The 144179-nt window shown below is 43.6% G+C and overlaps 1 protein-coding gene across 5 annotated transcripts; it reads right to left on the bottom strand.

Moving 5' to 3' along the window:
• Positions 1-24505: 24505 nt before the first annotated feature.
• Positions 24506-133123, bottom strand: LOC119176466 (coiled-coil domain-containing protein 102A). 5 transcript variants are annotated; one of them, XM_037427755.2, is made up of 11 exons: positions 132816-133122; positions 131530-131698; positions 118049-118243; positions 107378-107578; positions 100758-100866; positions 94958-95074; positions 64711-64914; positions 50842-51012; positions 43090-43193; positions 35673-35718; positions 24506-31190 (listed from the first exon to the last, which is right to left on the bottom strand). In XM_037427755.2, exons 2-11 carry the CDS (start codon positions 131661-131663, stop codon positions 31119-31121), a joined length of 1353 nt encoding a protein of 450 aa, XP_037283652.1. In that variant the 5' UTR covers positions 131664-131698; positions 132816-133122; the 3' UTR covers positions 24506-31118. The 5 variants fall into 5 exon arrangements, with proteins under 5 accessions (XP_037283652.1, XP_037283654.1, XP_037283653.1 ...); XM_037427757.2 differs by having other exon boundaries at positions 132977-133121; XM_037427756.2 differs by lacking the exon at positions 132816-133122 and adding an exon at positions 132645-132802.
• Positions 133124-144179: the final 11056 nt, after the last annotated feature.

Below are 144179 nucleotides of genomic sequence, written 5' to 3'. Positions count from 1 at the left end.
CTGCAGGTCACGGGTTCGAATCCCGGCTGCGGCGGCGGATTTCTGATGGAGGCGAAAATGTTGTAGGCCCATGTGCTCAGATTTGGGTGCACGTTAAAGAACCCCAGGCGGTCGAAATTTCCGGAGCCCTCCACTACGGCGTCTCTCATAATCATATGGTGGTTTTGGGCCAATAAACCCCACATATCAATCAATCAATCAATCAATCCATCAAAAGGACACGAAAAACTCAAACGCAGCTGGCTGCATTGGTTTCTCCGGCACACATGTCAAGAATGTTGATTTCCACGGTTTATCAAAGTTTTGATGACAGAAAAGCGCACAGACACATAGTCTCAGGAAATTTATGTCGCTCAGTGTACCATCACCTGGCGAGGTAACCAGCAGGGCGCTTCGAAGTACTGACGTGCCACCGCAATGATTTAGGCAATCAGCACTTGATAAACGATGCCCAAGGAGAAGTGCCGACGGCGTTAACCCATGTAACTACAAAACAGCTTGTCTGCCTCGCTGAATAACACGCGCGGCCTGTGACAGCACGGGATCATTCACGTAGCAACGGATGAGAACGGCTTACGTGTTCGCACTTAACATAATGCCGGCAATGCAGTAGCTTTGGCCTTCGGAGATCACAGGCTTCGTAAGAACACTACAATTAAGTTGTTTCCATCCTTAGTAAGAACACTTCTCAGACGCACTGGGGTTTCATGCATGTGCGTCCAGTCAGTCACACGTGAGCTGTGCAAAAGCATTTGTTTCATCGTCATCCTTGCCCTTCGCGACCAGCAAAACTCGGCAGCAAGGGCAATTTCACATTTGACAACACCACATTTGGCATCGCAATCTAGAAAATGCAGTACGTCAACAAATATAATCCACACTTCATACTGAGAAATTTCATGGCGTACACACTCAGATGAAGTTACGGCGCGGTGGACGGCCACGCTAGCTCCAACCTCCAGGTTCAACTAGGCATCCAGCAATCACAAGAATTAGCGACGACACGGGGTCTCCGGTCCTCCTTTGGGTGGCCTATGCCATGGCCACGATTTCGTCGGAGTTTTCACCACCAACACACTTCGCAGGCAGCTCAGTAGGTGTACTGGTAGGTGTTCTGTGGGCAGCTACCATCCCACACTGTTTACCTTGCGCAGCCACAGCGCCCATGGCGCCTTCACTGTACCTAAAATACTTGTAATATGTGCATAAATATCAATTATAAAGTGATTGACTTACCAAACATTTCTGTACGAAAAATTTTGTAGGTTTAACGCATTATATTTTGATAATTTATACACCTAAATAGATTTAGATAATAATTTTTAAATTAACGTCACTGTCGTGCGGCGCAAAAGTCGCATCTTTTTTTTTTTTTACCGCACTACCCCCGAACCTACCCCAGATCCAAATTACCCCAAGGAGTTTTTATATCCTCCTTGAATTACCCGGATAGATTCTGTGAGAAAAGAAGGGGCTGTGCTCATCATGGGCTCAAAGCGCAGGCAAATACATAACTTGTTTGACGTTGATAATAAACATTAGGTATATTTGTAAATAAAGGTTTGCGTTTTGGCAGAGACTGCTGCGCCGCGTGGCGCAAGGGCCACCCCCACACAGAAACGGCTGCTGCGCCGCACGGAAGTGACGTCTTGCATTTTCCGGTTAGGCGCTTTGTTTAAATAGTCGGGAGTGTCTAGCGGTACGTCTAGACATGACAATAAAAGCCGTTAAAATTACGTCCAAACGAAAAAGTGAACAAAAATGTTATTTAGGTTTCGCGTGACAACAATACAAAACAGGCTTGTTTGTCTTCTCAAACCGATCGGCAGCTGTGGCGTAATTGGTTAAAGCAACACATGAACTGGTGAGGTCGGTAATTCAAGTCCCATTGCAGTTATCGATACTTTTCTCCTTTTTTTTTGTTCACGCATGTATTGTTTTAACATTTGCGCCTCCTCATCAGCCCAACTTGCTGCTGGTGGTGGTCCCGTCCACAGGCCCTTTAATATTGGATCTTCGATGACGCTTGCAGGATTGACTACATTTATTATGAAAAAGTGTTTTGCGAATTAGTGCTCTTAATCGGCGAGACGCAAAAAGCCACAAAAACTCGAATGCAGCTGGCTGCATTGGTTTTTTCAGCACAGGTGTCAGGAATGTTGATTTCCACGGTTTATCAAAGTCTTGATGACAGAAAGGTGCACTGCAACGTAGTTTTGGGCAACTTTTTTTATGTCGCTCAGTGTACCATCACCAAACGAGGTAACCAGCAGGCCACTTTCTTTAAAATACTGACGTGTCACCGCAATGCTCTCGGCGATAAGCACTTGATAAACAATGCCCAAGGGCAAGTGCCGACAGCGTTAGCCCATCTAACTACTTGTCTGCGTTGCTCAAAAACACGCGCGGCCTGTGACAGCACGGGAGCATTCACGTTGCAACGGATGAGAACGGCCGTACGTGTTCGCACTTGACAAAACAGACGGCAATGCAGTAGCTCTGGCCTTCGGAGATCACAGGCTTCGTAACAAAATTACAATAAAGTTGTTTCCATCCATCGTATGAACACTTCGCCGACGCACTGGGGTTTCATGCATGTGCGTCCGGTCAGTCACACGTGAACCGTGCGAAAACATTTATTTCATCGTCGACCTTGTCCTTCGCGACAAGCAAAACTCGGCAGCAAGAACACTTTCTCCTTTGACAACACCACGCTTGGCATTGCAATCTAGAAAATGCAGTACGTCCAACGACTGTAATCCGCACATCATACTGAGAAACTTTATGGCGCACACACTCAGATGAAGCTGCGGCGCGGTGGATGGCCGCGCTAGCTTTAACCACCAGGTTAGACTAAGCATCCAGCAATCACATGAAGCAGCGACGACACTCCAGTCCTCCTTGGGAGTGGCCTAGGCTATGGCCACGATTTCATCGGAGTTTTCACCATCAACATATTGCACGCGGCTACTATCTCGCAGTGTTTACCTTTCGCAGCCGCAGCGCCCATGGCGCCCCCTGTATTCAAAATACTTGTAATATGTATTTAAATAACAAACCTAAGCTAATTGACTCGTTCAAGCCCTGCTTAGTAAAAATTTTGTAGGTTTAACGCATTACGCATGAATAATTTACACATTTATGTAGCTTTAGGTAATAATTTTTCAAGTGACGTCACTTCCGTTCGACGCAGAATCCAATTCAGTGTGGGGATAGTTGCTGCGCAGCGCAGGAGATGCTGCCTTGCATTTTATAACTGAGGTATTATTGCACACTGAGAATGGATGTCAAAGTAGCAGACAAAATTTGCTGCATTTGTACGTTTTACAAGATTATAAGCAGCACCACATTTGTGGACTTGGATGGTGACCATTTCAGTTCGAACTGCATCGGTCGATGACTGCCCCGCCGCGGTGGTCTAGTCATTCTGCTTCTGGTCACCGACGCGTGCGGACGCAGGATGGCAGGCTCCTCAAGAGCTGTTACAGCGGCCGACGCTGGCCGCGGTTTCTCGTGCACATCGCTTCCCAAGGACTACCGTTTAATTCTGCCACCACTGCCCACAGGAGAAGGACTCAGACGCACGTTGGTTCTGCACTGCGACATCGCAGCGCGTCCGTACGGGATTAATGACTTCCGAAAGCCGCTCAAGGAACTAGGCATCATTCAAGAGGTAAGCGGCATAGGAGCGTATCAGATGTCGCACGTCTGGCTTCTTAACATGAAGACAGATGAAGCCAAGAAGATAGTTCTGGACGCTGGCCTACTCTCCGTGAAAGACCGGCCCTGCGTCGTCGTCGACCCAGAAAGGCAAGAGGTGCGTCTCAAGTTGCATTGGGTAGCCTTTGACGTCAACGCAGAGACTGTACGGCGTGCTTTCCGGGAGTACGGTGAAGTGAAAGAAGTTATCAGCGACAAGTGGAGAGACGAAGACTTCGAAGGAGTTGAGTCAACCACAAGATTCGTTCGGCTACTACTTAAAGAAGGCGTTACTACGGATCGCATACCCCACCAGATGCGTCTCGGAAGCGGCATGGCACTGGTGGTCGTGCCAGGAAGAGCACCGCTGTGCCTGCGTTGCCGGAACACGGGACACATTCGTCGCGACTGCAGGGTGCCCAGGTGCGCTGGTTGTCGCGCTTTTGGGCATGAGCAGGCGGACTGTACTCGTTCCTATGCCAGTGCAGCAAGTCGAGCAACAAATGCCGACCACAGTGAATTGCTCATGGATGAAGAGGAAGCAGAGAGGGCCGCGGCGTCGAAGGCAGGAGAGGAGGCGTCTCATGCAGTGGCGACCAGCGAGGAAAAGACGGAGACACCTAAGCAAGACACAGGCACAGATGAAAATACGGTTGTGGGCACTCCAACACAACGGCGTTCGACTCAAATGGAAACCCAGCACAAGGCTGAACCAGTCATCGGGTCCGACGCTACTTCGGACTTAAATACAGTTGAAGCTACGCCAGTAAAGCGACGCCTGAATGAGGGAGACGCGGCGTCCCAGCAGCGTCTGACCCAGGAAGATCAAGGGCAGTGGCGAGTGGCTGGCTCCAAAAAGTCTCGGGGTGCTGGCCGCCTGCGTTCGTCGTCGCTTTCACGCGGCGGCGACGGGACGACGCCTTGAGCGTCGGCCGGACAGTTGTTTAGGTGTTGGTAAGGTAAGCGTCTTTCGCTCGGCTTTCTCTCATCACGATGGCGACGATTAGATTGGCGACGCTAAATGTACGTGGGCTTTCTGCCAAACGGCGGCAAAACCAGCTTTACCGCCTGATTATAGAACAAGATCTGGACATCGTCGCTGTACAGGAAACTAAAGTAGAGAGTGAAGAGCACGCTGAGCGAATGGTGCAGCCTTTCACGAGAGTGTTTGATGTGTGCGTTTGTCACGCGGTGGGTGCGTCTGCAGGTTGCCTCTTGTTAATTCGGAAGAGCCTTAATGCGAAAGTGGAGTCTGTAACTACCTGCGAGGCGGGTCGTTTTATTATATGTGATTTATCCCTACTAAGAGAAAAATGGAGAGTAATCTGTGTGTACGCACCCACTGTGATTCAAGATCGAAAGGAGTTTTTTGAAAAGCTTGATGTGTATTTAAAATGTGAACGTAAACTAATTTTGGCTGGGGATTTCAACTGCGTTTGTTCGAGTATAGATAAATCAAGTTCCAGGCCATACAGAGATTTAAGCACTGCCGTTCTAATTGATATGGTGGCGAAAGCTCAGCTAGAGGACGTAGGTGAATGTCTTTGCAGTGGGAAAGGGGTTATGTTTACCCACTTTCAGCGTTCAAGCCATGCTAGACTTGACAGAGTATATGTGTCTTCCGAAATCATTCCTTCGTGCTATGATTACAGAGTTACACCTGTTACGTTTAGTGATCATTGTTTGGTTTCATTCTCAATGGGTAAACATAAAAGGAATAGCAAACATTTCTCTTGGGACCTCTGGAAATTTAATGTAAAGCTACTAAAGGATGAAGAGTTTAATCGGATTTTTCTAGAGGGCATAGAAGACTTAGCAAATAGAACACTTGAATCCTGGGGACATAAGTGGGAAATATTTAAACAGACCATTAAACTGAAAGCACTTGAGAGAGCCAGTATCCTGAGACATGCTGAAAAAGAACTTGAAGTGCGTTTGCGTGAAAACTTGCAACAGTTAGTAGCGGATGAATGTACTCAGGCCGGAACATTTTCAGAGGAGATAAACATAACTAAACAGAAGCTAGAGTTGATAGACCAAGAACGTTATCATGGAGCATTGATTCGAGCTCGAGCAGAAAACTTGGTAGCGGGAGAAATGCCAACAAAACGAGCTCTTGGAGCTGAGAAGAGACATGCCTGTAAGAATGAAATAAGAGAAATAGAATATAAAGGAACAAGGTGCCATACGAAAGAAGCAATAGCCGGTGCTTTTTTCGAATATTACAAAGAGTTATTCACACCAACCAGTGTACACGCAGAACGTTTTAATAGCGATTTCATTTCATTAATGCCAAGACTTGATGACGAAAGAAAGAAAATTTTAGAATTGCCTATAACAGAGCGAGAAGTTGAAAAAGCAATTGATAAGTTAAACAATGGTAAGTCTCCAGGACCAGATGGCCTTAGTGCTGCAGTGTACAAGGAATTCAAACACGTAGTTTCACCTATTTTGAGGGAGGTATTTAACGAGGCTTTTAAGTGTAAACAACTTCCATCGTTTTTGTCAGCCCACACGGTCTTAATACCTAAAACAGAAGATCCCGCGAAGTTAAGAAGTGTTACTGCATATAGACCAATTAGCCTAACTAATGTTGACTATAAAATATTGATGAAAATATTGGCCAGAAGACTTCAGACAGTTATGACAAAACTGATTGGGCCCCACCAAACTTGTGGCATAAAGGGAAGGAAAATAATGACCAACATAAACATAGCGCGATCAATCCTAGAAAGTTGTGACGTTATGCATCTCAATGTTGCCATGCTTCAAATTGACCTCGAAAAAACATTTGATCGCGTGCCGCACGACGTGCTCCTTTCATTACTTGAGCACATTAATGTAGGGAGTTTGATTAGCGAAGGAGTGCGCATGGCTTACACTGGATGCACGACGAGATTGGTATTAAATAAAACTGCGGGTGAGCGTATACCTGTGCTGCGGTCAGTGAGACAGGGGTGTCCACTATCGCCCCTGCTTTTTGCTATTTTCATTGAACCTTTCTGCTTAAGTGTAATTAATAACCCTGCAATAAGCGGCTTTAAACTGCATGAAGCTGAGGTCAGCCTCCTCGCGTACGCAGACGACATTGCAGTTTTCTGTACAAATTATGAGAGTATAATGCATGCTGTAAACGCCGTGAAAACTTTTTGCCAGGCGAGTGGTAGTGCCGTGAACTGGGATAAGTGCCTTGGCTTCTGGCATGGGGAATGGGACGTCACGCCAAGAGTATTTCTAAACATTAAATGGCAGGAAACACCAGTGAAGTATTTAGGAGTGCCGCTGGAGTTCTATCATCACAGTGAACCGTATTGGAAAAAAGAAACACAGGCATTGCGCAATGATGTAGAAAAATGGAAAGGTTGGGGTATTTCGATATTCGCACGGGCCACAACATGCAACTTGTTTCTGGTGAGCAAGCTGTGGTACGTAATGCAGGTTTTGCACTGCAGTAGAATAAGTGTACAGAAAATACACAGAGTATTTGCAATTTTCATATGGAGCTCTGTATGGGAAAGATCAAGCCGCACAAACCTTTTCAGAAAAGTTAGAGATGGTGGACTCGGATTAGTTCATTTGTACATAAGACAACTTGTCAATCGTTTCCTTTTTCTGCGTGATGTGGATGACCCCTTTTTGAGAACTGTTATACAACTAAGGTTATCTAGAGTGCTGCCGGGATTTCTCGTCTCATCATCAAATATGCAAGGACCAATACAAGGGTATTTAAAAGAAGTTGTTTCGTCTTTCCGCTTTTTGTCAGTAAGATTTTCGTTAGAGTATCTGGCTGAAGTACCACGTAAAAAATTGTATAGAGACCTTGTCGATGTTTTACTGCCTGTTCCATTGTACCGTCAGCTATATTGTGCAGGCCCAGGACAGGATGTTCTGAAACGTGTTAAAAGAATGCTTGTAGCGCCAGGGGTCAAAACTTTTTTCTTTAAATTACATACTGGTACCTTACCAGTTAAAACGTGGTTGCAGGATAAGGGAATATTCGTGCCATGGAGCACAAATTGCCACTTGTGTAATAAACCGGAAACAATTGAACACGTGGTTATAGATTGCTGGAGCGGGGTCTTTTTCTGGGATATACTGCAAAGAACCTTGAAAAAAGAATTACCGTTAAGTCCACATGGCATCCGTTTTCTTTCGGTTAAAAACGAGGCAGGTGTACCTTATGATCTTATCATGCTTCTGGGCCTGCACAGTATATGGAAAACCCGATGTGCCTTTGAAAACGCGGATGTAGAAGTGCTAGCTGTGCGCCAATATTTTTGCAAATCTGTGTGCCATTTTCTTGAAATGCTGAAAAGCCAAGAGGATGTGCCAGACTGGATTGGATGCATTGAGCGATTGTTACGAATGCCCAAGTATTGATTAATAGTCAGCCAAGAGCTGACGGTACTTCAATGAATTCTGTGGGTGTATTTTGTGACACACTTGAATATGGACCAATATGTAAATATGTAAAATGTGAACAGTCATGATTTGCAAGGCAATAAAGAAAAAAAAAGCCGCGGTGGTCTAGTGGCTAAGGCACTCGGCTGCTGACCCGCAGGTCGCGGGTTCGAATCCCGGCTGCGGCGGCTGCATTTCTGATGGAGGCGGAAATGTTGTAGGCCCGTGTGCTCAGATTTGGGTGCACGCTAAAGAACCCCAGGTGGTCAAAATTTCCGGAGCCCTCCACTACGGCGTCTCTCTAAACCATATAGTGGTGTTGGGACGTTAAACCCCGCATAGAAATCAACCATTGGTTGACGATTCAGCGGCTTTAGCTAACGGTGCATCTTCAAAGAATTCTGAGAACTCTCTGCAAAAAGTGTGCACATATGCACTTAGTTACGCTGTGTAGAGTACCTCGTACTCTAAATCGTTACACCCACTTTTTTTAAACACACTTCTCTACCTTTTGGGGTACGACGGGACGCCTTTCAGTACCTCGTACTCTAAATCGTTACACCCACTTTTTTTAAACACACTTCTCTACCTTTTGGGGTACGACGGGACGCCTTTCAGCTCTCCCATAGTGGAGTACTGAAAACTCTAAATCATTAACCACTTTTTTTAAACACAATGCGAACGGTCACTAAGAGGCTCACGGGATGGCCTAGTACTCCCCTATAGTAGAGTGCCAAGTACTCTAAATCGTTCACCAGTTTTTTTTCTAAAAACATGTCTGTGTTCTGTAGGCCCGCCTCATGCGCGTGCCGCATTCTGCATTAGAGTTTTAATCTCTTTGGCGTGATGTCCCTGGCGGAAGGGATGAAGCACCTTTCCTTCCTCCGCGGGATGACGCATTAACCTCCTCAGACCTTTTCTCCCCCCAAAGGGACATTGGTTCACAGGCGACGAAAACTACAACGGTTGTGCAGCGGAGAGAACCAATGTCCCTCTAGGAGGACAAGGTTTGTGGCGCCATCTACCTTGAGCTCGGCAAAATTTCTCTTTCCCGCTCGGAAAAAACATGGCGGCAATCAGCGCCAGCACGTTTTATGCGAGACGGCCAGGTAAGTCGCTTTATCGTTGGTCTTAACGCTTATCATTTTAAAAAATTGCAACGGCGTGCAAAGGTTTAATGCCTGGAGAACACGTTGACACCGTTTAGAGAAAACCTTTGACTTTATTGGGACCTTCGCAGCTTACTAAGTTTAGTGTCCTCGCAAAGGGACATTGGGTTCATGTGCGTGTTTATATTGAAGTCAGATGGCCGACTAGCACATTCTTTTTTATTAAAGTTTACCAGTGGGAATTCAAGTCTAGCTTCCCGTTGCTTTGTAATTTCAGGCTTATCCACCAAGAAGGTTCCTTTTGGCGTGTCATAACTTAAGTGGTCTCTAGACTGGAAGGGTGGTCGTTGCCAGAATGCCGCTAAATTTGGCTGAAAATGTTTTTTCTGTAGTTGTGGCTTCTTCGTTAGAGTTTGATGCTATCCGCGGTGCAATTCTTGGCTGAAAATTTTTCTCTTGTAGCTGTGGCTTCTCCGTAAGAGTTTGGTGCTATCCGCGGTGCATTTCGCAAGTGCATGAGCGACGCTGGCCGTTTTAATTAACAGAATGAACCGAGCCTAGCAGAAGTCGAGCGCGGCGCTGCTGCGCATTTAAGAGGCCGTTTTAATTCTGTTTTAATTCCGTTTTAATTAACGGAATGAACCGCGCATTAGAGAATTCGTTTTATTTACGGAATGAACCGCGCCTAGCAGAAGTCGACCGCGGCGCTGCTGCGCAATTAAGAGGTCGTTGTAATTAACGGAATGAACCGCGCCTAGCAGAAGTCGAGCGCGGCGCTGCTGTGCAATTAAGAGGCCGTTTTAATTAACGCAATGAACCGCCCATTACAGAAGTGGAGGCGCGTTCTCTTGCTGTGTGGGCAGCTGTGCAATAAGATATCGCGTCTCAGTATTAGGGATTACGGGCAAAACTGAATAGAGTCGCAGGAGGTGATTCGCTGCCCCCTTCCCCCTTTACTTTTTTTTTTCTCTCAGCTGATCGTGTCGCGTCGACCGTGTGCTACGACGGGGGACGCTACGCTTCCCCTAGCTAGCTGTGTCAGCACAAGACATATCGTTTGGACTCGTATATACATGTGATGAATAAGCGTTCCAAGGCTGGTTAATCGGGGTACGTCGGATATGCTACAGCTATGTACGCCTGGAAGGCTGCTTTATCAAAGCAGATGGAGCGAATTAAGCGCGACTTGCGCGTACCTGTAAATGGGACCCGGCCGACGAGCCGCCGTCGCTTACAGGGCCCCACCCACAATAAGCACAAATTGTCTCTCAGCTCAAGAGCGCAGTATAAAACAATAAGGTGGGTACATAAGAATAAAATGGCATAATATGTCTCAGTACACGCTCATCACTCACGATATGGCAGGGATCCCTAAACGGGATATCGGCGAGCGATCACCTTCATTAATCGAAGGAAAGGGTCTTTCACGTTGAGACGTGCAACGACCAAGTACGTCTCGAGAGGCAAAAAAATAGGAGTCTTGCCCCTGTCTACCTTGCATCGTGAGTGTCCCGCGGAGCTGGGACAGCTAGCTGTTTCCTGCAACCATTGTACCTGAAGTGTGGGTCTGCTCGTTTTTTTTGCCGGGGCGATTGTACGTGACGACTTACTGCATCCTGGGTCACCATAATTAAGCCGAGGTCCTTGCGAATTCCCCATCACTCGATGTCAGCGGCCGCTTCTGTGCTGTTCCCGACTGTCTGCAGGTGGAACTGCCGCTCGAAGTGATGGCGTCTTCGACAGTCCGATAACGCGACGGCTCCTGAAATGGTGACAATGTACTTTGCACAACTAACGTTACGGCAATTCATAAGTATCACGATCTTAAAGCTTAGGGATTGCGACCGAGATAGGGAGCACCAAATAAGGAAATTTAAGAGGTTTACGTGAGCAAGTTTGGCCATGTATCGACGCCCAATGCACCGAGTTGGAGTACCTGCCCTGGGTGGTGTACTGTTTATGTGATACGTCGGTCACATCACGTAGCATCACGTAACGTCGTTCGCACTCCCGCTCAAGTCACCATTGCTGTGGAGAAGGAGGGGCACCGAAGTAGAGTACGTGACCTAGGTGTTGTACGATTCGAGGCGTCTTCGCCTATCCCGTATTTTCACACATATGCTCGCGTCGCGTCGGCGCCGTGACCCGCCCCTCTTTCTCCGCAGACACTCGCGTCGCGTCGGGTCGGCGCCATGTCAACCAACGTTAGAGGTAAAAAAAGTTTTTTTTTATGTTTTTTTATTCCAGGCGTCTTTGCCCACCCCCTCTTTCTCCGCAGACACTCGCGTCGGGTCGGCGCCATGTCAACCAACGCTAGAGGTCCAAAAAGGTTTTTTTTTTTATTCCAGGTGTCTTTGCCCATCCCGTTTTTCTCCGCAGGTGCTCGCGTGGCATTAGCGCCGTGGCCCATCCACTCTTTCTCCGCAGATGCTCGCGCCACGTCGACCCACCCCCTCTTTCCCCGCTGATGCTGCGTCACGTAGGCGCCCTGTCAACGTTAGAGCGCTGTATCCCTTTTTCACCTCATGACCCTTATAAAATGCCGTAACGTTAGCCATGCAAGCTACACTGTTACCAGTTCAGGAAGCGTCTCGTCATGGCCACGCCACGGATACACCCCAGCATTGTCGAAATAGCCGGCATCATAAGGTACCCTGCCGCGGAAGGGGCCTTCCTTCGTGAAATCGGACTGTCGCCTGCGCCATCGCTTCGACCGGCAGCACATTCTTCCCGGGACGACGGTGTACAGCGACGAGTGGGCCGCGTACCAGTGCATACCCAGACTTGTGGATGCCAACGGAACACCACTAAACTTGGACTGGCACACCGTGAACCACAGTGTCAACTTCGTTGATCCTACGACAGGCGCCAACACGCAAAGGATTGAAAGTGAATGGCAAAAGGCCAAGCGCCGTCTCGTTCGCAACAGCAACAAGACGACTACCTCACTTATGCCGTCTCACCTCGCCTGGCTTTGGTGGAGATCACTTAACGCACGTCCCAACGTGAAAGACCATTTTCTTATATTAATAGAGGTAATTGCTAGCCGGTATCCAGTTTAATTGTGATTAGCGCGTGGTGAGACATATTGTCATTTTATTCTTATGTTTATGTTGTCATTATACTGTATTATTATTATTGTCATTATTATGTTTAATATGTCATTTTATTCTTATTGTTGTATACTAAGCTCTTGAGCTGAGAAACAATACACAATCATTATTTGGAATTTTGGTAGTTTGCGCTCATTGTGGGTGTGGCCTTGTAAGCGACGGTGGCTCGTCGGCCGCGGGTCCCATTTACAGGTACGCGCAAGTCGCGCTTAATTCGCTTTATCTGCTTCGATAAAGCAGCCTTCCAGGCGTACATAGCTGTAGCATATCCGACGTACCCCGATTAAACAGCTTTGGAACGCTTATTCATCACATGTATATACGAGTCCGAACGATATGTCTTGTGCTGACACAGCTAGGGGTAACGCAGCGTCCCCCGTCATAGCACACGGTCGACGCGACACGATCAGCTGAGAGAAAAAAAAAGTAAGGGGGGAAGGGGGCAGCGAATCACCTCCTGCGACTCTATTCAGTTTTGCCCGTAATCCCTAATACTGAGACGGGATATCTTAATTGCACAGCTGCGCACACAGAAAAAGAACGCGCCCCGACTTCTGCTAGGCGCGGTTCATTGCGTTAATTAAAACGGCCTCTGAATTGCGTGCACAGCAGCGCCGCGCTCGAATTCTGGTAGGCGCGGTTCATTCCGTTAATTAAAACGGAATTAAAACGGCCTCTTAATTGCATGGCAGCACCTCGCTCGACTTCTGCTAGGCTCGGTTCATTCCGTTAATAAAAACGGCCAGCGTCGCTCATGCACTCGCGAAATGCACCGCGGATAGCACCAAACTCTTACGAACAAGCCACAACTATAGGAGAAAACTTTTTAGCAAAACTTATCGGCAGTCTGGCAACAACCACCCCAAAGTCTGGCAACAAACTTATGCAACGCCAAAAGGAACCTTGCTAGCAGACGAAGTATATCAATCAATTTTTGACCGGGAAACTTCCGATATTTCGGACTCCGAGAATGAAGACGACGTTGACGCCGTGAATGCCGCGTATGATTCCGACACTGAGGAGTATGCTGGTTCATCTTCTGATAGTGACGACGACGGCTCCAGCGGCGTAGGAATTTCGCAAAGGCGTCCTCTGTGGAAGGCAGCCAATTGTTCACCAGCAAACAATGTGCCTGTTCTCGAGACGGGGTGTGTTTTTTCGGAAGCTAGATTGGAGTTCTTGCCTGCCGACTACTACAAGCAGTATGTAGATGACAACATGCTCGAAAAAATGGCCGAGAAAACAATCCAGAGAATTCTGAGAAAGCGTAGAATCATATCTAAAATCACAAGTCAGGAAGTTAAACAGTTCCTGGGTTGTTCCATGCTGATGGGAGTGATTGGCTATCCAAGAATACGATTTTTTTGGAAGAAGGGCCTGGCTGTTAGCTCAGTAGCCGACACCATGCCACGAGATCGTTTCTTCTTACTGCGATCTAACCTGTGCTGCCAACTTGATGACGACATTAGTGATGACGACAAGAAGAGCCAGAGACTTTGGAAGGTTGCGCCTTTTGTTGAGATGGTGCGAAAGGGCTGCTTGGGCTTGGAAAGATCCAACTGCTTCTGTGTGGATGAACAAGTCATCCCATTTTCCGGGCGCTGCCCTATGAAGCAGTATATCCCTAACAAACCAAATCCTGTGGGCCTGAAAAACTTTGTTCTCGCAGGAAAGGACGGGTTGATATATGATTTTGCAATTTACAAAGGCAAAGAGACGTTTTTAGACTTTGGCCTTGGCATATCGGGCAACTCAGTCTTGAAGCTGGTTGAGACAGTGCCTGCATGCTCCACGCTTTACTGTGACCGTTGGTTTTCTTCGGTCAGTTTTATGGATGAGCTTATGAAGAAGGGCATTTTTGGCACCGGCACTCTGATGAAGAACAGAATGCCAAAAGAGGCCAACTTCACAAATGACAAGGATTTATTGAAGAAATCTCGGGGCACTTCGGAGCAGCGACTGCAACAAGACAGCAGGCTTGCTTGCACAAAATGGGTCGACAAAAAGCCCATTGTGATGCTGTCGGCTGCCTTTGTAGCGGAGCCTGAAGATAAGGGCAAAATATGGTGCAAGAAAGACAAGACGTTTCTGTATGTCCCGCGCCCATCCGTCCCAAAAGTGATTTTTTTGTGCTCTAAATGTGTCACCAGAACTAATAAAAATCAATTTAATCTTTCTTTCTCTAAAGTTCATCCTCAAAACAGTTATTTGCAGCCCTTTCCAAATACACAAAAATGCATACGTATTCCTAGCAATGCCTAAGGATAGACCCAGTGTCCCTGCAGGGGGACAAACAATTACTTGTTGTTAGACTCTGCGCACATTCAAAATAATTTTTAGGGGGGGGGGGGGTTCTATGTAACACAAAAGTAAGTATAAGAACTTGGTCAAAGTTATTTCTCCGTGCCATTACTCTCAGGTCTGAGGAGGTTAATGAGAGAATAGGAACGGCGTTATGTAATCCTCAAGGTAATGCGATCCGTGGCTGTTGTGAGTATTGTACGTGATATATGCGCTCACAGAGCAACGTAGTTGCGCACAGGAGGGTGATGTGTTGCGATCATGCGTGGTACAGATCTCGTGTCGTGCAGCCCCGATTGCGAAACTTCGAAGGGTCACACGTGTCTTGAGTATCGGTGTTAATGAAAGGTAGGTGTTGTTTTTTTTTTGTCTCATAAAGATATGTAAAAAATGTACGCAGACATGTTAAACAGTCAAATGTTTACTGTTGCGTAACGAAGCCAACAGTGACATGGATGTCATCAACACCAGAAGCGGGAAGCTGATATGTAGCGCTTGTGCCGGCGCGGACGGCGGCTCTGTGCCAGAATACTTGGTTGCAACGCAGAACGATGAGGTTAATTGGATTCGTGCAGGCCCCGACATTTTTCGTCTACACATTCGTCCACTCGACGCAGCTGGCGTAAGCTGGGTGATTCCACGTAAGATCGAACACAGCATGGCTGGTCGACCTCTTAAATTTCATTCAAATATTATATATTGCTGCCTAATCTGTGTAAAGAAGAGATTCGCAATTTGTTTTGCCATAAAACTTTTCTTTGAAGCACAGTAAATCAATAATGACAGAGATGTGGAGTGCCACGTTTAATTATCTGCTCTGATGCGTTTTTTGAATTTGCCGTTGAAATAATTACACAAAATATATTAATAATTGGTACCTCAAATTTGTTTGGCTACATATAGGCGTACTGGTCCTTACGCTCAATCACATTTCGAGTGTCAGCGTAATGTAGATTTTGTTATAAAAATTCCCAAATTTAACATAAGAAGTTTTTCTGCAGAGTTTGCAGGCCTTTATTTCACAAAGGGCGCATAGCAGAGGGGTGAAAATTTAGCATCACTTTCTCAGCATGCCTATTTGTAAAACTGATAAACGTTATATTAATATCACTTTTCAATAAAAAGGTATAATCGCACTAACTTCAAGAGAAGAGCATGCAAGAGAAACTTCTGACGACGATTAAAATAGCATTTTTGATATTTTTTATACTTTCCCCACTTAATTCACTGTACGTCAGTATCCACAATCAATAAAAACTTGTTGCATTATATGATTTTGCTTCCATTTACGGCCCGTCAAAAATGCCCTTGTGCAAGGATGGGCAATGGTAGATGAAACTGGTAGGTGTTCTCTGCATATTAACAATGGTTCTCTGGCTGCATCGCATCTCGACTGATTCTCCGGAGAGGGACAGTAGCGGCGGTGCTGTAGTCTCATGGTGCTGAAGTCTCAGGAGCGTCTGTCATTGAAGCTGATCGGTTCTTCTGACTTTTGTAGACACGGCTACATCACAAGGAATTTCGAAACTCGCGTACGTCTGCACTGCAAAGGATGTAGCTGCACGCCCCTGATTTCAAATCAGGGTTCCATAAAAAAAGGAATTGAGAATTAACATTTAATATGAAAGTCGCGAAGCCTATTGATATAATAAAATAGGCAACGTGATATGTGTGATGCGAACCCTTAGTTTTTAGTCAACGGGTGCACGTGGCATTGATATTTTGGCTTTGTGGAAATGCGCTGTTTGCGCCACCTTTACATGCCTAATTCTTGGCTTTGTATTGTTAATGGTGCACATAATAGGCTCAGATAGCTCATTTACGCATGCGCTGATGCTTCATGCATGTGGGGGCGTTCTTTAATAAATATTTCGTTGTTAGTCCAGCACTTGTCCTGTCTGGTTCCTTCGCTGTTTCCGTGCTTTTTGATGGTTTCTTATAAAGTATAGTTTGCTAAAGAATATCACTTTTATCGTCATGCGAGTGATGTAATAACTGTCCTCACACACTTTTTCTTTTCTCCTGATAACTTCCCATCATGCGCATACCCGAATAGACTTCATCAACACACGACGTGATCTGTTTCACCATTCATCCACAAACTATACAGACCGATCGCACTCCTTTTAGCATGTTGCACGAGATATTCAGATAAATAATTTGAATTGTGCATAGTGTTTTACAATAGATTATCGCCATGTGAGTAATCTAATAATTGATAAAACTGCCAAATGGGAAAAAGAACCCTCTATAGGACATATTCCCAAACGGCATTAAACTCTGCAGAGATATCAGCGGTCCTGGAGGTTGTTGAAGTTTTGTGTCTGATTGTTCTGGCACAGCAGATTTGCAAAGACGGGGTCGAGGCAGCTTGAAGATACTAAATTTCCTTCAGTAGAAGGAAACTTGACGTTTATTTAAAATAATCACAGGACAAGCATTTTGCCGCGTGATGGGCATATCGTGAAACCGGACGAAGATGTCCCCACTGAGCCCACGCGCGCCTGCAGGTCGACGTTTTTTACTAGGCATTGCCACCACAGTTTAACGTGTCCCTTTCTTATGTGAGAAGGGCTGGTGCATAGGTCTCATGCTCGTGCAATGAAACAAGTAAAGGACAGGAGGCTGAGGCGCCTCGCAGAGGTATTGAGAACGAGGCGTGCTACAGAGCGCGAGAAGACGATGCGCACAGTACTGTACTGAAAGCTGAGCCGAGTCGTAAAAAGGTTGAGAACGACGCGTGCTGAAGAGTGCGAGAAGACGAGGCGTACCATAATGCACTGGAGGCTGAGGCACGTCATAAAGATATTGAGAAAGAGGCATGCTACAGAGCACGAGAAGACGAGGCGCACTGTAATGCACGAGAGGCTGTGTCGCGTCGTAAAGAGGTTGAGAACGACGCGTGCTGCAGAGCGCGAGAAGGCAAGACGCATCGCAATGCACTAGAGGCAGAGGCACACCGTAAAGGGGTCGAAAACGGCGCGTGCCGCACAGCGCCAAAATACGAGGCACACCGTAGTGCTCTGGAGGCTGAGGCGCGTCGCATTGATGTTGAGAACGAGGTGTGCTACAGAGCACGAAAAGACGAGGCACGCCGTAGTGCACTGGAGGCTGAGGCGTGTCGTAAAGAGGTTGAGAAGGACGCATGCTGCAGAGCGCGAGAAGGCGAGGCGCACCGAAATGCACTGGAGGCTGAGGCACGTCATAAACATGTTGAGAACGAGACGTGCTGCAGAGTGCCAAAATACGAAGGGCACCGTAATGCACGGGAGGCTGAGTCGCGTCGTAAAGATTTTGTAAACGATGTGTGCCGCAGAGCGCGAGAAGGCGAGGTGCATCGTAATGCACTTGAGGCTGAGGCACGTCGTAAAGATTTTGTAAACTATGCGTGCCGCAGAGTGCGCGAAGGCGAGGTGCATCCTAATGCACAGGAGGCTGAGGCACTTCGTGAAGAGGTTGAGAACGATGCGTGCCGCAGAGCGCGAGAAGACGATGCGCACCGCAATGCACGGGAGGCTGAGGCACGTCATAAACAGGTTCAGAACCCCCTGTGCCACCCGCAGAGCGCGAGAAGGCAAGGAGCACCCTGTTGCGAACGACGGACCGATCCCGCCGAAGCCACCACTGTTGCGAAAGACGGCGACGCCAACACGGCCCCGGAGGCGCCACTGCTTTCAACTCCGCCGGGAAGGTCACCAGCCGTTTGGTAGCGTATGTTTATCAGCTCGCGACTGCTTCTGCGCAGAGCTGATAAGACGAGCGGACGAGACGACGGTGAGTTAAACAAGGTTTATGTACAGCATATATACAGAGGCGTTACAATTTCGGCGCTGGGGCCGACAGAGACTCGAAGAGCCGAGCTCTTCTCTCTAACACATAGTTCAGCCTTTCGCCTAAGACCGCTGACTCACACACATGTCGGCACTCCGACACGGGGACGCCTCTCACATAGGACCGCCGATCGCGACGCGCCGCAGGGCTTCTTTTATTTACACCGGGTCCAACCAAAATGTCCAATCAGAAGCGCCGCTGGTCGTCCGGGCAGATTCCGCCAATGGGGCCGCCGCGCCATGCGTCAGACCACCTGACACGAGGACGCCGGCTCGCTGTCACGTGCGCAACTGACTCACTGCACGTGGGCCAGAGGAGCGCCGCGCGTGTTCACGCCGTCGAGGTGATCGCGCCAGGCAGACTGCGGGCTGGCCTTGACCCAGATTGCCTTTTTCAGAGGCACGGTCGTTTGACGAGGACTCGCTGGCATAACAACCCTAATGCGCTGGAGACTGAGGCGCATCGTAAAGAGGTTGAGAACAATGCGTGCCGCAGAGCGGGAGAAGACGATGCGCACCGTAACGCACGGGAGGCTGAGTCGCGTTGTAAATATTTACTAAACGATGCGTGCCGCAGAGCGCGAGAAGACGATGCGCACCGTAACGCACGGGAGGCTGAGTCGCGTCGTAAAGATTTACTAAACGATGCGTGCCGCAGAGGGCGAGAAGACGATGCACATCACAATGCACGGGAGGCTGAAGCACGTCATAAACAGGTTCACAACAACACGTGCCGCCCGCAGAGCGGGAGAAGGCAAGGTGCGCCGTAATGCGCTGGAGGCTGAGGCGCGTCGTAAGGAGGTTGAGAACAATGCGTGCCGCAGAGCACGAGAACACGATGCGCACCGCAGCGTACAGGAGGCTGAGGCACGTCTTAAATAGGTTGAGTACAACGCTTGCCTCAGAGCGTGATAATACGAGGCGCACCGTAGTGCACTTGAGGCTGAAGCGCGTCGTAAAGGTGTTGAGAACAAGGCGTGCTACAGAGCATAAGAAGATGAGGCGCACTGTAATGCACTGGTGGCTGTGGCGCGTCATAAAGCAAGGTGTTCAGAATAGAGTGCTCGACACTGTCCAACGCTTTATCTATGTCGAGAGTTACTAATGCGTCGTATTGTTTCCTTTAACGAGCAAGCTGTATCCGACTCTCTAAATCCGCATGGGCGAACCAAATTGAGCATTCAATGCGAAAACCAATTTGGTTTGGCTTTATTATTGACCCATTTGTCATCCACAAGTTTATTCGGCCATTTAGAAGCCTCTCTACGAGTTTCACCATGTTAGAAGTTATCGAGATGGGTCTGATATTTTCAATGCTAAAACCTAATCCTTGCTTTTTTATTACTGGGATTGCCTTAGCTATTTTCCTGTGATACGGTATCCAGGCGTTCTTTAACGAGTAGTTTATAAGATTGAGGACGTCGCCGTGGGATAGCTTGAATAAAATTGTAATCATAGGAACTGTGATTCCATCTGGAGCAGGAGCTGACGGGGGTAGATCTTTAATTACTTTTGATGCTTCAGACAGCGTTACATTTTCGAAGTCAGTGCTGCCCTAGACTTTTGCCAGTTGAAAGCCATAGTCGAAAAAACTCTAATTTCTAGACCTCTGCCAATTGACTCTTAAGAGTTCTTTGTTTATTCCAATGATAGTTTTTCATGATCAGTATTTACTGTAGACGGCAGGATTTTCCGAGATCGCATATATCGAAATAAAGCTTTCTTATCTTTAGGTTTCGAGAGAAAATCTAAAAGTCTTTTATCACATTCTTATTTAGCTTGGGCCACCGTGGGTTTATATACAGCGACAAGAAATTTATAATTTCACCAGTTCTTAGAGGACTGATTATGTATTAGCTTCTTCCAATCTGCCTGTCGTCGTCCGTGATCTCCTGAACAGTCGGAATTCCACCAGGGGCTATAGGGTACTCTCTTCGCCGATTGAACAGGGAATTAAGCATTTTTGTATGCCCTCTTAATTACTGCGCTTGATTTGGTAGCTTTAGTATCATCACCATCTTGAGAGCGAGAGTCTAAAGCAACTTTTAGGTTATGTTGAAATTTTGGATAATATATATATATTATAGATCCGGGCATGGAAGCATGATGGTTCAACGGGGCAAGCAATCTCTAACATAATAAGAAAGTGGTCACTGTTGGAGGCGCAATCAAGGGTCGTCCATGATGTACTAGCAATAGTCGAGCTTACAAAGCTTAAATCTAAACGAGGCATGAATGACCTCGAATAAATATGGGTGTTCTAGCGTTAATGCACAATAAATTGTTGTCTACCGACCAGTCCCACAACCGTTGTCCACATTGATCCGTTCTAAAACCCCAGTATTTATGGTGAGAATTGAAGTCGCCAACTATATTTTTTTCTTTACAGCCTGAATTAGCAGCCATATCTCACAATCTTGTGTCTTGAAAGCCTGCAGGAAATTGGACGTTTATTAGCGGGAAAGGCAAGTATCTTGGCAAGGTAATATCCAACGCGAAAATTTCGCATTCAGAAGACATACATTTGTATGAAATTTTAACTTTTAAACGAATTAGTTTATAAAGAACGCTAAACCACCGCCTTTGGATGGGCGGTCTAGACGAAAAGCTTGGAAGCTGGGTAGGTGAAACAAGTGATGTGTGGAAAGCAATCTTTCTTGTAATGCAATACTAGCCGGATCGAATTTGGAAGACAGGTATAACAGATCTGTTATGGCTGAGTGAAGAGATCGGCAATTCCAATGTATAATATTAAGAGACCCTATTATTTTGTTAGAATGGTTTTGGAAACTACCTTATCTAATATACTTTCTTTTAGAAAATCGGTTTTTGAGAGGTTGTCCTTCTGGTATTTTTTGCTTTTTAATTGGTTCGGCGAGCCAGGTTTTTTCGATACAGGTACTCTAGAATGCTTCAAGCATTTGACATCCATGTCCACATCTTGTGTATCCTGAGAAGCTTCCTGTGCACCATCGCTTTGCCTCTGAACGCCTTCTTCAGAGGGCTCTGCAGACTGTGCATCTGACGGAGTTATCTCAGATTCTGCCTCACTTGTCAGGTGTGCAGACTCAGTGTTTTCTGAAGCCGTACTTATATCTGTCTGCGCTCCATAGACTGGTGCAATTTGGTTATTTATCATATGTGACATCGACTTACACAGGGTGATAGCAAGGCGTTGCATAGCCTTATGCACAGCCTTCTCGATCATGACCGCAATCGATAGGAAAATGATGCTTTCATTGCTATGTTATGACAGGCAGCTACTCCTGCGTACCCTTGAGTTCTGGCCTGAATTTCAGCAATGGCATCCTTTCGGGAGCATTGTCTTCCGTCTACAATTTCAAGAATTTGGATTTCACGTGCCTTGGCTGAGCAATTTAACTTATCAGCACAGTGTGCTTCATGGCAAAGACAGCACTTTTCTTCATTACTTTTACAGTTGTTTGAGTTGTGCGTCTGACCACAAATTCTGCATCTAGGTAATGACCTGCATCCTTTCACCGTGTGCCCATAACGCCAACACTTAATACACTGTAGTGGACAAGCTGATAGCGGCTCTTCTTTTCCTTCGTCTTTCTCCTCATCTAGACGGGTATGACCTGTGCCTGAGCATTGCCTTTTTATTGTTACACCTGGTAATTTTACGTTTGCGCAAACAAGCAAGCAAATGTGCGTTAGAAGTGTTCACATCCGCCACTCTGAAGGAGTCCGTGACGCCCCGACAGAAGCTGGCATGGATGGATGTATGGATTGATATGGCTGTACCCTTTAGATCGGGCAGTGGCTAACACCACCAAGCTGTAATACTTGGTGAACCAAAAACTAGATTTATTTTTTCCCTTTAAATAGCGAGGTTGAGGACTCGTACTTTGCTGTGAAGGGTTTCATTTTCACTCATGCCTTGACTTTAGCCACCAATCAGGTAACCTCCTTCTAGTTAATTCTACCAGCTTGAAGTCTATTTTGCCCTCCCTGTCCCTAAACCCCAGTGCTCTGAAAAACACTGTGCCATCACCCTAAACTAAAGGGTGAAGTGAAGCCCTTTACAGAACATTATCAAGTGTTCGGCAGTTTTCTCCTCCTCTCCACACGCACTGCATACTGTGTCTACCCCTTCGTATTTGGCCCGATATGTCTTGGTTCGCAATACTCCCGCCCTGGCTTCAAACAGTAGAGAACTACCCGGAGTAATATCATAGATCCCTTCCTTGGCAATTTCCTGCTTAAGAGTTTGATAGATCTCTAGTGCGGACTTCTTAATCATGCCAATTCTCCACATATGCGTCTCAGCTTCCTTCACCTTCTTCTTAACCGATAATTCTTTTTGGTTTGGTCCCGTGTTGTTTTCCAAGTATTTACCAGTCAATTTTTTGGTTCACTTTCTCCATTTTGTATCGACATTCTTCATGTACAAGTAGCTGAATACGTTCCTAGCCCAACGCTCCTCCCCCAATTCTCTCAATCACTTCTGAAATTTTATCTTGCTGCTAGCTTCCCTGCCCTCAAACGATGTCCATCCTATATCACCTCGTACTCCCTTAGTTGATGTATTCCCGTGAACTCCTAAGGCAAGCCTACCTATTCTACGTTGCTTAATTTCTAATCTTGCTTGAACTTCTGATCTCATGCAAAAGACCGCATTGCCGAACGTCAGACCAGGAATCATGACCGCTTTCCATATTCCTCTCACAACATCATACCTATTGTAATTCCACAGTGCCCTATTTTTCATCCCTGCTGCATTCCTGTTACCTTTAGTTGTCACGTATATTTCATGTTTCCTTAGGAACTCAGTCCTATTGCTTATCCAAACGTCCAGATATTTCTATTTATCTGTTATCTCTAGCGTGACCTCCTGTATTCTAAGCTCGCTATCTTCAGTATTATTAAAAATCATGACTGCTGATTTTTCGTAACTGAATCTGAAATCTGATCTATCTCCCTCATTACCGCAGATGTCCATCAATCTCTGCAAATCTGCCTTGCTGTCAGCCATTAGCACTATATCATCTGCGTACATTAATGCTGGTAGTGCCTGATCAACGAGTTTTCCTTGTTTGACAAAAGAGAGGTTTGAAGCCAAGTCCACTGCCCTCTAATTTGGCCTCTAATCTTTGTAGGTACATCATGAATAATAAGGATGACGAAGGACACCCCTGCCTAAGCCTCTGTTTCACCTCTGTGGACTTGAATACCTGTTTTTACCACGTTATAACTACCTTGTTACTTTTATAGATTTCCTTTAAAAGATTAGCAGCTCCATCTGCCACACCTAGTGTGTCCAGTATTCCCCAGAAGTCCTCTTGAACTACACTATCGTACGCTCCCTTGATATCCAAAAATGCTAGCCACAGGGGCCTGAATTCCTTTTCTGCTATTTCGATGCACTGCGTCAGTGAGAACAGATTATCTTCCAACCTCCTGTGTTTCCGAAACCCATTCTGCAGTTCCCCCAGCACCCCCTCATCCTCTATCCATGCCTGCAGTCTTTCCTTTATAATCTGCATCGCCAGCTTGTAGACCACTGATGTCACTGTTATAGAACAGTAGTTGTTTATGTCAGCTTTGTCCCACTTTCCTTTATAGATCATGCTCATCCAGCTAAGTTTTCACCCATATTTTGGCCGTCAGCGCCGTCAGCAACCGGTGCGGATGAGGTAAGTTGCAGCGCCACAGAGCGCATAGCCGCAAGCCGCAATACCAGAAAGGGCGTGCTAGCGCTTCGCTCGCTGAGCAGGTCAGTAAAATACAGTAGGTTGTGGACCGAACTAACCACACTTTGAGAATGTGCAAGATGTATGCGCATATAGAAACACGACGTGGCTAGCAGACGGCGTGAGGAGCAATCCACCACACTTCACCGTGTCGACCAGTTGACGCCAAGCGGCGACTCTGCTCGATCTCGTGGCCAATGGCAGACTCAAATTTACCAAAGGGCACGGTGAAGGTCCCCCTTCAAAAACAATGCAACTGCTCAATATCTTGAGCCAACCGTAAAGCCTGGTGGTGTTGCTCTACAGGTATACAACACAGATTTAACAAAAACACAAGACAGAGTTTGTTTCATTTATTGCAAAGCGAAAGTTCTCATTTTTTTAAAAACAAACAGTAAGGAAACAGCAAATGAACCATGCAAGTAATCAAGATTAACAACTGCCTGCTAATGAACAAAAAGTCTGATCAATTGTTTCTTCATTTTTTCTCCATTTCTATCTTCGTAATTTCTATGCTATGCTTTACTCTCTTCCTTATTCGTCACCCTCACTACAATTTGTAATCCCCAACAGTTATATACTATACAAGGCCATGCTATGCTCTGCTAACGTGCCTGGATAGCGAAGTGGTTACGACGCCCACCTACGAAAAGTGGGAACGCGGGCTCGAGTCGGTCTCGACGAAATATCTATGTTTTTCTCTAGCTTTCTTTCCATTCCTCTGTACTTGTTCTCTCAATCCCACGCCAGAAAAATCGCCACACGTGCTAGAAGACAGGACGAAGAGAGCGCGTGCCTGTTCATGACAATAATTTCCTTTTACGTCACGGACAAATGGTTTGGTATTGTTTATTGTTATCACGTTTCCCGCCGACTCGAACAGGCACTTTATATATATATATATATATATATATATATATATATATATATATATCCAACAGAAAAATTAAAACAGAATGGGGTCAGCGGACATGCACCGACGTGCTTCACTTGGTTCGGATTCTGGATAGCGTCCTAGAGTGACTGGCTATGAGAGAATTGACATAAGTGCGACCACCTGGAGTTCTTTAATGTGCACCTCCGTCACACAGTACACATGGCTCTTAATAATTTTGCAAATGAAATGCGCCTACTGCAACCGAAATCGAACCCGCATCATTCGGGTGAGCAGCGTGGCCCTGTAACCACTGAGCCTGCGCAGTGGCAGTCGGCAGTTTATAATGAATATTACGAATCAAGTAGTCTCTAACATTTGTGACTTGCATGCACAAAAAGGTTTCATCCATGGCAAAATATGAGAAGAGCTGTGAAGAACATGGCCATACATTAACTGGGTTACAATTAGCTGTGACCTCTATAGAGATCGACCCTGTATGATTGACTACTTTGTCCACCAAGTCAACTTTCCTTGACCAATTAGCAATCCTTTTGCGGCAAGTATCACAATACAATAGGCAGTTTGAGCAAGGTAATAAAATAAGGAATACAACACACACTTTTTGCAATAAATATGGAGAAATGAATGCAGGGTGAGACAACCATTATCCACGGTTTTACATAAGCAACACCTTTAACGCCACCAAATAGTATCGCGACACAACAAGGCTCAATATCAATAACCACACACAATGGACATCAGCTTAGTGATAAATACCACCCAGAACAATAAATATGACTGCTGTTATGCAATTTTCACACATATAAGTGCTAATAAATAATACTTTCATGCAGTTCTATCTTAAGGTCAACAAAACTAATAATTACTAATTAATTAATTAAGAATGATGACACTAACAAGTGGATAGATCTACAGTAAGAGACTTAGCCCAGATTTCCATTATTCGTTTTCACATGAAAAATAAATTCATGTAGTCGCGTCTCGGCTTTACCACCCCACGACTTTTTTTGCCAGACTGTGTGCATGCATTTCAAGAAACTTTCCACAATAAGATCAAATAAGCGCCCCGAATCCTTCGCGAGCCATGTGTAGCACAAGTGAGCATCACAAACATCCAGCCAATGATGATTTTGGGGCCCTACAAGCTCATTACAGCTTAGATTACCTATTACAGCTTATTTACCTATTATTGGGCTTATACCCTGCCATAAAATTTAGTAGTCATAGAATGACCTCCTTATTCTATTGTACTTGGTTGCCTCAATTATTCTGCAAATTGCATAACCAGTGCATCATTGAATGTTTCCAACCCTTTACAAAATGCACATAACGCCTTGCAAATGTGTAGCGGGTACTTCGCTTCTCTCAGAACTGTAATAATGATGTACGGGGTGCTTCCCAACTTGACACAAATTATAATTTTAGACGCAAAGCATAAATTGGAATCATAGTTGTATTAGTAGCCCAAAAGGCTACACTTCCAGCTTTCACTGTGAATGCGATGTGCTTTCCCTACAGGCCTGGCGTTTATTTTGAAATCATAGAATGCAATATATATATGAAGTCGACCAGTTCTGCCACGTGTAACGGATTCCCTTCTTCTAAAGCTGAACAGTTCAGCTTAATTATCTTCTGCCAGTCAATCATTCTGCTGAAGGAACGCAAACCTAACTTCCTTGCCCTTCAGCCAGCTTCTGGCCAACTATACAGTACCACACCCTCGGGAAATCAAGTTCATGCAGCAATGAGTTGTTGCAGTTGATTTTATACCATTAATAGTACTATGAAACTTATTATCGATAGTTCTGATTCACTAGTATTTATACATGTTCCAAGTATGCCTTGGTTACTCAATGCTCCAGAAGCCTGCTGGTGTATCTTATGAGTCACATGCATTTTCATTGTCTGTGAAAGCTATATGAAAGCATTTTTGTACTCTGCAGATGTCCCAATTACCTGGTTGATCACACCACTATGATCCATCATAGAGTACGTCGTCCTCAGATAGCTTGCTTGCTTTTTACCTAGGTTATTTTTTATAATCCTGAAAGTAAATGCATTGGTCTGTAATGATTTAAATCTTTTGTATCTCATTTATTGTGTATATTGTAATGTTGGCATTTTTACAGTTCAATAGAATTTTTGATGTTTTGAGGCATTGAGTGTAAAGCGTCACAACTTCCTTTCATATAAAATATATCCTTCACAGAACAAATTGATTATTATGCTGTCATCTTTAGCCCCTTCTCGGTATGCCAAGCATGGTCTAATTTAATTCGGTAGTTACACATGGCTCTTGTTCAACTTTCATTTCACTTAAGAAAACATGGCTTATCCCAAAACTCAACAGTTTAGAGTAGACATCTTCTACCACCTTCACCATGCCATCAAAATTCCTGATAACATTACCTCGCTGATCTTACAGTGTATGCGTTCTGGTCCTCTTAACAGTTTTTTAAAGTTGTTCTCATACTGCCACCTTTGTCCTTTACTGCTGCCTCAACTCATTTGAGGTCGCAGTTCCTTATGCCTCAGACTTTTTTCTAGTTAATCAGCTTTGTTAGCTAAACATGTGCTCAAAATAACACAAGTGTTATGTCTAGGTCTCTGTTTTCGAAGTTTAGATGTTTTTTTGTTTTTAAATCGGGCCTTTATGAGAGCTTATTTTTCATAAATCTCCCATTCTACGAAATACAGTGTTTCTTTTTATTTGGTATTATAAGTTGTAGTAATATGTTTAATTACTTTTAATTTCCAATGAATATGCTGTGTAATGTTGCTTATAATCCAGTTTTTACAATCTTTCATTTCTTCTAACTACCTATTCATTTACTCTGTTGATTTGGAGTGTTGTAAATGTGCGAAAGTGTAATTTAAGAATTGGGAGGTTAAGCTGCTTCTTAGCTCTTCCTCCAAGCTTCCCACACTTTTGCAATGAAAAATCAAGTATTTATTATTATTAATATTATCATTATTCTCAATACTTGAGATCTTAAGATGAACTGGTATCAGAACATGAAAACATGCAAATAGACCAAATGTATTTTAGATATATGAAAGGTTTGAATGCCCAAACACATATACATAAAAGCACAAACATAAAACACTTATGTTTGTGTACGTTACAACCTTAAAGCTTGTTGTAATAGAAGCAAGCATACATTATGAAGTTGCTGCCACTGATGAAGGTGCACTCTTTTCGATTGACGAGTTTAAGCTTTAAAAATGCTCTTTGAACTTTCAAAACAGCCTTCGAAAACAGGACTTAATCAAATAAATCTGAATTGCCAAAAAAATGTACTGGCAAGTGTTTATCGAACTTTTTTTAAAAATATATTCGAAAACACAGAGCCCTAGTTATGTCCTTCCTTTTTCGTCCTTCTGTTGCTTCTGTGCTAAATTATTCGTTACCATCTCTTACCAACAAAGCTCGATGTATACCCTTGTCATTGAATTTTATTTTAGATCTTGAGCTAGCCACTTTTAGGCATTGTTGTTGTTTTTAGAATAACTTCTTTCGTTCTGGAGATTTAACAAGGTGCTTGATTGGGCTGGTTGGTGCTGCATGGTAGATGAAGAAAGTGCTTAACATCGCAAACGACAGGCGGGGATAGAAGAGACGAGAACAGAGCGCTGAACTATCAACCAAAGTTTATTGCAATCCAACTGCAATATATAGGAAAACAGAATCTGCGTTATCTAGGGTCCCCTAATATGACTGGCTCTTGATAAGGTAGGCCGTTCGGCACATGTATGTCGATTTGGCTGAAGTTGCGTGGTTATGCGCAGATTCTGTTTTCCTATATATTGCAGTTGGATTGCAATGAACTTTGGTTGTTAGTTCAGCGCTCTGTTCTCGTCTCTTCTATCTCCTCCTGTCATTTGCACTGTTAAGCACTTTATTCGTCTATCATTCAGGAGAGTTTCCGTACTTCTTGCCTTGATGCTTTACATCCACTTCTATAGCTGCCTCAAAAATCAGTCCATTGTTGGATACAACTTGAGAAACCTAAAGAGGCCCACCCAGAAGACCGAAGCGCTGCTGTCGATAACCACCTCCACTAAAGAAGCAGTCCGGCTTCTTGCACTTGGCAATGCACTTCGCAGGCGGTGTTACTCAGTGTCCGGCTTATTACCCCAGTCCGGTGTACATACCCATTGGTACAAGCTTGTGTACATCCGCCTTTGAGAAGGAAACGCTGCAGACTTCTAAAGTTGTATCTGACTATAGCTAAATTTTCACTCCTTCCATCTACTTCAGTATTTTCTTGTTCAAATTATCATACTATTTGTTCTCAGGGGCCCTCAATTCCTTTTTGCCGATATCAGATTCAGGATGATTCTCACCTTAACTTATAATCCCTTCTTTATATTGCTTATATCGTTTATTTCCTGCATCATGCCTGGGTCACAAGATAACATAAAACCTATTTTATTCCTCGTTTCCCTGTTATGGCTTTTTCACGTCGACTTATTATTTCTATGCTTTATAAAAAATGTTCATTACGTAGAGTTGATCTCCCTTCTATGATATGTAGCTACCATACTACATAGTTACCAATTGCTTCTTCCCTCCCTATCAGTTTTCTTCCTACTTTCGCATCAAGTCTTCCAAGACTATAGTGTAGTATGCTTTTTTTTTTTTTTTCAATGATAGTCCAATATCCTCGTAGAGATGGTTTACTTTTTCATTGTTATGGCTGGATGCTGGATCATAAGCATGTAATAGTTGCAGCTTATATTCCATGTATAACGTTATCATGAGGCTTGCTATCAGACCAGCATCCAGAATATTTTTTTTATTTTTGGGTGAAGAGGAGGGGAAGGGGGCACTTGCTGACAACCTTGAATATTTCAGAAAAACATACTTTCATTACTTATTTTAGGTAAAACACCCTTTTCATGTGAATTTTAGATGGGGCCCAGGCCCCTAGGGCACGCCCATTCCTCCTTCTTTGTGGCTGAGGACCTGATAGCTGCCTTTTTATTGATACTACTGAATTTTTCAATGTTGCCTGCAAACCACCTCAAGAACTTCCCCACAGGATCTTGCATTACCTTGTATACTCCCACCTTGCAGCACAACTGATTAACTTTATTTTATTGATTTTTAAAATCAATAAAATAAAGTAGACCATACAGGTGCAAAGTAATAATAATAAAGAAGCTGATTAAAAAAAACACTAATTTCCATTTTTCTTTTTTACCTTCATGACTCTTGGTAATCTGAACAGATGAAAACACTGAGCAGCTTCCTTGAAGCTTTAAAAGCTTTAAATAAATCTAATAAAAACCATAAACAGCAGATCTAATCTCAATATACCCTCAGTAATTTTGGTTTTGCTCGATCCCATCGTTATCACATTCAGAATATTATATACTTGAAAATGTGAATGGGAAAAACATTTTGATCGTTCAATGCACATTTTAGAGTCATATTACGAGTATATATTACTTATACAACTTAACAGTGCATTTGCAGCTGCGCACTAAACCACTACACCACGGACTCCATGTTTATTTCAGAAAACGGCTGTGCTGAAAAGGTGATGCTGTCTAAAAAATCAAAAGAAAAGGAAGGTATTCCTGCAAAGTGTACAATAACTATATTTTACCAAAGACCTCTCGTAAATGTTCTAGTCTTATAATAAATAAAGAGTACTATTTTTTTGGCACGATACCAGGCATGGGCTTCAGTGCTGTAGTTTCCACAGTGCTGTGAAGAAAAATTGTTGCCGATCATAATCTTTTTTTTGCTTTACAAGAGAGTCTAATGCATTTAATGCAACAAGCCAACAATTTAGCTGAAAACTTTATATAAATAATAGATATATTGCAGCCCAAACTGCATTACACCTTGATTCATTAATATATTTCTTTGTAAATCTGCTATATATATATATATAATATATATATACATATATATAGATATAGTACATGCCACTTGACAGCTGCATACACAGCCCTAAACCTATTTTACAGTCCTGAAAACCTCTTTAAAGAGGCATCAAAGACGTTGTCAACCGTCGCCAACTTCGTCTTCACTGAGCAAATCAGCTGCCTGCTCGTCTCGGCTGCTCAGATGATGAAGGCTGTGAAGCTTGTGCGGCACACTGTTCTTCAGCCTATAAGACAGACACATGGTCATTTAACACTACCAAAAGATATGGATAGTATTCGGACAAATACAATTGCTTAGAAAGTGCTTGGATATGATGGATTCAATTCATTGCCTGAACTTGTGCTTCTACTGCTTTGCTACCTTTCTCCACTCGATAACATGACATCACTGCCATAGGAAAGGACCACATAAAGGAATCATTTCATCAGGTTTATTTACTGCAAATTAATCACTTGACACTGAAAAGCATGGACTACCATGTTAGTTGCAGCAAAAAAATGTTGCTCAGAGTCGTCTGTGTCTTTTAAAAGATATCAACCTATGCTAATGAGTGCAGCATACAACAAATGTAAGGAAAACACACACGGATTAAACACATAAACTTTCCTTGCATTTTTGCTGCCACAGTAGTGGGTGGCAATCGACAGCTATGTGCAACCAAAAGACCCAACCTTAGCTCTTCTATCCATCCTAGGCCAGAATTTGCTCATTTAGGTTGATCACCCATTTGTAATATAGTGGCAAGCCTCACAAAAAAATAATGTGTGTAAAGTTTTTCATTTTATCACCTCACGTTAACATGCTCCACTATTTATTCAACTGTGAGCAGCCAATAAAAAAGTACCACAGCCTCGACGTGCACAGAAATTTGTGATTCATATCAGAACAATAGTTTGCCCCCTCCATTTCTCACCATCCAGATTTGCTTGACTGGAATGAAATCCCTTACTCCCTTTTACAGCCATAAAATAAACTAAGGCCTTGTACTTGAACAATGTAGTTTGTGATAAGGAACACGCGAGCATGTGACCTGCGCTCTGCAGGGACCGCCTACAGCTCCGTCAACTGACAGCTAATGAAAGCATGCCCGCTTTTGGCCATCATCTATTGGCAAACAAAATTACTAGTCATGGTCGGCCATGGCCTATGAGATTGTGTGCAGCCAGGTTTATCTCTGACTGTCCCAACTGCACGGAGTGTAATTTCAGAGGTAGGTGTGGCCCGCTCCACACCTACCTCCCGCTCCTCCTACACACCGCGGTGCCCACTGAGGGTTCGAAATGTTGCCATGCTTGCATGAGGCGACGAAAAAATGGTTTTGCCCTATTATATAACCTCCAACTGATTTGGAAATGTCAGGTCAAGATGAATAAAAGGCCAAGTGCATGCTGGGGCCTATTTATAGCCAAACGTGCTTTTTTATTTTGTCGATATGAATCTTCTTGTATGTGCAGCCTCATTAGAACACTTGAAAGTGCGATGCCTCTGCAAGACATCTGCAAGTGCTGGAAACGCACTACACTTTGAAATTCGTGGGCCGTAGAGCATAGGGGCTCTGGCAAAGGAGAACAAGGGCTGGGCATAAACACGCTCAAGGTTCGAGCTCGCCCTGCCGCTGAAGACGGATCAGTCGTGGCGGGGCTTAAGTAAGCGTTTTGTTGTCACCTCAGTGTACTCTCTACAAACATGACTTGAGAAGTCAGCTCAATAAATTACCAGATCTCCATACCCTATGATTAAAAGAGCACCAGTTAGTGGAAAGTGACGCATACAAACACGCATGTTACAGGCCTGCCTTAGAAGGCCGTACTTCTGCACGCTCAGCAACATTGAGTTATTAGCCGGCGCCACCCAGTAAATAAGCAGTACTTCGCCCGTATCTTAGAGCACAAGAACGTGAAGGAACCAAACATTTTGAGACTTGCCTGTCAGGACTGCATTGAATGTGCCATGAATATGCTATCCAATAAACCCTATTCATCGATAAATGTCATACAGCTAGAAAAAAGCATCGATTAAACTGTGCCTAATTTAGCTAAAATTCAAAAGAACTTGTGACAGTACCTGTCACATTAACACTCAAAAAGACCAGTAATACAGAAACTGAACTTCTTGAAGGTCCACGGTGTATTCACCCCAGATGCCTCATTAGCAATAATAATGACACAGACAGCATGAATACAGATTTGCATGAAGCATGGTGTGTGCATAGCAACGATGCCAAAGTTGTCTCTCCTTTTCGTAGAACGCCAGCAATGCATCCACGCAAATTTGCTGCGCCGACGCCACAGCATGAGCTCGTTACAAAAAAACAAGGTCAAGTATATGCTGCGAAGCTGAGCCGACCAAACTTGGCACTCAACAGCAGTACTGACGAACAACTGAACGTCTCAATCTTGACGAACTGAACGTAATACTAGCTCTGTTGAGCAAACGTACGCCTATTCAATACGTCCAACTACCTTGCAACGTAAGTAGCAGCAGTTATATTGAAAAGCTTATCATACGAGTGAGCTCAGCTCATTTGTGTGCAGGCAGGTCAGCTCTACACCACTGCAATAAAAAAAAAACATCTCTACATCACTATAACAAAATGTTCCATTTTTAATTTCATCCTCGCCGTCAGTTGGTAATTTTCTATGAATCATTCCTGCCTATGTGTGCCGCCTTTTGCCCGTGAGAGAGCTATGCTCGTTAATGAGAATATCTGGGGTTTTATGAGCTGAAATCTCGATATGATTATGAGACACGCTGTAGAAGGGCTTCAGAAATTTCAGCAATGTAATGTTCTTTAACGTGCACTGACATCGTACAGTGTACGGGCCTCTAGAATGTAGCGTCTACTAAAATGTGACCGCTGGTATAAAAATCGACTAAGTTTTTTGCTCTAATACTATAAGGCAATAGGTTATTTTTGTTTCAGTGAAAACTATTTTAACAAACAGAACCAACCTCTTTCATATTTCAGCGCGACTTCAATGACCAATATGTTAAAGTGCGCAATTTCAAGAGTCCGAATGTGAAAGCATCAACCTATTCCAGACAATGTAGGCGATGAATTGAACTTATTTCACTGAAATCTGCGGCTGTATCATCGAAATTTTGCATTTGTTTGCCGCTTTTGTTTATTCATTAACTCTTGCAATCCTTGTAGAGTGAAGACAGCATTTATTGTACTTTTTATTCATTTTGAGCTATGTCTGCGGTCCCAAAACGACCTTGCATGATATCTCTCAGCGACCACGGTGATGCCGTCTTGGGCCCTCCTCAAAAAACGAGGACCGAAGTTTTTTGTTTCCAGGAGCACCTCAAATTTCACACTCAAATTTCTGCATGATTAATAAAAGTCTAAAGGCCTCAACCAATCACTTGTATATTATGAACTCATGGCTTCCAGCTGTTCATGCAGCTATCTTTTGTTAGTACAGTCGAATCTCATTAATTCGAACACGCTTAATTCGAACTTATGGTTCATTCGAACTCACGATGAGGTCCCGTCAAAGCTATGTGTATTCCAATGGGCAAAAACGCCCGATCATTCGAACGCGCCAGCACTTGCGACGGTTAATTCGAACATACCGCGCTCCGAAAGTGCTCTCAGCACCCAGCCCAATCCCGTGGCGGCCCCTGCGACACCTCAATGCTGCGCGGGAAGGAAATGAAAAGGAAAGAAAAAGCTGCGGTGGAATGTTTGCTCTCTCTCAAATGCCGATCTGCGACGCGCCAGTGTCACGCTTCTCTCTTTTCCGTCCGTGCCACGTAAAGACCCTTCTCCTTCCAACGCTGCGCGCGAAGAGCAAAATAAAAAGAAAGAAAGAAAGCTGCTGCGGAGTGTTGGTTTTCTCTCAAATGCCGATCTGCTTCTCTCTGCGTGAGACGCTACTCCTTTCTCGTCACGTGCTGGCCATGCTGCGGCTGCGTGGCGGAGAGGCTCCGCTACGCAGTCGTTGTTGCCGTCGTCTTTAGAAAGTGTCGGCGCTGGATATTTCCGCGCGCAACTTCTCTTGCCAGGAGAATGCTGAAGCCGAAGCAGTAATGCTTTGCAAGCTCACTGCAAGGCAAATGTGTGCAGATGCGCATCACCGATTACTTCACTTAATAACGGATGTTCTGTGATTTGTGAATAAATGTAAGTCTTCTGAAATCTCACCCTCGTGTGTTACCTCAATGCACATGCGCCACTGCATGAAGAGCCTTCCATTCATTTAGCTTTCATTAATTCGAACTTCTTTTGATTCTAACAAATTTTCGAGTGCCTTCGAGTTCGAATTATCGAGATTCGACTGTATTACTTTTTTTTTTTTCATTTTATAAACACTCAGGTGATCTGGACACTGGGTACTTATAATGAGGTGTCATTGGTGTAGCCAGAGAGGAGAGGGAAAGGTTCAACACTCTGAAATGTCTACATTTTGTATGTATATGCACACATAGACACACCAATAAACATACAAAAAAACTGGCCCCTTCCCCCCCCCCCCCCCCCCCCAAAAAGAGTATATTGGATTTCTATGCCTCTCATAGGTGCTTATAAAAATGGAAGCTGAAATTTATTCATGTCTCTTTGAGAAACTCAGTAAAGTCAACCCAGTATTCGGTGCTCTTGATATGAAATAGCTATCAAGCAAAGAAAGCAGAAATGTTAGTAAAACAGTGCATAAAAATGAAAGGACAAAAAGAAGAGGCTGAATGTTAGTGCCAGTACCTTGACGGTGTCCGAGTGAACTGACGCAACCAAGCATTCTTGTTGGCTTCATAAAGCAAAGGGAAAGAAAGACAAGTACAGCCATGGAAAACCACTCAGCAGCACTTCATATACCAATATATTTAAAGTATGTGACGACAAGGAGCCGTCTCATCTATTACACATGCACACATATGAAGCTGGCATAAAACACAAGTTTTATGATGAGGTACAAAATATCGTACTAGTCTAGATCGCCACTGCTCATCGTTCAACCCCCATAGGCATCAGCAATAGCAGCCATATATCCTCTAAGTTATAGCAGCCATATCAACTCTTACAGTCTCATCACCTAAGCTTTTTGTTTTTCCTGGACTTCCCCATATTGCACTATATTCACGTGTCACACCTTATCTGAAAATTTTGTGATACAGCTAGGTTTCCTTGCAGAATCATATGAAATCTGTTGGTAATAAATGCAAGGGTACTGTCAGAAACATCTAAAATTCTCGCCCCTGCCCCCCTTCATTTAAGGAGGAGGTGGGGGGGGGGGGGAAATCGGAGCCGAATTTCTTTATTTTTGGTAGTAGAGCAATCAAATTTGGCATGTTTATTCGGAAGTGCACAGAATGACTATTTAAAAGGTTTTATTAGGATACCTCCAGTAGTTTTGACATAAATTTTTATTTGCATCATAGCTGTATGAAACTTGCCAAGACAAAAAACATGGTAAAAGACTACAGCTGCTCTTATATTTCTGCCATAGGAGTGGTTGATGCAGTGACAATCCCCAAATATCTTTATCATCCAAAAGTTTTTTTTTAACGAATGCATTTGTATCATGCATTCGTTATCCTCTCAAATTAGCTAAACAGCAAAAAAATCAAATAGTAATTTAAAAGAATGTCACTTCACAGAGAATTCATTGGGGAGCACAATGCAACAGACCTCATGAGAATCCATCAAACCATAGTCGTGCTATGCTATGGGCAATTGGGTCTCTCGGGTAAAAGCACACGTCTGAGAAAACTGGCACTAAAGTTGCACAGCCACTACACGTAAATCAAAATACTCTGGGGCTGTAATATTTAGTATCCTTGCTTTCAGGCACCTTCTTGTGCCTTTGCTCTCTCATTTTTTCTGCACCGTGTTTTTTTTTTTTTCTTTGCTGGTCATCTCTGCCGGCTTTTTGAAGGATGAGCCTACCAGGTTGGATGACCACTTTGATATTACAAGTCTGTAAATATGCAAGATGAGGTACAACACTGTGGCAGTTATGGCCAAGATTTTGGTGACACAGGAACTTCTGAGAAGTTTACGTGACACAAGTTTGGCAGATAAAAATTCTTACCCTCTTCCAAACAAGTTCATTTTTCACCCTCGCCCTCTGGACATCAGCAGAGAAGTGCAAATGGGGTAGTTGCCCCGAACCCCTCCAAGCGACACCAGTTCTCCCCCCTCCCACCCTCGCTCAATCCCCTGAAGACCATTCTTTATTTTCCTACGGACATTGGTGACCAGAGACTTTCCAGAATGGTCCTTTCAATCACGATGTCAAAAAATAAAATATAACAATAAATAAATAAATAAAAACAGTCAAGGATCCTTTCTACTGATATTTATTCTGTGAGAACGCAAGTAGCCAGGCAGCAACAAAGACAAATTCAAACCATCTACCTGTGAAAGCCTTTTCTCCTGAAAATTCTGCCCCTGGCATTCTTCTGTTGGAAACAAAAATTTTCTCTTCAGACGACCTTCTTTGACCTCGCATGAGCTACGCCTGGGTTCTTTGCTAGCGACACAATGCTTCCCCGCTTCAGGTATTTTCACCTGGGTGAGGTAAAGCCTCCCCATCGTGTCTACTGCTACGTTTATTATAAGTCCCGGTTCCAGCCTAGTTCCGGTTCCAGAACTTCCGAGAGAAAGTTATTGAGCCACCTGCTTCCGCTTTTTCCTTTCATCTTGTTTCCGCACATGCGAGAAAGCAATTATTTTCTTCTTCGTACCATAAATGTTGTCTTGAGTTTCATCCTAAGCTCCCGAGGAATGCTACCTGGCTGCTGCGCACCATACTGCCCAACGGGGTTGACAATGACAGCCGAGCGGTGGGACAGCATGAATGAGGCAGGGTGGGCGCGTAACGTGGTGTGAACTTTCTTTACTTCACCCTATTCATAGGGTGTACAGAATACGAAGTGGTCTATGAACTGGAAAAGCAGCAGAAACATCATGGTGGCACCTCGGCTTCCACTGGTCCGAGGACTGGTGTAAAGGAAGAGGGGGGAGAATGAGTTAGCACTACTTAACCTAGCCGGCAGAAAACATGTAGAGGGGCTTTACATTAGCCTAACGAACAGCCTAAACCACAGACTAGAAAATTTTTACTATTTAGCAGTTGATCCGGCCTTTCCTTTCTTTGGTTTAAGTGTTTTACTCTCTCACCAAGAAGCTTAGCAGTGTTGCCACTCTGCTTGGGTGCAGCTGCTGAACAGCAGAAATATGGGAAGAGAACAAAAGTACATGGGGCCCCAACGGCTAAGGATTTTCGGCCCTAAAACTCTATTATAACCATGTTTACATGACATTCTTAGCAAAATTTCGGCCCGCACAAAATAGACGAAAAAATGAAAGGCAAGAAGACAAACGGGCACTTTTTTTTCATCTATTGTGTGTGCGCCGAAATGTTTCCAACAATGTCCTGAAACCAACTCACCCAACTTTCCATACTATTACTTGTTTACATATATGCGGCTACTGGTGAATCGCATCCATTTACACGAGCTTGATGAACCAACTCGCCCAGAAAAAGTTTACACGGGAGTATATGCGCTGGGAAGCCGTATCATACTAACACGCCAGGTGGGATGGAATTAGAGCGGTAGATGAACTCATGGGCCCTAAATCAAGGGGAGAGTAATGACGGCCCTTCGTCATAGCTTCTTTGAGTATGTTGATGATCTTCCATTTCGTCCGAATTGTCGCAGTCTCTGCCCGACACTTGCTTTCCAAAGTGAGAAATTAGGCGATTTGGACACCTCTGTGATGTTCCCATGTAAGGGATGATGGGCAGGCTCGCACTGCCCCTTGCTTAACAGGGCAGCATCGATAACAAAAACGACAGAAGAGAGACATTCCAATAACGAAGGACGAAACATTCTCAGCTGCTAAACCCAGTTGTAAAAAATAAAACAAACTTTTGCCAGCATTCAAAAATCTCTGCGTCATCAAAATATCAATAAAAAGCTCTTTTAAGACACAGTAAGGTCTTATCTGTGAGCACACCCTTCGACACCACGTTGCAGCTAGGGGGACATGAAGTAAGCTTGAGAGAAACAGCGTCTCGCATTTTATTGCGTTTAGTAAACGCGGCTATTGAGGCACGACTTTCACACAGTAATTTTTAAGACACCTTGGTGGTTCTTGTGCACTTTCAATGGAATATTTGGAGGAGTGAACGTGCCTAGAATAAAAAAACAGTCTGTGAATGAGAAAAATCAGTGTGGGAAATGTTCTTGAAAAAAGTAAACTTGCAGATTTCTACTAAGTGTCAACTCTCAAAAGCCCTTCTCTAATAACCTCTCTACTCACAGCTACAATGTGTACCTACAATGATGAAAAAAATAGCTTGCACCTGACAAAACGGAAAAAATTTCGCCAGTGAAGGTCGTGGCCTCTCTGCGTTAAAGTAAGCGCACGTTCGTGAGCGTTGCAGAGCTATTCTACAGTGCCACGACAAAGCAAAAATGGAAATCAGAAGCTTCTTTAAACGAAAAGCTGATGCTGACGTTGCACCATGTTTGACGAAGATACAAATTTCAAGCTGGACCACGATGTTTAATCTGAAGATACTTCTACCACCTCACCTGAACTTGAGGAGCCTCTCACATTAAAGCACCCTCTCGACATCGGCTGTGCCCTCAAACCATCTCTAGCAGGTAAGCTTCATCACAGCAAATAGTACGGCTCCAGTCTTTGCCATTGAAACTATTTGAGCACGTTTATGAATAGCCATAGCTTTTCCCGTGGCAATGTCTTATCCAGAACATTCTTTCAGCACGATGTGATGTGTGAAAACGTGGCTTCGTTCGATGATGTCAGACGACTGCCTGTCTGGACTCTGCATGCTCTCGTTGCATTGTGAAAAAACTTAAAAGGAGGGACAAAAAGATTTCTCAGAGAAAGTTGTACAACACTTTGCTATGCGCATGTCAAGACGCATGCCGCTCGCATTTAGAGGCACTGAGTGAGTGTAAGGATAATTTTCTAGCATGTACAAAATTGCGGTAATTCTTCCTGGCAACATGTCATTTACCTGCATAACTGCATGTCATTTAACGCAAAGTTTATAGATGAAGAAGCTGTTTCCCAGCAATTTCTGACTGCTAACTGTCGAACTGCAATGTTAGCCAGAAAATCTAAATTCAAGGCTGCCTGCCTCAGCAGCGGTAATACTCAGCTTTGTGCCTCGAGGTATCATAACTTCTGAAAATTCTACTTTGATGTTGAAGTCTTCCCATTTTTATTTTTTGGTTTGATGCAGGTGTTAATAAATAATCTAAGACTTTTGTAACCCTTAAGATCAGAAAGATATCCCCATATACACGGTTGTTATAAGCACCCCCCCCTCCACAGCAACGTAACAAGTTGCCCCCCCCCCCCCCCTCACACTGGCAGAATCCTGCCAACGCTCATTCAGTTTCAGTTTTAAATTTTGCACTGAAATTTCTGCGCATGATGTAAGAAATTTCGAAATGTGCTTTTCATATTTTCTCAACATTGGCTTGATCAAATTTTTTAAAACTTCGTATGCTAGGTCTATGGCAGCCACAGATGACAGTGCACTTCAATTTTATCAATTAGAAGCTACGTAAGTCCCAGTAGGTAGCTTCAAAATATATGACATCATGGTGTTTCGTAAGTATAAACACATAACGTGGCCATGTTAACTTTTCCTGAGGAAGTGATCATCGCTTGCCTAGTTGGCTCACCTTTTTTTTTTTTTTAAATGCTAACTTCAAAGTCCTCAAAATGGTTTGTTTCAATACTTCCTCAGGTCCATTTCATCTATATGTAAGAGAAGCCATTACACACATTGTTTAGCCATTTGACAGATAACTGCTGCAAGGGTGCAACCATCATTGAAATTAATCATGCGCTTTCACATGAATGCTTTGCTTTGCATACTGTCTTAGGAACAGCCTATGCCGTACCTTTACCATAATCCATGTAAATTTTTCTATACTTGAAGGGGCCCTGCCACTCTTCTTGAACTGACTCAGAAAACGAAGGAAAAAGAATGGCAATTACAAGGAGCACAAGCCTGTGTTGCTTCTTTATGTCATGGACAAACTCCCCAAGCCACTCAGTGATTTAATTGCACGTCAACCATGCCTTGGCATTGTGCCTTTAGAATATGGGCACACAGAACCGGAAGCATTCTTGATTTTTACATTAAAAGGAGATGCACGTCAAAAAACGCGTTATTTCAAAAATTACATACTTTCATTTTTTTTTTTTGCTTTCACAAGTTTACTTTCTTATCTCACGACAAAAAAAATTGTAAGGTTGTAATTAAACTCCAAGTAGGTTAAAATCGCTTCTAAAGAGCACAAGGTGGCTACTAAGAACTAAAAAAAGCTCATTGTCTGGAGTCCCCTGGAAATTGTCACCTGGCTGCTTGCCCTTGCATTTAGCAAGAGGAGTTCACTAAAGCCACATGCTCTAAATAACAATGATTGCCAAGCTCTTATAATACAAGAAATCATCTTAAAAAACGTATCTTTCCCTCATAGATGAGCTTTTACTTATACCTTTAGAATGCGTTTTTTTCTAGATCCAATTTTAGGCAACTTCTTGAGTAAGGACATCATGTTTTTAGTACTTCTGATAGTCCGATCAGGACGAAATTTCGCCCACATGTTCCTTAATATGCAAAAGGTGCATGTATCTCCTTTAGAACTTGATATCGCCTGTATAATTATTATGAACCTGAAAAAGCAATTACTATAGGCTGAGGATTTTGAAAATTCTCACATTACAATTTTTCTTGTCCATTAAAAAGTCTTATAAAGCACTATCTTGATAGTTATGTGCATTTTACAGTTAATGTTGAGTAATTTGAATAAATAGCTAAGAATGATAAAAGTTTAGTGGCATAAAAAACACAACTTTTTTTTCTAATTGCATCTCTCTTTAGCAAAGAGCACATGTCAGCCACTGCTACTTGCGCACTAAAGTGTGATATAGTACCTATGCACTTTACTGTGACTGCACAGGTCCCCTTTCACCACCTGCTTTTTATTGGGTAGCATATTCATGGTAAGATAACAAATTTTCATTTTTTTTATTTTACCAAACTTTCATTTGTGCATCTATGGCAGGAACATTCAAGCAACTTATGTGTGCTGCAAAGTGGATGACAGCTTTCACCAGAGTACAAAGAAGTATAACGGAGAGCCTTGGTGATATTACCAGGGCTCAAAGAGAAATGAAAGTCTGCATAAGGAGCTAAACCGTGTGCGAATAGAGGCTAGCCCGCCGCCGTTGCGCGGGCTTTTCTGCCTATTTCGGCCGTTCTCATGTCCCAACATGACTCCCCTCTTCTGTGGTCTGCCGCGCTGGGGGAGCGGGGAGTGACGTTTAACCCCTCTCACCCGGTAGAGGATGTCGACTGTGGCGCCGTACACGGAGTCTCTCGGGACGTTGTGCGCGCCTACGTTGGGAGTGAGAGAGAACCTCTTTGGGAAGACATGGAGCTTCATCGATTTATACGTCCCGGACGGCTCCAGATGGCCCCGGACGCCGGCGCCGCATTAGTTTTTCTCGGGGACCAGCTGGAAGCTCCGCCCACTGGTCCGGGATCGTTCGGACGCATGTTTGTTTTTCACGTGCCTGGCGACCTGCGCGCGGCCCGGGACCGTCCGAACAATTTCATTCAGGCAGCTGGCAGACGACAGCGCGGTGCGCATGCTGCGCGGCCATCTTAAGTTACACACGGGAAATTTTCGATGCGCCCTTGCTCTTTCTTTGCTTTTCTCTCCGCTTCTCGCATGTTTCTGGATTTCGCATTGTTTGCCCACCCAGTCCGCAGTAGACAGCCCCATGGGTCATCTGCTGTGGGCCCTCATGGTGAGTCGACTGTTGGCGGCGCCGCCTTGTGTTTGTTCTTATGTAATATTGTTAAGTGTGGTGTAATATTGTGTAAGGTTGTTATAGCGTGTTGATCAGAATTGATGCATATTACATATTAATTTGGATCACGATATCGTCGATCTAAAAGTAGTTAAATAAATATGTGTTTGGTTCATTCCGACCATGTCTACTGTGTCCGTTCACTCCAAGAGTGTGGTGTCCTCCACTTCAAGACCCCACAATTGTAAACACAGGAAAGCAGGGTAAAATGTTGATGAATGATAAATTTGGCACAGTCTGCCCTCACCTTGTTTGCAAGTGCTCCAGCTGCATCTGCAGAGTTTCAATCTGCTCCTGTAGCTCATCATTACTGCGCTGAAGTTTGCGAATACTGTTGGTAGCAGTGTCAGCCTGAAGGAAGGGAAGAGCAAATGATCTTGTTAATAAATGTCCATAACGAGACAGAAGCAAAGGCTTGTCATGCTGCACAGGCTCATAAAAGGTTCCTATTATGACAAACAAAAGTTCTTTAACATTCAGTAGTATCTACATATCATACATATAGATATTCTTGGCTGTATTTCAGTGATAGCAGATGTGGTCACTCCTTCGTTTCATACTCTTACGAAAGTGGTCTCGCTTAGCATGTTTTGCATGTTTGCTATCAAATTTCTCTGTTTCTAAGGCAAACATTAAGCATTTCATACCAAATTACTAACATACTTAGCACACAAAACTAATTTGAATGTTTCAATAAACAATATAGATGTAATGTAGGCTCTCAGTAAACGTAACCTGAAGGGACTAGGAAAACATGTTCTATTTAGCAGGAGTTCCGTTTAGTGCGAGGTGAAAATCGGTGCAAAATAGAAGCCCAATGCCAAGCATTGCAGAGGCAATAGTTCCGTTTAAGCAGTAGTTCCGTTTAACAGATTTCCATTTACTGAGAATCTACTGTACAGTCAAACCCCGCTACAATGAAACTTGCGGAGCGCTGAAAAAGTTTCGTTAATGTGAAAATTTCGTTGTAGTGAAATAAAAAAATATATAGCTGATCTGAGGTAGCAAAACAGAGAAACGTTTATTCTATAATTTCAAAAAGTGTCCCCTGCTTCCTACTCTTTTCCAGCAGCGTCACGGCGCAATTTCCACCCTTGCATAGCGAGGCCATGGTGAAAAGCACGCTAAAACAAAGCCTACAACCACTTTCGTGAACGAACCAAACAGTTGCATAAACATATGAACACCAGCAGCTGTCTGCCGTCAAAGTGTATCCGACAATGCCGAAATGAAGGCAGGGTATCGTGCAGCGGTAACTTCTGCCTTATTCTATGCCATTCTTATTATCCACCCCTAGGGGCTAGCTGATCTTGTTGATAATGCGGACGAACAGCCACTCTGATTAGTTACCGCCCTGGCCAAGAGCAAACAAAATTGTAAAAATTAGCATCAGAAAAGGCATCGTTCTGCAGTTGCACCCACCAGCTGCGTGAAGGAAACCATAAACTGAGCGACTGAGCTTCAGCTTCGGATCGTCTGTGGCTTAAAAGCAAGCCAGTGGAAAAAGCAGGGCAGTCTCACTGCCATCACTATCGAGCAATGGCAGCGTCCATGATTGCTGAAAAGTGGCGGTTTCTAGTGGTGCCAATGCGTGTTTTAAACTTTGTCGACGTATTTTCAAGTTAAGAAAATGCATCAAAATATTAAAAATTGTGTTTACTGGATAGCAATAGATATCTGAGCCTGGAATGGCATCGTGAAATTTCGTTGAAGCGAAACAGAAGAAAAAAATGTGTTCATTGTGGCGACAATGTTTATGCACTGAATCCTATGAACTGCTGACGGGAAATCGTGAATTTTTCGTTGTAGCAGAAATTGCATTGAAGCGGCGTTCGTTGTAGCAAGGTTCGACTGCATTAGTACGTGAACTTGTCACTGCCACAGATGGTTAAAGATTTGAGGGTCAAGGACATAGTACAATGTACGTCATTACAAACAGCCACAAGACACATGTATGTCACTGACTGTATGTTTAAAATGTGCACCTTTCTTGATCATATTTATTACTAGGCAAGGGCTGCCACTCTGTGAAAATACATGGAATTTTCTTTGGCCCTGATGCCTCTCTTATTTTTTTTATGCTTTACTAGAGCTAGTAGCCGGCTAGTATCTGTTTCGTCCTTCGGCCAGTTCCCACTTATGGCGCCCGCAAAACTGATGGCTTTCTCGTTTAGAACCTTTCAAAAGATTACGGATTTGTTACTAGTACCTTGTTTATTGTTCCCAGCTACGCAATGACATCTGTTTCCGTGTGGGTGCTGACTGACACAAATGATGCAGCTGTGGCTGCTTTTCTATTTGCCGGGACTCCGAAAAACTCCAAAAACTGCTTCCGTCTTGGTGACGAGAAAATAAATTGTTATATAGGTTCTGGACTTGTTTTTCCTTTTTGGGCACACTCACAACAACATAATTTTCGTCAATGCATTCAATAACACAGTTTGCTAGTGCTATGGAAGTGTGTGCTGATTTCTCAGCTGCAAAAGTTAGTCTATGGGCAGTTCACCCAAATTGCCACTCAACTGACGAATCAGAATCTGAATCAGTAAATGTCAGTTCATCATACAAGGAGTTACTTATGAGTTAAGATTCAGACGTTAATCAGTGAATGAAATCTTGATGATGCTGACTGGACAAAAAGTGGCTTTCTTCCCTCCGTGTTTTTACAAGACACCCCTTTGTGCACTTGATTTGGTATGTCCATGAGCTACACAGATGTTCATTGCAACTAAAAAATTTTTAACAGATGTATAAATTTTTTTTTAAGCTGTAGAATTCATCTTACTGCTGCACACACAAAACCTACATGCACATAACGATACAAAAGTTATTTTGTCAGTTTAACACCACAGAAAGAAATTTTAGACAATTTACATAACGATACAAAAGTTATTTTGTCAGTTTAACACCACAGAAAGAAATTTTAGACAATTTTTTCTTAAATAGGTTAGCCTAAAGAATTCAATTCAGCAATAAAAAAATGTGCGATTTTAGAGATGCATTTCTGAAAAAATATCGACCCTCAGAGAGGGTTACCGTTTTTTAATTTTTGCCCGTTTTGATAATATTAGTACCTCTACTGTTATGAAAAACAAGTGAAGGTCGAGACTTAACTGGAAATTCTTTAAAATTGCATCTAAAGAGCACAAGGTGCCTGTTAAAACGTCCAAAGTGTGCACTCTTCGAGCACCTTGCCGCCGATAATGCGCCGCCGCTCGCCATAAATGAACGCATTAGCCGAAGAGTCGAGCCTCACTCTTCAAGCAGCAACAGTTTCCCTCGTTGCTGCCGCGCGAGAAATAATAAAAAGAAGCACGCTTTTGCACATTTTTCAAGCGCTACGACTGGCTTATGACGTGGTACGAATCGGGGACCGCCATTGGCTGCAGCGCAGCTGTATATGCTGTGAAGCCTGTTTGCGGGGTCCATGTCTTGTTGAGCAGCGCAGCTGAACATTGCTTTTCTCGTGTAATTATCTCTGTTATGAAGGAAAAAAGCATTCCTCGCATGTGAAAGCCCTTCTGCGGCTTTCACTTGCGACCAATGCATCCAAATCAAACCATCTTGCGATCAATGCCAAACTTGCGGTCAATGCATCAAAATAAATAACAATAGATCAAAAGTCATTCACACCCGTCAGCCAGAAAGTTCGTGATGCGGCAATGGATGACGTCAGCACCAATCTTGCGAGGTTGAAAGAGCTCGCAGTGGGAGAACTTAGCAGGAACGACATTGCCATTATGTACGACGGTATGTGGCACAAACATGGCCGCAAGAGGGCATGACACTGCACTTAGTTTGGATTTCGAAGTCCTATCAAACTTCTTCCTAGCTTGCATTTGGCACAAGGCTCTGCCAGATGGAGCGGAAGTTTGGCAAGCGTTTCATGGCCCTGTCTGTGAACAAAATGTCTATGAGGAGTCGGCTCGAAAAAGCCGAGGACAAACTCATGGGGCTGGCATATTTTAGTCCCAGTGGCCACTACAAGAAGGATTGTTCTTGTTGGTGTGCAAATTTTATCAGATTTAATTATATCTTTCATAAATAAAAACTCAATTTTAACTTAAAAACTCCTTTTTTTTTTTCAGAACACAAATTTTGCCATTTTTTTCAATGTGCCCCTCCTTTTTCGGGCGCTTCTAATGCTCAGATCTGCATGAAATTTTGCCCAAATTTTTTCTAAAGTACGGCGAATGTAATTATCTAGTTTAAATTTCAATATTTTATTGTATAATAGAAAAAATTCCATGTAAATCTTTACTAGGATAGGTGAAATATGGACTTTTTACGTCTAATATTTTTCACGCCAGTTACACATTTTGTATGTGCTTCCTAGTTAGTTACTTGCATTCTACACTTTATTTCAGACATTATGAACTATGAATGGTAAAAAATTACGGAACTTCAGGGATGAAGAGAGGGGGGGCAAAAGGGTTAAGGTTTTCACTTTGTCATTTTGCAGAGCTAAAAGTAAGCAACTTGCAAGAAAATTAATTATATATTTGAAATCAGCATAAAACGTTATACAAACAGCTCAAGTTTCATTGCTCTAGGGTGAATATTAAAAAAAAAGTGTCTATGAGTAGCATCTCCTCTTAAAGGGACACTAAAGAGCAAAACTATTTTTTGCGTATTAGTAAAGTATAATTTTCAAATCCTGAAAACACCACTCTTACTTCAACATGATGATTGGTAAGCAAAAAAACAAAAGATCAATTTGAAAAAATGCAGGTGGAGACGTTATCTTCAGATTCCCACACAAAACACTGTGACTCCGAAAATGTTATTTAAGGCATCTACTGGGTCCTGTGTAGCTTCTAATCAATGAAAATGAAGTACACTGTCATCTGTGGGTGCCATAGACCAAGCATACGAAGTTTCCGAAAGTTATATCAAGTAAATGCTACAAAAATACAAAAAGTACATGTTGAAATTTGTTGCTATACATGACATTTCAGCACGAAATTTGAAAATGAAACTCAAACCTTGATTTTTTCCACTCCTAATAACTAACCTATGATAGTGAAGCAATGTTAGAGTTCTCAGAGTGCAATTAGTCATTTTTTCATTGTTTCTCTTTTGTGTCCTTTCAATCTTGTCCTCGTTTTCTGAACTATCAATATTACTAGATTTGGTAACAGTACCATTATCCTCTTTACTTGAAAAGCAAAACAGAAAAACATTGTTACTATGTATTCAGCTTTGTTTTCCCACCTCTTACACCTGAAATGCCAGTCTTGTTTAAGTTTCTTGGAGTCATGAGAAACAGCTCCCCATTCTTTTGCACTTCCCGTTCTTGCGATACTCTCAAAAAGCTGTGGTGACAGCACTTACACTGGCCGCTGTATGTCTCTGCCAGAAACAATGACAGCGTTTGCTGCATGATGCCATCTTCACAAGGGACAATAAAATGGGCTGTCGTGTCTCAAAGGCACATAACCAAGTGGCTAACTGCTGGTAAGGAGCCTACATGCACATGTAGACTTCCTAACGTGAGAATATGCCCTTGCACCATAATGGCTATGTGACCATAGTGGACTAATGAATATACAGTTATTTCATCTTTGAAAACTGTCCACCTGTTGATTTGTCTGTAACTGTCCCTTCTCTTGGCCATGTACTTATATAGTTCTTCCACCCAAACAATAAACATTGTGCTTTTACATTGTGTACAGTGTACTGTAGCCTTCTTTTGCCTAAAGTTTCTTGCAATAAAAAGAAACTTCCCTGTCTACAAAATTATCACCAGAGATTATTTTTACCACGATTACGTATTCCCCCTTTGCAGTCTCCAATGACACGTAACAATAAGGCTCTAATGTACCGTATTTACTCGCGTAACGAACCCACCTTTTTTTAAGAAAAGTCGATTCCAATGCAGGGGGAGGGTTCATTACGCGGGAGAAAAAAGTCACGGGAGTTATACAGCGAAAATTTCGCATGACTGTTTTGTTTGTCTTGGTCTGTGAAATGCGCGGCGAATTGTTGTTTTGGCCCGAAGCTCTTCTTGTTTTCTATCGTAATGAATGCATACGAATCGACCCCAAAGTGTCGTCCAGTTAGTCGGTTCTCGTGCTCCAGCGCATGCCCAACAAACTTCAAGTTTAAAACCAGCTATGTAGATAACGTACCAGTCGAACGTGCCCTATGCAGCAGGGGTCCAACTAAGTTCCCTAAGACAAACCCAACAACGAAAACACAGCGTCGGATGGCGGCGCACAAACGTCGCAGGAGCACAACACGCCATCGGCGCGGTTGCGCTTTGCATGGCCTCCGAGATGGCGGGTGCGTGGCGGGTTTTTTCGCTACACACCCGCCGTCTCGGACGCCATGCACTTTGTTTTCTTGCCGTTGTGCTTGCGTGGTGCTACAAGCAAAGAGGCTTCTCCTGCATTCGACAGATGATGCTCTGCCGCAAAAGCCGCGACTTTTAAATTTTGTATGACGTCGTCCGAGCTCCCGCTGTTCACAACTATTTAACATGGTTGTTAAACCACGTTTTCACTTTTATTGCGTCATTATTTTGTGATATAATGGCTTGATTCAACTAGTGCCCTTGATGATTTTGATAATCAAGGACATTGGTTATCATACCTAAATAAAGTGAACAGATAATTGAATTTCTTTTTTAATTTCTTCATGGAGCAAGTTGGGGAGGTGGGTTCATTATGCAAGTGGGTTCATTACGCGAGCAAATATGGTACTTCCCTTGGTTGCTTCCCATATTCTTCTCATATCAGAATTAGAGGCATTTGAAGCATATGTGGCTCACATTTAAGCTGTAATTGGAAAATTAATGCTTAGCAGTATTGTGCTGTAGACAAAAATGAGGTGTACAATTATTCAAAAGTTTCCAACATCAGTGGAATATTAAATTTGTAGCACTGATAGACGATTAAAAAACTTTGTTAGCCAAGTTTGATATCTTGGAATAAGTGTAGAGAGCTCCAACAAGGGCTGAACATAGTATATTTGAATTGGAAGCACTAGGTGTGCCAGCCACACAGGTCAGTGTACAGAGGGTGATCCCGGTGATTACATTTGTTTTATTTAAACAGCAGTCTTTTGTTTTGGAAAGTACACTAGAGAACTTCTTGTTTTTGAGATGCGGTTCAGTGCCTTGACATAAGGCACTGAGGATAATCTAAATATTTCATAATTCACTTACTGAGAAAAATATATGCTGTGATCTAAGCATTAGCGCTTTATTTTGACAATTTTTGCACGCATACACAAGTTTAACAAGACGTTGCAGATTATTTTTGTTTTCATTCTAGAAAAGAACAGCAACAGAACTCTTTTAACTGGAACGATAATACAACCAGAACAAAACACATTCATTAACAGCCTGGCTACCATACCACAGCATACCACCATACCATACCACCATACCATACCACCCTAGTCATGACTCATGTTTTATTTTAACAATGCTACACACTACATCCACGCACGGTACAATGGACTGAACAGTCTGTATTGTTCTCATGTAACAGACGGTACATTGCTTTGTTGTCCTTGTAAATGCTGCGACAGGAATACTATAATAGCTGCTTTAGTTATTTCATGAGTTACGTGAAAGATGGCACTGAACGACTGCTCACACAATCACTGCTATCACTCTCCTTGTCTTCACACATGAGGAGCCTACAATAGCTTGACGTGAGCATTTGCCTGCTCTGCATCGCCCGCGGGGGACAGGAGGCTACACACCTAAGCCAGTCTCGCGGACTTCTTATGCACGCAGGCATGGATTACCAGCAAATACAATGCTGCAGCAGGTTTTTGTTGACGCTGTGTAACAATTTTAGATTTGTAAGGGCCATAAAATGCAGATTTTAGTTCTATGAACTTCTCAAATAAACTAAATAATTTGAGTATAGCCCTGACTTCATTAAAACAAATCTCAACTGTATGATTTCTGCTTCCTAAGGAAGTGAAAATGCAGTTTCAAGAGAAAAGAGTGCACTCCAGTTTTCATATTCATAAGATAGCTCACCTCATCCTCAGCAGTTGCGAGTTCTTTTTTGAGTTCATCAATACGCCCTCGTAGCTTCTTCACCTCTGCTTCATACTGCTCCGATCGTCGAAGTGCATGAGATAATTCTGTGCTCTTCTCCTGGAGAACTTTCTTCAGTTTGCTATGGGCGTGCTTGAGATCAAGCAATTCCTACAGAAAAAAACAAAGTCGAATTGAACAAAATACCACAGTGGACAAAAAAAAATTGCGTATGCATTTGACCCATATAAAAAAACTTTTTCTAGTGTTGTCAGTAGTAACAATGGTGGAGTGAGGACGTCAATTTGTAGCTCTTGAATGAAGAAAAAATAATAAGAATACTGAACTAAAGGGCCCAGATCACAATAAAAAACCCCGTTTAATTTCTTAAGGTGTCTCAGCACGACAGGGCAAATTCAAACTTGCTGTGAAACTGCAATGTTCCACATGTTTACCTGAAATACCTTTCTATCAACGGAAGTTCCAAGGATTACCAGAAAACGGCTGCATTTCTTGTTAACTGCAGAAAAAAATATCTCAGAACAAGTGTTAATTTCAAAATTTATTGCACACTGATCTGACCATGATTGATATGAGGGGTTTAACATCCGAAAAGCACCATATAATTATGAGAGACACAGTAGTGGAGGGCTCCAGAAATTACTAATCTGACCTTCAAGGTCAACAGGTACAATTTCTAGATTTCCTAAACTTATCACATTAATTGTTCTAGCTACATTACAAGCATACCTTTTTATTTAAAAGGTGCTACAAAACCTATGTTTTGAGGTCTAATTGTGCATGTTGAATAATATGCATCCCATAATAGACTGCCAGGTTTTGAGCACATACACTATAGTGGGAATTTCGTTTTGAACTTTTATTAATATTAGAGTTGAACCATACCACAGTGTGACAACCATTTATTTATTTTAGATTTTATTTTATTATTGCAATAGCAATTATACGGACGGTCTCCGCTGGTTGCCGCCTCTGCCATCAGTCACGTATATGTGATGTATGTATATATATATACACATACGAGGAAAGATACGCTAGCCTTCTCTTTTTGCAGAGTGAACATTGCCTTTCCAGCCGGAGTCGTCTGCGTGCGCACTTATCTCGTGAGTGAACAGGGGGAAGGGGGCTTATGGTTGCAGCGCTATTGTTGCAACAATAAGCGAGCGCCTTGTGCCCCCACAGCAGGCGGGAGCTTCTATGGGCTGCGTTTTTAACACAAAAAGCCAGTGCCAAAAGTGTAATTGGAGCGACCGCGTTCTCTTAAAGGGCCAGTAAACAGTCCTGAAGTCCAAAAATTTTAAAAAAGAGATATATGTGCAGTTTTTGTTTGCGAACATGCTGCCGCAAGAATTTTGCAAATATGTACTATATTAAGGAAGTTACAGGGGTTACAACATCGGTCTAAGCTGGTTTCAAATTTTCACGCGGCCTCGCCCCCTTCTCTTTTCCATGAAGGAGAAGGCGTAACCCATCTTCGTGACTCCACCCAACTTGGCAAGTTGGGTGGATGACGTCAATCGCCACATCAGCAATTGACGTCATCGGCGAACTCAATCAGTCGCAACGCACTTCCGCTTGCTGCGAAGCGTGGTTGTTTGTTTACCGTTTGCCGCACCAGCCGTGGGTCAGCCGCGTAAGCAACAGGTGCGAAGTGTTGACCACAAACGATCACATCCCCGACATACGTCGCTGGATGGCCGATTCGTTTCAGCCATGCAGCGCGCAAGGCCCCATCATGAAACACCTGGTGCCGATGCTTCTTCATTGCCCAGTCGCTCGATTTGCAGCTGACGACAGAGCAACGCTGTTTACCCGTGTTGCTCATGTCAAGGTTGAAAAACACTCGTACGTGCACAGAGGGGCTGTAGTTGAGCGAGGAGTGCACACGTGCACGCGACAACTGCGAGGCTCATTCTTTCCCCGCAGTGCCAAGAAACAAGGGGCAGTTTCGTAGCTGTGGGTGTGAACAGGAACTGGCATTGACTTCTCTACTGTTTTTTCACACCTGATTTAGACCAATCTGCGAGCTTCTCCAGCAAGCTGCATGCTACGTCATGTCGCCGATCGCCGAGTTGACGTCACTGCGCGTGCAAGGGGGTCGGTCAGGAGTAGGAAAGATGCACGGGAATTGTTTTTGAAATAGAGCCTCTGCGCGGCACGCAACGCTGTAATATTAAGAAAACGTGATCACTGCGGTCTAATCTACGAATTGCCAAGCTTGTATGGGTGGTGTAAAAAAAAAGTTGGAGCCTATTTACTGGCCCTTTAAGGCGCATTTACACTAGAAGAGACACAACAAAGATTTTGGTCTGCCGACTGTCTTTGGGAGTGTCTTTTGTCTTGTCATAATATTTACACTGCAGGTTTCTGGAAGACTCAGTCATCCATGCCTTGTCATGCTCACAGTCTTTCGTTGGCCAATTCTGTAGTCACACAGGAGGCAGACGCACCGACTAAACTTGGACACCTGCACCTCATTTTCAGCCATGCTTCTGCTCTGCCATTGTCCCTCTCCGGCTCCCTGGCCTAGGGTGCGCAAGATGCCTATTCAAACACGGGGAGGGAGCATTGTTGTATCTCCCCCAAGATTTCTCACTTCGTGGTCGTTTGAAGCAAGGACATGGGCAAATTTTCGCTCAGCCACAGATCACCCACTGACACAGGTCTGCCAATGTGTTTTGCTGGTGTTTTCAGTTTGTCATCATGTTACACTATGGCGACATGCTGTCTTTTGAGACATCTTCAATGTCGGCCTAGGGTGACCATGGGATCTGGCGACTTCGTCAATGGGCAACTCATCAGCCGATGGTCGGCATCTGCCTTGTGCTTTCGTCTGGGTCGTGTCAGTGTTGTGTTGCTCCAATGTAAATGTGCCTTCACACCAGCATTTTGTAGAGTTACGCGAGATCGAATGCTAGCCTTGATTCTTAAAACATTTGAATAAGTTGCTAATGCATTCATTGCTTCGCCTTTTTGGCGAAACTGACTTTTTTTTTTCATTCACAGATATACTGCAAGCCGCAAAGCCCAAGCAAGAGTGGGAATACAAGAGCATCAAAACACTGCCCAACAAAGGAGGATAACAATCAATAATTCTAACATAATCCGAAATAAGAAATGAAAGCAATACAGGTGGCGAAAAGGCAATACAAATAAATGAGTTTGAATACAGTAACAGTAAAATAAATTATCAACTGAGTGAAATAGCACCAATTTTTATTAAAACCAGAAAAAGAGGTTGTTTTACAAGATGGAGGAGGCACTCAACTGTGCTAAGGACAATAGTTGGTCAGGAGACAGAGTATTGCAACCTGCAAATATTCATGTAAAAAATAAGAATTGAAATACATTTGTTCTGGAAAAACAAATAGTTATAGAAAGCATGAAGAAGTGTGCATTTAAGGGCTCGTTTTCTTTGTTAGACATAATATTAATGCGATATAACAGATATATTATGCCAAAAAAGGTATAGTTGACGGTATTAGGAGTAATTATAATAAAAATGTGGAAAAAAAAAGTGGACAAAAAGATAACTTGCCGTGAGCAGGGACCAAATTTGCGACTTTTGAATAATGCATCTGATGCTTTACCAACAACTGAGCTCTTAAATGGGCGGCCATCCCCCCCTCCCCCCCCCACTTTATGGCGTACATATGTGCATTCGACAGAGCGTCAGTGAGCACCACCAGTAGCCATGACGGTGAGTGTGGAACACTCTTTATCTGCCTGTAAGGCGTCATGTAGCATGTGAACTTATTACGAGCTGGCAACTGACCAATAATCCCTCGTGTACTACCTGAAGGCACCAAATCTGCCAGAACGAGCGTATGTGTATTACGAGTGCGCTGCAATGAAAGTGGAGTAACTACGGTGCTGGGTCAAGCCCGAGATTCCCATTGAGCTAAGAATACAAAAGCTTTAAACGCTGATCCTTGCGACAGGAATGCAATTGAGAAACCTGTTGTGATCCCATAAATGACAAACTGACACTCCTGAGAATGACTTTCAGGTAAAGGCCGATCAAGGTCCACACTTTTCTATACTGAAAAAACAGGAACCTTTTCTAAGAGCTACATAGATAGCATCCTAGCCAACATGCAATGCTTTCTGATAGTCATGTGTGTTACAGTGGTTTGTCACTCTTTATACGTGGATAGTGAGCCGGGTGGTCTTTCAGTGTGGCAGGATAATGTGACAACATTAATAAAAATATTATTAAAAAAGATAGCTGCAAAAGAATGGATGATGTGATGGCATCAGCAAATTTGCAGAACTTGACAGAGATACTGATGTGAGGCAGGTAAACAGAGAATGTAGGGTTGGGTGTGTTGGTACAACATCATTAAGAGTGCATACCGGCGCAATCGACAAGAGCGAAAGGAATAGAGAATTGTGCCTGTGGCCTCTTTTCTGTCCTCTCTTGTCTTTAGCACTGATATGCACTCAGGTAAGGTAAATGGAGGTTGCTTTAAGAGAGCATTGTCTTCCTATCAAGAATAGACAAATAGTATGTTCAGAATTTGAAGCGAATTGAGGTGAATACCGTATTTACTCATATAATAAACGCACTTGCATAATAAATGCACCCCCAACTTCAGTCGTCAAAATTTGGACTTTTTTCCCCCCTCTGAAAAAACGCACCCCCCCCCATTCATCCGCTACAGTCCCACTAACCGACAACTGGCGCCTCCTTACCCGCTGGATCTCTTCCGTTTTATTACCCCCCCTCGGCCACCTTGGCTCTCTCCTTCCCCCCTTCGTCCGATGCAGTGTACCACATTGTTCTTCTTTCTATCTGTGCGCAACACATTCACTGTCTTTTTTTAAATTATCATTATTCGTGTGCCACAGCAGGGTTCACGAATAGTGAGAGTGTAGAGACATCTCAGCTGATAAGCACACAGCAAGCGAATGTCATGAAACTGCCCGTGCCAACCGACGGCGTCGCAGGTTTCTAGAAAAGCAGAAAAAAATCACTTATCACCCAGAAAAGATCGTGACGATTTCCGCAACATGGTAGCATCCCCAATTCTCACTTATTCTTCGCGCGTGCATAAACTTCTCAAGTGGAAGCGAGGCGATGGCCGTATTTTGCATAAAGTTAAAATGGTATTTTGTCGTTATTCTTGTTATCAATGATTTGTGTTGATGCTTCGGCGGTAGCTTGCTGCAATGTTGGTTAGTTGCTACAATGTCAACGGCGGCGTCGGGGTCGTCGTGCGAGGTTGCCATGAAGTCGACAAAGTGCATCGTAGTGCGCGCTTCTGGGCCCCCCTCAAGATCACAGCAAATACCACTGTTGTGGTAAAAAGATTGCAAGAAAAGGTAGCCACAAAATGCTTTTACAACATGCGCGGGTGATGGGGGGACATCTTGCAAAATATAGCGCCGTCAACCACTAAAACTAAGTTAAGTGCAACAAAGAAGCTGTCTCCAAACAGTGTACGTATATGTAAATTGCAAAAGGCTAAGTGACATAACTTCTTTTTTTTGCATTACCACATTTTTTGCTCATTGTGAAAAAGTTTTCATAAAATTTGCCCCCCCCCTAATAAACGCACCCCCAACTTTGCTCCGCTTTTTTAGAAAAAAAAAAAGTGTGTTCATCACACGAGTAAACACGGTGTAATGATGTTTATTAAAATAGAGAAGTCGCAACGAGGTCGCAACGGAAAATGGCCATACGGCAAGTCTGCCAAAGGCAGCACACGTTCTCGCACAATAAGAGCGCAGGGTTTTTCGTTCTCTTCTGAAGGCGCATATGCGTTGGTGGGTATGCTCCACTACAATACCCCCCCCCCCCCCTCCCGGGTGAAAAGTAGCCATCCTGGCGACTCAGAGAGTAGGCACAATGAGGGGGTCGTAATAGGGCCTGAGACGGTCGACGTGTACGGTCTCGCGTCCTCGACGGCACAAATCTGGCGATTGTGTTAGGGACTCGATGATGTAATTCACCGGCGAGATCGCGTCAATGAAACGGTACAGAGGTACAGACCATGGTACCGGGCCAGAAGTTTAGAAGGAAGGCCAGGAACCTGCGGGGGCACCCAAAGCCACACAAGGGAGCCAGTACGAAACGTAGGAGCTATGTGATGAACGTCGTCATGTCGGGTCTTTTGTATACGTTGAGCCTCACTTGTCAGTGACCTAGCCAACTGACGGCAGTCTTCAGTGTATCTGGCGACTTTCGAAAGCGGGGAGCACTCAGATGCATCAGGGCGGTACGCGAGTACAGTGTCGAGTGGGTGGGAAGGTTCGCGGCCGTACAACAGAAAGAACGGGGAAAAACCGGTAGTCGCTTGCGCCGCGGTGTTATAAACGAAGGTAACAAAAGGTAATACAGCGTCCCAGTTAGTGTGGTCGGAGGAGGTGTACATCCTCAGCATGTCGCCAAGTGTGCGGTTGAACCGCTCAGTGAGACCATTTGTTTGTGGATGGTATGCGGTGGATTTCCGGTGGATGATGTTGCATTCAGCGAAAATAGCTTGGATGACCTTCGACAGGAACACTCGACCCCTATCACTGAGTAATTCTCGTAGAGCAGCATGGCGTAGAATGAAGCTGGGGAAAATGAAGAGTGCAACTTCGTGGGCGGTTCTGCCGGTAGAGCTCGTGGGCGGTTCTGCCGGTAGAGCTGCAATCTCAGCGTAGCGTATCAGATGATCGATGCCTACAATAATCCACCGGTTTCCAGAGCCACTATACGGGAAAAGGCCATAGAGGTCGATACCCACGCGGTCGAATGGGCGAGCCGGGCACGGGAGCGGCTGTAACATGCCAGTAAGTTGCCGCAGAGGTGTCTTGTTTTGTTGGCAAGTGGTGCAAGACTGAGCGTATTTCTGCACAAAGTGATACATTCCTCGCCAGTAATATCGTTGGCGCAGCCTTTCGTAGGTTTTTAGGACACCTGCATGAGCACTTTGGGGATCTGCATGGAAATTCATGCAGATGTCAGAGCGCATATGAGTAGGGACAGCAAGGAGCCACTTCCAACCACCAGGCATGTAGTTGCGGCGGTACAGAAAGTTGTCTCGCATGAAAAAATCGGCTGCTTGCCGGCATAGCACTCTCGTGGAAGGAACAGCAAACGGATCGGTAAGGTAGTCGAGTAACAAGGCAAGGTATGGGTCTTTACGCGGCTCCGAAAGCATGTCAGTGATGTCGAGTGGTGACAAGGTAGTAAAAAGGGGTGACAGAGAAGCCACATCTGGTGTTAATGGCAATTGAGAAAGTGCACCGGCATCTACATGCTTGCGACCGGAACTATATACGACACGGATGTCGTATTCCAGCAATCGAAGTGCCCAACACCACAGGCATCCGGACAGGTCTTTCAAGGTTGACAGCCAACATAGAGCATGGTGGTCTTTGACCACGTCGAAAGGACGGCCATAAAGATACGGGCGAAACTTCGTCAATGCCCAGATTATGGCCAAACACTCCTTCTCTGTCACGGAGTAATTCAATTCAGCCTTCTTGAGAGCGCGACTTGCATAAGCAACAACGTATTCGGCTTGGGTGCCTTTCCGTTGTGCCAAAACTGCACCAAGACCCACGCCACTTGCATCGGTGTGAATTTCTGTGGCAGCAATGGGGTCGTAGTGACGAAAAATAGGTGGCGAGTTCAGCAGGCAGTGCAGCTGGCGAAATGCATCGTCACATGCAGGTGACCATGCAGATATACTTATGCTGTTAGAAAGCAGACTCGTCAGAGGTGCGATGATAGACGCGAAGTCGCGCATGAAGCGACGAAAACAGGAGCAGAGACCAACGAAACTTCTAAGGGCTTTCAGTGATGTGAGCATTGGGAAGTCAGCGACAGCTCGAAGCTTATAGGGATCCGGAAGAACACCGTCTCTTGTGATGACATGTCTCAAGATGGTTAGTTTTCGTGCTGCAAAGTGGCACTTTTTGGTGTTAAGTTGTAGGCCTGCAGAAGATAGACACGTCGGAATCTCATGGAGACGACCAAGATGTGTCGGGAAATCAGCTGAAAAGACTACGATGTCATCTATGTAACACAAGCAAGTTTTCCACTTGTGGGCACGCAAGATGGTATCGATCATGCGCTCAAATGTCGCAAGCGCGTTGCAGAGCCCAAACGACATGACTTTGAACTCATATAGGCCATCCGGCGTTACAAAGGCTGTTTTAGGGCAATCACATTCAGCCATTGGCACCTGCCAATACCCAGACCACAGATTCCAGGATGTAAAGTACTCGGCCTTGTAAACAGTCAAGAGAATCGTCTATCCGTGCTAGGGGGGAGACATCTTCCTTCGTAATCTTGTTTAAGCGGCAATAGTCCATGCAAAATCGAACGGTGCCATCTTTTTCCTTTACCAGAACCACAGGTGATGACCAAGTGCTTTAAGAAGGCTGTATGACTCCACGTTTCAGCATTTCATCTACTTGCTCCGTAATGACGCGGCGCTCTTCGGCGAAAACGCGGTAAAGATGCTGTTGCAGAGACGAATGTGAGCCGGTGTCAATAGTATGTGTAATAGTCGTGGTGCGGCCCAAAGCAGGTTCTTGAAAGTCGAAAGAAGAGCGAAACTTGTTAAGGAGGGCAACAAGCTGGCGGCGATGCGAGGGGGAAGGTCTGCATCAATAGCATTGCTGAAGGCTGACAAACTTGATGGCTCAGACGCATGAGCGATTGCGGCAATGTGACATGAGGTTTCGTCGGAAAGAATAATATCATCGATATGGTCGACAGGTTGTACATATCCTAAGGTTTCACCACGGAGTAAGCCAATGGGGTAGTTGCAGTGGTTGGTAACCAGCATTACGGTTAAACCAGACACAATTGTAAGAACGGCAAATGGGAGAACGATGCCCTTGACTTCAGTAAAAACCGGAGATGGCGTAAACATCACCGTGGCGTCAGGTTGCGCCACACATGAAAGGCTAATAGAAACTGAAGCTTCCGGAGGCAAGGTGATGTAGTCGTCAGCGATGAGTTTGCAGAGCAGAGGAGAACGGTCGGGCGATGAAAATTCACATGTTGGCACAAGGGACACTTCTGGACGTGAACAATCGATGATAGCTTCATGACGTGATAAGAAATCCCAACCCAGGATAAGGTCATGAGAGCAAGATGGCAGAACAAAAAATTGGACGATGTACAAAACGTCTTGGATGACGACGCGCGCCGTACACACAGCCGAGGAATGAATGTGTTGCGCACTAGCCATGGACAGCACCATGTCACAGAAAGATGTGGTCACTTTCTTCAGTTTCCGACAAAATTTTGCGTTCATCACAGAAAAGGCGGCCCCCGGTATCAATTAACGCTAGTGTGATGACTCCCAACATCGACATCAATAATATTTTGCGGCGAAAATGGAGGCCTTGAGAATTGCGCAGAAGTTGCAGTTCTTGCCTCCAAAACTGCAAACTGCACTGATTAGTTTCCCTCCTCAGGAGGTGGTCGACGACGCATAGGTGATAGCGATCGGTGACGAGGGGATGGGAAACGAGCAGTCGATGGGCGGCGATCCGAGTCAGAGTGCCTCTGCTCATATGTAGACATGGTGGCCTGCTGTGACGCATAGGTAGAAGTTCCAAAGGAGGCGTGCGCAGGTGTGGGATGGCGGCGGCAGAAGCGTGCAATGTGGCCAGCGATGCCACACGCGAAGCTGATAGGACGATTGTCTAGGGTGCGCCACTCATTAGATGGACAGAAAAAGCGAGGTGGGGGCCTGTAAACTGGAGGAGAGGCCGGAGGAGGTAGAGCCGATAAGGCGACTGGATGCGGTGGGTTCCGCGCGAGCGACCACAGCTGCATAGCTGAGAGGTGAAGGTGGCGCAGGTGGTGCGTAGCCGGCAGTTGAGAGATCAGATGGTACCGAAGTGGATGGGTAAGGGGCCTGCACTGTAGGGAGGACATCACAAATTTCAGTGCGTATGGCCTGCTGCAGTGTCGAAGGCAGGCTTGTGGTGGGCGCGTCACTATGCGGCAGCAGGGAGAGCTGTCAGGTGACTTCCTCCCCGATGAAGTCTTTAACCTGGTTCGACAGAGTTCCTTGGCGAACGTTGCCATTTGCGAGTGCGACGACCGAGATCGAATCTGGTGATGGGACACTCTGTCGGGTGATGGAACGCTGACGGCGCAATTCAACGAAGCTCTGGCACAGGCTTACGAAGACTGCCACCGTGGTCGGGCTTTTCGCCAGCAACATCTCGAATGCGCCAATCTCGATGCCCTTGAGAAGCTGTCGAATTTTTCCCTTCTTCAGGCATAGATGGGTTAACACGCCTGCAGAGGTCGAGCACATCCTCAATATAACTAGTAAACGTCTGGCCATGCTGCTGGGCTCGGTGGTGTAGACGCTGGTTAGCGCGTAGCTTGTCGACCTCTGGTCGGCCGAACACTTCAGTCACGAGGGTGTTAAAGGTGGACCAGTTGGCGATGGCGGTTTCGCGGTTGGTAAACCATAGCTTAGCGACGTCAGCCAAGTAAAAGATAACATAGGCGAGCTTAGAGTCGTCATCCCACTTGTTGCTGGCGCTTACCAGTTTGTACAAGGAGAGCCAGTCTTCAACGTCTTGCTCACCACTGCCACTTAAGATTGGTGGGTCCCGCTGACGGGCAGCACCGGGGCAGGTAGATGGGGCAGCCGATGGTGCTGGCTGTGCTGAGACGAGCTGGTTGGCGACTGCATGAATCATGTTGTGCGGTGATCTTTCGGCCAACTTGCGAGAGCGAAGCTTCAGGTCTGCTTGGGGATCTCAGCAGCCTCCACCAAATGTGATGATGTTTATTCAAACAGAGAAGTCGCAACTAGGCCGCAATGAAAAATTGCCGTACAGCAAGTCTGGCAAAGGCGGCACACGTTGTTGCGCAATCAGGGCGCAGGGTCTTTCGTTCTCTTCCGAAGGCGCATAAGCGTTGGTGCATATGCTCCACTACAACAGTAGTGATTTGGTAAAATAATTTCAAATCGAATTGTTCCAATAGTGTTATCATAAGTAATTAAAGCGACCCTGTCAAACTTTCCCAGAAAAACATCGAATAGCTTCATTAAAAGAGTTTATTGTATCATGATTCGGCCACTGCAAATGTTTTTATAAACCACCAACTACATGCAGAATTACAGATTTGTTGCAAGTTGTAAATATTTTCTTTCTTCTCTCATCCCGAGCAACGTGGAGCCTGACCAGGGAGAGATAGCATAGGGGAAAGAAGTTACCTCATACGTGTGTCATGACCTCGAGCACTTTATTTTTTTTCTTCGAATATGCAGCTTACTTTTGTATGATCACAAACCCGTGCTAGAGCACATGATGGTTTCTTGAGGGTGGCCGCCAAAACTATGCAGCTTACAATGGCCAAATCAGTCAATGGTCGTGAATTCGATTATATGGCGCGGTGAACTTGGTATGTGGCATCATTTGCAGAGAGAGAAAAGAGAATGATTTTGAGTCGACTTTGAGCCTTGACTGAGACTTCCAGGTTGTGTGCTGCTCTGTATTGTTTGGCCGACATGTTTTCAGGAGCCTCGGCAACTAATTGGCTTTGTTTTCTAATCATGCTGAAAATGTGTTCCAGGCCCCTTTAAGAAAAATTAGTATTTTTGCAATGGCCTGTTCAACTTGCACAATATTTTTGAGCATTGGAACGAGGCATGTGTGAATGCCACTTTTTTTATTCGAAATGAAGTGGAAGAAAGTGGACAGTAGCAGGATTTCTATAGCAGTTGGGTCCAAGTTAAAATTGGTACTATATGCCAGGTTTTAAAACTTATAGTAGTTAGCACATATAAGCCCACATAACATGCCTTTAAACTTAAATAATTAATTTAGCCTTGAAGCGTGGCTTCGCGATGGTGCAGATTCCTGGATGAGTATTTTCACAACATAGCACTTCTAAGCTGCAGTGAAACCAGCTTTACAAAACGCTAGCGCTCACTTACACATAAGTAAATTTCGAATAACCTAAATTTGTGTTGAAGCAAATTCAAGTACTGTTGAAGCAAAGACAAATATTCACCCATACCTACTTGTTATGAAACGCTCATTGGGCTAGTGCTGTAATTGTGGCCTACAGCTGTTCACGACAGCAGTAGGATGGTAAGACTGTCTTTACTCATTCTAACGTTAGCAATATCTATTTGACATTTTTTGCTGTTCTCATGTTACTGGGATTCCAGAACTGCTAATGTACCGTAGAAGATCAATACTTTCTTAAATTAGCGATTTTACGAGAATAGCTGCATCTATTAAGCAGCCAAACGACACCCAGGAAGCTGGTGAGCTTGCCAAACACAGGAAATACAGCTGTATTTCCGTCATTCACAACAGCAACACTGGCGGCACAATACATATGGATTATGTATAAAAAATTTAGCAAAACATTGCATGGCATCTCAATTATCAGCTGCAATGATGCATTAGCCTTTGCACCTAAAACCAAAGGTGCAGGAAGTTTGTAACTAAGACACACAATTGCCATGAGACTGTTCCATGAGCAAACATAGATGACCAACACAGCCTGCCATTGCTTGGCTACCATTTCATTCAATAACAATGCTAGAGTCAAATGTATTAGAGCATCTGTGCAAGCTCAGTCATCATCAACCCTTAAACTTTTTTGAAGGCACTATACAAAAACTTAACAAGTTTCCTATCAAATTATTATTTTGTTATGGTAGAAGCAACATGCACAATACTGTGGTAACTGATGACACCTCTACTTATGGGAAAACTAGAGAAGCATCAAGTGTTTCCAACTTGTCCCATGTAGTTAAAGGGACCGACAACTGCCCAGAACATGAAATGACATGACTGCACGGATAGAAAGATTGTCTCTCATAGTGACTCAAACCAACCCTATTTTTTCTCATGGGAAGTAAAATAATATTTTTATTTCTTCATTGAATACCACGAAAATAGCCTGCGGTGCCACCTGGTGTCAGAAACTTCAGTTATCTGAGCTGTTATGTCACGTGATCGTAAACCAGTGTTTGCAGTCAACAATTTTCCTGTTAGTATTGAAATATTGTTTGCTTTTTTATAGTAAAATGTACTTATATTAGTTATTAGTAAGCAATAAAGTGGTGCTGCCTTAGCATGACATAATGATCCCGTGCTCGTCAGCGAGTCTTGAGCAACTTTTCTAAGTGCTCATGAAACCGTGCACGCAGTTTCCAGGTCATTAGGTTTTTAGAGCGACGTGGTTTTTTTACCTACACTTTGTCTCAGAAATGACGTACACGTTTCTGGTGACTTGACCTGGCTCGTGTGTCAAAAGAGTAAAGAGTAACGATGACGGGAAAAGCCACCCTCTACACAGGCACAGGCACATGCAATGCAGTACAAATACAGGGCAGTTGTATAAAGCCACATCGTCTCATTGTAACAGCGGCTTGTTATTTTCAAAAAGAGTTGTAAAGCTCAGAATAAACGTGGTTAAGCATAGCTACAGGAACTCCTGCGAAAGCAGAACAATGACAGCATGCACGAGTCACTAAAATGGCTACCAGCATCGCTATCAATTCTCAGCTTTGCTGGGCAAAAAGGCATGCCGGTGTTCTGAGCCTTTCAAATCGAAAAATACTGCTTATAAAACAACTACGTGCTGTTGCGAGTAACTACTACAGCTGCAAACACGGCAAAAAGTAAGCTTTTGATCACGCCGGAAAAAACTGGGTAAAAAAAAATCAGTTGTCGGTTCCTTTAAGTAGTAAGCATGTGTACGCGCTACTCCACATTTTAATAAAATCAAGCTGGTAATGCAACTCCACGTGCTGATGTGGATTAGATAAGTGGGGCTTTTGTAGCACGCCTGTCCAGACAGGAAGTGCATAGCTTTGGGCTTGAAAACTAAAGGCTTAAGTAACCCACCTTTGTACGATGCTGCAGCTCAGCCTGAAGTGCCTTTTGGTCAGGGCTTATGGTAGGGGACTGGGCCTTACGCTGCAGACACTCATGCATTTCTTGCAGTGATGCACGGAGATTCTTGTTATCCCGTTCCAGTGCTAACTTCTCTGTCTCTAAACGCTCTCGTCGGCCCCATTCAGCAGCATTTTCACCTTGCAGCTGTACCAGCTGACAAAATGAACAGTAAGGCAATGAGACATCCCATACTTGCTGTGACATTTTGATCTCTGGGTTATGCAAAAATACCTCGGCAGTTTGTCATCATACATAACCAATTATGCTAAAATACAAGAAAAAAAAGAACCTTCCTGTTAGCACCAGTACAGACAGACATGTCTAGGGCATATAACCAGAATGCCAATATTTTTAAAATTCCGCCCATGAGATACACAGTAAGGCAGATCATAATAATGTCCTGACAATACATTGCCTTTTATAAACACATGTGTTGGAGGCACCTTACTATGGCCGGCCACTTGTGCAACATCAGTACTAGTTGAAACGTCAGCTTGACACAATCCCTGTCTACAGATTTTTTTTCATCGCGAGCTTCCATCTTCCCTCTCCTGGCATTTTTTTTACTTATGAAACTTGTATTTATATTCATACATTTAGTGTCCCTTTAGAAGTGCCTAAAATTTTTATTAAACGCCAATAATTGCAGAATTTCTGCCTGATTTGATTGCATATGAATGACTGCATTGTATCAGCTGCTAAAAAAAAACGTAATGTCTTTACAAGTGGAGAAACCAATGCCTTAGTAGATCATCAGAACTATATCATTATCATTTTCTGTTCATTGTTCGCTTATATTTTCTGGTGTCACACTAATTAAGAAAACACAAAGACCACTCCTTTCACTCTAACCCTGTGTACACATGCTACCACGCAAAATGGCTGGCAAGTAGGCGTGTGAGAATACTCGAAATTTTTAAAAGTTCATCAAATATTGCATACATCATTCTGTACTCGATTTGATAGCCATATATTCAAAAAGTTCTAACATTCGAGTTACTTCGAATGTTCGAACTTTTTTATTATTCTGTCACATTATGTAATTGTTAAGAACTTTTAAGTTTGCCCCTTTACGATAAGTGCATCAACTGTAGACAATGCAGTGATTACCGCGACTTGAGCGTGAGTGCTATGATGCCTGCACAAAAATACAAAGGAGCGTGACAACAGCCGCCAACAAACGTGTCGGCATGTCATTACGACAAATCTACCAATGACAAACATCTTTAAGAATCTAAATAATGAACTGCCTGTTTGGCAGTACATATGGCTTAGCGGTTTAGCACTGTTATCGCTCGTGCAAGTGTACTGCAAGTGTACAGAACACGCTGTTTGTTGCCATACCCTTGTGCATGGGAACGTTTTACAGCGAAAGCTGTTATGAGATCACAACAAGGATCGCATGCACCGTAGTTGTCCGTCGTTCCCAGTGGCCATAACCGCTTTCGCACGAAACAGAAAAAAAAATTAAGTGAACAAAAACATGGACACGGAATGTGAACCAATATCCCCTGCATGCAAGCTCAGTGTTCTACCACAGAGTCACACTTGAGCTTGAAACTCCGGCTCAAACTGACACTAGGTAGGCTTGATGTCGGGAAAGGAATACACGTTAGTATGAGTATAAAGCGTTTTAGAACAGCCAAGGAACAACCAGGCATCAAACAATACGCATTGCGTAACGAGTGGACCGTCAAATGCCCTACCCATTACTAAAGCTTCAGAAATAATTTATCATCGTCAGCCACAGCATCACAGACTGCACAAAATTTCTTGCAAGTGCATAGTGGATACCGTGCTTCTCCGAAGAATCATGAAGGATGGCATAGTGAATGCCTTCCCACTAAACAAAAATTACAACTTATGGTATAGTTGATACACTGCAAGTGCGCTTGTAGCAGTTGCTCAGCGATTGTTTCAAAAAGGCTCTGAAAGTTCGCTCTTCCCGCTTTTGCTGAGACTGTGCTGCGCATTGTGCACAGGCCTGGCGGTTTTGATAAAGTGTGCATGGCTCGTAAAAATGAAGGCAACTCGCTGCTACCACGCTGGCCCAACAACGTACTCATTGCACTTTCCATGGTGTGGTGCCTAGCAAGCACGAAGAGAAAATGCCACTGCACAAGGGCAAATGCACGCGTATACGTGAAAGCGAGCGGTGCTGACGGAGTGAGCTTAGCAGGCGACGCACTGCATGCAACTAGCTAAGGACGCTCAGCTTGGCGATGCAGCAGTTAACGCGTACAGTGATCAATTTTCGAAGCAGTCAAATTTTAGTTTTGGAGCATTTTGGAGCAGGTAATCTTGCAAGTAGGAGTACCTTGGAGTAGTAAAATTTAATTTTGGAGCATTTTTGAACAGGTAATCTTGCTATTAGAAACATTTTACAGCAGTAAAATTTTTGTTTTGGAGCATGTAATTTTACTATTAGGAGCACTTTGGCATAGGTATGTATTCATAATGGAGCACTTCGGAGAAAAAACTACCTCAAACACTTTAATATTAAATGGACACTGACCTGGAACAAAGAATCGTTTTAGAAGAAAAGGCTTTGAGAACCATTCTTTTCACTATCTCCGGTTTATTAATTGGGGAGAAAATATAGGTGAAACATTTATTTCTGAATTTCATGCTAAAATCTCTGCACGTGATATAAGAAATTTTAATGTGTATTTTTTTACTTTAACAGCATTCCCTCAAAGTAATATCCTGAGACTTAGTACGTTAAGTCTAGAGCCATCTCAGAAGTCAGTTTACTTAAGAGCTGTGTAGGACCTAGTAAAAAAATGCCAAAATTTATAAAATCCCGGCAACTGATGCATTAATGCAACAATGTGAAGCCACCCGAATTTTCTTCTTGCATGCTTATTTTTTTGCTTACCAAGAGAGTTCTCGTGGCAAGCATGATGATTTTGGAATTATGAAAGTGTGATTTACTAATGTCAAATCTCAATAATTTGGATACGCTTAATTCAAACTTCCGGTTAATTAAAACTGACGCTATGGCCCCGTCAAAGCTGTGTGTATTCCAATGGGTGAAAGCGCTCTGTAATTCAAACGCGCAAGCACTTGCGACGGTTAATTCGAACATACCGCGCTCCGAAAATGCTCTCAGCACCACACCCAATCCCACGGCGGCACCTCCAACATCTCAACCCTGGGTGCGAAGAAGGAAGAGAAGAAAAGGAAAGGCTGGGGCGGAATGTTTGCTCTCTCAACTGCATACCTTGCAACTTGGCAACAAAGAAATTCGTAAAACCCCAGAGTGGGGAGGGGGTTACTGACTTTTTTTTTTTAAGGTCCATTCGCTTCACCCTAGGTTCTCTGCCCCTTCTGCACCTCACTGCTTGATTATCAAAGGTACAGCAGCGCCCCTTGCATCACCGTCCTCAATTGTACAGGGTGTTGGTTAGGTCATGCCATAGTGCCGCAAACCCTTGCACCTTCTAGCACAAGGGTGCAGCATTTTGGTGCAGCCTCAACGCGCACTAGCAGACAACACCTTAAGACATGCCTGTGGTCGTAGATATCAACGATGTACCGACGAAAAATTTTTCGATTGTGGACGATCTTGGCGTGATACTCCTACCTGGCGACATCGAACTCTACGCTACTGCAGGTAATTGTGCAGACGTGATAGCATTCTAGAGAAGTCCGTTCAGATGCAAGATGGTGACATTTCTTCATTATTCATTGTTTTTCTTTTTTTCAGATGGGAAAACATTGCGGGTTGTATGCGCGTCGGGCGAACTTGCCACCACTAACTCGACAAACGGGTGTGCTAAACCTACAACGCCGCAAGACGACGCTATGCTGACAATGCAAGCGGCCACTGCAGCAGCTGTCGTGCTTTGTCAGAGCGCTGATCAAAGTCCTGCACGTCGCGACGACCCTGACAAAGTGCTGTGGAGCGGAGGAAAGCGAAGTTCCTTATTGATAAATATAAAGAGAATTTCAGCAACACTGGCAAAAAGGCGCTTGAACTCGTGGTCAAAATAACAGACTACAACTTCCTTGTAGTACCAAAGTGTCCAGTAACGATCGCTGCGCACCAGTTGAGCACCGATTTGGCACAACCTTGCATTCAGTTCATCGTCTTCGCTGACGGATTCAGCTATTTCCATACCAATGTGGAATTCCTTCATGCTGACAAATCAGGAGCTGAAAATCCGTGGGCACACAATACACATGACAACTTAAGTGGCCGAGCAGCAGACGACAGGTGTTCTCTGCTTGCACCTCAACTAGAGTGTACTAGAAGTGTTGAGTGGCGTGACTGCACCTTGCCCCCTGATCCCTTCCGCATTGCCCGTAGCGGTGGCGCAGCAGACGAATAGTACTGAAAGAGCCGCGCGCCGCGTGCAGAAACTGCTATGCGTTTCGGCTCCTCCATCGCTCTTTCTTGATGAAGATTTCTCCGCACCTGCCCATCTTTCATGTCTAGCCTATGATGCCATAACCCTTAAAGTATGACATGCCGATCTACTGAATTTGAGCTCTAAAAGGCCCTTGTGAGAGATCAAAATAATTCAGAAAGGGCGTGTCTTATATTGATTTCTTCTGTCTTATGATGTAACGCAGCTGCTTGAATGAGTAGATAGGCGGATCCGTGCAAATTCCAATTGACATATTTTTTTAGGTCGACAGGATCTTGAAACAGTGAATTATCGATGCAACTTGGGCGTGCCTGCATATTCACTCGTGCACCATGGCGCGTTGCAAGTGCGTTCACTGATAAAGGTTCAGAAATGCATTAAACGCACTAAAAACAGGCAATTCCATGCTTTGACAGGCTACGGCGCATGCCCTCCCAGTGCAGACGTTTTTGAGATCTTCAGTACCATAGAACGACAGCCCTGCTGCTACTGTCACCCGCCGGAGAATCAGTCGGGATGCGGCGCGACTGCATTCGATTGATGCTAAGCGTTGGCGCTGCTTATGCACTGCATTTCCACCCTGAATATGGCTGTCGAGTGCTGAGACATCTAGCTACACCTGCTGCACCAGGTGCCGGCACTGGCTGCACCTTTTCGTATGCGGTGCCATGCTCTTTTTTTTTTTTATCAAATAGACTATTGATTTGTAGCTGTGATAGACTAGCCTTTAGAGACAAGCATGATTACAATTTACCACCAAAGTCAAATCGGCATGCTGAATTATTTTCCTCCATTTTTGGCCCCCCAAAAAAAAACATCGTGAAAAACATCGGCGCTGCGGTCTCATAATGTCTTGGAGTGGCCCAAAACATGAGGGTAGGGGTTTCCTTTTAGGTTAGAGTCCAAAAGGGGGAGCACAAACGCTCCCAGCTGAAATTTCGCGTCATCAAAACAACTAACAAAATATATTTCCGTCCAAACAACTAGCGTGTGTCTTCCTGGGACACACGGGACGCGACGGCGTAGCTGGCTGCCATGAAAGCGCGGGTCAAAGCTTTGGCTTCGCACGCTAGTAGATTCTTTGGACAGGAACGGCAAAACACTCCTAGCCTTTTTTACGTCTTTACCGCCTTTCATTTTTTTACATCTTTACCGCTGTGTCAGCCATGTGCCCTCGGGGCTCGCAGATCACTATCGCATCGCCACGACTACAGTTTTGAGTGCAGCTGTTTGCATCAACCGGTAGTTTTGTTTTAAATCCACATGCCTTCAGAACTAAGTCGTTTTATGCTATCTATGGTCGCAACTGCCGCAGTTTTCTCCACAGAGTTTGCGGAAAGCACCGATGCTTTGACTGGTCGAACGTTGGTCGCGCGTATACTTTAGGAGTTCTGTCAGTAACGTCACCATATATGATCGTGTTGAACGACCGCGGTTTCGTACGTAGTGCTTGTGGCAACGACAACAACACGCACTGTACAAGGCAGTGCGTGTGCTGGTCGCACGCGTACTTCCGAAGCTTCGAGCACGCTGTTCACGATTAACATTCGTTCGACGGTTTCGGTACTAGAGTTCGTATCACACGCCGCGATTAGGAAAAATGCTCGGTACATTTAAATTTTGGCCCAATGGACACACAAATTTGGCTGGAGAATTTCACGAATTCGTATCACTGAGACTCTACTGTAAGTTTCGATGAACCTCTCTCAAATTCGTTTATAATGTGGTGGGCTCGCAAAAAGCCTAGAACTGACTGGCCTGCATTTTTGTCAATACGGCCAGATCTCGCACACACATTTAGATTTTCAGGAGATTTTCATGGCAACCCCTACACACGGAAAAAACGGTCACAATCCGGGAGTCTCCCGGACAATGCGGGAGACTTGGCAAGTATGTGATAACACCAATACATATAGTTCTCTCCTGGTGGCGGAATATAGCACAATGCCGTTTTGTGGCCTCCGCGATCAGCTACGGCAATGCGCTGTAGCCAATTACAGAGGTTACGCTACTTTACTAATTTTTTTTTATTCGGAAATGAAATATTTTTCTTAAATTTCAGGCAAGATATGCAAAGCATACGCGCAATCGAAATTCGTACGTTTTACGGGAAAATCTGAAGAGTTGGCAGGTACGCAAATGCTAATCTAGGACGTGCCTGTGCCACGCTTCTCCCTTTTTCGTCCCTGTCACGTAGAACCCTTTTCTTTTCAATGCCGTGCTTGAAGATAGCAAAAAAAAAAACATTGAGGTGTTGTTATGCTGTCTCAGAATTGCACAATGATTGTTTTTTTAATAAACAATCACACAAGTATAAACGTTGAAACTTGAGAAATATTGGTAGGCACTGCGGATGGGGTTGGCTGTCTGAGGTATCGTTTGGTACCGTTAGAGAGACCGTTACCGCGGACAAACAGACAAATGTACAGACAAACAGAAAGACAGACAGACCAAAATTTTGGCGTCGAGGGTCCCCAAGAAAGACTTATCTCTTGAAAAAAAAATGCTGTTGTGGAGTGTTGGTTATCTCTCAAACACCGATCTGTTTCTCTCCGCGTCGAAACGCTCCTCCTTTCTCGTCATGTGCTGTCCACTCTGCGGCTGCGGCGCAGAGGGTAGCAGCGGAGACGTAGTCGTCGTCGTCATCGTCGTCTTAACACCTAATATATAGGTGTTATAGGTCTGTTCGCAGGAAGGTAAAGAATTCTCTCATTAGACTCGACTGCTGTCTCCAATAATTAAAATATTAATTAGAGTTATTAAAATGCTGCCACAATTTCAGCGTCTAATGATTTTGTGATTTCCGACATCGTGCCGGAAGCTGCACAGAACTTCCCAGCGAGCCGCATGCAGCCCGCAGACCACAGCTTACGGAACCCCGAGATGAACAGTTTGGCGCTGTTTAGCGCAGCGAATCTCGGTTGGCGCACTTTGGCGCACTTTGGCGCAGAAGTGGGATCCCTGCGCGTATCACATGTAGCTTCACCGGTTTTCGCTAATGAATCACAGCAAAAACATATGCACGTGCATCAACAAAAGCTTAGCGAATCACCTGTCAGCTGTGCTGCTCTGTAAACAATGTCAGCATGTGCAGTAGAACTTCGTTGATACATTTTTGAAAAAAAAAAAAGCAAAAGATAAACATACGATCCAGGAAAGTGTGCGATCAGAATTCAGCAAAAGTTGAAGCTAAAAACATTCATTTCTTAAACAGTAATTTTCTGTTGCTGCCTCTCGCCCTTCGACAAGAAAAGCTCCTTCTGCACAAATTGTACACGCTTGTCTGCAATTTCCTTGTTTTTTTATTCAAAAGAAGGTTTTTAAAGCTTCCAGACCTACAAGAACTTCAGTGAATAACTGGTCGGCGCAACGCTTTCGTTCTCACCGCTGTATTCCGGTGCCTCATCCCCCCACCTCCTTCACTGCGTCGCTCCCCCACCACCATCTCTACGACAATCTCAGCGACACTTTGCGGCTCGCAAGTTGGGACATTGTCGTCTATCAAGATGAACTTGGCAAAGGGTGCATTAGCGCCAGTGGAGAGAAACTCCTCATCGATGTCGTCGTCGATGTCCGATGCACACGCCACAGGGTCATCTTCGCTGCGCTCTGTATCCTCCGATGCAAGCTGCTGCCAAAAGATATTCGGCTTTTCCCTAACTGACAAGGACTTGCACTTCTCCGACGCCAAGCTAGTAACAACTTTATTGGTAGTCCGGCAGAGCTTTTGCCGACCGGGCCTCAGGTCTCCCGCGTGGCGACGTCAAGACTTTGCCTGACCACCGCCTCGCAGGCCTGCTGGACGACCCAGAGTTGGTCGCCGAGGCTAGGGCTGCACAGGGCAGCGGCGCACCGCGCAGGAAGGGTTCCGGATTTCGCACCTTGCCCCGACTTGCATATCCCTAATTTTTTTTTTTTTGTCTTCTTCAAGTAGCGACAATCACTGAGCCCCCACAACGACCCTCATTGGGCGGCACTCGTTTCTGGTGGAGATTACCCTGCAAAGTTGCAGACACCTGATAACACAGTGGGGCACGCATCCCCCTCTCATTACAGGAGGCAGAAGAATTAGCCGGAAAAGATAGACGCGTTGCATTCACATCTTTCCCACTGGACACATACTTCAATGCGCATGGCTTTGTAAATATTCTAAAGAAAAAACATGGTGGCAGACCCCAACTGCACAATAGACGGGTTCAGGAGAGGAGGCAGATGTAGCAAGCGTGAAAAATCTAGTGATTTAAGGAGTTACTACCACAGTGCGGCGTGTTTTGAAGCGGAGGCAGCATGTGCGTCTCGTGCCGAAGCATGGCGAACTGGAGGCGACCAATAGCGCATCCACTCTTTGTTCGACATTGTTAGCTCCGTAGTGTTCTCTCGGCTATTGTAGTGTGGGATGATCGCACTTTTACGTACCGCACTAAATAAAGGCTTCCCAGTGCTGAGCAAAGTCGTGCTAAGGTGCTAGCTGAGAAAAAAAATCACCGTGCTACAGAAAATAAAAGGCATTTTTTAAAAACCGTATGAAGACTTTAACGACTCGGACTTGCTGTGTGTGGTTCACAGACAGCAGCAGTATTGGTAGAGAGGGTGACCGGGCCATTCGAAGAAAGCGCAAGGGGACGATTGAGTATAATTCGATAATTCGGACAATACGCGGGGGATGGGGATGGGGTGCAACAATTGAGCACAGTCAAGAAACCGCCGTCGCCGCACAGCTGCAGTCTGCCACTTGCCGCTTCGCAAGCACATGAGAGCGTTTTTTTGTCCACCTGAATGAGAATTTTCGCCCGCAGAACATATGATACAACTGAAGTTTGCCGCAATTTCGAAAGTTGCTGCCGAATAATCGCATTTTTTGGGAATGTATTAAGCAAAACGTATTAACACAAAGCTTTATGGGGGCATTTCTAATTTTTGTGATTTCAAGCTTAGGAGCCAGGAAATCATATTAAGGGGGAATGCATCAACGAGGTTGAACTCTATTCCCTGTAATAGTTCCGAAATGATTTGGTGGTAGCACAAGATGATGCGAATGAGCGGAACATTTTTTTGCGTAATGGCAAATATAAAAAAGGCCGTACACTTTCGGTAACGTTACAATGGCGTCATTATATACATTTCTCTGTTGCTAACGGTGGCGCACATATAGTGACTGAAATTAGAAACAGTTACTGCATAGTTATCTTGCATTCCTGGCAGTGACTTTAGGAATTAGTCGTACGCACATCACACTTGTGCGGCACCATCTTCTGCAGTGAATTTTCTGCTAACTTTGTCGCTGTGACCTTGCTGTTTTGCCGTAAATTTACTGTTATTAGCAGCCAGTGCACTGAAGGCAGTCGATATGCGGCAAAATAGTGCCCTTGCCGTCAGCAGTTGTGACTGTGTTAAAAAAAATGAAGAAGAAGATAGAGAGAGGGCTATTTGGAGAGTCTTTCTGTCACACAAAAGTAATCAATCTATCTCGAGTGCCTTACTTGCATTGTCACCCTGTGCCCGGTACTCCTTGGTGACGCTCGTGACAGAGCACTTTTTATAGAAAAACTGTGCGCATGTAGTTCTCGAGAGAGGGAAACTAAAGCAGGCCGGATAACGATTATTCTTGTGTAGTTGAAAGATGCCCAAGTGTCCCGATCAATAAGAACAGGAGCAAAAATTAAGAAGAAAACATTAAACTTAGAATCATATGTGTCAAAACTGATAGCGTGGGAAGTAAATGCACAAATTAAACGAAAGGGAAACTGATGGCAGAGCTAACCAAAACACCCATTTAGCCGTAAAAAACTACGTTATTATTCAATTATATGGACACTCTATATGGGCACATGTAACTTGTACGAGTGGGTAATAGCGCTTGAGCGCTACTGAAACAGAGATCAAATGAGCCTGCCCATCTCTATCGCCTGAAGGACGCATCCGATAATAACACCCCCCCCCGTGTTAGAACTGTTATCGAATGCTCAAACAGAAAGGAAAACCACCCGTATTTAATGAGCATGAAAAAATGGAGAAGGCGGGGGGGTGGGGGGATCACATAGCAAGGCAGAACTTTTATTGTAAGGGTGTGGTTGCGATTGGTGGTGCGCATGCTATCTCGTCCAGGCAAGCATCGGAGCGCTTTCAGCACAATGAGACTGTGTGAAAAGAGCACTTGTCCCTGGACAACCATATTTGCTTAGATTAGTGTTTTGTAGGAGTTTCGCAATATCGGATCCAAAAAAGCTGGCTGCCAGCCTTTGTATAACAATACAATTTGTTTCTTTCACTTTCATTGCATTGCATTCACCGTGGCGTTGTCTTATTGCCAGAGTTAATTGACTAATCGTGAAGGCCACGGTTTCTCAAACTCACGGCGCAAACAGAAATGCGTGACGAATAGACCTGCGAAGATCCGTCGTCCTCACTGTGGTTGGTCTCAGAGAGTTTCCATAAGCGCCCAATCTGACACCCCCTCGATAGTGATGACACCGTTGTCCATTTACAAAAAAAAAAAAATGAAAGAAAAGCCAAAGCTGAACGTCGTCAGAGGCCACACCATGCACATGCTCATGACGTTGAAATTGAAGAACGAACAATACAAATAACGCGGAAAACTATTCAGTGAAATGCCCTCCAGATGTGGCGCACCCGAACACATGTGCCGCTAACTATAAAAGTGTGGCACTGCAAACGCAAAAGTAGGCTTTTTTTTTACATCCGAGCATACAGTGGCAAGAACGGCAGCAATTCCAGCTCGTTTGGCACAGGCCCGCCAGCCCGCTTTGTGCCCACTTGCATACAATAGCAAGCATTTGCTCTCGCCAGGGTCACAAGCGTGCCGCCGCAGCTTCGTGCTTTGCAGGCAGCGGGGTAACTGCGAATGATGTTTGCTTGCGTCAAAATGACAAAATCCGGGGCACTCACGCTAATTTGGCAGGCATTAAAGACGGCTTTTATACTCTTCTACCTTGTACTCTCAATGTGAACAGACTGCTGGTATTGCATTCATTGCCAAGTGAAACTAACATGTAGAATCTTTTGGACACAACGTCGCATAACTCAGATGAACGCTAGCAAAAGGGACAACGATCACTGATTGCCGAAGCGGCTTTTGTACTGTGGGTTATCTAAACGCGAAGCAGAGGGTAGGCCTCAAGATAGCGCTCGCGGATGCGCCCTTCAAGCGCCGCAGCTTCCACCCCTCCCCCTCCTCCCCTCCAAAAAAAAGAAAAAAGGGAGCAATAAATGTGATGTGATGTTTTCTTTTTTTCAACCGTCAGCCATTGACCTTGGAAAGCGAGAGGCAGGCCTGTAACAAGGCGTAGCCACTTCACCGTGGGCCTTCTGACTCCAGAGACGCCAGCAATAGCCTCCCTACTGAAAGCTGCGCGTTTTAAAACTGAATTCAGGCTGCTCCGACCAGGAAGCATGCTTTTATTAGGATGACATTAAAAAAGCATGCAAAAATTTTGAATGCGGACCCTAGCAATTACGAGTTCGAAATGGCAGGGCGTTTCAGGAGCTTATACCCAACCAGCGATTACAAACGCGGATGTGCCGGTGAAAGGAATTATGAAAATTAACTTCTGAATGAAGGTCCATAAATAAAGTATTTAAAAAAAAAGTGTCAACGTGTTTCCTCTGTGCACGTGTTCTTCTGTGGATGCGAAGCGCAGGAAATTAGACCATGATATTAAAAAGTCAACAGACGAATCTCCGGCACATTTTCACGCACTGATTAGACTAGACGTCACGAGGCTCTGCGGAGAGCGCGTCTCACCGCTAAGCGGACTTGCACAACAGAAGTTGCGTCGGCACCAAACATAGCATCGTGGATTACTTAGGACGCATGCATGATCACTGTTAATTCACAGCAATAATTCAAGGCACACGATTGTGACTTTGGTGGCCCCAAGAACACGATGCACGATGCAATAGCCACGCCCCAGCCTGGCTTTTGCCGGAAGTGAACGCTCCCAATTCCGACTTTGGCGCAGTTTGGCACAACTTTTGTTGATATCATCAGGATGGCACAGTAAATCTGATTTGGTGCACTTTGACGCAGGAGTGAGATCACTGACGGCGAAGAATAGAAAAACTTCATTATATCGAGGAATTTGTTATATTGGCCCGCGACACCACCTGATGCTCCACACTCCCATGGGGAGCCGTTCATCCAGCCCAGAAGCACATGTCGACACTCCCGTGCATCGCTTCAGTCGTCGCTTGCGAAGCCTCCCACCTGAGTTCACCCCCTCGCAGGAACACTCTACAAGGCACCGCTCACATCTACCAATGGCCACCGCCACTCCACAACAGTTACTACGAGACAGTGGTCTGCCAGCCCCATCTCAGGTAACCTTTTTTTCACCGCTGGTGCCTGATCGCTTTGCTGGTGGAGCACATGAAGACGTCGAAGACTAGCTTGATCACTATGAACGTGTCGCCAACACCAACCAGTGGTCTCTTAAACAAAGGCTTTCCCGCGCCTATTTCTATCTCGACAACAGTGCTCGTACTTGGTACGAGAACAGAGAAGGCAGTTTGTCAACATGGAGTGACTTTAAAAGAGGGATGATTGACACATTTGCCAATGTCGACCGGCACGAACGTGGGCAACATTTACTCGAGCTACGGGTTCAGAAACCCAATGAAACAGTCGCAATGTTCGCTGAGGACATGGCCCGTCTCTTCCGTAAAGCTAACCCACACATGACAGACAACAAAAAGTTACGCTACCTCATGCGTGGCGTTAAAGAGCAATTGTTCGCCGGACTTTTGCGGAACCCACCAAGCACCGTGACAGACTTCATCAAAGAAGCGACGGCTATCGAGCGGGCGCTTCAACTACGATGCCGACAATACGATCGCTTGTCCACCAGCACCCACATTCAACTCGCCGCTACGACATCTGATAATCAAAGCTTTTTACGCGATTTAATACGAGAGATTGTTCGCAAAGAGCTGCTGAAGCTGCGGATTCTGGTCACGGAACCACCCACGGCATCTGTCGCTGAACACCCACGGCATCTGTCGCTGAAGTCGTCCGTGAAGAAATACGCCAAGCGTTTTCAGCAGCTGATCCTACTCACGATCAGCGACCTATGAGCTACGCAGCCGCGCTTCGCCGCCCGCCGCCCGTTCTGCCGTTGTACCGCCAGCCATCGATAGCCGTTCCTTGGTCGCCACCGCAAGAAAAGACACCGCGGCGCCCTGCCGTCGTGCCGCTGTACGAAGAGCCCTCTCCCAAGGAGACACGGCATTTGCAACATTACAAGCCGTTGCAGCGTCCACAGCTCCGTAAAACAGACATCTGGCGCACCGTAGATAGACGTCCGCTTTTTTTACATGCGGAGGTGTGGGCCACATTTCCCGTCATTGCTGGCACCGCTTCGATATGTTTCGACCTCTTCGGCAATGGTCTGACGATCGACGCCCCAACGACGACTACCCACCACGCCGGGACGCTGATTCTCAACGACCTTCCTTGTCTCAGTTCCATTTTAACAACCGCCGTGCCAACAATGACGACAGTGAGCCTGATTACCAGCCAGGTTTGGGACGTCGACCACGCTCTCCGTCTCCGGCATATTCGCCTTCGTCGCGCCACCGCACTACAGCCGACGCCAGCGGACGGAGCTCACCAAGTTCACGCCAGGAAAACTGAACGCGGCGACCTCCGGGGATGAGGTTGCAGGCCGCCAAGGCGACGAAAAAAGGCCCCCGTTACTCTTACCCCAGCCAACTAGTTGTAACACTGACGAAACTGTGACCACAGATCTTACCGTTTTTGTAGAGGGACAGCAAGTAACAGCCTTAGTTGACACCGGTGCCAACCGGTGCATCGGCGGCTCTTCTTTCGTGGTGACGTTCGTCATCCTCACCTCATGTTGCAAGGACCTGATCATAGGGATGGACTTCTTAAGAGAATATGGCGCCGTTATCAACATCCCGGACCGTTCAATTACGTTCCGCAACAGCCCTGGTTCAGTTGACTGTTCAGGCGCAATACGTAACACTTTATGTATAATTGATGATGATGTGGTCGTCCCGCCACGGTCATGCACTCTTGTTTCGGTAGAAGGGCACGAAGTGTTTGATGGCGAAGGCATTGCCGACCAAATTGGCTTGCTGCTATTTAGCCATGGCATTTCGGTCGCACGAGGTATCGTCTGTCTAACCACAGCCGTGAAGCACCACCCACAGCCGTGAAGACTAACCACAGCCGTGAAGCACCACGTCCGTACCTGTCTCGACTGCCAGCGACGCAAGTCACCACCGACTAAACCAGCTGGCCTCCTGCAACCGATACAAGTCTCAACAGCTCCATTCTACCAGATCGGCATGGACATTTTGGGCCCACTACCTACTTCTACTGCAGGGAACTGCTGGGTTATCATCGCGACGGATTATCTGACCCGTTATGCCGAGACAAAGACTATCCAGAGAGATACAGCAGCGGAGGTGGCAAGATTTTTCATCGAGAACCATGTACTGAGGCATGGTGCACCAACCGTCGTGATCACAGACAGAGGAGCTGCATTTATGGCAGCTCTTTTGGATCACGTCCTCATGCCGAGTGGGACAGCACATCGTAAGACCACCGCCTACCACCCACAAACGAACAGGGTGACAGAGCGTCTAAACAAAACCATTGAACACATGTTTTCGATGTACGTAGACATTGAACACAAAAATTGGGATGAAATCTTACCATACATAACCTTTGCGTACAAAACGGCCAAGCAAGAAACGACCCGCCTGCCCCCGTTCAGCCTCGTTCATGGACGAGAAGTACGAACTATGTTAGATGCGATGCTACCGCACGAAGGTGACGACATCTACACATACGCCAACACGTTTACGGAACGCGCGGAAGAAGCTAGGCAACTTGCACGCTTACGGATCCGCCAGCAGCAAGAGTACGATGCAGGCCGCTACAATTCTCATCACAGCACAGTCGTCTATCAAACTGGCGACAAAGTATGGGTTTGGATACCCGTACGGAAACGAGGACTTTCCGAAAAGCTTTCAAGAAGATACTTTGGGCCATACCGAGTGCTGCGACAACTGAGTGAGGTTACTTACGAAGTTGTTCCCGACAGTTCGTGTAGTACCAAGCGTCGCCAGCACCATCCTGAACTCGTTCACGTAGTGCGCATGAAGCCTTACATCAGCGAGTGATTGCGTGAGACTTTTCTTTAAAAAAAAAAGCTGCATTATTGACTTCGCATCGGGTCGATGCTCTTTGAGAGAGGCAAATGTCCCGTGTCTACGACAACGATGATGTGGGGATTTAGCGGACACCAGGTAGTGGGCCGCTGGCTCGCCTCGGTCACCAGAAATCGGTCACAGAAATCGGTCGCCAGAAATTAGTCACTCTCGTTTGCCGCTTTGGCGGCCTTGCAGCGACAACTGCAGCTTCAAAGCCATGCAAGTGAAAGGCCACTTTATTCATCAGGCCCCTCTTTTCCACAAACACTCGCATTACAACCAATGCTCGCGCTGCTTCAGCTACTGATCGACCCGGTACATCTTCCAGCACAGCGTCATTGTCGCCTTCCTCCTAACTGTCGCTTGTGTTCGGACCGCAGACAGAATTGACGATGTCGCTGTCCAACAAGTGTTCGCACGTTTCCACATCTCTGTCGCCGTCGCAAAACCTAGCAAACTGCACTCTGTCATCGACCCCCTGCTGCTCCAAAACTTTGGCAATCAGCGCCTCGTAGTCACTGTCATTGCAGTCTACTTCAGTTGCATCCACATTACTTAGGCTCATTTCTTGGGAGGGCACAACAAAATGCGCACATGCGAAGCAGTTACGAAGTGTAGCAGGTTCTACTTGCTGCCTGCGCGTGCGCTCAGATTTGGGTGCACGTTAAAGAACCCTAGGTAGTCGAAATTTACAGAGCCCTCCACTACGGCGACTCTAATAATCATATGGTGGTTTTGGGACGTTAAACCCCTCATGTCAGTCAATCAATCAATCTACTTGCTGCCAAGAATATGCCAGCAAATGAATGATGCTCAGCATGTTAATAGTGTATGTTTTGTCCCTTTCCATGACAAGAAGCATTCTACGCAGCAAGTTTTTTTTGTACTGATGCTTCACCGATCGAATGATGCCCTTGTCCAAGGGCTGGGACAGTGCCGTGGTGTTTGGTGCGAGAAAATCCAGCTTCACGGCGGAAAGGTTGTCCACTTGTACATGTGCCGGCGCATTGTCTACAACCATGACAATCTTTCTCCCACTGCGGCGATCCAGCATTCGTATGTATTTCTCAAATAGCTTTGAGGTCATCCAGGATTTGATGTTAAAATGGTACAGCACGCCTGAGGGAAGTCTTCCACCCTTGAAGCCTCTCGGCTTCGTGGACTTGCCAATAATGAGTAGCGGCAGCTTCTCATTCCCCGCCATGTTTACAGCAAACACAACAGATAGTCACTCCTTCGCCTGCTTATCACCTGTGCAGGTCTCCCCTTTCAATGGCAATCGTTCGGTTCGGCAACATCCTAAAGTGCCGACTCGTCCACGTTGAAGATGTCCACTGCGGCATACTCCTGTAAGATATTTTGCAGCTTGCCACTAGTCCAGTCCTCAGCGCTGGCCTTGTCCGCTGCTGCACCTTCACCGGAAACAACCTTCATAATCAGATTATATCTTGTCTTGAATCTGGCGAGCCAGCCACTACTGCAGACAAAGCTATCGTGGCCCATTAGCGTCGCGAAGATCAGCGCTTTTCCAGTGAGGAGGGGTCCGCTAACAGGCAAGTTTCTAGCCCTCGCATTTTTTAACCAGTGCATTAATGCCTCCTTGACGTCCAGGTAGCTTGAGCCCCTGAGTCGACAACGTTTGAGGTTGGACAGTGTGCCATTTAGCACGTTCTCCCTGGCTGTCCGAATTCCACAAACTGTTGAGAGCGGTAGGCCTTCCTCCCGTGCCAACACGGACTTCTTCGCTCTACGTTGAATGGCATTCATGATGTCGAGTTTATCCTTTAAGGTTAACACATGAAGCTTCGTTTGCCTATTAGACATTGTGTGGTCCTATCATAGTCATCATCATCATCAGCCTGACTATGTCCACTGCAGGACAAAGGCCTCTCCCGTGTTCCACCAGTTAACTCGGTCCTGCGCTTGCTGCTGCCAATTTATACCCGCAAACTTCTAAATCTCATATGCCCACCTAATCTTCTGTCTCCTCCTAATCCGCTTGCCTTCTCTGAGAATCCAGTTAGTTACCCTTAATGACCAGCGGTTATCATGTCTACGCGCTACATGCCCGACCCATGTCCATTTCTTCTTCTTGATTTCAACTATGATATCCTTAACCCCAGTTTGTTCCCTAATCCACTCTGCTCTCTTTTTGTCTTTTAAGGTTACACCAACCATTTTTCTTTCCATTGCTCGCTGTGTTATTCTCAATTTAAGCTGTACCCTTTTTGTAAGTCTCCAGGTTTCTGCTCCGTAGCTAAGTACCGGCAAGATACAGCTGTTATATACCTTCCTCTTGAGGGATAGTGGCAATCTACCTCTCATAATTTGAGAGTGCTTGCCAAATGCGCTCCACCCCATTCTTATTCTTCTAGTTACTTCAATCTCGTGGTTTGGCTCGGCGATTATCACCTGCCCTTAGTAGGCATAGTCTTTTGCAACTTGAAGTGCACTATTACCTATCTCGAACCGCCGCTCTCTTCCGAGGTTGTTGTACATTACTTTCCGTTTTCTGTAGATTAATTTTAAGACCCACCTTTCTGCTCTCCTTGTCTAACTCCATAATCATGAGTTGCAATTCGTCCCCTGAGTTACTCAGCAATGCAATGTCATCGGCGAAGCGAAGGTTACTAAGGTACTCTCCATTAACTCTTATCCCTAACTGTTCCCATTCTGGGCCTCTGAAAACCTCCTGTAAACATGCGGTAAATAGCATTGGGGAGATTGTATCCCCTTGCCTTACATCCTTCTTGATTGGTATTCTGTTGCTTTCTTTATAAAGCACTTTGATAGCAGTTGATCTCCTGTAGATTTCTTCCAGGATGGTTATATACAGTTCATCGACGCCCTGATTCCGCAGTGTCTGCATGACTGCTGATATTTCGACTAAATCAAATGCCTTCTCGTAATCAATCACAGAGCAAAATCACAGATCCACGAACCACAAAAATATTGCACTCGTCGTTGAGCTGGCTCGGGACGCAACCAACACCGTCAGAGAGATGGAGACAACAGCGACAACAAGGGGTCAACTGAGACGCTATCTCGCGGTCAATAAACAAAATTCTTCATCATTGCAAATAGAGTGCCTTAACACTCGCTCCTCCGGCATGCTAGTTGCATCGAGGCACCCTAGTTCCAAAACGCGCCGTGCTCCCGCTATCTTGGAGGCCATGTCGTGCGCACTTCTTCCACCGGCTGCACGGAGGAAGGATGGTCCGCTGTGTGCGTATATGGGTGCGTGTATGGTGCAAGGTCATGCAAGGTCGAGCAGGTCAGTTGGTGCAGGAGCGGCACGCAATGAGAGATAAGTTTTCCTTTTATTTGTTTTGTTTTCGATCGTTTTGATTGTTAGAGGGGATGAAATAACTGTTATAAACACCATTATTTTTTTTTCTCTCCTAATGAATAAATTGCTTTTTCGGGTACTGTGGATGTGGGACACGGGCAACGTTGCAGTGACGTTGACCACGTGAACGGAGTAGGCGGCTGTTTTGAAGAAGTTCAGTGCGCCTGGTTAGTTGTACTAAGACCTGAGCATGAAGTGGACCTCGCAAGAAGCTACTAGTGAAATTCAATACTTGTGTGATGGTGTAAGCGGCAGCTTCAAACAGTTGTTGAGGCAGTAAAGTTAGCGGAGGTGGCTGGATAGCAGTATTAAGGATGAACTTAAGGCTGTCGGGCGCTCGGTCCAATGGTCGGGCGAGCTAAGGAGTGTTGCGACTGGCGCCCGAGCTAACGAGGGAGCAGCGCTCTTTGGATCCTTAAGCAAGTGACCGACCGGCCGGCTGCCTGTGACCGCCACGCGTTGTCCCTCCTGGCCGGAGGGTGAGACGTCGTGTCGCCACGACGCCGTAAGCCGTTAGAGAGAGGACAACAAATACAGCATCTTCCTTAGAAGAGACCACGGCGGCCGCCGCAAATCGCCCCGCTAATTAAGCGAGCAGTTCGGCGGATCCTTTGAAGTATGCTGTCATGAGCTTGAAACCCCTCGACCAGCACACACACACGACGAGGAAGAGCCCCACTGACGCCACCTTGGACTGCGGAGTCACGCCTCAATATTGGACGTTCACGTGGGCCGTGCACGCTCGTCTCCCTCGCCAGTTGTGTGTGATTCGTGATTGGACAGTACCATCTGCACGTGTTCCCTGATATGGGATCTGGGGAGCACATACTCTTTATTGTGAGCAACCCAGCTCATTCGAAAGAGCGCCATGTAGAGGAACGCCAGATTCGAAAGCTCGCCATGTAAGAAAGAGCTCGTCATGTACGAGAGCTCGCCTAGTATATAATGTAAATAAATCTTCTTCAAGTCTCTCTTCCTCCTGCCTCGACAACTTCATCCCGGACCTCCGGTGCCTGCAAACCCCGGTCGCCACAACTGGTTGGCAGCGTTGGGATACGACTCAGCGACGGAGAATGACATGAACCGGAGGTCAGTCGAAAGCCCTAAAATTCGGCGGGATCGATGCAGCGCACCACAACCGCACGTAATGGGGTGAGTTCCTGGCTTTGTGCTTGAGATATATCGAGTCTTTTAGCCTAGATCTATTAAAAGATAGATATAACCAACAACTGCCTCGGCACTGTGGTTGTTATCTTGGCACCGAGCAGCACTTGATGTTTATCTGAGCAAGTAGGCTAAGAAAACAAAAGCTTGGGTAATTCAGTAGGAACTTGTGTGTTTTGCGGAATTTGTTAGGGTACGTTGCAGGAGAAATCGGGATGTTGGAAAAAGCAGAGGAGTGAAAAATAAACAGGAAACAGGTTAGAGAGGGAGGTTGGCCAAGTGGGACTACTCGTATGCTTAAGCTTGTGGTCTCCGCTGTTGAATTTGCCAGGCTTCGATTTCTCCAGACCCAGAATTGAAACGCTGGTGGATTTGTGTTTTGTCACAGCTGAGACAAAGCAAAGTAGTGGTCATGGACCTCAGGAGATTAACGAGAGATAACCTGCTGAACCTGTGTTGGGATCTTGACCTAAATTTTGATAATGATATGCTTGCATATCAACTCTGTGAAGTAATTATTGAAAGCAAAATTGAAAAGATGGAAATGGAGCACTTCAGGAATATGTATTTAATCAATCAGGAATAGGAATAGAAGCGCAAGCGAGACAAAGAGGAAATCGAGCACAGGAATGAAGAACATAGAAAGAAGATGCAGGAATTTGATGAGGAGATAAAAAGGTTGCATCGTAAAGTGGGGGCATTGCAGCAAAGAGTCCAGGCATCCGTAGATGTAACGCATGAACGGTGAGATGTAGTGGCGGTGCCGTTCAAAGCTGAAGAGAAGGCTACAGGTCGGACATTTGCAGATGTAGCGCATGAGCGGTGTGTTGTAGCGGCAGTGCCATTTGAGGCCGAAGAGAAGGCTAGTGCCTATAAGGACATGGTTGAGATTCGAACCCGTTCCTAAGAAAAAGAGCTCGCGGTCGAAGCAGGGTGTGAGGGTTCCGTGGTTATGGAAACAGAGTTAAGATTAGCAGAGCGTTCCACGAGAATTGAACCTTGCAGCCCTATATACGATGTTGATGAGCGTCAGAGGTGGACGAAAGGCTCCAAAGTTGGCACCAACGAGTGTGCCAAACGGAGAAAGCGTCCGAAAAACCGAAGCGAGGCAAAGCTCGCGATAAGCACGGCGCGTTTGACGAGGACCTTCAAACGCCGTGGCGGATTCGAGTTGGACTCAAAGTTGTTGAGAATGGCTGTTCGCTTCTCAAAAATGTTGACTCAGGACTGTTGAAAGGAATTTTTCGTTTGTTTAGTAATTTTGTAAATAACTAGTTCGAACTTTGTTTTCGTTAGCGCTCTATCGTTTTGGTAGCCTATATGCGTTGTATATATATCTATCGGAAGGATAGTGACACACATTAGAGCGAGTCACAGGGCTTAAGAGATGAGCTTCTTGGAAGGAAGGGGACGGTCAGCTTTTTGTCGCTCTATTGACGGCATGTTTGACAGGCCGCGGGAGTGCGCGGTCCGTGGCTCATTAATAGTAACTGAGCGAGAGTAAGAACTCTGGTTGCCAGCGAGGAGCTTTGCGGAGTCGGAGGCGAAGCGAAAGGGTTTTGCCATTGTTCCATTTCCCGTTCGCCAAGAAAGACCCACAGGACGCGACACTGCATGTTTGTCTGAAAAGGGAGTAGCCAGTCATAGGCTTTTGACGATAATCACTATTAGATTCATTTTGATTTGAAGTTTGAATTTGATGGTTTAAGTTTGTTTGGGGTTTTAGAATGTGTTGTTTAAGTATGTCGGCTATGAGATAGTGTTTAGGTGACCTATTTTCGGTTTTGTTCATTTCTTGGGCGTTGTACGTTTTCTGAGGTAAGCGTTGCGCGATTGCATAAACAACACGCATAGGAGCCTGCGTCATGGTAGATACGTGTAAATGAGCAGGGGCGACATTATGAACTAAGTACGACTGAGTGCAGGGACGCAAAGATATTCTTTGCCGAGTTTTTTCAGGGTTCATGCGAGGGATTCTTTTGTTAATTTAATGTTTCTTTCGCATGTGTCCGGTGTGAAAGAAAAGCTAGTTCGTGAGCTTATAGGTAGGCTTTGTGAGAGTAGTAACTGCAAGGGAAAGTCAAGTAGTAGTTCATCCAGGCAGGAGCATTGTGACGTGCATTTGCGGATGTGGATGTTCCTGATGCAAGTGCAGCATGACAGTTGTCTCTTCGTCGGCTCTGAGGGAACTGACGACTAGCTTTGGCAGCACAAAATTTTGGGAGCTAAATGATAGCGTGAAGCAAAAGGCTTTATTTTATGAGTATGAGGCCTGGTAAGTTACAGCGGATTACTCAAGCTAGCACATGAGTACGCCACAGGGAACACATCATTTGGCAGTTAATTTGTTTGAAAGCAGTCTAAAGGGAAGATAATTCTCGAATTGAATTGGGAGTTTTGGCGAAAGTTCAGAGAAAAGTTCTGATTGCTGCTTTGTGTTTGGTGATACTACTTAAGAAAGGTTGTTTTGGAGGATTTTTAAGACTCAAGGTGTCTCAGTGCGGGCAGGGCGCTCTCCTGTGCCTGTGATGATGTGTACGAATGCTTTTCCCAGAAGAGCAGCCACAAGGAACGAGCGGGAAAGAGTCCTTGGCTGGGCGTCATCGGCAGTGGCCTGGAAGACGGCACCACATTACGACACTTCGGGCAACCTGTCCAGCTGGTCACCCTAAGGTCGAATCTCCCGCCGGCGGGAGAGCTGTTGTGACTGGCCCCAAAGCTAACAAGGGAGCGGTGCTCTTTGGATCCTCAAACAAGTAACCGACCGGCCGGCTGCCTATGACCGCCCGGCATTGTCCCTCCTGGCCGGAGGGTGAGACGTCGTGTCTCCACGACTCCGTAAGCTGTTCGAGAGAGGACAACAAATACAGCATCTTCCTTGGAAGAGACCGCGGCGGCCGCCGCAAATTGCCCCGCTAATTAAGCGAGCAGTTCGGCAGACCCTTTGAAGTATGCTATCATGGGCTTGGGACCCCTCGACCAGCGGCACACACACGACGAGGAAGAGCCCCGCTGGCGCCACCTTGGACTGCAGAGTCACGCCTCAATATTGGATGTTCACGTAGGCCGTGCATGCTCGTCCCCCTCACCAGTTGTGTGTGATCTGTGATTGGACAGTACCATCTGCACGTGTTCCCTGATCTAGGGATCTGGGAAGCACACACCCTTTATAATGAGCTACCCGGCTCATTCGAAAGAGCGCCACGTAGAGAAACACCAGATTCGAAAGCTCACCACGTAAGAAAGAGCTCGTCATGTACGAGAGCTCACCTTGTATATAATGTAAATAAATCTTATATAATGTAAATAAAGCTATGAGAACATACAGCTCGGTGGCGCAGCAGTCTTCGAACAGGGCAGGAACACAGGACAGACGGCAGAGAAACAGGTGAAGCAAACAGGGGCGCCATCGCAAACAGGAAACCAGCGATTGGAGCGCAGAAGGGTCCTAGTGGTGGGGGACTCTAACGTGGCCAGGGTTAGGGATGGCATCTTCACGATGGTGAAAGACGATCGGAGAGTGAGGGTGGAGGCCTAGTCAGGGAATAGCATAGTGAATGCACTGGCCAAAGCCCAAGAGGTTGTAGAGGACAGCATGGAGGACGAAAATCTCGTCATTATTCATGCTGGTCTCAATGATGTGCTGAAGGGCAAGGGTCAGAACCTTCAGAGACAGTTAGAGGGTGGGATGTGTAAGCTGCGAGACGCCTCTGGGAATGTGCATGTGACCATATGCACAGTTCCACGGGTTTGGGGGCAGTCTCGTGGGATTAAAAGGAGGGTAGTGGAGGCCAACTGTGAGATCAGGGGTATGAGCCAGCAGCTCGGATACAGCGTAATGGAAGTGAACCAAGACGTGTACAAGCACGGCGCTCACCCCTTTGCACGGGATGGAATTCATTAAAGTGGTACGACGGGCAGGAGGGTTGGTAATAGGATGGGTCTTCAAGCCACAGCTTTTTAGGGGGACCCAGAGCTCTGAGGCCAACAGTATAGCCAAACACGGTTCTAAAGGAGCACTAATATTCAGGTCATACAGGGTCCGTGGAAGAAGAAAGCGACGTAAGCACAAGGGCCGAGCTAAGTTAGACATAGGCTTGTTTTTATTAACATGCAGGGTGGCAGAGATAGGTTGAAGTGGGAAGAGAAAGAAGAGCAGTTAAGGCAGGAGGAGCTGACGGTATACATGGAGCAACCACCTTGCAATCCGGACTACGTATGGCAAAAAGGGGGGTGGAATTGGTGCATTCATACATAAAAGTAAAATTTTGGAACCATGTAAACTCCCTAACAAATAAGACAAGCCTAGAGCAGATGTTTATAACTACTGCTCAAAGTCTTAGGCTGGAAGGGGATGAAGCTATTGAATACATAAGAACAAAGGTGACAGAAAATTTTCAACAAAGAAGTGGCTTATGCAACTTAATAGACAAGGATAGATCAAGTGGTGCAGTGGCTCCATTTTCACAATGAGAGTGGAAAAGGGTTGAGAAGAGGGTTCCTAGTAGTACATCAACAGGCCCTTATGGCATCCCAATCATGCCGATAAAAGTATTGGGTCCCAAGTCTAAGCACACTTTGAGAGAGTCAGCGTGCAAAACAATAATTGATCGTGAAGTCCCCAATGAATGGAAGCTTAGCAGGACGAGCATGATCGATAAGGGAAGGGGGGACAAAGCTGACATAAACAACTACCGTTATAACAGTGACATCAGTGATCTATAGGCTAGCGATGCAGATTATAAAAGAAAGACTGCAGACATGGATAGAGGATGAGGGTGTGCTAGGGGAACTGCAAAATGGGTTTCGGAAACAAAGAAGATTGGAAGACAATCTGTTCTCACTGACTCAGTGCATCGGAATAGCAGAAAAAGAACACAGGCCCCTGTGGCAAGCATTTTTAGATATCAAGGGAGCGTACGATAGCGCGGTTCAAGAGGACTTGTCGAGAATACTGGACACACTAGGTGCAATGAATGTAGTGACTAAGCTCTTAAAGGATATCTATAAAAGTAACAATGTAGTTATAAAATGGGAAAAACAAGTATCCGAGCCCACAGAGATAAAACGGGGGCTTAGGCAGGGGTGTCCTCCGTCACCCTTGTTATTCATGATGTACCTACAAGGATTAGAGGCCAAATTAGAGGGGAGTGGACTTGGCTTATACCTCTCTTTAGTCAAGCAAGGAAAACTCATTGAACAGGCACTACCAGCATCGATGTACGCAGATGATGTAGTGCTAATGGCCAACAACAGGGAAGATTTGCAGAGATTGATGGACATCTGTGTTAATGAGGAAGATAAGTTAGATTTGAGATTTAGTAAGAAAAAATCAGCAGTCATAATTTTTAATGATAATAAAGATAGTGAACTTACGATACAGGAGGTCATGCTATAGATAATGAATAAATACAAATATCTGGGCGTATGAATAAGAAATGGGACCGAGTACCTATAGAATCACGAAATACATTTAGCGACTAAAGGAAACAGGAATGCAGCGGCGACAAAAAATAGGGCACTGTGGAATTACAATAGGTATAATGTTGTGAGAAGAATTCTGAAAGGTGTCTTGGTTCCTGGTCTGACTTTCGGCAATGCGGTCCTGTTCATGAGATCAGAGGTTCAAGGAAGATTAGAAATTAAACAACGAGGAATAGGTAGGCTTGCTTTAGGAGCTCACATGAATACACCAAACCAGGAAGTACAAGGTGGTATGGGATGGACATCATTCGAGGGCAGGGAAGCTAGCAGCAAGCTAAAATTTGAGAAGCGATTGAGAGAAATAGGGGAGGAGCGAGTGGCTAGGAAGGTTTTCAGCTACTTGTACATGAAGAATGTCGATACAAATTGGAGGAAGCAAACCAGGAAATTGAGTGGTATATACTTAGAAAACAGCAGTTGGCCAAATTAATAAGAACTATCAGTTAAGAAGAAAGTGAAGAAAACGGAGACTGACATGTGGAGAATTGGCATGATTAAGAAGTCGGCGCTGGAGATCTATCGAACTTTTAAGCAGGAAATTGCCAAGGAAAGGATCTATGATAATACTCGGGGTAGTTTTCTACTGTTTGAGGCCAGGACGGGAGTATTGTGAACCAAGACATATCGGGCCAAATACGAAGGGGTAGACACAGTATGCAGTGCGTGTGGAGAGGAAGAAGAAACTGCCGAACACTTTATAATGTTTTGTAAAGGGCTTCACCCTATAGTTCAGGATGATGGCACAGAGTTTTTCAAAGCACTGTGGTTTAGGGACAGGCAGGGCAAAAAAGACTTTGAGCTGGTAGAATTAACTAGAACGAAGTTATCTGATTGGTGGCTAAAGTCAAGGCACGAGTGAAAATCAAACCTTTCACTGCAAAGTACCAGTTCTCAACTTCACTATTTAAAGGAAAAAAAAGAGATAAAACTAGTTTTTGGTTCACTAAGTATTACGGCTAGGTGGCGTTAGCCGCCGCCCGACCTAATGGGTACAGCCATATCAATCCATCCATCCATGTGTCCACTTTCGCGAGCTCTCGTAGGCAACGGGATCTAACTAGGCCGCTTCGCCGTGGCTTCCAAGATGGCGCGCAGCGTAGTTAGGAGGCCGGATACCCAGGCTCCGCAATGGCCTTGGAGATATGCGTATATGCATGCAACGCGTAGCCTGAGCGGCTCGAATTTTGTGAACTCCAGGCATAATCAGCTGCCCGTCAGAGCGCGAGACTACAATTGAAGACTATGATAGACTATGATCGGCATTTGACAAGTGAATGGTACATATTAATCAACATGTACACGATGTACAGCTACGGCCTAAACAGGTAATAAATGCCTTACCTTAAATAAAAAACGAGTTCGGGATTCGTATTAACTACGGTTGAAAAGAAACTAGGGCTTATGCGGGTACGATTCAACGAGATTCCACTGTACACACACCCCTACTGGCAAAATAGCAATGTTTACAATTTTGTCTTAGTAGCAGAGACTTTACCGGCACAAAAGCAACAAAGCACAAGATAAGTTCTTTTTTTTTTTCTTAAAATCAAGAAAAAGGCACTGGCCCAGGCACCTACAATATTGGCGCATACAATAAATTGCACATACAAAAGTATTGGCCCATACAGGATAGGATGTAGGATGCGTGTACTACACACATCCTACACTGTGGTCTTTGCATGAGCTTGTTCTGTCTATTATAGAACTTTTTTGTACAAGTTTTGTAGCACCCCTATACAACCATCTATACTAGTAGGTGTATATTGTATGTGGGAATACTTTTGTATGTGCAATTTATTGTATGCGCCAATATTATAGGTGCCCGGGCAAGTACCTTTTTGGCTGGTGCGAACATTCCAATGCTTCAAATATTCGAATGAATACTAAAGTATTTGAATTCACTTTGATTTGAATTTAAACTGTATATCGAAGTATTCTAAATAACGAATCGGTGTACATGATTCCGCATATAACCTCCCTGTATAGGTGGTTTCACTGTAGAATAAACATATTACCCTCCCATCGATTCATCATTTTTCAGGTTAATAAGCTTGTTAAACTGGCTTATATTGTCTAAGTATGTATAGTTAATTTTAAAATGTAACATACTTTACAGGTTGTCACTTGTATTCTACAAAAAGCCAAATAAAGTAAAATCTCGTTCTGCCAAGGAACCTAAAATAACTACCCACTAACTGTAGTAGGCATTAACCATCAAGTACAAATTCACATCTTCTCACGTGCACCATTGCCGCCAACAATGGAAAAAGTACAGTGGCACAGCAAATATTGCCAACACTACCCATCACAAAGTTCTTTCTTTCTTTTTACTAAAATGCAGAAAATAATCTCGCACGACAGTCTGATAGCATGCTGCGACGATTCCAAGGAGCATTTCAAAACTACACAGCGGTGCCTAGGATGCGTGCCCAAAATACACAGTGACTGACACAGCAGCAGAATGGACATAATCAGCTGTTTCAGACACATGCATATCACTATCTGCATACTTAGTGAAAAAAATGCCTTTTTTTTTCTTTTTTTTTTTTTTTACCGCAGTATGGTTGCACGCAGCCAATCATCTACTGGCTAGTTGGGGTGCCGCGGTTCGCCTACTCGACACTCGCCATGACTGGCGAGCAGCTTGCGGTGCAATACGTCCGCTTCAGTTCAGACTACACGTATGCGACGAGTAGCGTGTTGCTTTAACGTGGCGATGACAAGCCACCTGCAAGCAATGCACCCTCTGCGATGCTATAACGGTCCCGACGACGAACGGAGGCGCATTTGGGCTGTCGCCTAATGAAATCGTGCAATATGGTTACAACAGTGCTATCCTTATTGTGCTGCATGCATGCGCTTAGCACGGTATCGTTAGCACCAGCAACGCTCAACTATGCAATAGCAAGCTGCTTTCGTTTCTGCAAACGTGATGCATGCATGATTACGATCCTGCAGAGAGACGCTGCAGCGATAGGCAGTCCAATGCATTCAGGTAGTTTTATATTAAAAACGTGCAGTAGGCTTAAAGTGGTGCTACGCCACATGTGTACCCCAGTAAATGGCTGAAAATACTTGATGTGATAAGACTTTTCGTCCACCATAAGTCATACCAGTGCGTTTGTCGGTGGTTGCCACTACGCCTTCGTTCTCTTCCGATGATTAACAGCAAAGGCACTGCTGCAATCACGTGGAAGTCCGAATAATTGATCGACTGATCTCCAAACTTTTAGAAACAACAAAAACCGTTTGCGGCACGTTGTGACATGAGAAGTTCAACGGCACAGTAAATTTTTATGGCAGAAAAAGTGATCACTGTGCACAGCTGGTACACACTAACCGGTAGGTGTAGGACGAACTACTATGGCTTAAGTGGTCACGAAATGCACTAATCTCTACACAACTTGGCCGGGTATTTATTGCAACTACGTTTTAACGAGGTTTGCCTGTACTGCTGCTATACAAAGATGTTTCCACTTCCTTTGAACCAAAAATTATCGCACTTGTACAGGCCTTGTTTCAGTTTAAAAAAACAAAAACATATTGTGCAGGTTATTTGGGTCATAATAAATATGACCCTTTTTCTGTATAATATGCAATATAGACTATTGAAATTTGATTCAAAATTATTCCACCAAGCCACTATTTACTTCTAACTCTCTTCAAACCTTCAAAGGAGGTAAAAATGCTGTAGGCCCATGTACTTAGATTTGGGTGCATGCTAATTAAAGAACCCCAGGTGGTCGAAATTTCCGGAGCCCTTCACTACAGCGTCTCTCACAATCTTATGATGGTTTTGGGACGTTAAACACCACATATCAATCAATCAATCACTTCGAACTTTAAGTTTACTATTCGCACAAGCCTAATGTACTGCACTGCAAAATTGTGCACAGAAGTAGGGTAGTTCCCAAATCAAAAGGAAAAAAAAAACTTAGAGGTTGCTTGAGCTCCGCCTTCAAGAGTTGAACGTGATAGTGTACTTCGGCCCAGTGTCATTGGCTTCACGATTGCTAAACTGGCTTGGTTATCAGTGCATGCCTTAACCATGGCGTAGAGAAACAAACGACTGTGCACGTAACAATGGCCCTTTCAAACTATCCTAGAATGCCTACTGCAAACACAGTTGTCAAGCGCCCACTATGCCATAATGCTTCCTTCTGCAAATGCCAACTTATGTACAGGCTACATGCCAACTTATGTAGCTGCTCACTTCATGGATGCTTTTGCAATGAACTGTGTATATGTCACAGCGCTTTGTAATTGGTTGGCCTTTAAAACAATCACTTCTCGCGCAATTCACGTGCTTTGACGCCTGGCATGGTTCTACACTTTTGCAATGCAATATTTCATACATTAGGACGACATTCCACTACATGCTTTTGATATAGCTTTTTCCCGAAGCAGCTTCAAGCAATAGCATGGCTTTGTAGTAGAACGCGCTTGCCAAGCAGACGGCCTGGGCTCGAGCTGAAGGTTCTTATCGTTTATTTGATTTGCATCTATTTAAATTTTTTAGTCAAAAATAATTTTTCACTCATGACCAACGTCGCCAGCATCGAAATTTCTGCCCAACGAGTCAACACTATTGTGTTAAAAAGGTTACCTATCAAAAAAAAATATAACATACCTGAGCCCTGAGCTCAGTCATTCGCTTGTCCAAACATGTGCGGCCACTTGCCTCATCTTCAAGGTCAATAAGAATACACTCCAGCTCATCTTGGTGCTCTGCTCTCACTTGACTCAGCTGCAAATAAACAAACAATTCAATGAATGGCCAAGAAATAATACCGCAATATCACACAAAACAGGAGTCTTAAGGTTATTTACAACTACTGCTAGAGAATTCATTCCATATGCCTTTTCTATACAGGTAGTCTTGCTCAATTAAAGGGGCCCTAAAACACTCTTTTAAGTACTCATAAATTAAGTTGTCTCACAAATCTATGACTTCAATGACATATTGATAACATCACCTAGTATAATTTTTTCAACCTAATTGGGATGAGATACTTTAACCCTGGCACACACTGCAGATCTTGCCAGTTTCACATCCAACAAGAAAATGTGTGCACCAGCTTCACTGAACAATTAAAATATGATGTGCATCTTTAACTATTGATTTTAAGCATTTTGTGAAGTATTATTGAAATAACTAACACATTAATTTGTCAATAATGCAGTAACAAAGGAACAGGTTCATATGGTCAACTACAGAAGGCTGTCATTAAACGGAACCTGTAGGGGCTGAGATAACACGTTCCATTTAACAAGAGTTCCGTTTGCTGAAAGTTTACAAGTATGAAATCATATCAGAGACAGTTGTTCCATTTAAGTAACACTTCCCTTAAACAGATTTCAGTTTACTGAGAGTCTCCTGTATATAGACTCCGTGCACTGAAACTGGCGCGCCGCTGCACGGCCGACAGAGAAGACAAACATTGAGAGCCCGAGCAAAACGAAACACTCCCCCAACGTTCGCTAGCATGTAGTTTATCTGAATCATGAACAGCTGCGTAGTCGATTGTACCAACAGAACGCCGTGTCCTGCGGAAACGAAGTTTCAGAGTTTCCCGACTTGTTCCTGCTTTATTGGGCAGCGAAATAAGTGGATCACAGCTGTGGGACGTAAAAAGTGTTTAGTTCCCATTTCCTCTGCCGTCTCGCATTCTGCCGATGCGTGCTTGAATTGGTCTGAGACACCCTCTGCAGGTGCGACGATCTTGCGTGATGTTCTTGCTGCCATGGAGCTGGTGAGAAAAGAAACACATGCAAGAAATTTTATTTCAGATCAAGGCTGATGGGACGTTTTAATGCACCTTAATAATACTACTTTTCCATGTACCGTTTGCAGTTTTGAGAAATGCAATGCGAGGTCAATTAGTGCTTTCCTGAGTTGATGGGTCCATGAGTGAAGGGGCAAACTGAATTACGAAGCATTTTACCGTAAACACAAGTAGCCACCCAGCAGCGTATGCGCACTCGATAGGATCAAGCTAGTACGTCAGTTGGTTGGTTGGTCCTTATTAAACAGGCGCAAGGCACCATGGGGGATCGGCGATTAAATGGGCGGTGCCTTGTTATGTAAATCATTTTGTTTATAAATCTCAAAATCTTTAGCAATAGATAATTTTCTAAATAACTAATTAGCTTAATTCACAAAAAAAGCAATGTCATTTACGAATAAGTTTCATTTACATAACCTTACAATTCAATTCGTTTCGTCTCGCGTAGCAAATCGCATATGGCATCCCAAACGCTCCTGCATCTAAAACCAAGTGCTGTAGCTCCAAAGGAAATAACCGCCGGAAGTACTGAATTGAATCCGATCTTTCGAATTTGGTTCATTCAAAAACTTTTTCTTTGACTGTTAAACAATCTCCATGTTAGGCAGAAATGATGCACGGCATAGAGTATAGCAGAACTATACATTAAAAAACGATGCTTTGCGACGGATGTGCATGTCGGTGTTTTGTTTCGGAAAGCAACATAACAACGCAAGAGGTTATAGTGAGAGACATGTGACGGTGGCCGAAGTGACCGTGCCGTCGTCGTCAGCACTCTACAAGGTGAAGCAAAAGACGGAACAGGGCATGCGCCATCCTCTCTGGACTAAGTCTTCTCGCATTCTCTTACTCGCCCGTGCCTCAAGCTCTTAGCATGAGCTGCGCGAGCGACGAGGTAAAGACTATGATTATGATGAGCGACGATGATGCCGCGACAACTTCAAGCAAAGCACTTGGCGAGACTCAGTGGCTGAAAATTGTCGTGGCACAACGCCGCAACAAATGAGCACGCCAGTTTCCACGGCGAGTGGCCGTGGAGCCATCAATATTTCTAAACGCTTCGAGTATTTTGCAAGTACACGGGCAGTGGGCAAGCACCGATAATAATTTAAGTTCGATAGAATGACAGCTTTTCGCGATAGTTATGCAGCAAGCCTCATGCATTACGCACACTTTACACGCGCATTAAGCCGTCATTCCTGACGATGGGCAGCAAAGCCCTCACTAACACAAAAAAGGTGGCCGCTTTCGTGAAGGTTTTCCCATTTATTCATGGTGGCATCGTGTAAGATTGTCCCCCTGCGATATCTTTAAATTCTACTCGAAGCACGCACAAACCCGCTGGCCATGGGCGCTTGTGCCACCATAGCTATCAAAGCGATTAGGTGCTGCTGTCTGCTACGACTCTAAACGTTGTGCGTTCACCACACCACAAGTGGTGGTGCGCGCCTTTCAAGGTGCCCCCTATAGGTCCTGCACGGAGTATATAGTACACACACTCTCTCGCAAACATTGAAAATACAAGCAGGCAAGTTTATAGTGTGTGTGACAGAAAGGTGATGTAATGTAGCGAACTGGGCTAGTTGGAACATGTACTCATGACGGTCTGCGCAAGAAAGAACATGCATGTCCTTGTTTTTTCGTGTTCTTTTTTTTGCACTTACCGTCATGAAAAAAGTGGTGCGCCGTTATAATTAACCACTAATAGAAAAGAGAATATCGTACACACTAGCTTGTGTTTGAACCACTTCTGAAATGGTGGCCGCCCCCCGGTAACCACTTTATTTTTCCCGCTTGAAGCTAGTGAGCCTCAAATACCAGTTTTCAAACAGCACATTTTTTTAAGCTTTCGCCATTCTGACTGACATGATGCTACTCCCTTTGGGTTTCCAAGTCAGATTTTTAATTTGTTTTATTTTTCCTGCTTGATCTGGTCTTCCAAGACGCACTTGCATTATAGACTTGCGAGTTTTTTTATGAAAAGAAAGGCAAGGTCTTATTGTTATTAGGTCGACTGCATGGGATAACATGTTGTCACGTCATGATATCGACGAAGACAGCAGTAGGCTTCTGCAAGGTGAAACTCTATTCGGCCAAACTTGTGGCTGCGAAACAAAAACTCAAATTACAGCAAGCAATGCCCACTGTACTTGCTGTGCACCACTTCCTGTTTGCTTGTTTCTTTTCTTAGAAATGTTTTTTCTCCCTTTCTTCATCTTTTCTTCCTTTTTCGGCGTTTGCGTGATTAATAGTCCGTCATATATTGTTTGCCCCCGCCTTATGTAATGCCTCCGCGCCCTTAAGGCTTCAATAAATGAAATGCGAAATGCGTACACTGATATCAGCACACAGTGTCGGTCATCAATGAACTGACCAGCGGTGAAGCCTGCCGGCATTTCTACACGTGTCGTCGAATATTCTAGCATTATTGCTAGTAGCCACGTAAGTTTCCTGAAGAAAATTGAAATGCTTGTGTTGTGCGCGTAATCACATCAAAGGGTTCCAAGATTATCTCGATGTTTCTTAGTAATTCGGCGCGGTTTGTGCAACGTAGTACTTACCCATGTAATGGGCCGATAATAAAAAGTTGAGGAAGGAGTCTGGCAATAATGCACATGTAGCTAATGCTAAGCAACCTAGAAAGGATGAGCTGCACTTAATCAGAACAAAGTTGCATGTCGATGAAGTTGATGGTCTCCTAGTGCTACTACCGTCTTAGAGGGCTGGTAGTATATTATCTTTTCGCAGCATTTCAGCTGATGACTGACAAAATACCTTCAAGAATTTTCAAGAAGAAGGATGTAGTGAGACATGCAAAGTCCCCTTATACCTAGGCAAAAACGAAGACTGGTTTGCAGCCTTTCATTACCGGTAGCCAGTAGACCCTTAAAGGGACACTATAAAGGCAAATAACAATTTCCGTCAGAGTGAAAGATCAATATTTCAGAACATCTAAAACATCATTATTATCAACAGCAGTGCTCTACTTGTCCAGAAATTAAGCTAAATGTACGACACCATACGCACCGTGAGTGGGACATTTTGAAATGATCCAATAACGACAAAGGGTCTGACTACAATTAACCACTAGTAATCAAACCAGCTGCAGTAAAAAAGAACATTTCATGCATTACAACACGTAATAAAATGCTGCTTCTCCATTTATATTTCATTCATGGAAAATGGAAATTCATGGGAAATGGTGCAATTTGTTCAAAAGCTCCCTTTCCAGCTGGTTAGGCTCGATAGGCGGTGCCATTCAGAAGGGCCCTCTTGAACCAACAAAGCACGAAATTTTATTGCAAAAACATTGTGCATTCTACTATCAATGTGAATGCATAGCAGTGATGTAATTACGAATAAGTTGTCTAATTTTTAAACATTTTTTCCCTCAGAAACGCTAGGCCAATACAAACATACCTATGACAGTGGTTGCACAAAGCATCACAAGATGTTGACACCATCGTCCAGTAACCGTGAATTCCTACAACGCTTGTGTATGTCGGCAGTAAAGATGGGCAACATTAGGCAAGGCAACTGCTACGTCAGAGAGGCCCTTTTCCAGGTGGATGACTTGAAGTGCGCTAACTCCGTGTGGACCATTAAAACTTGTTTTCATTTCAAAGTAGGTAAGCATTTACTTGGCACGAAAGTAGCACTACAAGGTTTCTGGATCTCTATTTCAGCCATCAATGACGACGTAATATTTGCCTTTAGTGTCCCTTTAATGCATGATGGTCTCTTCAGGTTACCTATTCGTTTCGTGCTTTTTTTTGTGTGTGTGAGCGAATGGCATCTACTGAAGATTTCACTATTTTTAATAATAAATTACGTTTCCCACACAAAGTAGAGTTCTATGCTTGAAAGAGGTAATGGTTGGGTGTGGCAGCCAAGGCTGACTGTTGAGAATGATTCTGGCAGTCTGATGGCCAGACATTGCAAGGACTATGCATATTCACAAAAACCATGTTTGTCACTAGAGCTAAAAATAAAACTGAAAATTAACTTAGAATGTTAACATGCCATTTGTATCCTCACATGGTAGCTTAGCAGAGTAGTTCAAGTTGGGAAGAAATCTATTTATATGGTGCCTATATTAACAAGATGAAAACTTATGCATGATGAACAGGCATGTAACCTAGCAGATGCACACAAAGCTCCAGCTCTATTTAAAACAAATGCTAGGAAACCAAACCACTTCAATGAGTTGATTAATTCAAAATGTACCACAGTTTCTATGTGGGTCACAGTTTTGTACATTCCATATAAAATTTAACACCAATTTATAGCAATGAGACCTTACAGAAGCAACGAACAGCAACTTGAATGACCAATATTGGCTATGCATTTACACTCAAACCTCATTATAAAAGGTTGGATCTTACATAAAAACACATTTGTTATAACCAAAAAGTCATTATGAAGGTATATTCTTAACACTGTATCTATTTCACTACTATTTTTAATTTACTTCATTATAACTGATAGTTTGTTATATTCCTGTTCATTATATTGAGGTTTGAGTGTACCTTGGATGTCTAATACATTGTAAACAAAAAGCAACACTAAATCAATTAAGATAACAGCTGTAAGAATAGAAGTACCTTTTTCCTACAACACACACATAATGAATCCGGGTGTCACCTCTTTAAGTGTGTCCTGGCGAGACTTTCGGAGCTCATCATATTTTGCACGAAGTTGTCCAAGCTCAGCCATTTGCTTCTCAAGTGCTTTGGTGAGTTGAGCTGTCTCCCTGAAATAGGCAAAACCCTGCTAACTTACCCCAAACATTGTTTCTGTTTGGTATAGTCAAAGGAACCCAGAAACAAATTCCAGCTTTTAAATAACCACAAGTGATATTGTAGCAGTCTGCACTGTTTGGCTGATAAGGAGTTATTTTTCCAAGCAGGACACGCATATGTATACTTCATTACAGAGTTGGGAAATAACTATCTCAAAAGTGGAATGTCGTCGGGACTTTGTTAGATGGAAGGACCTTTACTGAGCAGCGACAGGCTTCCATTTAACAAATGCAGAAATTTCAAAAACCTCGTGAAAAAATAAGTTGATGACTGCATAGTACAATTAATCTAGAAATGAGGTTTCCTTGTAATTATTCCAGCTTATCCTGCAGTGACATACTACAAGGGGTGATTTTGTTAAGCCTCCTAATGCCTAGAATTGGAAAAAGAAAACACCTGGAATGACACTGCAATACTGTATAAAAAAGCTGACATGGTGTGAGGCAAATAAATGTAGCAAGCATGATAAACCAGATTTTCTGTCCTCAAACACGGACTAAAAGGGAGATGCGTTTAAAAAAACGCAACTTTTTTCGAAAATTACACTTTTCTTTGTTTATTTGCTTTGACAAGTATAACTTCTCTACTTTCACGACAAAAAAAAAGAAAGAAACTGAACATTGTAATTAAAGTGGAAGTAAGTTTCAAAGTCACTTTTAAAGAGCTCAAAGTTGCTACTGAAAACTAAAAGGAGCTCATTTTCTAAAGTCCCCTGGAAATGGTCACCTGGCTACTTGCCACTGCATTTCGCATGAGGAGTTCACTAAAGCTACATGCTCACAATAACCATGACTGCCAAGCTATCATGATGAAAGAAATCATCTTAAAAAACTTATTTTTTCCGCATAGCTGATCCTTCACTTTGAAATGAGTCTTTCTCAAGATTCATTCTTGGGCAACTTGAGTTTAGACATCATGTTTTCAATACTTCTGATAGCCCAATTGGGATGAAATTTTGTCCACATATCTCCTTTAAAATTTGATACCACCTGTATAATTATTGCAAACTTAAAATGAATAATTAGTATGGGCTGAGGATTCTAAGTACTTTCACATAATTTGTATTGTGCAATAATAGTCTTATACACACTTTCTTGATATTTATTTGCATTCTACAGTTAATGCAGAGCAATAAAAGCCAATAATGGCTGAAAACCATAAATGTTTAGTCACCAAAAAAGTTTGTCCAAAACCAACTATATGTTACACATTGTCATGGCATAAAACTAAAACTGTATAACTTACTATAAAACTAATTACAGTTAAACCCCTTTATAATAGGCATGCTCTAGGCAGCAATTCTTGTCTTTTATATGAGATGTCTCTTATAAGCATGGTACCATGTATGCATTTTCCTATCACACCGTATTTTACTGTAGGCACACTACTGTCTTTAATACCCATTTGTCTCTTATTTCAGTGTCTTATAAAGGGGTTCGACCGACTGAACCCCTTCATAAGAGACATGCAGTGGGGAACAGTGCTCAACCCTCATACGAGGTCTCTAATAAGCAAATTCATCATCATCATCAACCTGACTGCACCCACTGTAGGGCAAAAGCCTCTCCCATGATCTGCCATTCAACCCGGTCTTGTGCTTTCTGCTTCCACATTACACCTGCAAACTTTTTGATATCATCAGCCCACCTAACTTTCTGTCTCCCTCGCGCGCTTGCCTTCTCTAGGAATCTAGTCAGTTACCTTTAATGACCAGCGGTTATCTTGTCAACAGGCTATGTGCCTGACCCACGTCCATTTCTTCTTGATTTCAACTATGATATCCTTAACCCTGGTTTGTTCACTGACCCACTCTGCTCTCTTCTTGTCTCTTAAGGTTACTCCTATCCTTTTTCCTTTCCAGTGCTCGAAGCGTGGTCTTCAATTTAAGCTGAACCCTCTTTGCAAGCCTCCAGGTTTCTGCACCACCGGTAAGTGGTGCAGCTGTTATATACCTTCTTCTAGAGGGCTAGTGGTAGATTACCATTCATGATTTGAGAATGCTTGCCACATGTGATCCACCCCATCCTTATTCTCCTATAGCTATTTCACTCTCATGGTTCGGCTCCGCGGTTACTACCTGTCTAAGTAGACATATTCCTTTACAACTTCCCGCGTCTCTCCACCTATCGCGAAGTGCTGTTTTGTGCTGAGATTGTTGCACTTTATTTTCGTTTTGTACATATTAATTTTAAGACCAACTTTTCCTTTTTTCTGTGTCCAGTTCAGTAATCATAAGTCGTAATTCGTCCCCTGAGTCACTCATCAAAGCAATGTCATCTGCAAATCGCAGGTTACAAAAATACTCTCCGTTAACTCTTATCTCTAACTCTTCCCAATCCAGGGCCCGGAAAACCTCCTGTAAACATGCGGTGCATAGCAATAGAAAAATCATGTCTTCCTGTCTTACACCCTTCTTTATTAAGATTCTGTCACTTTCTTTATGAAGGATTATGGTGGCTGTGCATCCACTGTAGATTTCTTCAAATATATTTATGTAGGGTTCGTTGATTCCCTGATTCCATAGTGCCTGCATTACTGGTGATATCTCGACTGAGCCTTTAATAATCTATGAAGGTGATGTATAGGTGTAGCTTGTATCCCGTGCATTTCTCTTTCCCCTGATTGATAGTATAAATATGGTCTAATATGGTCTATTGTGGAGTAGCCTGTATGAAATCCTGCTTGGTCTTTTGGTTGATTTAATTCTCATGTGGCCCTAATTCTATTAGCTATTAGTTTCATAAATAGCTTGTAGAGAACAAACAGTAAACTGATCAGCCTGTAATTTTTCAAGTCCTTGACGTCTCCTTTCTCATGGATTAATAATACGCTTGCGTTTTTCAAGAATTTTGTACTCTTCTCGAGAGACACTTTGTATATAAGATGGCCAGTTTTTCTAACACAATCTTTCTGCCATCTTTCAGCAGGTCCACTGTTACGTTAACCTCCCCAATGGGTTTGAATCTTTGCAATCCTTCTAGAGCTTTCACTCATTCCCTTGCCATTACTGGTAGGATGTCCAATTCTTCTGGGCTGTTAATACTTCTTATGGTATCATCCCGTTTGTTGTGGTGGCTTCTGTACAGCTCTCGGTAGAACTCCTCCGCCACCTTGACTAGCCTATACATATTGGCTATGACATTGCTTTTCTTGTTCCTTAAAGCATACATCTGATTTTTGCCTATGCACAAGTTTACCTTCGCAGCTTTTAGGCTTCATCCGCTTTTTACAGCCTGCTCAATTCTCGCCATGTTACACCTTCTGATGTCGGCTACCTTGCGCCTATGCATTAACTTCGAAAGCTTTGCTAGCTCTATTTTGCCTGTTGCACATTTAAGGTTTTAATTTTTTTTGTCGTTTCTTAACGAGATTTCTCGCCTCCTGAAATAGTTTCCCAGTGTCCTGTCGAGTGACTGCACCTCTGACTTCCAGTGCACACTCTTTGATGATGCTAATAAAATTATTGTTCATTGTGCCAACACTGACGTCAGTTACCTCGTTTAGAGCCTCGAATCTATTCTGAAGCAAGACTCTGAATTCCTGTACTTTACCTCTCACCACTAGCTCCTTAATTGGCTTCTTGCGTATCAGTTTATGCCATTGCTTTTTTAAATCAAGGTGAATACGAGCTCTTACCATCTTATGGTCACGGCATCGAATCTTGCCAACTACTTCTACTTCCTGAACAATGCCTGGGTGTGCACACAGAATGAAGTCTATTCCTTTTTTTAGTTTCACCATTAGGATTTTGCCATGTCTATTTACGGTTAGCCTGTTTTCTGAAGAAGGTATTCAAGATCCGTAAATTATTACGTTCCGCAAACTCTACTAATAACTGCCCTCTAGCATTCCTATATATAGCGGATGCCATATTCCCCCCGGCATGGTCTCCAGCTTGTTTTTCGCCTACTTTGGTATTAAAGTCGCCCATCAATATAGTATACAGTGTCTTTATTTTATTAATTACTGACTCTACGTCTTTGTAGAAGCGCTCAACTAAATGACAATCAACTGTCCGCGATGTGTACACTTAACATAACAGTCACATAGAAGTAGCCGATTAGTTCGCAAAACAGAAGGGCGCAACTCGCCAGTTGACAGGAAACGTCAAAGCAGGACTGCTACCCCTCGAAATCAGCAAAACTTTGACATTGCGGACATTTTGAAGCCAACATTATCGAAATTAAGCAAGACAGAAAGAGTTACGGCAGAATAAACGCTTGACAAGCAGAGTCATCCAGAGCACTAAGCTAAACTAAGCTCGCAGGATCAGAAGTTCGGATACTTGCCTTTTTTTTTTCCTTCTTAAGAAAGACAGAGTTTGGTATAAATGGAGAAAATCAGATGAGCTACGAATAATGTGAAGTTGAGGACTGATGAGCAGTTATGTAGTATTCTACAGCGCTAAAGAAAGTGCGACGAACCCATACTAATAAGAGGCCCATATATATATATATATATATATAAATATATATATATAAGGAAAAAAAGTGTATACCTAAGGGCTCGTTTTTCCATGTTTTAACACAATATTAATGAGATCTAACAGACAGTAATGCCAAGGAATGTAAAGGGGAAGTTATTAAAACCAATTCAATGTAAAATAAGAAGAAAGTAAAGTGGATGAAAAAATAACCAGCAGTGAGCAGGAATCGAACCTACGACCTTCGAATAACGCGTTCGATGCTCTAACCACTGAGCTACCACAGCGGCCTTCCCTCCATCCACTTTTTTGGGTTTACATGTGAATTTAGAAGTAGGAGTGACAGTCAGCGCCATCTATAAGCCAAACGACGAGTGTGAAAACACTCTTATGCACATGTTTGGCGTCACATAGCACGTGAACTTGTTATGAGCGGGCAGCTGATTAATTGTCCCTCTTATACAACCTAAACACACCAAGCCTGCCATTACGAGACCCTCGTTCAATGAAATAAGGGAAAGAAGTGTATACCTAAGGGCTCGTTTTCTGTGTTTTAACACAACATTAATGAGATCTAACAGACAGTAATGCCAAGGAATGTACAGGGGAAGTTATTAGAACGAATTGAATGTAAAATAAGAAGAAAGAAAAGTGGATGAAAAAATAATATATATATATAAGGCTTATATGCAGAAGAATAACTTCGGTTGCCGCAAGGTTATAAATATGAAAGTCGATGCGCTTTCACATAACAACTGTTTATTCTGCTGACGTTTCGATGGGAACCCCGTCTTTTTCAAGGCATTATGCCTTGAAAAAGACGGGGTTCCCGTCGAAACGTCGGCAGAGTAAACAGTTATGTGAAAGCGCATCTACTTTCATATATATATATATATATATATATATATATATATATATATATATATATATATAGTGGGAGTAATAATGCAATGGGCCAGTTAGTCTTCGTGAAGGTATGAGATATGGCACAACGGGAGCGTTGTCAACAAGGATAAATATATTTATTTCCCAACAGTTTCGGGAGGGTCCTCCCTTCATCAGGGGATGAGTTCATCCCCTGATGAAGGGAGGACCCCTCCCGAAACTGTTGGGAAATAAATATATTTATCCTTGTTGACAACGCTCCCGTTGTGCCATATCTCATATATATATATATATATATATATATATATATATATATATATATATATATATAAATCTGGGGTGTGGCCTTTCTGGCAACCACCAGCTGGCAATGCACTCCCCAACCATAGCAGAATTAGCCACCCTGGTGCACTACTTAGCCACCATCAATAAGCAATATATCAATTACCAATTAGTCCTCGATCCTCCCTCCCCAGTGGCTGCGAAGCAACTGTCCAAGGTGGCTGTCAGAACTGTGACGCAGAAGAGGGTGCTGAGAATCTCTGGGTCCAGACAGGGCGCCATTGGAATCTGAACTTGGCTACCTTTAACGCTAGAACGCTATCTAGTGAGGCTAGTCTAGCTGTGCTCTTCGAGGGATTAGTGTTCAATTGGATCTAATAGGGCTTAGCGAAGATGGGAGGACACATGAAGCTTATACAGTGCTAAAGAACAGACACGTCATATGCTACCGTAGATTACTTGACAGAAGAGAACTAGGGGTGGGGTTCTTTATCCATAAGAATATTGCTGGCAACATAGAGGAATACTATATCATTAGTGAGAGGGTGGCAAGTATCATAACTAAGTCTAACAAAAAAATACATGAAAATAGTACAGGCCTATGCGCCTACATCAAGTCATAAGCAAAGTACCATGTTCTTATTTTCTAATCAAACCTTATTTTGATGTAGCAAACACTTATACTCGATTGTTCATTACAAAAGTGTCTCTTATTAAGGGGTTCAACAGTATTTGCCTCAGGTGTAATGGCATAGACAAATAAAATATACTTAAAGCACACAGAGTTTCAAAGGCACAAAGATTCACTATATACTCCTATTTGCTGCACCCAACATATTCCAATGTGTATCAAGAAAGAGCAAGTGGCTTACTGTCTTTCAGCATGAAGCAGCTTTGTAGCTTCATCCAGACGGAGCTGCACTAGTGACGACTGCTCATCTGTGGAGTAAGGATCGAGCTGAGATGGGAGGCTACTGCTGGAATCTTGGTCGATGTGCTCTCGTTCTACATGGGATGATGTGCTGGGTGCCAGTACTTCTGGCTCTCTGCTGTTGGTGCTGCTCTCCGAAGTTCTGAGCCACCAAAGAAAGTAAAAACCTTGATGTATGTTGCTTCTCAGACACAATGAAGAAAAAACCCATGAATAAAATCCTCAATAACAATGCACTCTTTACAGGTATGGTTTCTTTACATTACACACATACTGCTCTATAAAATGACACTGCAATATAGTCCTATAAATTTTAGCATTCCTACAACAAATGTCTATAGACAGACAGATGAACTTTATTTGCGTCCTGGGAAGAAGGTTCCTAAGAACCTACCAGGGGCAGCACCCGTAACAGGGTCGGGGACCAAAGGTTTCCGATCGCTTCTCAAAATACCGGGACCACCGGGAGTTGTCACACAAGGTAGGGACTTGCGAGGCACTCCGAGAAGTTCGTCTCATTGATGTGACGCTTCCTTGTACAAACGCACTAGCGTGGGCACTGCCACATCAAATGAGGGAAAGTGGCAAGTTGATCGTACGCCGAGCAGCTAGGGGAAATGTCCGTATACAGGGCCATAGTGGCCGGTGACAGGAAGGAGCTGATTCGGAAGAATCGGAAGGCTATCTGCCGCCTCCTAGTTAGCTCTCTGTGCGAATCTAGAAAGTATTTCCAGCCTAATCTGTAGTGCACAGAACTAATGAAGGGTGGTCTATAGACCTTCAATATTTAAAGTACCCGGTCCTCTGGCCATGTAGAGTTGGAAGAGGTCTCCTGGAACTGTTAACGTACTGCCACAAACACACAGATTAACACTTCTATGTTCTTTTGAGTTGAACTTAAGGCACAAAAGGGTGAACAAAGTGGAAAAGAGACGAGCATGTGTGCAAATGTTTAGCTATTTTTTTTTCACAAAAAAAAGCAAAAGGTAGGCCTGCTACGACTTCGCCGACATGCTTCAGTCACAGATGTGATGTAAAATATACACCAAAATCTAGCAAAGAAAAATTACGGCATATTCACGGGGTGAATGATGATGAATGGGCGAAGCTCCGGAGGGATTCATCGGTAAACTGTGAATCTTCCGTGTAATTCGCCCAGTCGATCATCATGTAAAGACGTGAGAAACACTGTGTGTGTATATACACAAATCAACTTTTATTTGTTCTTAGACGATGGATGGCTTGCGATGTCCCTTGCCTCGCGTGCTCGCACATCGAGATTCTGTCTGCGAGCACGCGCTGCTGCCGCCTTGCGCTTTCTCCGCTGTGCAGCCTTATCCATCCGGCGACTCCGAGCGCGCACCAACAGCGAACGGATTTTATTACAATGCTCCCCCTAGCGTACGTCGCCGCACTAAATCGAACGATTGCCTTCAACCAATGACACGCGCCATATGTGACATCATTCCTATTTTATAAGATCTCGCGTCTTTCATCAACTACAAGTACCGCTTTCTAGTTTATAACATCTTGCATCTTTTCATCATCAGCTACAAGTACCACCATCTAGTAAACACTACAAGAACTAAACGAGAGGTGGCTACATACAGGAGACGGTACCGCCATCTAGTGAACACTGCAAGAACTAAACTAGAGGTGGCTACATACAGGGGACGGTACCGCCATCTAGTGAACACTGCAAGAACTAAACTAGAGGTGGCTACATACAGGCTACAGGGGACGCACAGCCCACGCCCTAAGGAGCTTCGCCCCTAAAAAAGCTAATTAAGCCCTGACACGGTGATATAGTGGCTAAGGTACTCAGCGGCTGAGCTATAAGTCACGGGATCGAATCCTGGTTGCAGCGGCTGCATTTTTGGTGGAAGCGAAAACGCTGCAGACCCGTGTGCTCAGATTTGGGTACACGTTTAAGAACCCCAGGTGGTTGAAATTTCCGGAGCCCTCCACTACGGCATCTCTCATAACAATTATCAGCCTGACTACACCCATAGTGAGGCAAGCGCCTCTCCTATGTTCTGCCAATCAACCAAGTCCTGCGTTTTCTGCTGCCATGTTATACCTGCTAACTTCTTAATCTCATCCATCCACTTAATTTTCTGTCTCCCCCTCACACGCTTGCCTTCTCTTGGAATTTACTCATCCTTAATGACAAGCAGTTATCCTGCCTACGCACTATGAACCTAGCCCATGTCCATTTCTTCTTCTTGATTTCAACTATGATATCCCAAACCCCCGTGTGTTCCCTGACCCACTCTGCTCTCTTGCCGTCTCTCAAGGTTACACCTATCTTTTTCCTTTCCATCTCTCGATGCATCATGCTCAATTTCAGTTGAACTCTCTTTGTAATGCTTCAAGTTTCTGTTCTGTAAGTAGTGGCAATATGCAGTTGTTATACACCTTCCTGGTATATACCTTCCTGGATAGTAGTAGACTACTATCTATTCACAATTTGAGAATTTTAGCTGAATGTGTTCCATCCCATCTTTATTTTAAAGTTATTTAACTGTCATGGTTCGGCTCCACGGCTACCACTTGTCCTAAGAAGACTAAGTGGGGTACCAAATCACAAACTGAAAGACGGAAATCAAGCCAATTGAGGACACAAGATTATGCATAGGTAAGAAAGGCTAATCTAATGGCTGTCCACAAAGTTAAAGGATAACTCATTCAGTGTCGTAAAGAGGGTGCTCGTGGTTTTTCAAGCTGTTTTTTCACACAAAATGAGCTTCCCCTATTTTATGTGCTTTTTTTAGAGCTGCGACAAGCCCACTTTTTAGTTTCATTAAAATGGGCTTGCAACCACATCATTCACAATGTGTAGCTAGATGCCCAAGTGATTACAGCCTCTCTGTTGCGTATCTAAGCTCTCTTAACCTGGTGTCAATACAATGTCTGTTCTGTCCAATGCCGCATTTCTCACACACGAAGGGAATTTCGTTTTAGAATCTATGAGCATGTGTCACAATGCCATTGTTTTGTTTCAAAGGTATCTTTCTTTTTTTGCAATTCTCACAACCTTAAAGAATGACAAAAGCACATTTGTACCATGCTCTTCTTCAATCTTTTTGAGTCCATGAGAAATATGATGTATATAAATAGCAATGCTCACATTCTTGCCGTGCTCGGCTTCTTCTTGTGGTCTCTTTCTGCTACCTAAGTACCTTAAAGCTTTTTCGGTGAATGAAACTATTAAAGGATACCCACTAAACTTTTCCCAGTAACCATAAACTGCTTTTTTAACTCTTTCATTACCATGCCTATTCAAATCGATCACCAGTGATATATGATTTTCAATCGCCAATTTCGTCACATTGAAATTGTCTCTTGTGAACTTCGCACTTCCAAGTATAGTTAGTCCAGATACTGAATTTTGAGAATCAATCAGAATTTGCCCATTTTAGCTACATAGTGGTTTTTGATAAGCCTTTGCACAAACCTATGTGCACGTGTTGTTGGGAAAATGTGCTTGGCTAACGAACTTGAAAGGATTGCATACCACTCCTAATGATGCTTCTTTAACATCAAACTTCTGTCGTTCAAAGAGCCTTTGCAAGTCAACTATCAAGTTGTCGTGTCAACTTCGAAATCTGACAGTGCTTACAAGTACTAATAAGTGCCTGCAATTTATGCCAACCATTCACTAGAAAGCTGTTGTTTGGAGTCGGAAGATTTATTTCACAAAAATCACTTCTGATGATCCACCACACGTATAATGCATGGAGGTGGCCTTTTCAACAAGTTTTCCGCAGCTTTAGTTTCGCTTCTATTTTTTTATCAGACACAGGGCAGCATACAATGTCGCTAGTCACTCCTATGGCATTGTCATCATGCCGGCATGGGTGTGAAACTGTGCCACTGGAGAATATTTTGCAACCGCACCGGAATCGAGTGCGAACGAGCGTTGAGTCTGAAGATATGGGGGTGCTAATACACCCTGTAAAGTTGTTTGCACCTCGTGGCACATTTGTCACGCAAAGGTCGCATTCAGTGTTGCAACTGTCGAGCATTAGGTGGCGTTGTGCTCGAAAGCGTTTATCACCACCATCATTCATCATCATGGTGAGTATGGTCGTGCCGGAAGTGACGCCTGGTGGCAAGCCTGGGTGGCAGCACATGACAGATGAGCGGTTCTCTTTGGCGTGTGGCGACTGGAGCGAGCGGTTAGCTTTTGCGGCGGTCCGCAGTAAACGGCACCACGGGTTGTCTGCCGTGGGCCCTCCTAGTGAGTCAAGCATTGGCACCGCCGCCTTGTGTTTGTGGCACTCTCCACATCGAGATTCCACAAATATGACAGCACCTCAGTTTCAAGATCTAATGGCAACGATGTTTTGCATCAGCCTAGGACAACCGCAGCCGTACAGAGGTTGGTTTCGTTGACAGCCTCAAATGGTCTTCTCCGCCGCATTTGTGCAGCGGCTGATCTTAGTGCACAATCTTAGAAGCTACTCTGGTTACGTGTGAGGCCCACATGTTACTGGGGTGCGAGGTGCTCGTGATGGCTGCAAAGCTTCTCCTCACAAAAAGAAGGCCGCCCGGAGAACATCTTGGCCCCGCAATACAAAGTGGCACTTGACATTTCAAGATGTCATTTCATCCTTTTCTTTTTTGCAGTGATGCCACCGAGGTTTTCCTATTTGGAGCAATTTTCGAAGCAGCAAAATTTTCATATTGGAGCACTTTGGAACAGCAGGATTTTCCATTTTGGAGCAATCCGGAGCATCTAAATTCACATCCTGGAGGAGAACCAAGTTGTATTTACATTCGTGGACATGAAAAATTATTCCGAGGCTCTTGTGAAGAGCTAGAAATATTTAGATTCATTGCAAATTTCATGAAGTCAGTCATCTTAGAAGCACTTCCTATTTCAGTTGATGATGCAAAAATAATGACGTCATGCTGTTGAGCCTTCTGGAGAAACTTGTTCAGTGATTATTTCTGTAGCAAATAAACAGAATACTGGCTAAATAAAATTTTATTTCACGAAACAACAATATAAATACACCGATTTGGTTATTAGCAGATATGGTAGACAAACACTGTGACATACAATGCTAGAGACTCACACAGCCCCTAGTGGATTTCCCTAAGATGACTTGAATAAAAAAAGGTTATTTTTCTTCACGACTGATTAGACTGCAGGGCGTAATATGACATCATTCAGCTAGTCTCAGAAAGCCAACCTTCTCCGCCACTCATCTCTGTGCTGGAACTACACAAATTAACAAACTTCATTTTCCTTCTACAGCGATATTTTATCTGGCTAGGGCATTCTGTCTATACTCTAAAAATCCCCTACCGTGTCCTCTAGAAAGCAGTGCATTAAAAAAAAAATCTCACAGATTTGTCTTATGTATGCACACGCCTAAGACAACTAGGAGGCCAGATCCATTTTGTTTTTAATGGGATAACAATTATATGGACATTCTCGACTATCATTTGCCGTTGCCAGGTGTGTAGCCAGAAATTTTAAAAAAGGGGGTGGGGTGCACTTTTATCTGATGGGGGGGATGGGGGTTGGCAGGCAGAAGGTCATTTTGCGCTATGTACGCCATGGCCAAAAAAAAATTCACAGGTGGGATGGGGGAAGGGAGGGTGGCACGTTGCCGATGCACCTCCCCCTGGCTACGTCACTGGCTGTCATGTTTTGTGTTGTGTCCCGATTGATAACATCCCCCGGCACACGGTGTTTTACACGCGAGTAAAAGGGATAAAAGCACGTGAGCGATGGCAGCGATGGCGACGAACACAGCTAAAGCAGAGATAAAAAGAGCCGACCTTTCTCCTTTGCACTGAAGGCGGATGCGATAACATCACCCCACATGCGAGGCCTCCCATCAATTGTTACTGAAGCAGAGAGGAACGCACCGCTCGTGTACAAGGGACAGAAAGGATCGAGCTAGAAACGCATGGGAGGGGGTGGGGGGTGTTATGAGCTTTGACTGGTGTGATCGCTGGTGCACGCACTATTTACGACTGGTATACTCTTCTACCTTATACTCTCAATACAAACAGACTGTGAAAAGTGCTTCGGTTCCTAGAGTGGCCATACAAGGGTATGCACTGAGTCTTAATCGCAAGGCGGTCACACCATCGTCGTGCCATTTTGAAGGTTCATTCGTACATGCCATTCGTGCTGTACAGATGGAATCACACTGGTCTAGAGCAGCGGAGCGCATGCCTGTCAACACTGTTTTTAGCAGCGCCTTCTATCTCAGGTTAGCTACAAGCTTTGTTGATGCTTACATTACAGTACAAAAGCCTAATAGTACGACCATGTTTGGTAGCACTACGGCGTCTATCTTTACATATTTCTGAAGAAAACGGCAGCTGGAGCGGCCGGCTGGGCACTCTAGACAAGTCTGATTCTATCTGTACGTGCATCGGCGTGCAGGAAATGTTTCAGGGGTTTTTAGTCACCCAAGTCGCCAATATCGAACACCGCGCATGCAGCAAGTTTATGCGAGTGCGTGGACCTTGGAAATGGCAACCCCGCCGCTAGTGCTTCTAACAGATGACGTCGAGCCTTATTATTTGGTATAACGATACAATTCGTCGGTGTCGTGTTCATTCCTAAGAGTATATGTGAAATTAACAAATCGAACCTTGATTTAGATCCGCTATCGCATAACTCAAAAGAACGCTGGCTAAAGGAATAATGATCACTTTAGTTGCCGAAGCTTCCGTGCTGAAAGTTATCTAAATGCGAAGCAGATTTTAGTAGCACAGAAAGTTAACGTGCAGTCTCATTATGCCTCGAGATAGCGCGTGCCAGCTACTTCAAGCAATGCAGCAGCCTTTCCTCTACCCCCTCCCTTCAAAATGAAGCAATAAATGCGATTCTGTGATGCTTACTTTTTTTTTAACCATCAGCTATTGACCCTGGAAAGCGAGAGGCGGACGTGTAACAAGGCATAGCCGCATCATGCCTTCCGACACCAATGCCGCCAGCGATGGCCTTACTATAGCTGCGCGTATTAAAAATGAATTGTGGCTGCTCTAACCAGGAGGCATGCTTTTATAAATGAGATGACATTTGAAAAGAAAGCGCGCGAGAATTTTCAATTCACACTTTAGCAACATCGAGTTCGAAAGGGCAGTCTTTTAGGGGCTTTTACCGCCACAGTGATTATAAACGTGAATCTGCTGGTGGAAGAAATTACAAAAACCTTTTCTGCATGATCTATGCATAAAGTATATTAGAGGAAAGGCGTCGATAGGTTCCCACCATTTACGTGTTCTTCTGCGGATGCGAAGCATGGAAAATTAGATCGCGATGTCCAGAAATAGACAAAACTGACATTCTGGTCAGTTGCTTTATTACATGCCGTGCAGCTCTTCAAACAAACTATTAGCAGCGTTCCAGGAACGGACGTCGCCCACTGATGAATCGCCACCACAGTTTCACGCTACCGATTGGACTAGACGTCATGAGTCCGCTTAGCGGCGAAGCTAAGCGGACTTGCACAACGGAGTTGCGTCTGCACTAAACATAGTATCATGGATTTTGGGACGCACACGCGACCGCAGTTTATTCAGCGAAATCAAGTAGGTACGCGATTGTGACTTTGGTTGCCCCAAGAACAAGGTGCACTAGTATTGACGCGCCGGCGTGGCTATTGCCGGTGATAGAGCCTCCCAATTCCAACTTTGGCGCAGTTTTTGTTGATATTATCAGGATGACGCAGTAAAGCTGATTTGGCGCACTTTGTTGCAGTTGGCACAGGAGTGGGATCACTGTTTTTGTTTCAATACTATTTTTAAAAGTACAAATAAGTATGCTTGGATGCATATTTTGCAATGCCAATCTATGTGGAGAGGTGGCTCGTGGAAAGAGGTGACACCAGACAAAAACTGGTGAAATCCATTGGATATCTGGTTTATATAAGCATTTCTCACATCGCGGGAATCTATCTATGTTGAAATACCAGCATACTATACTCGTAAAAAAGCAAAAATTTCATGTGAAGAGCTCGAGTGTCTTGACTCATGAAAACAAGGAAAATATTCATCTCATGGCACAAACTATGAAGCCATACCTAAGTTGAATTTGTTTTGTTTATGTTAATAGAAACATTGCACAGAACATTTACTTTTTTATACTACTCCTGGGTGATTTATCTTCCCAATGTATATTCTGAATTTTCTCTGTTTTGAATATTTTTGCATATATAGTGTTTTTATAGCTATGTTCATTAGCTAGCAATCAAAAATTACCCACTTCTCAAATTTTTATATATTACACACATATTTTTGTCGCTCTCATACTTATATTATTTGGAAAAAGCATTTCATTCAGCAGAATTTGATATTCTGCAATGCGTGCTAAAGTACTTTTTCAACTGGCAAAAACCCCCTTCCCGAGACATTAAAAATGACCATTTTCTCGCACTAACAAAAGAGTTGAAGGATCTCTGACACCAAAATTCATACCTCGAGATGTTTCATGTTGACTTTCTTGTATACATGGGTACTTCTGACCAATTATTAATAGCGAATGTTGCTTTCAAGGTATTTTAATTTGGTTTTTAAAGTACACGCGAGTGTTCATCTGAGTCTGTAACATCTTAGAACGTCGCCACTGGTATGACGCATATCGAGGCACCGTGTGATGTTCTACGAGTAAAGCAAGTACACTCAAACCTCGTTATAACGTAATGGAATATAACGAAACAATGTACCTATATAACGAAGTAAATGAAATTCCCTTTGAAAGCTCTATTGAGAACCATGCATTTTAAACCTCATTGGTAACGATGCAAGATTGACTGGCAAATGAATATAATGAACTAAATTAACCTATAAAGACAAAAACCGACCGTAGTGTGTTAAGTATATTTTTTTATGCGGAGTTTGACGCTTGTTCGGCGCGGCTTTTTCAAAACGAGTAACCAAGTGTCTGCCCCGAACAAGCAGACCACGATGTACAATGCAACTGCTTAATCCACCCACACTATTGTATGTATAAAGCACACAAGGCACAAATCTCATCGTACTGGTTTGGATTGGCTGGCTCAACACCCCCAAATTTCTCCACATGAATGCAATCAACGAAAATACGCCTCGATTAGTTGCCATTTAGAGAATTTGCAAGCCAACTATTGAGAGAAGAGAATGCACCAGTAATTCCCATCATTGCACGCAAGCAACACCTCACTATCACAGCATTCTTTCTGCTGCTGGCACAATACTGCACAGTTAGGCATGACCTCCAAGACAGCGAGATGTACATAGATAAGGAAAAGTGAGGTGACAGAGCGTGTGGAGAAGGGCAGTGCGCCGCTGCTTACACACAGCTACACACAGGTCTCTGCGCAACATTAGTTGAGACGCCGGACTTTCGAGATACACCTCAGAGCTCCTGAAACGTTGTGCAAATATACATAGACTGAACAAAAGTGCAGGAATTTTTTTTTATTTCTGAGGCTAGCTTAATTTATTATACCTATTGATAGGTTAATTTGACATCATTAAAGCAATATTTTGAATGCATGTATATCTAAAGAAATTTTTCTAAAAATGTTAATTACTTTATTACATTCCACTTTGTAGTAATGAGGTTCGAATGTATACACTAGGCATATTATATGCCTAAAGAACTAAACACCGTACTGCGAAGCTTCCTCGCCCCTTCTCTATTTCAATGAAAATTACCCAGTATCAGCTGGGTGGCAGCTGTGTTTCTGAGTTGCACCTTTACTATTTACCTTTTGTTTACTATTTACTATTTCAGGAATTTACGCAGTAGGCGTACTATCAAACCGCCTAAGCTCATAATAAAGCAATCATTTTTCAAGGGTAAAAAAAAAGCCAAGAAACAATCACAGATTTCTTTCAATAACAAGAAGTGATGGTTCAGAGGTTTACATTTCTTGCATCAATCAATACAGAATTCTGACTTTTAGTTTTGTTAGTTTGAATGTCTTTTCATATACACAAAATCCAAACTCAATGGGAATATCACTGAAATTCTAAACGATAAGCTTTTCTGTACCAGTAAAATAATAATAAAAGAAGTGCAAAAGCACAATTAGAAAAGGCAATCCACCATTACTTCAACGTACACAAAAGCCTGCAGAGTGCAAACTGTATTAAATATCATGAGCACCCATTTTAGCAGCTTGCATCTCTTAGAAATAAAAACATGCTGCAAAACTGTTTGTGAACCCATTTAGTTACATAATATATAGTTCAATAATTTGAGTACTTCTATGCTAAGCAAGAAACCAGCACTTTTGGTTTTACCGGCATCCAGCACAAAATGAGATTGTAGCTTTCGTAGTTACAATCTCATACTGTTGCATGAACTGCACATTCAATCAAGCAAGACAAATCTACCTTACTGAAAAAAAAAATAATATTCAGTTAACTTGATATCTTTTCCAAGCAATAACACTTTTAACCCACCACTTTCAAGAACACGTAAGTCGCTAACATCCTACTGAACCACGTAAGTCGCTAACATCCTACTGAACCAAATCTCTAAGGCACCACATGGCAGTCAAAAGAACACAGAAAAAATAGTGCTTACAGTATTAATCTGCCTTAACCATGCTCGTGAGACATTTGCATGAATTTTATCAGGATTGCTCACCGCAAATATTCAAACTCTCGTCGTAACTGATCAACTTCGGCTTCCAATTCATGCTTTTCACGCTTGAGGGCTGCAGCCTCCTTAGTTGTTGCATCCACACGGCCCCTAAGAAGACGCACTTCTTCCCGTGCTTTGTTTCTTTCTGTGCGCACCTTGCTCCATTTTTCCCGCCAGTTAGCTGTGCAGTCTGACCACCTGAAAATAGTTCATGTGCTTTAACTAGCTGTTAAGGAAAGCCTGGATTATTTGCCCCACAACCAAAACATGTTTATGCTGTAAAAGAGAGTTTAGCCTCCTGTAACAACAACAGCGACATGTGCGACTTTTTCGTGTTTTGAAAAATTTTGCCGTTTTCCTTAGACAACATCTCTCATGAAACACGTCAAATACTCAAACTAACAAATGTTTCTCTTCCCATTTGACTTTGCATTTCACCAACACTACTCTAAATATCAATGGGTATGCTATTTCCATTCTATTTTTTTTCTTATTAATGAAGCTGTAGTGACAATACCCAAGTTAAAATAATTGTTAACGGGTATTTGTGTGTAGTTATATATACATACAAACGGACAATATCTATACTTCCAGTAATCTAAAAGGTACTGGAAAAACTCATTCAAAAGCGCATGGTTTCTTTCCCAGATAAAAACCACATCACACCTCTGCAGTTTAGTTTTATCAAAGGCCGTACCACTGAACAAGCTCTTTTAGAGCAGAAGGAATATATACTAAATGCTTTTGAATGTGAACTACACACTTTAGGCATTTTCCTAGACTATTAAAAGGCATTAGACACAATATATCACACACTGTTAAAGAAATGTGCACAGTATGGCTTTCGAGATGTTTTCTTACAAATCATTTAATTATACCTAATGTATCAGCAGCAGGAAGTAATCGTCGGCAATTGTACCTCCAATTTACTAAAAATTTCAGCAGGCGTACCGCCAGGCAGCATATTCGGACACTCACTTTTTTGTTTATACATAAATGATATTGTAAAAATTGACATGTATGTAAAATGTATTATATACGCTGATGACACAACCTTGCTTCTTACTGCTGAAAATTATAAAAACCTAATGATGCAAACGAGCTACTCACGAAGTTGGCCATATGGACAAGCATTACCTGTTTAAAATTAAACACATCAAAAACAAAAGCTGTATATTTCAGGGTGAAAAACAAACATACCCCTTGTCATGTCCATTAAAAACAGTGTCTGAGAATAACTTTCAATGAACATGTCTTGGAACGTACACACTGAAAAGCTATCTGGCACTATATTGAAAATTTCGGGCATATTATCCCGGGTGCATTTCTCGCTACCTAAGACAGTAAAACTCCTCATATATAAATCCTTGATTGTATCTCACGTTAACTACTGTCATCTAGTTTGGGGTACGAAAACCCTAACAAATATCTGCAAATTGCACGTCATACAGAAAAGGGCTGTTCATGCCATTGCAAATGTTCCTTATTGAAGTCACACCACTTTTATATTCCACGACATGATCCTACTAACTCTACCAGAATGCTACCCTGCAATTCTTGTGAAATGCTACCACGCAGGATTAAAAGATGACAACATTTTAGGAACAATTGCCGTCCTAAACCAACACAAAGTTGTTTATAACACCAGTTTCAATCACACGTAGTTTATACCACACACGCACATTACCTAAAGCAAAGAAATGCCACACTTTTTCTCGCCATTTCACTTGAATGCCATATCTGCCATCTGAGTGAAATTACACATATGTTCTGTTTTTTTTTTAAAAGCAATGTTTCTCCTTTCACATGGGCAGATGCCCAATCTGACTTCAGAGCTAATCTCGTATTTCTTGTATCGTTACACTCTATTATTGATTTCATAAGCATAAGAAATAATTACAATCACTTCAATTTTTTTTTTCAGTTTCACTTTTTGAGTTTATTATTTTCAATCTTCATGCTTTATTTCACTAGCGCAGGTTAGGCTGTTACGACCTGATCCACACAAACGTGTGGGTGAACAAAGACGCTCACAGAACGACACATGCTTCAGTTTCAGTTTTATAACTGTGGGTTGCTCATTTCAGTGTTTACGAGAATAGATCTGTTCATGAATTTCATTACTAGAGGACAAGCAATCAGCCACTGAAAATGGCGTCGGAGCACGTGCGTCAACGGCAGCTCCCTCCTACTTCTAAGTCAATGTTCCTGCATGTTATACATTTTCTTCTCGGTAGCATATGCATATGAAAGTAATAATAAGACTTTGAAAAACAAGTACTGCTAAAAAAAATTAGTCATTCTTGCCACACGTACTGCGTACTCAGGTATGAAAAAGTTACATGCACATTTGTGTGGGCTGGGCTTTTGTCCTCATGAAATGCATGCAGAGCAGCGCAGGTTGACGCATTCGCGCGCTGTTGTGCCTGTGCAGACTCTTATTTTACTGAAAATAGCCTTCTTGGCATCCTATTGGCATTTCATTGGTAGGTGTTTGCTGTTGCTTTCACCCGCGTAAAGTATGCCATGTGAACTGGTAGTGTATGAATTGTGATCACCGTTTATGCCAAAAAATAATTTGGTGAATTTGTGCGCCAATCTGCACTATATTTGAAAGCATCAAATTTATTTTATTGTGCACTGCATAGATTCAAAATTGCGCCGATCATTTTGCAGGGAATATGAGTCACAGTGCAGGCTAAAATTGATAAACTTAATGAACTTCGGGAATCGCAATTGTGAGTGCAGAATTTACTTTTTTTAACATACAAAAATTCTCACGCCAGAAAATGAAGATCACATGGAAAAAATGCTTAGAACTTTTATATATTCTATCAGAATTAAGCGGCTAAAACAAAGACAAATTTACAGAGTTTCAAATTTGCAGTTTGAGCCAAGTGCCAGATGAAAACTGCAGTAAGAATAAGAAATTGCTGAGCAGTTTTCCTCCAAGCAAACTTGGTCAAGTGGCCATCTCCTGCCATCTCCTGCCAGCTCCTGCTAGCTAAAGTAAAGGTACTGCTGTTTGGAAGAATGAACATTTGGCTACATAGCTTTACCTGCCTGGAGTCCCTAATGAGCCGATGTCGAGAATCATTTTCCACGTTTCTCAGGCTAATTATTGCAATCATTCTATAAGCGCTGCTGACAGAACAACTGTGTGCCTCAAGTCCAGATATTGAAATCTTTGCAAGGAAGCCCGCCAAAGATCATGCAGCTTCAGTATGACCCTGATCAGAGGCTGCATCAGATCACTGAGGAATTCTGAACATCACCAAAGCGGGAAACAACAGAAAACTGCAAAACAAAAATGTTACATAAAATCAATCCATCGAGAAGGCTCCAGGAGCAAAAAAAAAATTTGCTGGCACAGACAAGCGACCTTAGTTATGTAACCATTGGTCATCTATGCCTAGCTTGACATCAGCACATGACAGTAGGTTTTTAGGTCACACATCATGCGCAAGCACACGTTGTCGAAAGTGCAAGTGACACAATGTCCCTCTGAGTGGCAAACAATTGTTTAAAATATTCCACGCGTAGCACTGAAGATGTACTTTTTTTCTATTAGCCGTTCTGAGTGTACTCCTCGCTGCAGCCGATCACAGGAACAAAATACCAGCCCACACATATGTGTGGGTCTGTTTTATCACCCAAATATTCAGATTTCTTTAGTTTAGCTTTTAAAAAGTTCATTAGAATAGAACAAATATTAATACCTTTTGAGCAAGCTTGCATTTTTTCTTTTATACTTGCCTCAAGCGGAAAAGTTAAAAAGTGTCACTAAAACTGCTTCCTCAATTTGTACATTTTCATTGCAATAAAAATGTTGTCTATGCCACCCCTTTGTAAGGGGCCGCGGTCCCAGTCAAGCCAATTAGAGGCTTTTTGACCACAGCCCTCAGCATCCCAAATGTTGAAAAAGTTTCAAAGTTAGGGGTTAGCCAGGGGGTTGCATACGAGGCACGAACCCCTACCCCAAACTTCTGTTCTCCATAGAGTACCTGGCGTAAAATGACAAAAAAAAACACACACCTGCACAGACTCTAAATGACAAAAGAAAACACACACCTGCACAGACTCTAAATGACAAAAGAAAACACACACCTGCACAGACTCTCACTGCACAGTAGAGGGGTTGCCCCTTTCATTCACAACACAAAAGTTGTGAAGTAAGTAGGCAAACACCTAGCACCTGTTTGCTTCCGGTGGCAATGTTACACTTTCACAGAACAAAAGAAGTACTTTCTACATAATCCGATTCGCACATGCACACTACAGTTACGAAGATAATATCTACTACGTGCTTTGAGAATGACTGGACTATGCTGATATTAAGATTAATGGCCATGCATGACAATCATCCCAATGACCACACTTGCAGCAAAATGCTACAAGCGTAGTTGCTGTAGGATTTCACTATACGGGGTGTTTCAGATAACTAGCGCCAAGTATTAAAAACAAAAAACATAGGTACTACATGTCTCATATTGGCGTGGTACTGTTCTAAGCTGTGGTACTGTTCCAAGCCATGCATGTCACGTCATTTCTTTCTATTCACACAATTGTTAGTTTTCTTACAGAAAACCAAAAATCAGGGCTAAAGGCACTAGCATGCGCCTGACCACTGCACAATCAGTCGTCGCCGAAGCAACATAACTAAAAAAGAACAGCATGAGCATACACTAAAACATATTCGTTGTGATGAATACTAAAATGAAACATATTGGTCAATCTGCACGAGTAGCATAACATAAGCAACTTAATAAGGGTAAATATAAGTACTCATTTTCTTTGTTACATGCAATATTAATGAGAACTAAAAGAGAATCATCACAACAAAAGTATAAGAGATGTTACTAGAAGTAATTGTAAGACCTGGACGAAAAGATAACTTGCCGCCAGCAGGGACCGAACATGCGGCCTTTGAATGACATGTCCCATGCTTCACCACTGAGCTAAGGCGGCAGTAAACCCTCCATCCATTTTACAATGTCATTTAAACGTGGGAGCATCAATCAGCGCCGCCAGTGGCCATTATGGTGTGCGTGGAACACTCTTTTTGTGCCTGTTCGTGTCACGTAGCACATGATCTTACAACTGACCAATAAGCCCTCACATATTACCTGAAGGCCCCAAGCCTGCCAGAACGAGACGCTCGAACAGAGTGAAGAAAATAATTATTAATTTAAGGGCTCATTTTCTTTGTTAGATGCAATATTAATGATAACTAACAGATAATGATGCCAAGGAAAGTATAGAGGATGTTATTAGAAGTAAGGTACATGGACGTCTCCTCTCTATGTCCCAATTGTGGGGTGGTAAGCAATTTTAGGCACATGCTCTGGGAGTGCCGCTCTTTACAGCACCACATGGACCATGGATTGGTGGAGGAAGAATTTCGTTCCTTTCTCAAGAGCCACAACTAGTTTGACCAACTTTGGGCGTTCCAGAAGGCTTACGATGTAGCGATGAGGCTAGGCCTTCCTGTCCCCAACTTGGAAGCAGCCCATAGTCCTGCCCCTACACAACGGGGTGAAGATTCTTCTGGACCCAAATAAATGTTATAATCTATCCATCTATTGTAATGTAAGTGTGAAGAAAGAGCAGTGGACAAAAAGATGACTTGTCGCTAGCAAGGGCCGAAGCTGCAACCTTCGAATAAGTTATTCTCTAGTGATTTCTCTTGTGCATAGTTGAACAATCAAGATTTGCAGCATGCACATTAACTAAAAGAAGACTGCATCCTTCGCCTTTTATTGGAGCTGAAATGCTATCCCCTACAAGTTTTGCCTCTCTCCAGTTTCGTTGCTTGCACTCGGTTCACATGGTGAGCAGGCTCAGCACGGCAGCTGCGCAAACTGTCTCCATTGCTGGGTGTGGCTGATAAGCCACAGTGTGTGATAAGCCAGGCGCTGAGTTTTTTATGAAGCACTTCACAAGTTTACTTTGTAACAACTGTAACCACTCCCTCCTGCAATGCTTTTAGGCCCTCACGGTATACTGAATGAGTGTTGTAGGTGTTACAGAAAAAAAAAGTATGTTTCTCGGTACGCTGACAACAAATAACGTGTTACTGCCCTACGTTACTTACAAAAATAAGGACACGTTGTAGTTACTGTCACTGAAATAAAGCAATGCGCATCACTTCTGCCATTACTCGAAGGCCAGAGTGTCTTTGCTGTAAAAACGCACAGTAACAATATTATAAAGGTCACATTTGTGTTTCACGTAAAACTTAAGTCCAAACAATGTTACCTGAAGAGCCAGTAAACAACCCCGAGGTCCAAAAATTGTTATGAAGAGAAATATGCACACTTTTGTTATGAGAACATGCTGCCGCAAGCATTTTGCGAATGCGTGCTATAATAAGAAAGTTACAGGGGTTAGAACATCCGTTTCATCTGGTTTAAAATTTTTGTGCAGCCGTACCACCCTTCTCAGCCACAGGGAAAAGAAAGGTGCAGCACGTCATGACTCAGCCCACTATGGCAACGTGACACGACATGAACTATACATCATCGGCATGCAGCCAACGACCGAGCAGGGCATTCCCACGCGCTCGTGTCATAGCGGCATGGGGAGGAAGCGTTTCAAGGAGCACCCTTTTTCTAATGGTAAAGAAGCGAGACGCCTCTTTATCTCAGAGGATTTTGTCCTGGCTATACTGCTTTTCCCAGCAATCTCAGGCTCTGCAAACCACAGAGAGCAGCACAGGAAAACGAACACATGAACTGTGCGGCCAAAACTGCATCACCGCAGGGCTAAGACGCTGTTTTGTAAAGCAAAGGCCCAATCAACAAGCTCAGTGGTACGTCAAGTTGCCCATGGTCAAGCTTGCGTCACTGAGCATATGAACGAGATTGGTGAGATAGAAAGAGGTGCAGGAATCGTTTGTTGAAATAGAGGGTCTGCACGGCGCATAAAGCTATAATATTGTTAATGCATATGCGATTTGGGTATGAGCCTCTGGGTAGCCGGGAACAGGCAGATAAGAGAAGAGGACGTTTGGCTAGCAGGCCTCTGGTGCATGGCACCTTCAAGTCTACCAGTACCCCACAGCGGAATAAACACATTCCTAAACGTAACAGAGTGGTGGAGGTGCTGGGTAGTAGAATGAACAGATAGGCGGATGATGAATGGTGTCGTCGACCAGTATGTCTTGTCGCTGTAGCTCTTCGCGCACTATTGCCCTGATAGTAGCGGCAAGGTCAGCAAACGGGCTCACGTCGACGCTGACGACTGTTGTTACATTTTCCAGCCTACCAAATTTCGGGGCAATACGACGGGTCTTCAGCTTTTTGAAAGTACGGCAGTGACGCTGGAGGGCGGAGACGGAAGTGAGGTCAGAAAATGTGATCACTGCAGTCGACTGTATGAATTAGCGAGCTTGTTTGGGGGTGTAAAAAAAATTTGGAGCCTGTTTACTGGCCCTTTAAAGCAGCCCTGCAATACTTTTTTAAGTAACCATCAAATTATTGAACTAAAGGAGCTTATTGCTTCATGTATTGCTAGCCACAAACATTTTCAGTATCTGTCCAGTACGAGTGGAGTTACAGATTTGTTGCATGCTGTAATCGCTCTCTCCTCTCGTCCCTTTGAACGCGCTAGAACCTAAGTCGAGAAGGATGGCATGAAGGAATGAAGTTAAGTTACGTTCGTCATGACCTTGAGCACTTTTAGGGGCGCAGCTCCTTATGGCGTGGCTTGTGCGTCCCTCGTAGTACGTAACCACCAGTGGCACATACCCGAAATAGGTATAACATTTGACCTCCAAGGTGGTGCCGGTGAGAGATTTCTTCTGTGCCTTGTTTAACAATAAAAAATAGTGCTCAATGTACATGCCAATGGCTGCTAATGGGGAATGAGAGACAGGAGCATTCGGCTTTTAGTCAATGCGCACGCTGCGATCCCCATTAGCAGCCATTGGCATGTACATTGAGCACTATCGGACAAAGGGTTGCTACATTATACCCGCTGGGTGTAACCTCCTTAGTTTTAGAAAGGTTTAGCGAGCGTTGAGGCGCAGGGCCATGAACACAATGAACTAGTATATACCATGAATGAATTCGAGGTGGTTAAAGAGGGGAAGCAGATACGAAGCTCAAGCCGTAAGAAATTAAAAGCTGAATCCTCCTGTCTCTCATTTCACATTAGCAGCCACTGGCATGTACACTGAGCACTATCTGACAGGAAAAGGTTGCTACGTTATACTCGCTGGGCGTAACCTCCTTGGTTTTAGAAAGGTTTAGCGAGCATTGAGCTGCAGTGCCATGAATACAGTGAACTAGTATATACCATGAACTCAAGGTGGTTGAAGGTGGGAAGTAGACACGAAGAGCAAGCCGTAAGAAAGTGTGCGTGTGCCACCTCTCGTTTAGTCCTTGGAATGTCCACTGAATGGCGGTGCTTCTATATGGGGAATATATGATAAAAAGATGCGAGATGGTGGGACTTGGAGTGTTGAATAGATGGACGAACGAACACACAGACAGATGCATGGATGGACGCATGAACGGACGCAGGGGCGGATGCATGAACGAACGCAGGGACGGGCGCACGAACAGACGCATGGACGGTCACACAGACGGACGCATGGACGGACGAATGCTTTGCCTGACTCTCCATCATTCACTCCGTGGATATGCTGCCATTTTTTTTAATTTTTGATGCATGCTTTACCTTCAGCGTGATCATGAGTGTGGGCATATGGTGGCCTACCATGGTGGGCACTATGGAGCCCACGATGCTCAAATCAGTGAATGGCCGTAAACTTGGGTATATGATGCAGTCATCTGAGTATATGGCACCATTTGCAGAGAACAATTTTTTGCTGACTTTGAGAATTCATTGTAAGTTCCCAGCCACGTACTGCACAATAATGTTTGGCTTGTGTGTTCTCAGATGCCACGAATACCAATTGGCAGCGTTTTTTGACCATGCTGAAAAAGTCTGGTAGGGCCCCTTTAAATTCTAATTTAACAAGAACACTTTGCACAAGTATACCTGATCCCAGAAATATCACAGTGGCCTTTGAAGTTGTGTCTATAGTTACATGTGATGGCTTTAGAAGCCGGATTTTTAGTTTAATTCCTACAAGAATTGAAATTTCCCAAAACAACGACATCGGTGACTATCTACGGCAAGAAGCAAAAAATGATATTGTTTAAGATAGCAGAAATGTACCAACGATTGAACTTAGGCATGCATTTCCTGAGCGATTCGCAGTATGTAGTCTTTCGTTTTGTTGTCTAGCATTGTGCATCGAGTGTCCAACATTCAATTAATCAGTTCCCCTCGAGAACTCTCCCCATTCGACATAAATCTTGATGGAATTTCTAACTTAATTCGTAATATTAAATCTTCTTCATCGGCTGGCTGTGACTGTATCACCACCAAGCTCTTGAAAAACACTGTCCATTATTCTAGCCTATTACTTTCTCTAATATTTTTGCAATCCTTAGAGCTGGGCAACGTTCCAGACGAGTGGAAAAAAGCTCAGGTTATACCGATCTTTAAGTCAGGCAACCGGTCAATCCCAGCTAATCACCGTCCAATTTCTTTAACGTGCATTTGTTCTAAACTATTTGAGCACATTATAGCATCTAGTCTCATGAGCCACCTTGAATCAATTAATTTCTTCCACCCACTTCAACACGGCTTTCGCAAACATTTTTCCTGTGATACCCAGCTCGCCGAATTTCTGCACGACTTACTTAATTCCATGGATAATAACCTTCAGACAGACGCCATTTTTCTGGATTTTGCAAAAGCCTTCGACCGCGTACCTCACAATCACCTGATTCGCAAGCTAACTTCTCTTGGTATTCCTCCGAATTTATTAAGCTGGATTAAGCACTTTTTGATGGGACGCATGCAGTTCACGTCAGCTAATAACTGTCAATCAGCATTTGCTAAGGTAACATCCGGCGTGCCGCAAGGTGCCGGTTTATCGCCCCTTCTGTTCCCCATCTACATTAATGACTTGCCGGCTAACATTAAATCTAATATCCGACTTTTCGCTGACGATTGCGTCATCTACACCGTCATCAATAGCCCTGCCGATGCTAATAAGCTACAACGCGACCTCGGCTCAATTGCTTCATGGTGCAATAAATGGCTCATGCCCCTAAACATAGATAAGTGCAAATCATTATCATTTACCCGTAAGCGTGCCGTACTTGCCAACATATATTCTATTAACGCCGTGCCCATAGCTTCCGTATCATGCTACAAATATCTTGGCGTCCACTTGACTTCATCGCTATCCTGGATCACCCACATCGATTCCATCTGCTCTACAGCATCCCGTACACTCGGCTACCTTCGACGCAACCTGAAGTGCGCATCCTCCGACGTAAAAAAACTAGCTTTCATCACCTTCGTACGACCTAAACTTGAATATGCTTCAGCAATCTGGCATCCTTCACAAACCTACCTAACAACTAAATTAGAGTCCATCCAAAATCGCACAGCTCGCTTCATATCTTCGCAATACTCACACAAAACCAGCGTTACCGAGCTAAAACACTCTCTTTCCCTTCCAACTCTTGAATCCCGCCGCTTGATCACTCGTCTATGCCTTCTGCACCGCTTCTACTATCATCCACACTCAAGACATCAGTTGCTCCAATCTGCTCACAGAACTTCATCGCGCATAAATCACAGCAGGCCCATTGCACGCATAAATGGCCGGACGACAGCATTTATCACCTCATTTTTTCCTAATGCAATAGCCCTCTGGAATGCCTTACCGGATGACTCCGCTTCATGCGCCAACAGAGAAACGTTCCGCGCAAAACTGAACGAACATTTTTTCAAGCCGCTCTCCTGATAATCTCAACTACTTCGTGTTTATCGCCAATCGTTTTAGAATTGTACTTAGTTTTGCTCTGCAATTGCTTAACATATGTAAAGCATTGTGTATTCTTTTTTATCTTGTTCTAGTTCGTTCATGTGATTTCTGATTCCTGTCTCCTGTGTAAACTTATTTGCTTTTATTCATTTATTTATTTATTTACTTATCCTGTTGAACATTGTACCCTATCTTGTTACTTGTCCCCCCTTATGTAATGCCTTCGGGCCTTTAAGGGCAAAATAAATGAAATGAAACACTCTCCTGGGTCTCTTTCGTTTCATTGTGGTTGGGAAGGGCAGTGCAGGAGCAAATAACCAGACCACTGATACCCCAGAAGAGAGGGATGCTAGGTCTAATCGCGTAGGACCATCGTGCAGTACGCCGGAACGACACAATATCAATGGCGTACGTGCACAAGTAGGCTGGGGTACGCCATGCGCGCGTGACCTTGCTTACGCATGTTGTTCTTCGTGCGTATGCATCATGTGACTCAGCCCCGATACCAAAGAAAACAGGGAGGGAAGGAACAGGGAAGGAAGGCTACATGGAGCTAGAGGCAAGGGATTCAAGCTTGCCTCTTTGCATCATGCTTTGGTGGCTCCTAGCGAACCAATTAGAAAAATCACCGTGGTAGATTGCTTTTCATTGGGCACGCAAGAACTTCTAGTGTCTAACTACAACTTCTTATGTCACCTAAAGTGGGACTCTTAAAACTGAATTACAAGCAAACAAAAAAAAATCCGCGTGCACATCACATTTTTTACCTGAAGGCGCTGCAGCATATGGGTTACAATGTCGAAGAAAACATGCTTTCATTGACACAACACACTTTGTTTTCTTTATAAGCCATTTCATTCTGTCATAAAACTAACAAAATTCAAATTAATAAGAAAATTATATCTGTTACGACATTTTAAAATCTTAATTACCATTGCACAAAGAGGACTGTTTAGGTACATTCATTTTCGAATGAGTTTTACCATGAAATGCTTGACATAGCAGCTTTAACCACAGTTTTATTCAACGTGATGATAGTAATTCCCATCCTAGTTAATTTTTCATACTGTTACAGCTGTCATTCTTGAGTTATGGCTTAGGACAAACACTGAAGCCCTGTTCTGCATTTTGTTTTCATGTTTATCACTTAAAGACATATGACAAGGAATTTCATACGGAACAAGCGTATTCAAGCATACGGTTAATGTATACTAAATACATTGTTGATTGTAAACATGCCGACGCCTGTCTCAGGCTTCGATCTGTAAAGTATAACGATTTGGCGACCTTCACCACCATTCAATACAAGAGCATTCCATGAGTGGCCCTCCATGGTTTTTCATTCGTTCTCCAGCTACCCGCGGCTTCCCAGAAAAACCTGCTGTTCCTTTCTCACCGCAATGCCCAGGTTTTCAGGGCGGTTCTTCAGTTCCTTCAGGGCCACTGGACAGCTGTCTGTAGAAGGCGGTCGCCGTATCCTCGGCCATAGGCGTCACTTTTATTTTCTTACCCCATCCTTAATTCTCTCTCCTCCTTCCCCTGCAGACGCTGAGGCGTGCTTCTACTTAGGGCTGCAGAAATAGTGTCTTCTGCACTCCTCATGCTCCTCCTCCAATCGCTTGCAGCATGTTAGCTTTGTCTTCGTTGAACATTATAGCGTTTGGAAATATCAATGTTGCCTTTTTTACATAAATAACAGTTTCACACCACGCTAGAAAACAAAATTTGGGCTAGGATAGTGCTCATTTAGGCACTTATGAACATTTAGGCATAAACACCCAAAACAGGCATTCATAGGCACAATAAAAACACCATAAAAGCCTTTATTAACCTCCAATTCATGCTCATATATCAATATGGCACGATAGGAATAAAAGGAACAAAATAGGCATTTGCTATATTCCAGTCTTTACTTATAACTCTGTAGCACACGGTAAAGCCATTTACATGTGTGTGAGACTTTAAGCACAAAATGTGATTTTATCACCAGTGCTCTCGACATAGAAAAAAATCACTGAACTATGAACAAATTTACTTTTTAATTTTAATGGTGCCTACAGAAACAAGACAGACTACTATAGTAAAAGGAATTCTTTGGCAGCTTAGTCCCACTGGAAAATATTTGAACACAACTTAAATTTTCACCCTTTACTCTGGATATTTTTGCTAAAAAATTGGGAGCATTTAAGAAGCTGTTCAAGGTTAGTCTCATTCGGTAAAAAGCTCGGCAACTGTAGAAGCGTATACCCACAGTAGCCAACGTAAAGAAGCACATTTCTTTTGGAAAATAAATGTGATAACGAGCACTAGAGTACTGAAGGGAGAACTTTCTAATAACAATAACTTGCCGAGAATTTAAGCAACAGTGCAACAGCTACATTTCAAAACTGTCATTGGACAGCTTGCCTCACTTCCTAATGAATACATCCACAACTAAACTAAAAAGGCATGAGACTTCAGGCTACCAAAAAATGTTAATGTCGGTATACTTTTATGCATTACAGTTCTGAACTAGTAATGAGTGCGTTACAAAGTTACCAAAAAAGTAACACCGTTACTTGCAATGAATTACCAACTGCTAAATGAACAAGCCAAACTTAGTGTAGGTGGTTAAAAAGACTTTACACACCAACGCATGGTTTTCTCCATCTGGGCTGCCCGTGCTCGAGCTTCTTCCAATTCTCGTAGCCGAAGCTCCTCTTTGGCTTCCCACTCTGAATCATATGAGCGATATGAAGCATCCCGCTTCACATGTGATGACATGGTTTTATCTGGAATTCACTCTGGCCAGTTGTTGCCTGCATCACCAAGAACCATTGCATGCACTATAGGCATCCACGATCCACGTAGGTTGCAAGAAATGTCAATTTATGATTTAAGCTCAGCATATCAAGATGCATGGCATAGAACGTTTTGAACACTATGGAGCAAATTATGCATGCCTTAAAATATTCAAGCAGCTTTTTGTGGGAATAAAATCATTTCCTGGCATCTTGAATAGTTGCAGGTGCTCACTTGCTCTGCATGTAAAGTGATTGATTTGATTGATATGTGGGGTTTAACGTCCCAAAACCACCATATGATTATGAGAGACACCGTAGTGGAGGGCCCCGGAAATTTCGACCACCTGGGGTTGTTTAACGTGCACCCAAATCTGAGCACACGGGCCTACAACATTTCCGCCTCCATCGGAAATGCAGCCGCCGCAGCCGGGATTCGATCCCGCATCCTGCGGATCAACAGCCGAGTACCTTAGCCACTAGACCACCGCGGCGGGGCTGCATGTAAAGTGACCATGTCTTGAAAACTTGATGATGTCATTCTACTCTGGAAGAAATAAAGCTCAGATCAGCTTTTCTTAATATGCAGCGGTAATAAGGGCTAGTATTAGGCAGCTGCTGCGATAATGATTTCGTTCAGGGATCGGCAAGTAACATTTAGACTCTCTTATAGTGAACTGCGCAACGACAGGACAAGAAAGCTGACACGAGCGCAGTGCATGTTAGTTCACCCCACGTTCAGATGTACCAACAAGACCAGCTTTTCACTGAACTGCACGTATGACTTTTTTTTTTTTTTAATTTAGAAACAACGCACATATGCGGTCGACATTTTGCTCACATACGAACGAGTACTTGACTTTTTGTTCAACGCTGCTTTTGTCCAACCGAACCTAACTTTATACATCACAATCTTATGACTTTCGCGAAATATTATATAGGGATATTACGCATGATTACTCACAGTTTAAAAAGGCGATATTTCAACGAGCTGTGGCAGACGCGAGTAATTCCGTGAATCACTGAACAGTAACTCCGTGAACAGCCACCAAAACGTCAAATATTATAACAAGCAACACCCATAACCTGCCTTCAAATTAGAGTAGCTTTAAGCATTTTGGGAGAGGTTACACACCTAACACCTCCAATGTACACAAGCTCGGTTCAGAGAACTTCCCTGTTTGGGTGGCCGAACTGCATTGTGAAAGTCGAGCGCTCTGAGCTTTCCCTTGGGGGCTAAAGAACGCGTAATTATTGGTTCACTTAGAAACAGAAAAACACTGTAGAGAAACGAACAGCTACATGGTTCATCGGCCAGAGTGGAAACAGACAACGCTGCACCGTGAGACACTCAGTCTCCTTGAACATAAAATTGCCCGAAATACCGAACAGGCCAGCGCACTGGCTTGCCCACACCAAACAAGCTTGGCTGAAACTCGGCTTAGAGCCGGTTTTAAAGCTAGAAAAAAGTTGTCAAAAAGCCAAGCCAGAAAACACTTTTGGCCAAGCCCAGCCAAGTCATTAAGCCAGAACTGCGTAGGCGTGCTGGCCGGGCAAACAGCAAACTGGTAGGTATAAATGAGGGTGGCGATTTGGGCTTGTTGGTATGGTTGCATGATGATGGATGGTAGCGCAGACAACGAACACGGACAAGAGAAGGCACATAGACACAACACAGCGCTAACTTTCAACAACAGTTTATTACACGCAGATCTCCGTGGTGTATGCGATCCACCACGCCAACGTCGCACGTGCGTAGCTCTAAAAACCATCAAATATAACCAACGCGCGTGTTCCAATACTTTACAATTTTATATTTTTCAATCTTTTTCTACTTTTTCTTTCTTCCTTTTATCCCATGTTACCACAAACCCTATCGCGAATACATGTAATCAAGTTCCTTATCTGTCAACACCACTGATGGGCTGCTCACACACGTGTCACCTAGCTCTGCAATTCTGCCGGCCTCCAATACCAACCGCGTCATCTCGGTAGGTATATGTGAGCAACGTTTCTAGATACTAAACGGCACCATGAGGAAGCTTTCGCCCCGCTTGTTTCTTTACTACTTTGGAACATGTGTGATGGCATATATTGCTGTATTTTTGGGGGTTGGCGCGCGAGGTTTGTTAATGCTGGCGGACGGTGGAGCATATGTTACTCTATGGGTGGAGTGCGTGCATGATTGCCGAGGTGTGTAGCCCTGCCGTGCCGTCAGGAGGAAACTGCCGAACACTTGATAATGTTCTGTAAAGGGCTTCATCCTATAGTTCAGGGTGATGGCACAGAGTTTTTCAAATCACTGGGGTTTTGGGGCAGGGAGGGCAAAATAGATTTTAAGCGGGTAGAAATAACTAGGAGGAGGTTATCTGATTGGTGGCTAAAGTCAAGGCACGAGTGAAAATTAAATCCTTCACTGCAAAGTACTAGTCATCAACTTCAATATTTAAACAACAACAAAAAAGATTGGTTTTTGTTCAAAGTATTACCACAGAACACCTACCAGTTTGATATTACCTAGCTTGTTCGTTTTTTGTATTACCTCTATTTATTTTATTTCTAATCTATCGTTTACCGATTGTTTCTTTGTTTAAACATCCTTATCTAAATAATCCGGTTGGTAAAACCATTCCATCTCACAAATGAGGCACCGTCCGTTTCATGGCCGATCCCCCGTGGTGGGCTGCGCCAGGACTCTGAGGAACAACCAACCAATGGTACGGCTAGGTGGCGTTAGCTGCCGCCTGAATTAAATGATACTGCTTGTTTGAACGACTGCCTGAGCAAATAATCTCAGGACTTCAACAAGCAGTACCTTGGCAGCCCATGGCTCCATGTGTGGCTGCGCCCCGCTCTTTCATGAATGCAAGATACTCTCAAGATATCCTAACAAGACAGAGCTCGATTTTAAGTAGGCTTTTCATAACGAGACGAAAGGGAACATGTGCGTCAGTGAGCCTTCACTCGCCCTCCAGGAAAAAGAGATAATGGTTTTGAGTAGTTAACTTGCACATTTCGACTTGTGGCAGATTCGCTTTTGCCTTTCACTGTTAGGTTCTTGTATTCTGTTTTCAGCTATATATTTCCATGTGTAATAAATTTACACACTGCTGTTTGTCAGCGCTTGTGCCGTGTGTTCATTCTTTCTACGTCCCGTTTTTTGCGCTTTTCCTCTCAGAATAACCATTTTTACCAGCATGTGAAGGTAGGATGTAGTATGTGATGTCAAATACAGAGTGGTATGCATTCACAGGTCTGACACAGTCTCTCATTAAATAATGTTTGACCCTTCGAGGTGTAAAACATCAGTATGCATTAAGAGTGTTTCATTTTCGATGTCTCTCTGTATCCTGGCTGTTCTCTCTGTGCTGCACCATCTAAATAAAAAAATTTGACAGATGTTTAGCAGTATGTCTGAAAACATGCCTGGCAAGCAATTTTCCATCAACAAAAGAAAGGATACAGTTACAGAGCATGTGCAGAGGTACAAAAATGTGAAGGATGCTTGAGCTTCGCCTTCAAGAGCAGAACACGATAGAATAACCACGTCTTGCATGCATTGCCCTCTCAATAGCTCGCCTGCATTGGTTCTCTGTGCATACCTCAGCCGTGCTGTAAGGAAACGATCGAATGACTGTGCCAGTGATGGAAGTGACATTTTGATTCCTGGAGTAAGACAAATGCTGCTTTGGAGCAGAAAACAATCCTGAAGCAGCCATTGGTGTTTTCGGAAGAGATAGCAAAATATTACAAACGATTCCTAGAGTTTAATGCATCATTTAAGCCTCTTATATATCATACTATGTATTATTAAATATATTACACACATTATTCATTGTGAATTGCAAGAATCATAATTAGGCAGATGGATAGTCATTGAACACTGTGTTGTTTTCACATTTTGCAAACGTTAGCAGAATTGAAATTTTTGAGAAATAAAATAAGCTAAATAAATTGAAATTTAAAATGCTTGTTCTTGTGACACAAATGAGGTCAAACCTGATAAACATGCTAAATGTAATCAGTCACAAGTCGGAGTTGTCACAGCACCGGCTAGTATGACTAAGAAGTCTCGCACCAATTTCATCAAGATAGTCTGCTGGTAAGGTACAAATATACAACTACATCATACATATAAAGAAAATGCGAATATATGCAGCATTGTCAATATTCTAATATACAGCTACTATACAAGCTGCATAGTAGATGACAGTATACAGCTTGCTTTTGTTTTCATTTAGGCTCTGTGGATTATCACATGCTTTAACCTCATTGTTTCTAGTTTCACAATTGTCATTTCGAAGCAGGTTCAGAACAGTTACTGACAAATACTACACTTTGAAGCAGCATTTCTATTTTAGTGCAATTAGAGCAGCACTTCCATCGCACGTAACATTGGCCATTTCGAAGCACCCTTGAATGCCTACTACAAGCACAGTTAAGTGCGCACTACACCATTATTAGTCTTTTTGTGAATCAACAAAGGCCCCACCAAGTGTCGGTAGGGCAACACTCAAATCTATACACCTGCGTGTTCACTTTGTTGATGCTTATACTGTTGATGATAATTAAATACGTCTGAGCACTTTCTAATGGGTAAGCCTTTAACACACCCACTCGTCGCACAGTTCATACGTTTTAACGCCTGGTGCAATGTACGCTTCCGCCACACATGATGCGTTAAGGAGACTCCTTCCATTACATAACATTCATATAGTCTCTTTTTCAAAGAAGCTTCAAGGAATGTCATGGCTCTCTTGTAAAACACCTTCTTTGTCCACGCGGAGAGCCTGTCTTTTATTCTCACTCTGACCAAGAAATTTTTATTATTTACTTTATTTGTATATTTCTTCGATTTTTCGGTCATAGACAAGATGATTTTGTGCTCACAACCAACGGATCTGACACTGGAATTTCTGCAAAACAAGCTTTTTACACTATAGAGTTAAAACATCAATTGAAAATATGAAACCGGGCTCAGTGTTCCAGACAAATTACTGCGGAGAAGCCCCCTTTTGGTGCAAGGAACGAGGCAAAAAAACGCAAAGCTTACCACATGCTACCTTAACTCAAGAGAGCACCAAGCAAGGCCTCAGTGAGACAACCTTAATAAGGCACATCACAGAATACACGATAAGGTGTCCTCAAACAGTTATGGCTTTCTCACTAATGTAAAAAGTATGTCTGAGTACAGGCCTCCTTTCAACATTAAAGGATTGCGAATGTAAAACAGTGAATCAGTTTGAGAAAGCAATCTAGAACCTTACTCACCTTCATTTCATGGCAATATGTTTTTGGGAAAGAAGAATGGTACACATTGTGTTTTAACTTTATGCCAAAAAATACCATTTGTTCAGCGATCCCAAAACCATGTCCAGGAGCTTATAAATTTTGTTGCAGTGGTAAAACAGGTGACGCACTGCAATGTAAGTTCGTTTTCTGAAAATTTTGCCTTCACTAAAATACAGGCGACAGGCTATTATAAGCACTTTTTAACAGATGATGGACCTCAAAAGCCCAGAAGCAAGACCATACTAGCCAATTATTTTGGTATAAATTCTGTGGGAATTGAGGCACATTCAAAAGATTTGTCCCGACTTAAGACCAAAGTGCGAGCAAGTAAATGCTTTGAACAAGCATGGGATTCAAAAGTAAACACACTATCAAAACAACACCAATGGGTTGTCCATATCCTAAGTTTTTGAGCAATGAGTGTCACTAGGAAATGGTAATAAAGAATACAGTGTACTTAGCTTCCGACACACGCAAGTAGGCATTGCATTAATCGATATAACAGTAATGACCTCTACTACTTGCACAACAAATAGAAAAGAAGTGCCTTTAAAGCCTTCACTACAACACAAAATGCACAGAGCACAGTCACTGCCTGTCAACAGTATATTTACAAGAATGAGAAACAAGTTGTTTATTTTAGAGCAAGAAACTCTTTTACATTAGGAACATATTATTAAGTTGTTTGAAGTTCAAGGGTAAGCAAGACTTGAGAAAATACACGACGTCATCAACATGCTTCATGTGCACGTGTGCTATTCATCGTGCAGGATTTACCGCAGAACGTAACAGGTTCACTCTTGCTGGTCTCTCGTTGGTGAGCTGTGGCTTGTCACCTTTCCATGCAGTTTGGCAGCTGGATTTGTCAATAAGGGACAGTTAGTGAAGTCAATCTCAGAGTTTGCAGACTGTACATGGCACTGAATTGTGTTATGATGTAAGTTGTGTAATGCCAGCCACTGTTTACGCATGCTTTCAGTAAAGAATGCACAAAATAATTAACAAGGATATAAAAGGCATTTTAAGTAAAAAAAACTACAATACATTTTAGCAATACAGTGAAGCTTGTGCAACAAATTGAGTCAAAACACAAGCTCGGAAGGTCACTACAGTTGGTGTCAACTTTTTGATGTCATGGTTGTGCACTAAAAAACCTGTCTCATGCATACATAATAAGTTTAGCGAGAATAATGCTATGAGCATTCTTTTTCAGATGTATGTGGCAAGGCAACCCAAACGGCCATCGAAACTTTGTCTTGCAAGGGACATACATGGTTTTGCAAACCCAGTAACACAAGTTTGCATGAAATGAGCTGGCAGCTCATATGAAACTATATAGAGGCTGTTTTTCTTATTCAATACAGATTTTAAAAAGATGTTATGACTGCCAGGCCTCTGTCATTTTTGCGAATGAACTCTTTGTTGAGGTGCAGAAGCTCTACTGCAGACAAAATTACAGTCAAATGAGCAGTTTTCAAAAGCTCCTTAGTTTTTTAATTATTAACTTGAGGGAAGTTAATTATGGAAAGGATGAAGGACATGATAACTCACGCATATCCATTTTTAAATACCTGAAAAACGTGTAATTTCAGACATTAATCGTCGAAATTGAGTGTCCCAATCCAAGCAATATTGAAACAGAGCTCCGGGCAAGTAGAATACGCACCAACTATCTTATGTCGAAATGGAAGCTCTCAAGATAAAGTCAGAAAAAATGGCAGGCCGAAGCAGAATCTGGTCAGAAAAACTAAGTTGTCCTAAATACCAAACTGGATTGCTTATTTCTTGCATTAAGTGCAAAGTGCTCATCTGTTTTTTCATTAAACTCTAAGAAATGGCAAAGAGCTCTTTCACTTATCTGTGAAAAGTAGCATTGCAATAGTTGCCACCTAGTGATATTTATTTTAAAAAAAACTGCTGTCTCGACAGATAGTCATAGCAGAAACGGGTACATGAGTTAAACTGAAAAACAATCATATAATGCATATTAAAAGTACAATAATATGTAGTTGGGCAATTCTTTCACAAGCTGTTCATGCGGTGTTTCTCGCAAGGAACCATTCAGGCAGTTCCAAATGTCGACAACGCTTGGAAAAAAAGAACATGAAAAAGAATATACAAGTGGCTAAAAAGAAACAACATTAAGTGGGTGTGATAGACGCATGGCAAGCCTAGTGAAATGGCAAAAAAATAGGAGCTTGAATGAAACTGTGGCCATGTACTATCTTATGGAGCAAAGTGATTTGCTCAAGCATGTGTCATGGACGAGCCAGTGGCTCTAACGATAACGCACATGCGTGAGATTATGGAGAACATTTGCGATCATATCAACGAGAAATGAACCTTATTGCTTTTTTCATGGCCCCAAACTTATTTATGTCACATGCAGTGTACGGTGAGCATACCACTGTACATACTCTAGTTATGGCCTGAGTAGAGATATATAAACGGTTAATGTGCAGTCCCTTGTTGAGTGCTTGAGGGTTTGTTTCAGGTATCCCAACTTCCTAAGTGCCCTAGTGCAAATGGTTTCAATGCCAAGATACTTGAAGGTATTCACATGTAATTGAGGTAGTGCCCATTGTAACTATAGCTGAAACCTAGTGGCTGCTTTTTATTAGTAAATATCATTTGTACAGTCTCTTGGTAGTTGATACTCACTTGCCACACAGCCACAAAAGGATGCAAATACATAACAAATATCTTGATGCTGTTTATTGGTTACACTGGTGTAACTTAACCCTTTCAGACCCCACTTATGAAGAGCTGTCTGTAAATGTGTCAAATCACTACAGTGTTACTTCAAAGCACTCAGTATTTTGTTGCCACAAGAATAATCAGATAATCATTAAAATTGTGTGTAATAGTAGCTTGTTCTAATTACATTGCAATTAAATATCTATTTATCCTGAAGCCACTGATGCTTACTTTTGGCTTAAACAGAATCAAATCTCGGGTAGGAGTACAGTGCAAATTCATTTTTGGTTATGTTAATCTTGAGCAAACAAAAATACTGCTTTTCCCAATGCTTGCAAGAATGGCACGTCGCATGACTCGTCGAATGCGGTAGTGCCTTCAGAAAAGTGGTCATATGTATCAGTACGCTGCAATATAAAGTTAAATGAAAACAAATTATGTAGATGCCTCTACTTGATTCAATTAACAAAAACAAGTGGTGTACACAATTGTGTACATAGCGTCTCAAAGGGTTAGCACATACGCAGTCGTCGGCATACAATCCCAGTTTCACTGATGAGTCCCAAAGGACCTGTGTGACATTGTTAATGTAAATAATGTACAATAGGGGCCTAAGGAACAAGCCCTGCTGTACGCCAGAAGCAAGCGTGGCCGATGACGAGTGCGCATGAGTGAAAGTAAGAAATTGGTCTTTAAACGTAACCAATCACCTATCCAGCTAAGTATTTTATTGTCAGTAATGATCTTGCCGAGTCTAATAAGTTTTCTGTGGCACACCATATCAAATACTTTACTATACTCTACGAGTATGGCATAAACATGACCTCATTTATTCGGGGTCGATACAATGTCGTGAATAAATTCAATGAGTTGAGTAGTTGCAGAAAAGCCAGAGCAAAAACCATGCCGCTTTTGCGAGAGTATATTATCAGAGCGGTACTGATTTATGAACCAATCATGGAAAAGACCGGCTACCGTACCGTATATTACTACTGCGCACAAATGTTGAGGGGCAAAACATTATTCTAAATATCACTTCGCGTCGGATATTTTCTAAGCCGTGCGGTTATATGTGAATAATTGTATGTCATATATGTGTTTGCTTTTTCTTGCTTGTTACTTAGGTATATGGTACATATTTTATTTCGTCTGTTTGTGAAAGTCATTTTACAAGCTCTTATGTACCTGGAAATCTGTATGGTTTCATCATGCTACATATTTTTTAAGATTGTGTTCGGAGAAGTTGTGTACTGTTCGCAAAAAAGCATGTCTTCTATGTAAAAAAAAGAAATTTTTGTCCTGTAGATTTGCAGAACACATGTCATTATTATCTTTGTTTGTTTTTCTTTTTCGATTGATAATTTGTATATTGATGCATTACAGTTTTTGTGTGCATGTGTTGCCTGCTGCCAAATTCTGTAGGGGCAGGGGCTTTCGCCAAGCTGCTATGATAGCGGCTTTTTTGCTCCTTTCCTAGCGTTTGTTTCAAATGAATGCTGAAAACAAAGAATCAGAATAATATGCTTATGAATTATGTGCTCTAGGAGATTAGAACAGATACCGGTTAAAGAAATAGGCCTGTTGTTGCAAATGAGTTGCTTATTACTTGATTTGAACTCCGAAATGATGTTAATGATTTTTCAAACAGCTGGCACAGTAAATGTCTTTAACAATTTACAAATATTATGGTTAAATAACGAGGATTCCATTCTGCATAATGCTTGAAGAACATATTTGGTACACCATCCAATCTGGCACCTTTAGTAATGTCGATCCTCAAGTGAAAGTTATAACTGCCAGTGCAACTAATTTCAAGTCCGCTGCATGGTGAAAGAAAAGGCTGAAACTGCAGTTTTCTTGGGTACAGCAAGAAAGAAATGGATAAGTACGACACTTTTAACTGGATGAATAGGTGGCACGGTTAGGTTATATGGAAAACGACCAGATTCTGCTGCAACGGACGATTTTCAAAGTTTATCACGTGAGCTTTCAGTCTCGCGTGACACAAATGAAAGATTTTCTGCATGCTCAGAGCACTTAGTTTCAATATAAACTAGATCGGAGCCCTCCATTTCGATTATTAATATTCAAAACTAGTGTTTTGTGGGGATTTTTTGGGGGGAAACACTACAGTGTTTTCTATCTTCATTCAAATTCAGTTTTATTGAGCATTTCCGTTACAAAATTACAAAAATAAAACGCAAGGATGGGAGCAAAAAGCTGCTATATTAGCAGCTTGACAGGCCCATTCCCCCAGAATGAAGATATAATATGGAAGTGGGTTTTCTGGTAATAAGGACAGCCACAGTGAGTGGTATAGCCTTTGGATGCCTAGCGTCAGGTAGGCGATATTTGTCCCAAATCCTGCATGGATGGTTTCGTTTGTCCGACACATTTGGTTTTACATACAGGCGCTCTCAGAAAAGATCCACGAAAGATTGACTACATGCCGTTGACGTTTTGGCATGATGAAAATGGAACTGAGGCGTCAAGACAGAAGCACAAAAGGCATTTGAATGTGTAGTTTTTCGTCAGCACTACCACAATCACTATACATGCATCTACGGCAAGCATATGGCGTTTACGCGAAAATGCACGGCCGTCGCGCAATGTGCAGCCAGCTCCGACCTCGATATTGAAAAATGCGCGACACAGCAGCCAACAGCCTCACGACATCAGGCCAGCAGTGACACTGCGGAATCCATGGACACAGCATTTGTCAATGACAGAAACTGCAGCGATGTATGCGCAATCAGTCAGTAGTTCTGACAGCAATGACCTCGCACCAGTGGGAGAAAATGATGTCAGTAGCGTTATCTAGACAAGAAAATACTATCCTACTTATAGAACAGCTTTGCAATCTGTTGCTGGTGATTTCAAGTGTTTTTCCAAGCATTTCTTTCTTAGTAGTCAATTTAATCTTACCTGATCCCGTCTACTTCGAGCAGCACAAATAACTACCCATAACAAGCACGGCACCTGACTATGAAGTGAGGGTCGTCTCGGCAAGTTTGTTTACCAACACGATGCAATACGTAAATGCCAACCAAGCTCAACTTTATTAAAAAAGTTACCGCCGACATATTTCACTTTTTAATGCTTTGTCAGCGCTGCATTATAGTCAAGGCCATCACAAATGAATGATTGAACAGTTTTCTAAGCCGTTGCCACTGAACGTGTAGCTTCAGTAATGTAGGATACCCCTTTCACACGGTGAACATTTATAGAAGCTGCGGTGCAACTATGAATGAAAAAACAGCTGAGCACCCCCAAATATGGAAACACATAAATATAAGCACGTTAGTGGGCAACCTGCATTAATATACAAGTGTAAAATAGTTCAAAGACGTGATAGCCAAGACCATGCCACTTATTATTCCGAAGAAAAGCAGAATCGTGATAGCATGTACAGTCTGTTGTTTGCCATTTGAAATGAATATATTATTTCACAATGACAGCACATGCTTTCCTTTCGTGGTCACTCGTAGATGTGGCTATGCTAACGTGCTCTGGAAATTCATAGCATACACATTGGGTTGCCATGAAGAGAGAGAGCACACCGATACCCAAGGAGGAACGCAGCAGACAGACGGAGAGCCAGTGAACCAGAAGCCAGTGCAGACTTCGTGCATCCCATAAGCCTTTGCGAGTTTACACCTCACCTATAAAACCACCTTTCAGCTCAGTCGCCAACTACTCTAGACCATTAATCTCATCAAGTTGTCTTGCATAACATTGTATAATCTAAATGTATTAATCACTCTCCTCTGTACAATGTTTGGCATTGAGAGTATAATTTAAATACACAATTTATGTGTAGACACTTTGGTGATGCAGTCAAATTAAAATTTCATGCTTGCCCTTGTTTGGAGGGGCATACAAAAAAATTGAGCGAATTAGTGACTTGTTTTAAGCAAGAAAATTTTTTATATTGAACAAACGCTACGTCCTCAGACGTCAGCTTCTAAGTACGCTTAGCTGTACCACGTGCTTTATAGGGGCAAAGAACAGAAGCAGTGGTCATGTGTCTGGTAAGATCATATGCCTCTTTTTGTATTTCCACAGTTTGACAAGCATTTATTGGCTTTCTGCAGTGCCACCGCTTCACCAAGTTTTAAATGGTTGTAATTAAAGTACATAAACACTGGGGTCAAACTTTTTTTTTTATTATTTGCAGCTCCTCTAAACATGACTTGCACAGATCATGTCTTGGAGCTGTCTGCTGCTTCAGTTTCTCACACTTGGATTTTCAGCAAAGGTGAACATTGCTCTGACGACAGCGTTGATTGAGTGCACAGATTCCGCAGGTCGTACTTTGGCCACATCCCTTGGAGGCTTTGCATAACAAGCATTGTGAATGCTGAGCATATCGCTTTCTCTTCATACTATACATAGAGATTCTGTAAAAAAACAAAAAAAAAACAGAGCAATAAATAACCAAAAAGACGGTGCCACCTTACAAATATTAGGCACCACTCTCCAAGACAATATATTTCAAATTCAAGACAAC

This window comes from Rhipicephalus microplus, chromosome X (assembly GCF_043290135.1).
Source record: "Rhipicephalus microplus isolate Deutch F79 chromosome X, USDA_Rmic, whole genome shotgun sequence".
NCBI classification, from domain to species: Eukaryota; Metazoa; Arthropoda; class Arachnida; order Ixodida; family Ixodidae; genus Rhipicephalus; species Rhipicephalus microplus.
The sequence above is the reverse complement of the archived record's forward strand: the minus strand, read 5'-3'. Positions and strand labels throughout refer to the sequence as shown.

Excerpts from the sequence above, each read along its gene's own strand:
- LOC119176466 (XM_037427755.2), bottom strand. The coding sequence starts at position 131,663 with ATGTCATCACATGTGAAGCGGGATGCTTCATATCGCTCATATGATTCA. Across the intron at positions 95,075-100,757 it reads GCCAGGACACACTTAAAGAG|CTGAGTCAAGTGAGAGCAGA; the intron begins GTGACACCCGGA and ends GTTTATTTGCAG. Across the intron at positions 35,719-43,089 it reads CTGGAGCACTTGCAAACAAG|CCAACAAGAATGCTTGGTTG; the intron begins GTGAGGGCAGAC and ends TGCTTTATGAAG.